Source organism: Oryctolagus cuniculus, chromosome 4, assembly GCF_964237555.1.
Source record: "Oryctolagus cuniculus chromosome 4, mOryCun1.1, whole genome shotgun sequence".
NCBI lineage: Eukaryota > Metazoa > Chordata > Mammalia > Lagomorpha > Leporidae > Oryctolagus > Oryctolagus cuniculus.
Window position 1 is genome coordinate 135,179,254 of NC_091435.1, and position 144,179 is coordinate 135,323,432.

Sequence of the window (144,179 nt, forward strand, 5' to 3'; positions counted from 1 at the left end):
TACTCAAACAGTATTTTTCACTTTGTGTTTCTATGTGAGTGCAAACTGTTGAAATCTTTACTTAATATATGCTAAACTGATCTTCTGTATATAAAGAGAATTGAAAATGAATCTTGATGTGAATGGAAGGGGGGAGGGAGAGGGAAAGGGAAGGGTTGCGGGTGGGAGGGAAGTTATGGGGGGGAGCCATTGTAATCCATAAGCTGTACTTTGGAAATTTATATTCATTAAATAAAAGTTAAAAAAAAAACATCGAGTACCACACCCCTGAGATAGATAGGAACAAATATTCAAACTACAGAAGGCTGTCTACTGTATTTTAAATTTCACCAATTGAGTTCCTTGTTTTTACCTTATTTTCTCATGAGTTTTGTATATCTCTGTCTTTTTTTTTTTTTTTTTGCATCTGACTGGCTAGCTGCTTCTATCAGTTTTATAGGGTGGCTTTCAAGGTAAGAAGCACTGCTGGTGATGTGTCCCCAGGTGTGGGATGAATAGGCTGCTTTTGTTCCAGGTGCTCCAGAGGTTATGAGATTGCACCACCAATTGGGATGCAAAAGCCCTGGGCAAGGCAGGTTCACTGGTAATCATGGGTAGAGTGGGTACAACACATCCGGTTTCAGCAACTATGGTTGCTCCAGTTGTGTAAGGGTGGGGTCGCCCATTTGGACTGAGGCGGGTACAGCTCAGAATGCTTACTACTGATGGAGGGCACCTATCATTGTCTAAGAGCTGCACAGGTAACTTCACGGAACCTCTGTGGGCTGATCTGCCCACAATGGCTTCCTGGGGATGGTGGAGCAACTGAGTATAGGCTAGTTGGTTGCTTCCCAGAGTTGTAAGTCAGTGAGTGGAGCTGCTCATTTTCTTCCGTGAGTCTCTGTGAGACCAGCTGCTTAGGGGTGGCTGTCTGGTTGCTTCCCATTGTGGGGGTGCCTGAATGAGACCACCCAGATGCAAGAGTATGAGTGGGACTGCCCAGCTGTTAATATGTTAGCATATTGTTACTACACAAATTACCTGAAGTGATTGACTTATAGAGTGAAGGTTCTTATCTTCATCATTTTAAAGGTTCAGAGTCCAAGATCAGGTGGACCCCATTGATTTGGTCTCAGTTGCTTGTGCTCTTGCTACCAGATTTCTGAAGTGATACAGAACATTACTGACATAAGGAAAAAAGCATAGGTGTCTGTCTTTGTGGTCTCATATAAAACCACTAGGATTTAATCTTGGAGGTTCCAATCTAACAACTCACTTCAATCCAATCACCTCCTGAAGGCCCTTTCTCCAAACACCATAACTGTATTAAATGTCCAACCCTATAGTAGCATTCACATAAGACTTTGGAGACCTCTGCTGGCCAAACCACTCAGGCTGTACTACCAAGGTTGTGGAAAGGTAACAAAGGTCTCCCAGGTGGCTCACAGAACTGAGTCTGTGTAGCTACTATGAGAAGTTGTTTCATTGGACCTGTGGTGGGTGGATCTCAGAATGGTCCCAAGCAGCAAGAGCCTGGTGGAGATGATATAATGTGGGCTGGGCTCTTTCTCTAGGGCAATGCAGCAGTGTAGTAAGCTGGCAGCTCCCCCGGGCATTTGTGGAATGAGGGGACAACTAGGGGACACCAGCTTACCATTTTCCAACCATATAAAATACTTCTGGGTTCAGGGTTACCTTGAGAAATGAGCAGCAGATGCTGTGTACTTAGTTCTGCAAACTGAAAGAATCAGTCTGATTGCAAAATCCAAGTTAAACTTTATTCAGCTGACCACATTGAGGATTTAAGCCTGGAAAGAACTAGTCAGTTGCATGAGTTGGCTGTTTGGCAAACCTGTGTTTGGTTACCGGTTTTATTTTTTATTTTATTTTATTTCGTATTATTTTAAATATTTTATTTATTTACTTGAGAGGCAGAGTTACAGACAGAGAGAGGGAGAAAGACAGAGAGAAGTCTTCCATCCACCGGTTCGCTCCCTAAATAGTCACAATGGCCAGAACTGGGCCGATCCGAAGCCAGGGACCAGGAGCTTCTCCCAGGTCTCCTATGCGAGTGCAGAGGCCCAAGCCCTTGGGCCATCTTCTGCTTTCCCAGACCGTAAGAAGAGAGCTGGATCAGAAGGAGAGCTGCCAGGACAGGAACGCATGTGGTCACTCTAATAAACTTAGAGTCTCATTGCATCAGCTCTCCTCTCTGGTGTATTGACTGTCCAGCTTCAAGCAGCCCAGGCCTAATTTGTTCTGGTAACACCTACACCATGCCCTTTCTCATTACGGTACTAAAACTAGGCACTATGGTCTCCCACCTGGCTTTCCTAGCTCTTGTAAAGGTAGAACGGTGCACAAGTAATTGCTCAAACTGGTGTCTGTGTGGGGAGATGTTTAGTGGAGGATGTTACTCATTTTCTATTCCTTCTTACTCCACTTAAGTTAATGGTTTTCAAGATTTTCTTTTAAAAAGTGATACTCCTTTTTGACAAAGTATAATTAAAAGTGTGTTAACCTATAAGATACTGATTTTTAAAAAAGTATTCTTTGCATGGTAGGAGTAAATAAGGAAGAGCAAGGCCAATCAAAGTAGTAATGAGCTTGGATTTCTTAATGGAGTTGTTCATACCTAAAGTTGCATCTAAGTTAAAATGGAAGGTAATAAGTGGAAGATTTCCTTTGACTTTCCCTCTGTTGTAAAACTGACAGTGAGGCAATCATTCAGGGGACTGCTGTTGTAGTTTTATCAGACATTGTGTGTGTGTGTGTGTGTGTGTGTGTGTGTCCAATATAAAGCATGCCTTTTATGAACGTGGGAGAGAATTAGGATTTGAAGTCTGAAAAACTTGATGCTCCAAGCAATAAAAACACATTTAAGCCCATTGTTGGTTTTATTGTTGTGATCTTTCTGATCTTACTGAAAATGTAAGGTGTGTGTTAATGAAACAATCATATCCTTAAGTGAAAGAATTGAATCTTCATGGTTCATGTCTATAGTGTCACAAAACATTAAGTAATCCGGGTGTTCTGCATCAACGTTTAGACACAATCTTCTGTAATTCTGCCAAGTGATCAGTGTTCCTAAGTCAGAGGGCACCATTCAAGACCACCAGATCTCTGAGGTAAAGGACCATGGAGCTGTGAAGTTTTGTTTATCTATAATATGGCCAATTTCTGTTTCCTCACTGGTGTATGTCACTGTCATGATCTATTACACTGGTTACAAAACTTCACACGTCAATTTTGAAAGTTTTGTCAACTGAAGAAATAAATGCCATGTTCACCTTTGTGCCTCTAAAAGTTATGTTGAAAACTATTAGCCAAACCATTTTTCTAGTAACTGTTGATTTCATGTATCATAGGACATTAAGAGTAAGTGGTGGACAGTTCAATTCATTCATATCATCAAAAGTAAAAAATAAATGAAAGCATGTAATTTTTTATTCCAAAATCCAAATATGTCCAGGATTTAATTTCAGGAACCTAAAATTTACATTTTTACAAATTTGAACAAAAGGTTCAATGAAGCCTTAATGATTTTTTTTGTTTTCTTACTTATAGAATGAGGTTAGTTTTTTAGAATAAAATAAGGACATTTTACAATTCTTATTCTTTTTTATTATTAATGCACTACTGATTCTCTACTCCACTTGGATGACATTACTGTAAAAAGTATTTTATGACTTTCCGATGGCACAGGTAGTGTTCTAACTAGAATACTTTTTTTAGAAGAATTATAGTTTATTCTTTCTTGATATTAAATATATCTAATCTAATATTTTCCCTGCCGAGAAAACACATGCTGTCCTTTACAATGGTGTTTATTTGTGACTTATTTTTAGGTTTTGATTTTTTTGTCAATATACATTTGTGTGTATATTTAGTTCCTCAAAAATATACACAATCTGCAGTTTTTCCTCCAAATTTGGCTTTCTAAATGTAATTTTTTAAAAGTTTACCTCTAACTTGTGAATTCAAATTTTAATTCAGATTAACATCTACTTATGAAAACATGAAGGCACAGTCCAGAAATAGTATTGGATTGTATTTGTGCAGCCATAAATTTTATAGTTAAAGGAATCAAAGTTCTATTTGTACATGAGAAACCTGAGTCTTTATTGTTAGTAAGTTAGTGATGAAACTCATGTTATGAATAATAGTTCTTAACAATTCTGTTCCTTGAGATTTCTATGTAGTCTCATGATTTTGGTAAAAGTAAGAAACAGCATATTCTCTTAGTGACTAAAAGAAAAGTCAGTTAAGAAGGTAATTCTAGATAAAGAGATGTGCGACACAATATGATACTTTCAAACTTCTGGATCTTTTAGATTTTAGATTTAAATAGTGTTCCATATTTCTTTTATTAATGTCAGTTTGCTGCAAACTCTAGGCTAGATAACTGGAGACCAACTGAGCACAGTTCTAGGAGGCTCACTTGCTCCTTTCTGTCCCAGATAAAGGAGAAGTTTGAACAGGCTAAGCTGGCTGAGGGGTTTATGAAATTGCTGTTTCTCTTCCCAGGAAGAAGTTAGCTACCTCAGGGACGTGGTCCCTCTGGGACAGGCTGAACTCAACTTTCACTGCGTTACAGCTTTTATCTTGTGTTCTTTCCACCTATGATGCCCCTGGGCTCTTTTCTTTCCAGAGCAGCTGATGCTGTGAAGTGCTCAGTCTCTGACCCTATCCCAAGAAATGTCCCTGCAAGTGCTTCATTGACATCGTAGGCAGGAAAAAATTACCTTCCATGCCCACATCCCTTCACAGTAGTACACATCCCCCTCTAGTTCTGGGGGATTGCAGCTATGCAAGACTAAGTATTGTCCATAGCTGAGGTTAACAAAAGGGCTTAGGTCCCTCCCATGCTACTTCCCTGTTCTCAGATGTTGAAGCTAATCCATTTCTCTTACATTTGAATAACTTTTGCTACCATGTTTAGATACCAAAGTCTTTACCTTCTCATTTTCCCAAAGCCTGTTACCAAAGACGGTGTTCTAGTTCACATTCCACTCAGTCTTTTCTTTCATAGATGACAGAGAGGGAGATTTCTTAAAAACATCCCCTCACAAAAAGTGTAAAAGCAGAAACCAAGAACAGAAAGCAACATGTAATGGTCTTCAGCCCTCCTGGGGCCATAATATAATTATTTCATTGTTGCCACGTCCATTGCTCATCACGGAATAATGAGGCATTTACTGATGGGTACCTCCATCAGAAAGTGTCCTCAACTGGGTCAATTATTTGATTGTTGGATATGTATTGCTTAGCCTTCTGTCAGGTGCTTCTTTAGCCATACCAAAACCATATAAGAATAATCACATTTATATCTTGGGATACTTGCAAGTATTCATAGAACTGCTTAACTTCAAAGTTCTGAATGGAATGTTTATTGTTGTGGCTTTTTTGATATGCCCATCTTAGATTCTTCCTAACAGCAACTTTGAGAGACTGGATTATGGGCCAGAGAAAAGACCAAGCCTCTTCAACATGAGCTCTAAGGTAGATGTTAGACTGGTCTTGTCAAGATGTTATAACTCATACTATGTGTCTTAGACTATCAGGGATTCTGTAACAAATGCCTTAGACTGAAAAGCTTTTAACAACAGAAATTTATTTCTCATGGTCAGGAGGCTGGGATGGCTAAAATCAAGGTGCTAACAGAGTGAGTTTGTGGTGAAGGACTGCTTCCTTCAAGGTGGTCAAATTCTCACCTAACGGAAGGGCTAGGTATCTCTCTGGGGTCTATTTTACGTGAGTATCAATCTTAGTTTTAAGTGATCCTCCCTCATGAGTACCCATATCTTAAAAGCTGTATCTCCTAAACTTATTGCCTTAGAAGTTAGAATTTCAGCATATGAATATTTTATGTAGTTTTAATTTATTAATATAGAGAACAGATTTCATAGAAACAATTCCAAAAATATAACAGCTTTTCTCCCTCTCTCCATCATCCTTCCTTTTTTTTCTTTAAATTTTTTGCAATATCATGCTTTCAATTTACTTTGTAATCACAGGCTTAATGCTTCTCTAAATAGAGAGTATTAGGGGCTGGCACAGTGGCATAGTAGACTAAGGCTCTGCCTGGGGCAATAGCATCCCATACGTGTCCCAGTTCATGTCTCTGCTGCTTCACTTCTGATCCAGCTCTCTGCTGTGGCCTAGGAAAGCAGTAGAAGATTACCAAATGCTTGGGCCCCTGCACACGCATGAGAGACCCAGAAGCTCCTGGCTCCTGGCTTTGGATTAGCCTGACTCCAGCCATTGTGCCTATTTGAGGAGTGAATCGGTGGATGGAAGACCTTTCTGTCCTTCCTTCTGTCTGTAATACTACCTCTCAAATAAATAAATAAATAAAATCTTAAGAAAAGTAGTCCTACAAGTAAAAATAGATCACTGTTCCTCAAGAGCATAGACAAGAGTTATAAAAAATAATCAAATCATAAGACATCAATATTACCTGACTACATTAAGGTTTCTTATTTATTTATTTAAAATACTTATTTTGATTGTCAGGGTTACAGAGAGAGGAGGGAGATACAAAGAGGAAGAGGGATCTTCTATCCACTGGTTCATTCCTCAGATGACCACAATGGCCATTCTTGGACCAGGCTACTACTAGGAGCCAGGAGCTTCCTCTGGGCCTCCTATGTGGATGTCAGTGGCCTAAACACTTAGGATATATTCTACTGCTTTTCCTAGGCCATTAACAGGGAGCTGGATAAGAAGTGAAGCAGCTGGGATTCCAACTAGTACCCTTATGGAATGCCAGCAACTGAGGCAATGGCTTAATTTGCTGTGCCACATTGTCATGCTCTCTGTGGGGAGCAACTCGGACTAGACTAAGTTACTGGAATTAAGACTTATTCTATGCATCTGCTCTCCCACAATATGGCGCTGGGAGAGGAGGAAACAGCTTCTACACAGCTGCCTCCAGTTCAACCAATAAACAGCAGGACCTGCTCCTGATTGCAGGAGAGCAGCGTACTCAGCGTGTGGGTAGCAGAGTTGGGATTGGTGGAAGAGGACTATAAAGGAGGAGAGAGACAACATGCACCAGGAACATCTATCTGAAGGAACACCTGTGCAGCCCCCGAGAGAGCCGGCCGGCGGTGTGCCGCTCCCCCGCGGAAGTGGGGAAAGTGGCAGGGGGAACCGCCCTTCCACGGAGGTGGAAGGGACGGTAGCCAATCCGGGAAGAACCAGCAGCAAACCCAAACCCGGGGAGGGCCCAGCAGACAAAAGAACAGCGCAGGGTCCTGTGTCGTTCCTCCACGAAGAGGGGGAGTGACAGCTCTCCTTTGGAGAGATTTTACATTTGCAAATATGTTTTCCCATTCTATAGTTTGCCTCTTCGTTTTATTGACTTTTTCCTTTGCTGTACAGAAGTTTCTTAGCATGATGTGATCTCGTTTGTCTATTATTGCTTTTTGTCTGTTATTCTGGGATGTTATCCAAGAAGCCTTTGCCTCTACATCTTACAGTGTTTTCCACATGTTTTCCTCTAGTAATTTGATGGTTTCAGGTCTTAGATTTAGATTCTTGATCCTTTGTGAATTGATTTTTTTATAGGGTGTAAGGTAAGGGTCTTGTTTCATATTTCTGCATATGGAGACCCAATTTTCTAAACATCATTTAATAAGTAGACAGTCCTGGGGCCATTGCTCTGGTTAGTGGGTAAAGCCGCCACCTGAGGTGCCGGCATCCCATGTGGGCATAGGTTCTAGTCCTGGCTGCTCCACTTCTGATCCAGCTCTCTGCTATAGCCTAGGAAAGCAGTAGAAGATGGGTCCCTGCACCCTCATGGGAGACCTGGAGGAAACTCCTGGCTCCTGGCTTCAGATAAGCTCAGCTGTAGCCATTGAGGCCATCTGGGGAGTGAACCAGCAGATGGAAGACCTCTCTCTCTCTCTCTCTCTCTCTCTCTGCCTCTCCTCTCTCTATGGAGCTGTGACTTTCAAGTAAAATGAATAAATCTTAAAAAAATAAAAGTAGACAGTCCTTTCTCCAGGGAGTGATTGTAACTCATTTGTCAAAGACTAGTTGGCTATAGATGCATGGATTAATTTTGGGGGTTTCTATTCTGTTCCATTGGACTACTTAAACAGACTAATGTCTATTTCTGTGACAAAACCAGGCTGTTTTGATTATAACTTCCCTGTAGTATGTCTTGAAATCTGGTATTATGATGCCTCCAGTTTTGTTTTTTAAAATTTTTTTTGGCTATTTGGGGTCTCTTGTGTTTGCTTATGAACTTTTGGATCTTTTTTTCTACATCTGAGAAGAATATCCTTGGTATTTTGATTTGGATTGCAATGAATCTATAAATTCCTTTGGGTGGTATGGACATTTTGATGGTATTAATTCTTCCAATCTATGAGCATTGAAGATTTTTCCATTTTTTTATATCTTCTTTTATTTATTTCCTTAATTCTTTTAAAGATTTTATTTATTTATATGAGAGGTTGAGTTAAGACAGAGAAAAGGAGAGACATAGAGAAAGGTCATTCATCCACTGGTTCACTCCTCAGTTGACCACAAAGGCCAGAGCTGTGTCAATCCAAAACCAGGAGCCAGGAGCTTCTTCCAGATCTCGCATGGGTGCACAGACCCAAGCACTTGGACCATCTTCTACTGCTTTCCCAGTCCATAAGCAGAGAGCTGGATGGGAAGAGCAGCAACGAGGACATGAACCGGCACCTATATGGAATGCTGACGCTGTAGGCAGAGGTTTAGCCTACTATGCCACAGTGCTGGTCTTTCCTTAATGTTTTGTAATTTTCATTGCAGAGATCTTTCACATCATTGGTTAAATTTATCCTTAGGCATTTAGATTTTTTAGTAGCTTCTGTAAATGGGACTGGTTTTATAAGTTCTTTCTCAGTCATGGCATTATTTGTGTATACAAATGCCTTTGGTTTTTGATGTTGATTTTATATCAGCTTTGCTAAAGTCTCATATAAGTTCCAACAGTCTTTTAGTGTAGTCTTTTGGTTCCCCTATATAATGGGTTATGTTATCTACAAACAGGGATAATTTGACTTCCTCTTTTCCAATTTGTATCCCTTTGATTTCTTTTTCTTGGCTAAGGACTCTGGCCAATACTTTCAGAGTTATATTGAACAGTAATGGTGAGAGTGAAGATTTTTGTCTGTTACCAGATCTTAGTGGAAATGTTTCCAGCTTTTTAAAAATTTAATATTATGCTGGGCATGGGTTTAAAAAAAAACAATTTTTCCTTTCACGGAACCTTTTTATGTTTTTTAATTTAAATTTTGTTTATTTTTTCTCCAATTTTATTATTTTTTTTCTTCTGATTAATTTTGGGTTGGGTTTGTTCTTGTGTTTTTAGGTCCTTGAAGTGCATTCTTTGATCATTTATTTAATGTCTTTCCAATTTCTTGATGTGGGCACTAATTGCTATGAACTTTCCTCTTATCACTGCTTTTACTGTTTCCCCTAAGTTTTGATATGTTTTGTTGTCATTTTCATTTGTTTCAAGAAATTCTTTTACAACCCTTTTGATGTTTTCTATGATCCGCTGTTCATTCAGGAGCATATTGTTCAATTTCCATATGTTTACATATTTTCTAGAGTTTCTGGCTTTCATTTCATTGTTAATTTCTGGCTTTCATTTCATTGTGGTCAGAAAAGATAGATGGTATCAATTCAATAGTTTTGAATTTGTTTCTTTTATGGCTTAGAATATGGTTTATCCTAGAGAATGCTCCATACATCAATGAAAAAATGTGTATTCTGGGGCTGTGGGATAAGATATTCTATGGATATCAATTAGGTCCATTTGATCCATAGTGCAGAGTAGCTGTATCGTTTCTTTGTTGACTTTTTGTCAAGTGGATCTGTCCATTGATAAAAGTGGGATGTTGAAGTCTCCCATTACAATTGTATTGGAGCATAAGTCTCTCTTTAGATCCATTAATATTTGTTTCAAATAACTGGTTACTTTAGCATTGAGTGCATATACATTTACTATAATCACATCTTCCTGTCGAATTAGTCCTTTAATCATTACATAATTACCTTGCTTTTTAATCCATTTAGTCAGTATGTTTCTTTTAACTGGAGAATTTTGTCCATTCAAGACTATTATTGATAAATAATCACTTCTGTCATTTTCCCATAAATATTCTTTTTGCTTGTATTGGATCTCCGTTATACTACTATGACTAGGAGATTTTATGTTTTCACCTTCTTTCATAATTCTAATTATTTTTATCTGTTTCTGTGTGTAGTACATCCTGAAATAACATATGTAAGGCCAGCTGGGTGCTGACAAATTCTTTCAATTTTTGTTTGTCTTGGCAGGTCTTTATTTCACCTTCATTCATAAATGACAATTTCATTGGATACAGTATTTTGGTTTGACAGTTTCTTTCCTTTAAGGACTTGGACTATATTTCTCCATTTTCTTCTTGCCTGGAGGGTTTCTAATGAGAAATCTGCTGTCAATCTAATTGGAGGTCTTTTAAGGATAATCTAATGTTTCTCTCTTACACATTTTAGGATCTTTATGTTTCATTTTTGAAAATTTGAATATAATGTGTTATGATGAAACTCTTCTCTGATCATATCTATTTGAGGTTCTATGTACTTCTGTACTTGAATGTTCATCTCTTTCTCTAAATTGGGGAAATTTTCTGTTATTATTTCACCGAATGGGTTTCCCAAGTCATTCTGTTTTTCTTTTCCTTCAGGAACTCCTAAGATATGTGTATTTGGTTATGTAATGGCATCCCATAGATCTGAAACAGTTCAGATTTTCTAAGCTTTTTATTCTTGTGTGTGTGTGTCTGATGGAGATATTTAAAGGATTGGTCTCATAGCTCAGATATTCCTTCTTCTGCCTCAATGAGTCTGTTGTTGAGGCTTTCCATTGTACTTTTTATTTGTTGTGTTGAATTCTTCATTTCTATTATTTCAACTTGATTTTTCTTTAATATCTCTGTCTCCTGGCAGAATTTTCCATCCATGTCTTTTACTGGTTTTCTTACTTCTTTTAATTGTTTCCCTGTGCTTTTGAGTTATCCTATCATTCTTTCAAATTCTTTTTCAGGTATTTCCTCAATCTCCTCATCCTCACAGTCTAATATTGTAGTATTGCATTCCTTTTTGTTCTGTTCCATATAATTCTACATTTATTTTTATGTATATAGGGAAATAGTTATTGGTACTTCCTCTGAAGGCTGTGTTCTTGGAATTGTGCCTCTAAGGCTTAGTGGAATGCTCACAGTTTACAGCAGATATCTAGAGATGAGCTTTTGGTGGGGCCAGGGAGCTCTGGTCAGCATTTGTGGGTGGGTCAAGCCCAGTGAACACCCAAGTTGTGCATGGTGGATCTCCTTTATTCTCAGTAAAGGGTGGGAATGTTCACACTGGCTGGTTTGTTACAACCTCAGGCCTTCTCTGAGCCAAGGGGAACAACAGCCTAAGGTAAGCTCATGGTGCTTGCACACTCAACCCACTCAGGTGGATGAATCACACAAAAGATCTATGCACTCCATAGTGTAGGCACTGAGCATTCTATGAGTTCCCTCCCCAGCACCCAGGGAATTCTGAGCTTCTGGAGTAGGCTCAAGTGATTGCCTAAAGACCCAGCCACAACCCATGCCCTTTTCTGTTTCCCAGCCTACATAGAAGTCACACATCTACAGGATTCCCACAGTCATAGGCTGCAGGGCTCTCACAGTGTATCCTGTGAGCCTCCCTGTCCATGGGATGAGCCACCCACCCCCAGAGACAGCTGCCTGCATGACAAATGTCAACTGATGCTCTGCCTCAGCAAGCTGAGTCTGGTGTTTTAGTGGCAGGAAGGGAGGGAAGCGACATCCCCCCACTTCACAGTGCTAAATGGACACCCTGCCCTGCCAACTCTCCAGGATAGACTCAAAGTCAGTTGGAACCATGGAGCTCTCCCTCAGACAAATCCACTAGTGGTGTGCAGGCCACCACCGTCTCCAGTCTCCTTACTCTAGGAAGTCAACATTTCCCTTACTGACTTTTCAGTGCTTTGGTAGGGGAAGGGAGGAAAACAATGTGGCCTCCCTTCCCAGAACTCGGTGGTTGCCTTACCTCCTAGCAGCTCTCCAAGCCAGTCTCAAAGGGAGAGGGAACCATGGGTTCTCCCTCAGACAAGATTACCAGTGCTATGTGGGCTGATGCAGCCTGGTCTCACCTTGCTCTGGTACGATGACATCTCTGTGGCTGCCATTCACAAGGGTTGTTGGGTAGTGTCCTGCTAGCTGCTGTGTGTTTGTACACTGTGTTTGATTCACCACAGAGTCTCTCTTCTCTTGTATATAATTTCCACTGAAAAAATCTCTCCAGTTGTCCCCTGGAAGGAAATCCCTCCCCTCTGTTCTTCTGGTATCTTCCTGTGGTCAAAATCAGCATATTTTTTCACTATCCCACTATCTTGCATCCTCCTCTCAGCAAATGAATTTGAGGAAGAAGCACAAGGTTTCCATCACATTAGGAAACCTTAGTCTCCGGGCAAGAAGATCCATAGCTTTTGCTGATGCTTCTTTGCTGCCCATCTGATAAAAGAGAAACCTTTCTGTGCTTATGGAGACACCGCTTAGGATTTAGGGATTCAGAAATGGCTCCAAGCTTTCAGTCTGATGTTCGGTATTCAAAGTAGGAAGCAGATATTTGCATTTATATCTAGAGAAGAAAGAAGAAATGTCATATTTAGGTTATAACAAGGGCTCTGATCTCATCTTACTTTTGTCTATAAACAGCCATATATATGAAACACTAGTCTATCTAAATGGACCTCTTCTTTTCCTTTCCTGACCCATATTCTTCACTCCCACTTTAGGTCACAGCCATTTTTCTTTTTTAGGATAAGTGCCTCTCTTTTCAGCAATTCTATATATACATCTAAGTGACATTACATCTCTGGGGTTCATATTTTGATCTGTTATAATGGGATATAGGATGCCTAGGATTGAGCTAGCTATAAGATGTCATATTGAACCATGTACAAATCTCTTCGGGATGGGGTTGGCATTGTGGCATGGTGGGTTAAGTAACCACCTGAAATCCTGGTATCCCATAAGAGCTCTGGTTGAAGTCACAGCTGTTCCACTTCTGACTGACCAGCTCCCTACCAATGTGCCTGAACATATGGCAGAAGATGGTCTAAGTATTTGGTTCTTGCCACTCACATGGAAGATTCTGATTGAGTTCCAGGCTCCTGGATTTGTTTTGGCCCAGTCCTGATCATCCTACTTATTTGTGGACTGAACCAACAGATGGAAGATATTCTCTCTCTCTCCCCCCACCTAATTCCGCTTTTCAATAAATAAAATATATCTTGCAAACCTTTCAAGTGATAAGATATTTTATAAGTATGAGAGTTCCTGAAGTAAAGTCAGAATTTTCCTCAAAATAAAGAAACATACATATTCAACAGAATCATAAAGTAAGATGCATGTTGTTTCTGTGAATGCAGGAGACTTTTCCAATCAATGTAACTATGTAGATTATGTAGTTACTCTTGCTCTTTAAGACCTATAATACAAGTAGCACTTGAATTGTCACTGTGTTTAAAAGCAATGTTTGTATTTTAGGTCCACTAGCAGCAATGTATTGTCTTTTCAGACTAGAGTTAATCATGAATAGGAAAACAATTTAGCATTGAACTGCTTTCAGAAGACAAGCAGCAAACACCAAATTTATTCACTGTGATTTGTCTGGTGATCTTTGTATTTCAAAATAATAAAAATATATACACAGATACACACATATGCAATATGTGTAAACAATATAAAATCAGCCTTCCATATCTGCAGTTTCCATACCTGTGGATTCCACCAACTAAAAATAGAAAATGTTTGGGAAAACTTTCCATGTGTACTGAATACATACTAATTTTTCTTCTTATCATTATTCACTGAAAATACAGTATAACAACCATTTATGCAGCATTCACAATCTGTTAGATTTAGGTGATCTTCAGATGACTTAATATATGTGGAAGAATGCACACAGTTTACATGAAAATCCTACATTGTTTTGTACAAGGAACTCGAGTATTCACTGACTTTGGTACCTGCAAGGTATCTTAGAAGCAATCCTCCATGAATACCAGGAATTGCTGTACTTCTCAGAAACAGAAAAACTAATAAATACATACTTGTAATTTAAAAAAAATTATCATTCATAGTCTGAAGCATTTGTGTATTTACCAATGCACATGTATATTGTCTATGTTGATTTGTTTTAATTCCAGATTTTTCTGTCTATAGTAATTCACACATAAAAAAAACAACTCAAGATAAGACTCCTGAAAATCTATGCCTCAAACAAAAAAGTCAGAGCACAAGTAAAAATTGTCAAAATCAAATTTTTCAAAACTGAAAATAATCAATGATTTTCAACAATCTGAAGAGCCTTTATTTAAAAAAACAAACAAATAGGAAAATCTCATGAAAAAGTGACCTGTGGTGGTTCAACTTTACCCATTCCTATTTCTCTGTCACCAGTTCCACAGTAGCATTAAAAACCAGAAGCCTCGGGATAGGCAATTGGTTCAGCAGTTAAGACACTGCTTGGGGTGCCCTGACTACATATTGAAGTACCTGGGTTTAGTTCCAGCTCTATCTCCAACTGTTTCTTCCTGCTAATAAGCACCCTCAGAGGCAGCCAGTTATAGCTCAAGTAGTTGGATTCCTACCACACTTCTGTAGAATCGGAATGAGTTTTGGGCTCCTGATTTTGGTCTGACCCAGCCCTGGTTGTTGTAGCCATTTGGAAAGTGAAATAGGGGATGGAAGATCTCTCTTTTTTTTTCTGTCTCCGCCTGTGCCTCTGTCTTTCTGCCTTTCAAATAAATATAAATTAATATTTTAAAAGTTAAAATGTATTCATTTTACGGCTGTCATAATAAACACTCAAAGTTGTGCATATCATATTTCCCCAAACTGTGAATATGCTGTCATACATGTGATCATTCATGTCAATATGATGTTTGGTAAGAGATATTTCAGGGACATATACTGGAGAGCATGAGTGTGCTTTTGATATAAAACCTTAATTTAAAAAAACATTAAATGAACAATTCTGTTTTAAGTTTTAGCCATCTAAAACACACACAAAATTCCTTTTATAAGATTCATTCTGGGGGCTGGAGTTGTGGCATAGAGAGTAACATTACCACCTGTGACACCAGCATCCCAAATGTGCCTTGGATTGTTTCCTGGCTGCTCAGCTTCCAATGCAGCTCCCTGATAACGGCCTGGGAAAAGCAGCGAAGGCGGCTCAAGTGTTTGGGCCCCTGCCACCCTCTTGGGAGAGAGACTGGGACAAAGCTCTTGGCTTCCGCCTGGTTCAGTGCTGGCAGTTGTAGCCATTTGGGGAGTGAACCAGCAGATGGAAGATCTCTCTCTGACACTCCCTCTCGCTATGTTACTCTTTCAAAACAAATAAATCTTAATAAATTAAAAAATTCATCCTCCATAAACTTTCTACAGTTTGTTCAGATCTTCTAAATTTTTTTTACAATTTCTCTTGTTTCTTTGTGCTGGAACAACCTATCATTCTGCCTTTAGATAAAAATTTATTATCTTTGTTCCTTTAATGTTTTGATCATACAAAACAGTTTCTCATAAAAATTACTATTCCTTTTTGAGCTTTCCTTACCAAAATTGCATACTTATGCTTACCTTTCTTTGTGTCTCTCTCCCTTACTTACTGTTTCCTTCATGTCTTGCTTTTATTTGCTTTCTAAATTCACACTTTGAGAAAGGGTTTAAATAATATCTGAATTAGACAAAATTATTTTTTAAACAAAAGCCTAACTTCATGCCTTTTTACCATTTTTTTCTTACCAAAAATACATCTCATGGAACAGAATAGAGTCCAGAAATTAGTCCACATACATACAGCAAACTGTATTTTTGACAAAAATATTCAGACCATACAGTGGAGTAAGGATAGTCTCTACAACAAATGGTGCTGGCAAAACTGTATGTATATATGTAGAAGGACGAAAGTATATCCATACCTCTCACCATATACAAAAATCAACTCAAGATAGATTAAAGACTTAAATTTAAAACCCAACACTATGAAGTTATTAGAAGCAAACTTAATGGAAACTCTCTAAGACATTAGTGAAGGGGATAATTTCTTGGATAAGACCCCCATAGCACAGGCAACAAAAACAAAACTAAATAAATGGGACTATAATATAAAGCTCAGAAGCTTTTGCACAGCAAAGGAAATTATCAACAGAGTGAAGAGACATTAAACAGAATAGGAAAAATATTTGCAAACCACCTATCTGACAAAGGATTTAATATCCTGAATGTATTAATAACTTTAAAAACTCAACACTCCACCCCCAAAAGAAAAAAACAACCAATCCAGTTGAAAATGGGCAAAGGTCTTTAATAGACAATTCTCAAAAGAAGAAATACAAATGGACAACAAACATATGAAAAAACTCTCAACGTTATTAGCCATCAGGGAAATACAAATCAAAACCACAATGAGATATCACTTCACCCTGTCAGAATGGCTAAAATCCAAAAGACAGAGAGCAACAAATGCTGGCAAGGATGTGGAGACTGTGCAACAGTTGTATGCTGGTGGCAATATAAATTAGTGCAGCCATTGTGGAAAACAGTGTGGAGTTTTCTTAAAAAAAATTAGAAATAGACCTGCCACATGATCCAGAAATCCCACTACTCGTTATATACCCAAAAGACTTGAACACAATGAGTGTACCAAATTTTATTGAAGTCACATATACTTCAAAAAGTGTTTGGGTTGGGTCTGGCATTAGGTAAACTCTCCACTTGCCATACCAGCATCCCATATGGGTGCCAGTTCAAGTCCCCGGCTGCTCCAGTTCAGATCCAGTTCCCTGATTGCCTGGGAAACAGCAGAAGATGGCCCAAGGGCTTGGGCCTCTGCACCCACACTGCTCCTGGTTTAGGCTAAGCTCTGGCCCTAGCTTTTGTGGCCATTTGCCGAGTAAACCAGCAGATGAAAGATTCTCTCTCTCTCTTTCTCTCTATAACTCTACCCTCCAAATAAGTCAAATAATCTTTTTTTAAAAGGTGTTTGCATTAATTCTTATTTTCTGATGATTTTATAACATTTTTCCTTTAAGCCAATTAAATATAAATTAAAATATATACATACATTTATAGTATACACTCATATATATTTTATATATACAAATATATAAAATACATATTATATATAATATATATTTTATATGTGTATGAATGTGTATATATATGTGTACGTATATTATATATATTATATATATATACATACATACACAAATAGACTGACATACACCCATTACATGACTCTCACTTTTCTGACTGCATACTGGGTTTGATAAATCAAGACTCACTAATTGGATTTGGAGCATGGGAAAAGGTAAGTTCACCTGTTCATATGGCTAAAGGTTTTTCATTTTTTAGTTTCAAAGTGGTTCTTTGTTTTTCTTCCTTTTGGAATATCAGTCTTTCAGTTGATTGACTATTCCATTGACCTTACAACTATTATCTAGGCAAATCTAAATAGACATTTTCCAAAACAATGACTCTCAGGTGTCTAAGTTGTTAGTTGTCATGGAGCTGCTTAATATGAAAGCCCTCTTTTTCCTCTGTCTTGGTGCAATGAAAATCTTCTAAGTGGGCTTGAATTGAATAACAGATTCATCTTTCTTTTGTTTGATAATCTGGTTGCTTGATTAATCAGTGAGAACTGGTAACAAATTTCAAAACATTATTTATAGTGTTTTTCTTTTCATTTTCCTGGCCTATGTGGCAGACAAAGCTGTTTTTCTTCTTTTTTTCTATTTAACCACTGACATAGTTCTTTCCTTGGATATCTGTGTTTTAGCTAGGGCTGATTGGCTTAGCTAGAAGGTTGTAAGGTTTGTAAGACATGGGTGATTCTAACAGTGCACTTTATCTTAATACGAGTGAAAAAGTGAGCAATTTCAGTGCAGGCAAATAAATAAGATATGGAGAAATTAGAAACCTCTGCAAACAGTTGGATATTGTGGGGAGCAACTGAGACTAGACTAAGTTACTGGAATTAAGACTTATTCTATGCATCTGCTCTCCCACAATATGGTGCTGAGAGAGACACCAAACAACCTCTACGCAGCTGCCTCTCGCCAATTTGACTGATGAGCTGCAGGAGCGGATCCTGCTCCTGATTGGAGGAGAGCAGTGCTCGGCGTGTGGGTAGCAGAGTTGGGATTGGTGGAAGAGGACTATAAAGGAGGAGAGAGACAACATGCACCAGGGAACATCTATCTGAAGGAACACCTGAGCAGCCCCCGAGAGAGCCGGCCGGTGGTGTGCTGCTCCTCCGCGGAAGCGGGGAAAGTGGCAGGGGAAGCCGCCCCTCCACGGAGGTGGAGGGGTCAGCAGCTAACCTGGGAAGGACCAGCAGCAAACCCTGGAAGGGCCGAGCAGACAAAACAACAGCGCAGGGTCCAGTGTCGTTCCTCCGCGAATGGGGGAGCGACAGATATGTGTCCCATCATGTTGTTTAAACTTATAGTTGCAGTATTCTAATTTAGTTCTAAGGAAAATAAGTTTGGGCAATTCTAATAATGGCTATTTGAGTGCTTAATTTTCCATGGCGTAATTTCTCATCAGTTAAAAATGTTGACAAGATTGGACCAACACTTTTGAACATACATTTGGCTAGGTTTTATATTTTTTAACCAATACACAATAAATTATAAAATAATCCCAGATTATTAAAACAATGGTAGTATAACATTCTTAACCACTGGTTTGAAAAGGTTAAAATAAAGCGTGACAAATTTATGTTTGAAGCAATACTGATACAATAGTGTCGCTCCCCCTCTTCGTGGAGGAACGACACAGGACCCTGCGCTGTTCTTTCGTCTGCTCGGCCCTCCCCGGGTTTGCTGCTGATTCTTCCCGGGTTGGCTACTGTCCCTTCCACCTCCGTGGAAGGGCGGTTCCCCCTGCCACATTCCCCACTTCCGCAGGGGAGCGGCACACCGCCGGCCGGCTCTCTCGGGGGCTGCACAGGTGTTCCCTTAGATGTTCCCCTTAGATGTTCCTGGTGCATGCCGTCTCTCTCCTCCTTTATAGTCCTCCTCTGCCAATCCCAACTCGGCTGCCCACACGCCGAGTACGCTGCTCTCCTCCAATCAGGAGCAGGTCCTACAGTTTATTGGCTGAACTGGAGGCAGCTGTGTAGAAACTGTTTTCTTCTCTTCCAGCGCCATATTGTGGGAGAGCAGATGCATAGAATAAGTCTTAATTCCAGTAACTTAGTCTAAGTCCGGGTTGCTCCCCACACAATAGGTATTTATTTCTCTTTATATTTTTTCTTTTCTTAAATTTTAGTTCTAAAATATGAGAGAACATACAGTATTTGGTTTTCTGTGTTCAGCTTATTTTACTCAACATGATGTTCTCCAGTTGCATTCATTTTTGTTGCAAATGGTAGAATTTCATTTTTAAGCTGAATAATATCTCACTGTGTATATACCACATATTCTTTATCCACTCATCTGATGATGGACATCTTAGTTGATTCCAAATTTTGGCTATTGTGAACAGTGCTGCTATAAACATGGTGATGCAGGTAACTTTCTGAAATAATGCATTCACGGCTTTTGGGTATACACTCAGAAGTGAGATTGTTGGATCATATGGCAAGTCTATTTCTAGCTTTTAAAGAAATCTCCACATCGTTTTCCACAAAGGCTGCACTAATTTATGTTGCCACCAGCATACAACTGTTGCACATTCTCCACCTCCTTGCCAGCATTTGTTGCTCTCTGTCTTTTGGATTTTAGCCATTCTGACAGGGTAAAGTGATATCTCATTGTGGTTTTGATTTGCATTTCCCTGATGGCTAATAACGTTGAGAGTTTTTTTCATATATTTGTTGGCCATTTGTATTTTTTCTTTTGACAACTGTCTACTGAGGTCCTTTGCCCATGTCTTAACTGGATTTCTTGGGATTTTGTTGTTTTGACAAGGAAATTGTCTTGGCATACTTTAAGAATTTAAAAATCTCCTTTTTTAAAAAATTATTTGTATAAAGAAAACAAATTTCATATATAGTTTTAAAAACATAATGATACTTCACATTCTCCTTCCCTCCTTCTTCCTTTATTGTTTTTCTTTTAATTTTTGTGATAAGGACTTAGGCCATTTTCTACTGCTTTCCCAGGCCATAGCAGAGAACTGGATCGGAAGAGGAGCAGCCAGGTCTTGAACCAGCACCCATATGGGATGCCGGCACTTCAGGCCAGGGCTTTAACCCACTGTGTCACAGCGTGGGCTCCAGTATGTGTCTTTTTTAAAGAAACCTTTTATTTAATGAATATAAATTTCATAGGTACAACTTTAGGAATATAGTGCTTCTTACCCCCATACCCACCCTCCCACTCCCACTCCCATTTTCCCCCCCTTCCTTCCCCCATCACATTCTTCTTTAAGATTCATTTTTCATTAGCTTTATATATAGAAGACCAACTCTACACTAAGTGAAGATTTCAACAATTTGTACCCCACATGCACACAAAGTATAAAGAACTGTTTGAGAATATGTTTTACAGTTAATTCTCATTAAGGTCAGAGGTCCTGCATGGGAGTTAAGTGCAAAGTGACTCCTGTTGTTAATTTAACAATTAACACTCTTATGTATGACATCAGTGATCACCTGAGGCTCTTGACATGAGCTGCCAAGTCTATGGAAGCCTTTTGAATCCACGATCTCCAGCAGTGTTTAGTCAGGGGCATAAGCAAAGTGGAAGTTCTCTCTCCTCCCTTCAGAGAAAAGTACATCCTTCTTCGATGGCTCTTTCTTTCCACTGGGATCTCACTCACAGAGATCCTTCATGTGGATCATTTTTGCCACAGCATCTTGAGTTTCCATGCCTGATTGCTCTTATGGGCTTTTCAGCCAGATTAGAATGCCTTAAGAGCTGATTCTAAGGTCAAAGAACTGTTCAGGGTATTTGTCATTCAATGAATCTGCTGTGTGGACTGCTTCCCATGTTGGAACATTCTCTCCTTTTTAATTCTATCTATTGTTATTACAAGATACTTGATCTTATTTATATAATCCCTTTGAAACTATCTATATGATCAATTAATATGATAACTTTAACACATAAGATGGCATAATTATCACCCAGCTTAATGGGACTTGGAGTCTCATGGCAAGTTTTTAGCTTTCCCCATAGAAGTAAGTCCACAGGAATGTATGCAGAACTATACAGCTCCTCCCTCTCTTATTCCAGCTCTTATTTCTACTGGGATGTATTTTCAATTGACTTTATACACATATGATTAATTCTATGTTAAGGCAGGCGCCGCAGCTCACTAGGCTAATCCTCCGCCTGCGGCACTGGCACCCCAGGTTCTAGTCCCGGATAGGGTGCAGGATTCTGTCCCGGTTGCTCCTCTTCCAGTCCAACTCTCTGCTGTGGCCTGGGAAGGCAGTGGAGAATGACCCAAGTGCTTGGGCCCTGCACCTGCATGGGAGACCAGGAGGAAGCACCTGGCTCCTGGCTTTGGATTGGTGCAGTGCGCCAGCCATAACAGCCATTTAGGGAGTGAACCAATGGAAGGAAGACCTTTCTCTCTGTCTCTCTCTCTGTCTAACTCTACCTGTCAAAAAATTTTTCTATGTTAAGTGAAGAGTACATCCAATGGTATTAAGTAGGAAAAAATAAAAATAATAATAAACAAAGAACTGTTCCTTGACAGTCAAGACATGGGCTGTTCAAGTCATTGCTCCTCATAGTGTCAATTTTACTTCTATAGGTTTCGTTTTAGATACTCTGTTGGTTATCACAGATAAGGGAGAACATGTGCTATTTGTCCCTTTGCAACTAGCTTATTTCACTAAGTATGATGTTTTCCAGATTCATCCATTTTGTTGCAAATGGCTGGATTTCATTTTTTTTTTACCATTGTGTAGTATTCCATAGAGTACATATCCCACAATTTTGTTATCCAGTCTTCAGTTGACAAGCATGTAGGTTGATTCCATATCTTAGCTATTATGAATTGAGGTGCAATAAACATAGGGGTGCAGATAACTCTTTTATTTGCTGATTTCATTTCCCTTGGGTAAATTCCAAGGAAAGGCATGGCTGGGTCATATGGTAGGACTATATTCCTATTGAGTTATCTCCAAACTGTCTTCCAAAGTGGTTTTACCAGTTTACATTTTCATTAACAGTGGATTAGGGTCCCTTTTCCCCCACATCCTCGTCAGCATTTGTTGTTTGTTGATTTCTGTATGAAAACCATTCTCACTGGGTGAGGTGAAACATCATTGTGGTTTTGACTTGCATTTCGCTGATGGCTAGTGTTTCTGAGCATTTTTTTCATGTGTCTGTTGGCCATTTGGATTTCCTCTTTTGAAAAATGTTTAAGTCCTTGACCCATTTCTTAACTGGATTGTTTGTTTTGTTGTTGTGGAGTTTCTTGATCTCTTTATGTATTCTGGTTATTAATCCTTCTTCAGCTGCATGGTTTGCAAAAAATTTCTCACAATTCATTGGCTGCCTCTTCACTGTCTTCAGTGTTTCTTTTGCAGTATAGAAGCTTCGTGATTTTATGTAATCTTGTTTGTTAATTTTGGTTTTATTGCCTATGCCTCTGGAGTCTTTTCCAGGAATTCTCTTCCTGTGCCAATATTTTGCAGGGTTTCCCCAGTGCTCTCTAATACTTAGATGGTATTAGGCTGGAGATTTAGGATCTGTCCATTGCTGAAATTGGGGTATTGACTTCCCCCATTACTATTGTGTTTGAGCATATATCTCCCTTTAAATCCCTTAAATAGCCAGGTGCCCTGTAATTAGGTGCATATACATTTAAAATAGTCATATCTTCCTGTTGAAATGATGCTTTAATCATTATATAATGTCCTCCTTTGTCTCTTTTAATAGTTTTTGTTTTCAAGTCTATTTTGCCTAATATTAGGATGGTTTCTGTTAGCATGGATTACCTGTTTGCATCCTTTCACTTTCTTTCTGCATGCATCTTTGTTGGTAAGATGTGTTTCTTGTGTGCATCAAATAGATGGGTTTTCTTTTTTAATCCATTCAGCCAGTCTGTGTCTTTTAACTGGGAAGTTGAGACCATTTACATTCAGGGTGACTATTGTTAAGTACCGACTTTGGTCTTCTATATTTCTGCAAACAGTCCTCTTTTTGTATTTTGTATTTTCTTTGCTGGATCCTGTACTTTTGCTGGATCATTTTCTGTGTTCATCTTCTCTCATAGTGACGTTCCTGTTTCTGTGTTTCTGTGTGTAGCACATCCTTGAACATCTTTTGTAGGGCTTGGTGAGTAGTTACAAATTCTTTTGATTTCTGTTTGTTGTGGAAGATTCTTATTTCTCCTTTATTCATAAATGAGAGTTTTACAGTATACAATATTCTTGGTTGATAGTTTTTTTTTTTCTCATAGGATTTGGAATATATCTTGCCATTCTCTTCTTTCCTATAGAGTTTCTGATGAGAAGTCTGCAGTGAATCTAATTGATCTCTTCTGAATGTTATTTGGCATTTCTCTTGTGCACATTTTAGATTTTTTCTTTATGTTTTACTGTGGAGAGTTTTATTACCATGTGTTGTGGTGAAGATCTTTTCTGGCCATGACTATTGGGAATTCTGTGAACCTCCTGTACTTGGATATCTCTTTGTTTCTCCAGATTGAAAAAGTTTTCTGTTATTATTTCATTAAGGAGACCTTCTAATCCTTTCTTTTGATCCCTTTTGGAATTCCTAGGATCCATATGTTGGGTCATTTGATAAAATATTGTAGATATCCAACCATGTTTTTTTTTAATTTTCTAATTTTTTCTTCTTTTATTTGGTCTAATATTTCCAGAAATTTGTCTTTTAGTTTCGATATTCTTCCTTCTGTTTCACCTATTCTGTTGTGAAGCTTTCCACTTCATGTTTTCAAAGATTTTATTTATTTACTTGATAGTTAGAGTTACAGTGAGAGGGAGAGATAGAGAGAGAAAGGTCCTCCATCTGCTGACTCACTCCCCAAATGGCTGCAACAGTGAGGAGCCAGATGCTTCCTCCCAGTCTCCCACGTGGGTGCAGGGGCCCAAGGACTTGGACCATCCTCCACTGCTTTCCCAGGCCACAGCAGAGAGCTGGATAGAAATAAAAGCAGCTGGGACTAGAACTGGTACCCATATGGGATGCTGGCACCGCAGGCAGAGGATTAACCTACTGTGCCACGGCACCAGCCCCTCCACTTCATTTTTTATTTGATCTATTGAATTATTCATTTCTAGTATTTCATTCTGACTTCTCTTTTATATCTCAATTTCTTGGGAGCACTTTGCATTTAGAACGTGAATTTGCTTCTTATTGCTCCTAAATAATCTGGCAAATAATTTTCTGAATTCCATTTCTGGCATACCCTCAATCTCTACTTCTTCACCTTCTATTATTGAAGAGTTGTAGTGTTTCTTTAGGAGGCTCATAGTGTCTTTCTTATTCTTATTTAGGGTTTTTCCCTTGTTTTTCAGCATTTTTGTATTTTTTGGTCTGGTTGCTTTTCTCTTTAATTTGTGTCTTTGTGCTTGTGGTGAGATTTCCCTCTGCTATGAGTTGCTATGTGTCTGTGTATTGCAAGTGGAATCAAGCAGCCATGCCTCCTGGAGTCCAGCTCTCTTCTCAATCATGTTGGGGGTGGGTATGAACTCTGGTGCCCTAGCCCTGCCTACTGGGGCCCAGCTGGCTTCTCACTGGTGCATGAAATGAGCTCAATTTTTCAATATTCAGGACTTCTCCTTGTTGTACATCTTGCATGGTTGGGAGAAAATTATTCTGAAAAGTTGTGGTCCTTGTTCCCAGGTGGGGGGTGTGGTGAGGTGGCCCCTGCAATTGATGGGCATGTGCATGTGAGGCAAATGAAGTAGCCCCCTGCTTACATTTGGAAATGTAAACAATCAATATGGCTTCTCCCAGCCAGCTGCAGGTCCAAATGGGGACAGCGGAGACATAAATGTATAGGGGCATGCCCAACTTCTCCATTTGTTCCCCTATACCTTCTCTCTTCCTATGTGAAACTTCAAACACAGTTTGCCAAGTGCCAGTCCCTCCTCTCTCCTTTTTAATTCTCTTTTTTTGCCTGCATGACTCAGATCATCCTGTTGCTGTACCACCATCTTGGACTCCCTCCCTGAAGTACTTCCATATTTGTCTTTTTGGTATTAACTTATTTCACTAAGCACTGTGGTCTCCAATTGCTTCCATTTTGTTGCAAAAGACAGTATTTCATGCTTTTCTATGGCTGAGTAGTATCCCATTTTCTTTATCCAATCATCAGTTTATGGACATGTGGGTTGATTACATATCTTAGCTAGTTTTAATTGAGCTGCTATAAACATGTGAGTACAGATAACTCTTTCATATGCTGATTTCATATCCTTTGGGTAATCTTCCAGGAGTGGGATGGCTGGGTCATATGGCAGATCAACTGTCAGATTTCTGAGAAATCTCCATACTATTTTCCTTAATATTTGTATAAGTTAACATTCCCAACAGCAGTGTATTAGGGTACTTTTTTTTCACATCCTCACTGGCATTTGTTATTTTTTGATTTTTGGATGATAGTCCTTCTAACTAAAAATCTCATTGAGGTTTTATTTGTATTTCCCTGATGGCTAGTAATCCTGAGCATCTTTTTCATGTGTCTATTGGCCATTTGTATTTCTTTTTTTATTTTTAATTTTTTTATTGTTTGACAGGCAGAGTGGACAGTGAGAGAGAGAGACAGAGAGAAAGGTCTTCCTTTGCCATTAGTTCACCCTCCAATGGCCACCGTGGCCAGCATGCTGCAGCTGGCACACCGCGCTGATCTGATGGCAGGAGCCAGGTGCTTCTCCTGGTCTCCCATGGGGTGCAGGGCCCAAGCACTTGGGCCATCCTCCACTGCACTCCCTGGCCACAGCAGAGAGCTGGCCTGGAAGAGGGGCAACCGGGACAGAATCCGGTGCCCCAACCAGGACTAGAACCGGTGTGCCGGTGCTGCATGCAGAGGATTAGCCTATTGAGCTGTGGAGCCAGCAGCCATTTGTATTTCATTCTTTGAAAAATACCTGTTGATATCCTAAGTCCTTAACTGGATTGTTTGTTTATTGTGGTTGAGTTTCTTGAGCATCTTATAAGTTATTGATATTAATCCATATTCAGATGCATAGTTTACAAATATTTCTCCCATTTTTTCAGTTGCCTCTTTTCTTTGTTGAGTATTTCCTTTGCTGTGCAGAAAATTTCTTAGCTCGATGTAACCCTATTTATCTATTTTTGATTTTATTGCCTGTGCCTTTGGGGCTCTTATCCAAGGGCAAAAGAAAATAATACAAGACCTGTCAATGAATTTTAAATGTTTGGACAAATTGTATTATTTTGACAATTGTGCCTGCTATAGAATGCTCTTTTTACTACTTGCCAGATGACCTTGGTCCTGATTGTGCAACCTGTACAAAAATTTTCTTAAGATTGGTAGACTCCTGTGGTAATCTTGCCTGTCCATGGCCAGTTTATCCTCACATAGGACACTTTATAGGGCAGAATTCACTAATTCAGTATGCATGTCAATGACTATTAAGTGGTCAACATGTGCCTATCATTTATCTTTAGTGTTTACTCCCAAAGATATTCAGAAATCAGCACTGGAAGAAAAAATTAAAGACCTAAGTCATCTAGATATTCATAGTCAAATCAGAATGAAACCAAAGAATGCACTCACAAGAATTTTAAACTAGGTAGGCAGAACAAACACAATAATAGATCCCAAATAAAGTCACAAGAGGGAGCTAGACCTACTGAGATTTTCTGCAGCAGTAGAAAAGGAGAGCTCAAAAGGCTCAGATACTGGTCCTAAGGATCACATATTAATTCCAGCTTAGTATTGCTTGAGATTCCCTTTCTGATGCTATATTATATAAACCTAATAACATTGAGGAGAGTGGCTCTCAATAACAAGAATTTTACTCAAGATTACATTCCTGCATGCACAGGCTATGATGGCAAAAGTTTTTTTTTTTTTTCTTTTTTAAGGAAAAGGGTTTATTGGGGGAAAACTCAGCAGACAGGAGGGAAAGGGCAAAGAGGGAAAAAAGGAGAGTAAAAGAGAAAGAGGGGAGTGAGAGAGGAAAGAAGATAGAGCAGAGAGAAGAGAGATGAGAGGAGGAGAGGAGAGCAGATGAGAGGAGCCAAGATAGCAGGAGAGAAGAGCGGAGAGAGCACAGGAGGGAAGAGCCAAGAGAGCCACGTGTTCAGGAACTGGTCCTTTTAAAACTTTGCCCGAGGGCGGGCAGGGAAGCAGGAGCAGCAAATCCCATTAGGATGGGGGTGGAGCTTGACAACAGCGGTTGGGCCATGTGGCCACCTGGCTTCCAGCAATGGCTGTGGGAGCCAGAGCCCAGGATGTAAATCAGGATGTAGATTGCGCCAAGATAAAACTGCACCAGTTTCCTAACATTCCCCCCTTTTGTTTTTTTATAAAGCAGGCATTGTATGGGATTACATTGGCCCAAAAGTCCAGGAGGGGTAGAGGGACGATGATCTGTCTTTAGAGCTACTTCATGCTGACATGGGGCAATGAGGTACTCTTTGCTGGCATGGGGTGATGTCTCAAGCCACCGTCTCCTGGGTGGGGAGCTGAGTGTATCCCTGCAAAAAGCATTTGGTTGACCGCCTGGTTGCTGAAGGCCTTGGTTTGTTCCATTATAACCTGCTGTAAACACTTATATAGATACTGTAGTATAAGAGATAGGGTGAGAATAGTAACCAATGATCCTAAGAGTAGCATTAACTGGGTAATGAGAGGATTTCATAGAGGAGAGGAAATGGGGGGTCTCTGGACCTTTGTGGGGACAGTTTGATGGATGTGGCTTAACGCTGATTCCAGCCAAGACTGGGAGAAAAGCCACTCATCTTTTTTGGGTAGAGGGGTTTGTCTGTAGAGAAATTCTGAATAATCATACAGCATTAAGTGTGGGTGAGGACCATCAGTACACACAGGTTGGGAGTAGAGCCATTGGTGGTAGAGTAGAGGCTATGGTTACAAAGGAATGAGGCTCAAGTGGGCTAGATACAAAGGACAGAGTTGTTATTAGAGAACCTAAGAAAGGTGCTATCTAAGCTACAAATAAGTTTTCTGATTGAGAGGCCAATAGAAACTAACAGAAGGGGCTTGATAATAATCTGGTGGGCTTTAAAGCCTTGTAAATCATGAGGCTCAGGCTCATCTATCTCTTCATAGGGTACATCCTAAGGGAGGTGTGAACCTCCTTGGAGAAGGCACCCTGTTGACTGCCATTATTTTGCTGGCCTAGGAGGAGAGCTGGCCAGGTAAAGGCAAGTGGCAACTTTAACAGGAAATTTACAGTTCTTGCTGCAATGTTACTGACCCTACTTGGCCGTCTCCTCAGCTGTGGTGGTCACTTTGGAAGCTGGGCTGAGTGAAAGGCTTTTCAGCTTGGCCAGTAAGATCTGTGGCTCTGAGCTGGTCACCCTTCGACTCCAAGGCAGGTCCATTTCCAGTGATCCAACTCTTGGCTGGCAAGGCTGCCAGAGCTCTTCACAAGCTGACTTCTGCTGAAGCCCAGGCTTACCACATTGAAAGCCACTGCAGTGGACTGGCCTGTTGGGTCTCCTTGATGGCAGGTCACTGTACAGAGTTACATTTAATAGGCCTGCCACCTATCTTTACATTTCTTCTGAATCCTAGCTTTCTCTTTATCCTGGGTTTTGTTAAAGCAGACCAGAGGATGCAAGTCAAGGAGGTGCTCAAGTCCCATCTCTAATCTTTGTGGCCTAACTAGAAGTCTGTAGTCACAGGCATGTTATGGTAGTGGTTTTTCTGAGGTAGACAGTGCCCATAAGGAAATCTATGTTCTTTAAAATTTTCTCTCCCTTTGTTCTGAAAGGGAGGTTTTGCCTGTTTACTGTGCTGATGGCAAAGTAGATCTAGCTGCTGAAATATAATTTAAGCTCTCATTTTAGCTATACTATTATTACAGAAAATGTTAGCCATCCCTTTTATAAGATATAAAGATCAAATTGTGCATCTTAGTCCTTTAGAATAGAATTAGTTTCCTACCTTGAAGAGAACAGAGAAATGAAAGAACAAGTTGGGCTTAGAATAGAGAAATGAGGGAGCCAGTCCCAGATCGCTTACTGACAATAGCAATATCAAATGAAAACTTAGCAGTTTTAACCATTAGATACCAACTAAGAAAACATTTACCAGAAGGTCTAATGCTTTCTATAAATTTTAAGAATACATGTATTTGGAAACATCTTTAAATATCTAACATGGTGTAGCTTATTTAACCAGCAAACTCAAGCACAAGCATATAAAATCTTTCTAGTTACTTTCTACCAACAAATTTAAAACACTTGATACAGAGATTTAGGTCACACAAATTAAAATATAACTTTGATAAATTTTAGTCATTTAAATTTATGGGCAATCTTATCTAAAAGCCAATTAAAATAAAACTCTTAATAAATTTTCCCATGTAGGCATACAATGTGTATACACATATAACATAATATAGTAGAACAATATAGCAGTTTTAATAGCTTTTTAAAAAAAATCTAACTCCTTTTTGTAAATTATCAATTGATTTGAGTTACTTTCTGTTCTTAGTAACCTCAGCTAATCATACTTTCTCTCAGTTGGTACCTTTAATACATTATTGGCTTCATCTGTTTACAGAGTCATCCCAAAATACTGAATACAATAGAAGTGGCTGGAAAAAGTCCACCGGAACCTATAGGAGGACAGCTAAACAGAGAACCAACAACGCTTTAGTTTTATGAGCAGCAAATCATATATAAAACTGTGGATGACAAAAGACTTTAAGTTGCCACGTTTAAAATTATAAACTCATTAACCAACAAGAGGCACTTGCTTACTTCACAGTAGTTTTGAAAGCACCTGTAGGATTTTACAAAGCATTTAACTCTTTAGGCCCCTGAGGCTTTCTCATTAAGATAACTATCATGTCTAGTAACACAAGATTATTAGACTTTTTAATTCTCAGACATTTGTATCAATAGCATTTTATATTATAGAAACTTAAAATTTAGCACCACTTCATATCTTGACAGTACTTCTAATATAATCCAAATAGCCTGATTAGTTGGTGTCTCTACAAGATGAGAGACATATATGTCTTTTGATTTTTTCAGTTGGGCCCGAACTGGAAAAACTGAAGTCCAAAATTTACTGGAAATTTCAGAGCCCAAATTCTTTGAAACTTTGATTTTCGATTTTTTGAATGCCTGTCAAGAATGACAAGAAGTTTCAAAATCCAAAATATCTGGTTGAAATAAGATTCCTTAACATCATGACATAATATGGACCAAATTTGATCATTGTTACAAGGTGATTATTCAAATGTTTGAAAATAAACATATATTTAAATAACCCATAGCTCTTAATAAAAACTCAGCTGTTTTTAAACAATTAGAATTTAACAGAGACATCAAGAGAACATAATAGATTACTTTAACACATTGCTTTAACAGAGGATCAGATTCTAATTTTACATCAAAGAGGAATAGATTAGTATACTTGTGATGTTTTCCATCTGCCAGTGTCCTTGATTGACATTTCAAAATAACCTGTTAAAAATCTCCAGAGTAAGATTAAGGTAACGTATCAAATTTTGGCCTGAGTTACTTTAAACAGTGTTGAACTATTTTCATAGACAGTTTATAAACTAACCCAAACAGTTTTTCATAGAATATAACATGCTGCGCATACGAAAGTTTGCATTTAGACACATTTTTCATTTGCCTTTACCCAATTTAAATTAGCAGTTACACCTAAATGACTTAGGATGCTGATATTATTATCATATATCTATCTGAATTTGATTAAAATTAAAATTGCATCCATCTAACACAAGTTCCAATTACCCATTGCTGTTTCATTGAATACTGATTACCCAGAAACCTGTTTAAAATAAATTGCAAAAATAAATTTAGCAAGTTACAAAGCAATATTTTTAAAGGTAGTGATCTTCCTAGATTCAAAGAGAAATTAGCTACAGTGGGCCAGGTCGATGCAGGAAACCTGATTTTCCTGTCTGGCTTGCTCATGATAAAACAAAAGAGCCATCAGAAGGGTGGGATACCTAATTTGTTTCTCAATAAGCAGGGAGCCCAAAAGTATGGGATTGCCATTCCATGGCTGTGGTGGAATGAGAAGGCCATGCCAAGGTGGCCACTGGCAAGCAAGCATTAGTTACTCAGGAATGGCTTTGGAAACTGCCTGGCAACAGGCTGTGATTGGATGGCTTTGGAAACTGCCTGGCAGGCTGTGATTGGATGGCTTTGGAAACTGCCTGGAAGGCTGTGATTGGATGGGGCATGGACCACCCCTTGACCAGATTGGCTGGTCTTGGCTATATAAGATGTAGTTTCAACTGAAATAAACGAGTCTGCCGGCTGCTCCCCTCTGGCCTGCTTTCACCCGACTCCCGACTCCCGGGGTCTGTGTGGTGACTCCGCGCCTCTTGCCCCACCACGCTGCTCCTCTCAGAAATGAATCCACTGCAACATTGTTCAGAAATCAACGGCAACATCTGGCGCCGCCCAACGTGGGGCTGCGAAAGAGACAGCATGTCGGACTCAGCGAGGTCCCCCCTTGATTTTGGCAAGTAGGCCCCTCAGTGTTTTGTGTGCTGTTTGGTTCTGTGAGGGTGAGCACAGAACCCCCTCCTACGCCCATTTCCTTGTCCTTGTCCTCAGTCTAAGTGACCCCAGGTTAGCACACACCGCCCAGAAGCAGACGTCACTTCTCAGCTCCTCCTTTTACTTTCGGTTCGCCCGGTGAATTCACATAAGGGACTGATCATCCCAGAATTCGGAACCAAGTCATCTTCCCTCACTCAAGAGAGGTGACGCTCCGGAGACACCATGTGGGCATACAGCCTTGACCTAATGAACCAAGGAAGCCCCCCACTAAGCACAGGACATACATATGATCTGATACACCGCTGTCTGTTTGTCTAACGTAGGGAACCCCCTGCAGAATGCCATCAGCTGCTGAGGTGCTAGGAATTTGCTTTGTTATGGCAGCAGTGCTGTGCGTGTCTTTCCTTTGGCTAGAGCTGGCATGCCGTGTGCTCTTAAGTGCTCAGACAAGGGAAAGATACCCCCCTCTCAGAATCCTGCGCAGATTATCAAAGATAGTGAATCTGTGAGTGATAAGAGCCTGACACTCCAGGTCCCTGTCTCACAGACAATGGTTGATGACTTAGGGAGAGAGAGCTCCCACAGTGAAAATAACAATGTAGCAAACAAGGTAGAAAACAAGGTAGCAAACAAGGTAGCAATGCCTAGTCAGCCACCCCCCACATACCCGTGGGATGAACTTAGAGGACCTGTACACAATAACTCATAGGAGGTCATCCCATCTGCACCCAGTGAGGATCCCCACATTTGTGGCAGCACTCGGGCACCCCAAGCTCTTAGGGCAGCAGCTGGAGCCCATCCCACCCTCAATCCACTGCAACATTGTTGAGAAATCAACGGCAACACATGGCAAAAGTTTTTAAAAGTAACTGAGCAAAGTTACAAAAGTTGTTTTGAAACAATTATCATTGACTACTACAATTATCAGTTCACATTTGAACATGAAGATGTTGGATAGTCATCCTTGTCAAAATAGATTTTTTGTGTAAGGTGTGAATTCTAGCTGAGCCACTCATTAGGGTTTTTGTTATCAGGCCTTTCCTTTATGGCCTCCTGACTTCTTTTTATTAGATTCTCACGTAAGTGATTCCAGTTTGGTACTGTCAACTTTTATACTCACCAAACACATGTAGACCCCCCCCCTTGGCAGAATCTAAGAGATATATTGGCACATGAGTGATATCAGTGATCTTTTACATAAAGAAAAATGCAGATAATATAATTAATTAAAGGAAGTCATTACCAAACCAACTATCAACACTAAAAATAATCGCTAATGAGACAAATCCTAGGAGAGTGAAAATATACTTTCCTGAGTTGTGACATGGTATTATTAAAAATATTTAGTTTTCAAAAAATCATGAAAAATATAAAGAGATAGGAACATATGTCCTTTATGCAAGATTCAAAGTTGGCAATAGAAACAACCCTAGGGAAAACATTTAAATCACTTCCTATAAATATTTAAAGTAATAATTGAAAGCATATTGCAAGGCCTAAGGGAAACTATGGGAATGATTTCTCACCAAATAGAGAAAATGTCCATAGTTAAGTAAAAAATGTATTTTATTTATTTACCTCATAGCTTTTTCTTTTGTCTGATTTAAACACAACTTTACAAAGTAATAATAAGCCTATGCAGGTGAACACATAATGTATAGTGATATATTTGGGATGAAACTAATTAAAAAACAATTGTAGAAAATATGATATATATAATATTTATGAAGGATTATAACATAGAAGTATATTTGGAAATAAGAGCCTAAAGAGAAGAATTTGAGCAAAGCTATATTATTGAAAAATCCACTAGAATAAAAAAAATCTAGTAGAAAATGAGGAGGTAAATATAACAAAAATCTATAAATACAAGTACATATGAGGAATTTCAAAAGTTCATGGAAAAGTGGAATTAAAGCTAAATTTATTTTGTGCCAAAAGTATTTGAAACCAATGTAATGTTTTTCACAATAAACATTTTCCATGAATCTCTAGAACCCATGGATTTTGGATGCAATATGTTGTATCAAAATAAGTTTGTTTTTAATAACATTTTCCAAAAACTTACTAACATGCCATTATACTTGATCTCCTCTCAGACTCTTTAATGGCATACAATTATAAAAAGCAATAACCATTCTGTCCCGGTTGATCCTCTTCCAGTCCAGCTCTCTGCTGTGGCCCGGGAGTGCAGTGGAGGATGGCCCAAGTCCTTGGGCCCTGCACCCCATGGGAGACCAGGGGAAGCACCTGGCTCCTGGCTTCACTGTGTGCCAGCCGCAGTGGCCATTGGGGGGTGAACCAATGGAAAAGGAAGACCTTTCTCTCTGTCTCTCTCTCTCTCACTGTCCACTCTGCCTGTCAAAAAAAAAAAAAAAAAAAAAAAAAAAAAAAAAAAAAAGCAATAACCATATCATTGTACTACTCTGTTTGTAACATATATTGTTGAAATACATGTTGGAATAATAGCTCAAAGGAAGAAGGGATGGTGTATAAGAGTTTATCTCATTGGATTTAAGTTAGTATAAATATAAACTATTCTGATAAGTTATGTATATGCTAAACCCTAGAGCAATCACTAGAAAAATCTGATAAAAGCATAGTAAAAATACAATTAAATATGAACTAAATAATGCAATCAGAAGGCAGATACAGGCTGAATAAATGTGGACACATTATCTGTTTACTGTCTATAAGATGCACATTATAGCATCAAAGGTACAATTACATTGAAAGTCAAAGGAAGAAAAAAGATATATCAGAAAAATAGTGACCATAAAGTGTTAGATAGCCATAGAGTGATTTCTCTTTCTCTCTTTTTAAAAAAGCTTTATCAATTTATTTGAAAAACAGAGTTACAAGGAGAGAGGGAGAGAAGTAGAGAGAGAAATATCTTCCATCTGCTGTTTCACTCCCCAAATGACAGCAATGGCCAGGCTGAGCCAGACTGAAGCCAGGATCATGGAACTTCACCTGGGTCTCCCATGTGCGTGGAAGGGAGCCAAGTAGTAGTTGGGCCATCTGCAGCTGCTTTCCCAGGAGTATTAGCAGGGAGATGGATAGAAAATGGAACAGTTGGGATGCCAATATTGCATGCTGTGACACAACCCCAGCCCCTTTTCTCCTTCCTCCCACCCTCCCTTCCTTTCTTCCTTCCTTCCCTCCTCTCTTCCTTTCAACATTTTATTGAAATATGTTATATATACCAAGAAATTCTCATAAGTGTACAGCTAAATACTTTATTTTAAACTTCAGAGCACACTCATAACCAACACCCGAATTAAGAAGAAAACATTATTAATTACCACCAAGATTCCTCACTATGTTCCCACTCTCTATTTCTTTTCATCTTTCTCTTCCTCTCCTCCTCCTCCCCTCCTCCCTTTCCCCTCCCTCTCCCCTTCCCCCTCCGTTGTCTCCATCGTCATCGTCGTCGTCGTCTTCTCCTTCTCCTCATTCTTCTTCCTCCTTCTCCTCCCTCTCCTCCACTACCATTGGAAAGAGAAGTACATTGTCTGCAGAGGTCTATGATAGAGTTTTCTAATCTTAAAATAGTAGACTAGTCCAACTTTCACCTTAAGATGCCTCTCAAAAATGATGTAGGGTACAGTAGTCCTGTTCTGGGAAGAAGTCAGACTCTGGGTAGAAGTACTGGTGTGCTGTACATGGCTGAAACCATAAATGACAAAGTACCCAGCAAAGGTACCAGTGAACACTGCACATGCTGGCAAGACAGTCAGGAGCATTCTTCATTCCCCAACCCCAGCTCCAGACCAGAAATACTCCTACATTCACAGCCATAAATGTCTTCATGTCTATGAGTGTGTCAGCATGGTGAGACATATGATCATGTGTGCAGAACACTAAAATGATTTCAATAAATAAAAAAAGCAATGAAAGCATGCACTGGTATGGGAGGAGCCAAAAGGAAACATCAGGCATTGAAAAAGTGCCCATTTCACAGCTTTGTCTAATTTATAGAGACTAAGTGATGGCAGTGAATTGTGAAGACTGCATTACTGACAACATGAATGTCTGAATTTGCCTGAATATTTTGATGATCCCTGGATGAAGGCTGGATTGAGTGATCTAATGATTTTTTATTTCCACCTAGAAATCCACAAATGGGTTTTTAAGACTGGAATATGTGCTGTTGTGCTTCAATGTATGTGTATTTGCGTATTTTTATCTTTGTGAGGGGAACAATAAAGAGAATATGCTCATTTTCTATATTAAAGCTCTTATTCTATACTAAAAGAAATGATGTATTTCACACCATAATTCTGCATAGCACTAAGAAAGTGATCCTGAATAATTCTTCATACAAGAAATACTCTGTCATAGGTTCAGTAGTTACACTCTAGTATTTAATTCCACTATTTATCCTAAAGTCTTCTGTCTCAAATTAATCAGTTATTTGCACATGGAATGATGTAAAACCAATTTTTTTCATGCAACACTTGGCAATCATCCTCTTTAAACCAGTTGTCAGTTTCTTTATATAACATTGGTAAATTTTTGCTAAATTGAACAACTTCTATATACAGAATCACAAAATAGAATTCTTGACTATAAGACCTCAAAATTATTCAGGGTAGTTGAGATATAAAATAAATGTATTAAAGGATATTAATTCACAAAGCTAAGGAAGGCCAATGTCTGGCTGAAGGAGGGGGTCACATAGTGAGAAACAGGGCCCAGATCCTTTGAAGACCTCTCCAGAATGCAGGATATGTGTGAAATTGTTGGATAAAGAAAACCTAGGAAGGAAGTAAACATTCATAGAAAAGATGAAAAGATGTGGTAGCTTTGTTAGAGAGGAAGTTAATGCACCATTGTCAAGAAAATTCTGCCGTATTTTTCATCCATAAATTTGACTGTAAGCTTGGTGCCTTTGGAAAAAATTAAGGTGGAAGTAAATCATAAGCATAAGACAGTAAAAGCAAAATGTAAAGAAGAAGCCACAGATTCAAGAATGCAGATGCAACTGCTCTTTTGACAGTATCTATCTGAAGGCTCCAAGTTTCAACTCAACCCAGAGTTAATTAGTGATGTCTCTGAACATGTGGTTTATTTGTTTGGGTTGTAATTACAGTTTTTATTAGCGTTTAAATGATCTAGTCTACCTAGAGACTGGAATTGTTGCTTTATTTGTAACTGAGACACTGACTAAACCTAATGATCAGATAGCCCAGAGCAGCAAATGCACACATATAATTTCTAGTATGATGATTTAAATGGAGATGTACTTATGTACGTATAGTAAGGAGGACTCAATTTCCTGCAAAGCTCTCAGCTAACAGTAAGAAGTGATGCAGTAATAAGACCCCAATGTGGATTTCCTAGTTTGTCCTACAGTAATCATAATTCCAACAGTACAATTTATCTTATGATTTACTTACAATTCTTTTCTTTGGGAACAGGAAATGTAGGTTTTCTGTATCTGAAATCTTTCTAGCATTTGTTATTTGGTAAAGACAAATGGGAGCAATTATTTAAAGTTCTCATCTTAAATCAATCAATTTCATTGAGACGTCTCACAACTATTCTCCAAACTGATTGATGCTATGCCTTGGAGAAAATCTATTGTATTAAGTTTCTCCAAAGAAAAATACCAATAGAATATACATTTGTAGGAACATTTAGTAGAAGGAATTTTATGCTGATAACTGCCACCATCAGCAGTGTGTGAACTGGAAACCCAGGAAAGCCAGAGATGTAGTTCAATTTGATGCCTGAGAATCAGGGGATCCAATGATACATATTCCAGGCTTGGTATCAAATTTTGAAAATCAGAATAAAGCAAGCCCAAGCAATTTGTTAGGAAATGGTGAATTTCTCTATATTCCAACTTTTTTTCTTTTTCAGTCCTCAAATGAACAAGTGAAGCCCATCCATTTTGAATAAGGCAATCTGATTATTCAGTCAATGGATTCACATGCTAATTTCATCCAAAAATACCATTTAGACTTTTTTAAAAGTTTGTATTTAATGAATGCATTTTTTATAGATACAACTTTAGGAATATAGTGGTTCTTTTCCCCATACCCACCCTCCCACCTCTACTCCCATCCCCCCTTCCTCTCCCTCCCACCTCCTTTTCATTATAGCTCATTTTTAGTTTGATTTTATATACAGAGGACCAACTCCATGTTAAGCACAGATTTCAACAGTTTGCACCCACACACACACTCACAACATATAGAGTACAGTTTGAGAACAAGATTTGCAGTCAATTCTCATAGTACAACTTATTAAGGACAGAGGTCCTCCATGGGTAGCAGGTGCACAGTGACTCCTGTTGTTGATTTAACAATTGACACTCTTATTTATGATGTCAGTAATCACCCGAGGCTCTTGTCATGAGCTTCCAAGGCTATGGAAGCCTCTTGAGTTCACCAACTCTGATCTTATTTAGACAAGGCCATAGTCAAAGTGGAAGTTCTCTCCTCCCTTCAGAGAAAGGCACCCCCTTCTTTGATGGCCCGTTTTTTCTGCTGGGATCTCACCCACAGGGATCTTTCATTTAGGTCATTTTTTGCCACAGTGTCTTGGCTTTCCATGGCTGAGAAACTCTCATGGGCATTTTAGCCAGATCTGAATGCCTTGAAGGTTGATTCTGAGTGCTGTTTAGGACATCTGCCATTCGATGAGTCTGCTGTGTATCCCACTTCCCATATTGGATCAGAACACTATATTTTAGTTGAGAATGTCCAGAGACAAGTTGACTTCCTGACTAGGACTGTATAGTAGAAAGAGTTAGTAAAAGGGCTTAGTAATGAGAAGGCTTAGTCACATTAGAATGCGAGTACAAGATAACTCTCTTCTCTTTATATTATATTTTTTAAAAGATTTATTTATTTATTTGAAAGTCAGACTTACACAGAGATAGAAGGAGAGGTAAAGAGAGAGAGAGACAGAGAGAGAGAGGTCTTCTATTCACTGGTTCAGCTCCTCCCCCCACCAATTGATCATAATGGCCAGAGCTGCACCGATCCGAAACTGGGAGCCAGTAGCTTCTTCTGGGTCTCCCACTTGGGTGCAGGGGTCCAAGGACTTGGGCCATCTTCTACTGCTTTCCCAGGCCATAGCAGAGAGCTGGATTGGAAGTGGAGCAGTCAGGAATCAAACCGGCACCTGTCATGCCACAGCACTGACCCCCTTAACACATGTTTCTAAAAATGGTAAATCAGTTGGGCAACAGACTTGCTGTAGTCATTGTGATTGACCTGTGAGAAATGGGTTAAGATTTACAGTGGAGACAGAAAGTCATAGCAAGAACATGGGAAAGCCTACTATGGGATCAAGGTCATAGAAAGCAAAAGTACTGAGTAGCACTTTAGGTTTTCTGTTTGTTTTTGCTTTAGGTTTTGATTTTTTTTTTTTTTTTCAATTTTTGTTCTTGTAAAAATAACTAAGTACAAAGAGTCATTTGGACAGTTAGTGTGCTCTGGCTATGACCATGGGTTCTCTGACAGAAAGCAACTCCAGGCACAGAACAAATCCTGAGTCCAACTATCTGTCCAAGTTGGGCAGAACAGGTCCATAGAACCTAGAAAGTTCAAGATTAATCACAATAATGTAACTGACAGCCTTTCCTGTTCTCCTGCTGGACCACTGCTGAAGTCTAGCCTGGAAGCTATAAATTGAATAAAATTCCTTTAGATTTTATGGGCTGTAAAGGTAGAAGTTTTTATCTTGGTCACCATTGGGGGTCTTAGGCTCACAGTGCTCCTTCATGTTTGTCTGCCTCATTAGGCCCTCTCCTTGGAAATTTTTAGGAAGGGTCCACCATCGTGGGCTGACCAACCACTTCTTTTTTTTTTTTTTTTTTTTTTTTTTTTTTGACAGGTAGAGTGGACAGTGAGAGAGAGAGACAGAGAGAAAGTTCTTCCTTTGCCTCCAATGGCCGCCGCGGCCGGCGCACTGCTGCCGGCGCACCGCGCTGATCCAATGGCAGGAGCCAGGTGCCCATCCTGATCTCCCATGGGGTGCAGGGCCCAAGGACCTGGGCCATCCTCCACTGCACTCCCTGGCCACAGCAGAGAGCCGGCCTGGAAGAGGGGCAACTGGGATAGAATCCGGCGCCCCGACTGGGACTAGAACCCGGTGTGCTGGCGCCGCAAGGCGGAGGATTAGCCTAGTGAGCCATGGTGCCGGCCGACCAACCACTTCTTAACCTCTACTCAGAAGTGTAACCTGAAGGTCTCATTGAGCCTAAAGAGTTTTAACGACCAGAAATGTTTGGACAAGATGAATAAAAGGGAACATCCCATGAGTATGACTGTATAGTTTTGTAATATTGGGTATCAACAATTGTATTTGATCTATGAATTATAGACGACATATTAATATCAATTTTTCTTTTTCAGACCTGCTTAAATCATGGAAAATCAAAGTAAGCAATTTGCCTTAGTTTGCTATCCTCCATATAACAGAAAATCTGCTGTTCACTTTGCAATTCCTTCAATGCATGCAAGTCACACGTGGAATAAAAGCCAAAATCCTCACGGAAGGCCCACCTAGATGTATTATTTCCTATTGCTTTCCTAACAGCCATCCCTCTTCTTTTTCTCACTAATGATGTTCCTCGTTCTTCTCAAACATGCTAATGTAATATCTCCAGTTTTTGCATTTGCTTTTTCCTTCCTTGAACATTTCTCAGTATAAATTGCTGTAATACTTTTCCCTTGTCATCTTTTAGATCTCAACATGAATTATATCTATCTAAAGTCTCTGCCTCATACACCAGTCTGATTTTTTATTCATTGATTTTCTTTCTCCCAGAAGTTGATAAATGTCTTCCTTGAGATCAGGGCTCTTTATTGATGATGATATTATTTAATTCTATACCTCATAGATCATCTGTCAATATGCATTCATTTTGAAAGAAATAAATAACAAAAATTTTGTATGTAAGGCATTAACATGAGGTTAATCTATTTGTTAAGACTTATTTCTAATGATGTATGATTTGTGTTATCAGTGTCCCATTTAAATAAATTGCCTATACTAAGTATTAAATTTTACATAGTCTTTAGTGTTAAAAAAATTGTGGATCAAAGTTCTTTGAAATTTTATCCAATTCCCATGGAATTTCTGCTTTCTCTACTGTAAAAATAAGTTTGTGAAGATTTACTATAATCATACATTTACATGGAATATGTAGAATATTCATTATTCTTAAATTACTTTCTCTGTTCTGCTAATAAAGACTAAAGACTAATTTTTCTATAACTTTTTGCTGTCCTTATTTCTTAAAAGGTATATCCCAGAGAGCAGAGGGTGCTAAATTATGAAATCTAACTTTTAAACTAAATATCACAATTGATTTTTTAAAATAACATAAGGAAAGAATACACCATGGGGTAAAGCTCCAGGAAAACTGCAAACCCAAGAAATACCCAGGCCCTTCCAGATAAAGTGATCTGCTTTTTTCTCTATACCAAAATTTCTCAATGGTAATGCTATAATATTTTGGAGAGAATGATTATTTTTAGGAGGCTGTTCTGAGTATATAAATATGTTTGGCAGCATCTCTTGCCTCTGTCTACCAGATGCCAGTGTCAATTGCCCCCCCCCACCAATTATGATGAATAAAAATATCTCCAGACTTTGCCAAACGTCTCTTGAGGATGTGAGGCAGAACTCTCCCTAGTTCTATAACTGTATATAGATGTCATTTATTAGAATTCCAGAATTATCATGCTTTACAGTGCTTTTTGAGCCTTTGAGTATTGCCACAAAGGCTTTATTTTTGACCTTCTCCCTAATGCCATCTCTCTTTTGCATGAAAACATTCCAGAATCTATATAGATAACTCTAGATCATCATTTTCTTTTACTTCCTCATATATCAAAGCATTTTTTCCATCTTTCTTTTGAACAGTAAATTTTAAAAGGCTGTGCAGCAACTCTATTCACAGCCAATTACCTTCAAAATAGAAGTGGCTCTAAAGCCACAGACATTTCACTGAAAAAAATCTCTGAAAGAAAACTTTTTATACATGCAGAATTTCTGAGCTGATGGTAAGTTTGCAAACAGTAGAGTAATTGTGAAACAGTTGATGATGCCATTTTTTCTGTGTAAATACAAATTATTTCACTTGTTTCTTATTTCAGGACTTCCAGGAGATACTAGCTACTCTGATTCCCAAGCTGCCCACTCAGAGCCTCAGACAACCTTTCCAGGGACTGAAGAGGTATATTCAGATTCCCAGACTGCCTATTCAAAGCCCCAGGCTGCCTATCCAGATACCCAGCTGGCCTATTCAAAGACTGAGGATGCCTATCTAGAATCCCAGGGTTCCTTCTCAGACACTGAGGATGCCTATGAAGAACCCCAGCTTGGCTATGCAGATCTCTACCCTGACTCAGCCGGCTATGCAGGCACTGGCTTTGCCAGCTTTCCTATTCAAAATCAGCCGGGATGTAGTCTGTCAGATGAAACTGGAGAGGCATTAGGGATGCCAGAACCAACACGTCCATTGGACTGTCCACCGGGATTGGAATGCTTGAGTCGGGTAATTTTACTTTTGTAATTATAATGCTTATAAAACATAAAAGTTATTGTAGACTGTTATCATTCTGTCCCTTTTTTGATGAGAGTAAAAATATTCATCGACTGTTACTGTTATTTGCAGATTTTATTTTTTGATGGTAACATTCTATCCTCATGACATTATTGCAATCAAAATGGCTTTACATTCTTAGCTTTAGTAGGTATAGAAGAGAGTGGATTACCATCTATATTGCTGTACTGTGTTAAGCATTATATGCTAGCAGAATCTAGTTTGTTTCAGGTGGAAAATATTCTTTGAGTTTCCGTTCTGAATGTGTTTGGACTAAACAAATAATAAACTACTGATGTCTGCAGCATGGATCTATGTCCATAATTTAATTTGTAGTTTTTAATATTTCCAAATATTCTGGTTGCATTTCATAAAACCTCAGTAAAAATAATATCCCCAGCTTGAAATTATATATATTGGTTTATATATATATATATTATATAGTTATATAATACTACATAATATTTAATAATTGTTATACTATATATTGAATATAATATTGAAAATATAATGTTATATATATGTATAACACTTGAAGTTTGCTTACCAAGTTAATTATAGTTAAGTACTTAGTACTGTGGTTAGGATGTGATTGAAGATGTCACCCAAGTTTTCATGTGTTGAAATTGAATCCCCATGTACAGTACTAAGAGGGTAGAATCTTAATACTAATCATGGTGTTTACAGGTGGGGTCTTTGAGAAGTGATTAGACTCATCTTTTAAAGTCATCAGGGTGACCATCCATGATTGAATTATGGCAGACTTTGTAAAAGGAGCGAGAGAGACCAGAGCAGGCTCAGACATATACATAGTACCTGTCTCTTACCATCAGTTGCCCTGTACCCTGTCAGCAAGGAGAGCATTCATTGTGAGATGTGGCCTCTCAGCTTTGAACCAGAATTGATTGAAAACAAATCTCTTTTCTTTATAATTTCCTCAACCTGTTGTATTGTGTTATTGACAATAGTCAATGTATTAGTATACTTACTATTTATTAAGGTCAGAAATGCCAAACAACACATTCAAATAATAGATCACTCCAATTCTTCTAGATTTGATTCATGCTTCAGGTAAAAAGTGAAAGTCTTGGAAAATTGTATTTTCTGTTTTTTTTTTTTTTAATTTATTTGAAAGTGAGAGTTACACAGAGAGAGGAGAGAGAGAGAGAGAGAGAGAGACATCTTCCATCCGATGGTTCACTCCCTAGATGGCCGCACCGATCCGAAACCGGGAGCCAGGAGCTTCTTTTGGCTTTCCCATGTGGGTGTAGGGGCCCAAAGACTTGGGCCATCTTCTACTGCTTTCCCAGGCCATAGCAGAGAGCTGGATCAGAAGTGGAGCAGCTGGGTCTCAAACACTTCACCCATATGGGATGCCAGTGCTTCAGGCCAGGGCATTAACCCACTGCACCACAGTGCCGGCCCCAGTATGATATTTAATATAATCTATGAAAACAGTGAAAAGCAAACATGTGTTAAGCTTTGTCTTAATTATAATACATATATCAATTCACTTAATCCTTACAGAACCTCTGTGATGTGTAGGTACTAATTGTTTCATGAAGCAGACTTTTGACTCAAAGCCATTATATAACTTTCTCAGGGTTTAAAACCTAAATGAGGCTGTCTTTTTAATCTTGGTATCTTGATTCTGTATCCTGCATGATTTATCTCAAGTTAGTAATTTCCTGACATTTGAAAGAAACTTCTAGTGAACTTTATAGTTCAATTTCAGTAAATGATACCAAAATAAAAATTAATATATGTGTGCAACATGACTCACTGTTTTCTCATATTAATAAAATCAATTTTTAAAGTGCTGCTTTTCTTCTTTGAAAAACTCAATTTTACAAATGCAGTTTGCAAAACTCAATTTTTACAAAGTCCTGGATTTTGCTATAGTAGATGATAGCTTATCTCAAGAATGTGAGGTTGTGTTAGAAGTAAGATAGGTGAAATATGAATACAGATTTCTATATGTCCAATGTACAAATAAATATGTATATGTGATATTCAACCAGTGTTCAGTAACTGAATTCTTTTTTTTTCCCAGGCAGAATTAGACAGTGAGAGAGAGAGAGAGAGAGAAACAGAGTTATAGACAGTGAGAGAGAGACAGAGAGAAAGGTCTTCCTTCCGTTGGTTCACTCCCCTAATGGCCACCACGGCCAGCACTACACCGATCCAAAGCCAGGAGCCAGGTGCTTCCTCCTAGTCTCCCATGCGGTTGCAGGGACTCAAGCACTAGGGCCATCCTCCACTGCCCTCCCAGGACACAGCAGAGAGCTGGACTGGAAGAGGAACAACTGAGACAGAACCCCGTGCCCCAACCAGGGCTAGAACCCGGGGTGCTGGCGCTGCAGGCAGAGGATTAGCCTAGTGAGCCATGGTGCCAGCCCTGAATTCTCTCTCTTAAACTCTTTGTAATAACAACTTCTTACAAACTGCTTGGACAGTATGCATTGTAATAATGTTCAGTACTTCAAAGTTCTCCAAGAAATGTTTTGAAGTAGATTATTTTTAAAACAAGATATCACAAAAGGAATTTATCATTTGCTACAAATTTTGCTATTAAGGACACTTTAAAAGAATAATAGTTTGAGGGCAGAATTATAAAATTAACAGTGCAGATAAGCTATTTACATATTGCTATAAAGTATTTTTAAAGAGATACATACAAAGAAGCTTTTATATACATGAAATATTTAATTTTAATTTTTTTTCATCCTGAGTGCCAGGAATAAAAAAAAAAGAGTAGATACATTTAACTTGCATTTCATGTAGTTTATCTGGTGATGTTGTTGATCACTTGTTTTATCATGTGGGAACATATTATACAGATAAAATATAAGATTTTGAACTAATATTGATTCAAATTGTGTTGTCTTATCATAATGTTTTCTCAACGTGTTGAAAGTAGAAAAAGAAGCATTTTATTTGCAAACCGGTTTTGAAATGCTTGCCAAAAGTTTGGTAATATTTTTAATAAAAATATTTGTCCACAATAATATATATTATTGTAGGAAAAGTTCTGTAAATGAATAGAAAGTCTTCATATTTCTTAAACCTATTCTAGAATGATCATTGTTTTATAATTTTCATAGAAATTACAGAATAAGCCAATTTTATTTGACTTAAATTTGCCTAAATTCATAGTGGATACTTTCAATAGATATATCTGAATTGAAAACATTAACTTTAGTATTGCAGTAAAGAACAATATAAGCTATTATAACATTTGATAATGTTGTTAAATGTAGATATTTGATAATATGTGCTAATAAAAAATAAAACATGAGTATTAATTGTTTGAAAAAACAATATCTGACATACCTACAACTTGCTTTTCTTTTTAATTTAGATGGATGAAATGTTAATTCTCCAGGACATTAGACTTCTGGATGGTATGTATTCATTGTGATCACCACATTTTGAGAAAGAGACGAGGTCTATATAGAAAAAGACACATCAACCACAACAAATATAAATTTCTGGATGATGTGATAACATAAACCTAGTTATTTATAAGTGTTTTGCTTCACAAAGAAGGAAACAATGGAGACTTACTTTTGCTCCTCTCTCTCTACAAATAACTTGAAAAGTTTGTCACTTCACCTGACTTCTGCCACTTTAGTCGTGTTTCCCATTTGTGATCACCTTGAACATGGCATAGAACCATCAGCTGAAGTTCAGTTATATTAGTGCATTGCCAATGAAAAATCTGTTTGAATTTGAATGGGGATACTCATGCCCACAGTTTCTCTTGGATGTTCATATTAACCCAAGAAAACTTTTGTCCCATGGGCTGTGGATTGTCAGCTCGGATGCAGGAGCGCTGCAGAGGTGGAGGCATGCTCACCAGCAGGTCTGGAGACTTGGCATCCCAGAAGAGCACACTGCTGTGGAGCGGAACCATACCTCCTGATCTTTCCAGGGGTCCTGTGCTCCCAGGCCCAAGAATAGACTCAAGAAGCCACAAGATGCTTCACAACAGCTCACTCTCACAGGAATGAAATTCTAGCTAGATTCATGAAAGCTGATGACTTTCTTCTAGATACGAGCACTGTGAAAGCCTGGCTATCTTGTAGAGTATGTTTGTTAAATTCATCTTCACCTCATCTCCAATGTTCAGAAATTCAAATGTGAATTGTTCAAGCACAGTGATGGACTGCCAGTCATTATATTTAAATTACTTATAATGTACATTATTAGCTAATTCTAATGTTCTTGACTTCATTTGGTTTCTCTACGTTTGCTCTGGAAAGCAGCACTTTCTTCTTTGATAATTTGTATTCTAATTTTTAAAAAACATTTTATTATTTGGAATATGAATATATTATTAGTATTATAAATCCAAAAAGACCAGACACTATGCATTACATAGCACGCCATTTATGTTGCCTATATTTATATACTTTATATATCTGTGTAATGTATATGCTTATCACAAAATATGAAGTTCCACATGTACTAGATTTCATTTATTTAATTATTTAAACTTTTTATTTTGGAAAAGTTTTAAGTTTACAAAACAAATATTGTGGAGTTGTACAAAGAGTTCCCAAATGTTCTATATTCAGCTTATTCTATTAGTGTCATCTTGTATTAGAAAGATATATTTGTCACAGTCTCTAAACCACACTCATCTTCTCCAATTTTTTCTTTTAATCCAAATTCCTTCTATCTGCCCCAGTCTTCCCAGACTCTAGTCATCAACATTTTGTGTTCAGATTGAGGTGTGTGTGTGTGGGTTTTTTTTTTCAGCTCCTAGATTTGAGGAAGAACATGATATTCTCTAGTTGCATCTATTTTTTAGATTTTTTTTAAAAAGAGATTCTTAAATTTTTTGTGTTTTTTTTTCCATTCACACTGAATTATTCTTTAACATGTGTAGTATGAAAAGTTAAGGATTGCTCGGTTTACCATTAGTGTCTGAGATTATAGCACACCATTATGCCAGTAGATGCTAAAAATATAACTGTAGACTCTTGTTTGTTTGTTCTCATTTTTCAAGAAACTGGAAGGAAATTTCAAGACTATGTGAGCACCCTGATATTATTTTACATCAAATAAATTTAAATTTTGGAGATTAAGCTACATAATAATGCAACTAATTGAATAATGGATGTGTTCTTAAGAACCAATTAAATTTTATTTTAAATTAGCCTTTACATTTGTTCAAAAACACTTGACCATGGCAGACCTTAAAATCAAAGCTACAGATGCCAGGGGCTAACTCCCACCAAAGACATTTAAGGGCGTTAATGGTGTTATCTGACCATTGTTCGCTCCTTCCTGCTCTAAACAAGGAGAGATACACAATGTGTGAATCACTGCTGGACATTCACGTGTCACCATGCAGTGTCTGCTTCCTTCATGCAGAGAGTAACTCTAGTACTGTGCAGAGTTCACTCAGGAGGCCCATGGTCTAGATGAAGTCCTGGTTGCCAAGCAGGTTTCCCACCACACCCCCACTCACATTCCCTACTCCTGAACTGGCTTAAACCATGGTGCCTGGTGCCTAACTTGATGTTCTAGTTCACTTCCCATTTTCACTCTCCCTTTTTACCCATGTGCATCGGAAGTAAGCCCTTTCATTGCCTTTGCTCAAACAATGCATAAATATAAGATGAAAGTCTGGTTTATGAAACAATATGTTAAAACAACTCATGTACTGTACCACAACATTTCACAGAGCATAAACATAGCAGTTATCTTCTATTCTCCTCCATAATACACAAAACTGTACCAGGTAAGTGGATATTTATCCAAACACATAGCCCCGCTGTGTGTACCCACAGCACTGCCCCAGCCCTCACAGTGGAATTTTCCTTTCTGAGAGAATTTGTGGACTTGGGAAGATCGTACTTGTTTCTCCTGTATGCCTGTCATACGAACTCTTAACTTCCTGGCCTTTGGTAGCCTCTCCTCTTCTTTTCCCTTTTTCTTTTGTCTCAGCTAGGGTTTTCCCGTATATATATTTTCTAGTCCTTTATATATCTTTTCTAGTCCTTCCTTTTCTCCCTGGAGCATCATCTAAAACTGCTATAGCCATGTGGTATAATATTGTAGGGTACATTCGGTATTCTTCCACATAATGATGGCTATTATTTTCTCTTTTTGTTTTTAGTCTTTGCAAATTTTTTAACTAATAACAAGTATCAAATGAGGAACAGCCTTGGACAGACGGTTCTCTTTGCAGTGGAAGATTCTGAGTGGTATTCACGAATCACCTGTGGGACATACAGACCTTTCACCTTGAGGATTTTCAACAATATGGACCAAGAAGTAATAACTCTGGAGAGACCACTAAGATGTAGCAAGTGTTGTTTCCCCTGGTTCCTTCAGGAGGTCAGTGAGTGGTTACCAGGGTAGTTTTCAAAGTCTTTTTTTTTAAGATTTTATTTATTTGTTTGAGAGGTAGAGTTACAGACAGTGAGAGGGAGAGACAGAGAGAAAGGTCTTCCCTCTGCTGGTTCACTCCCCAGATGGCCGCAACGGCCAGCGCTGAACTGATCCAACGCCAGGAGCCAGGTACTTCTTCCTGGTGTCCCCCGCAGGTGAAGGGGCCCAAGCATTTGGGCCAACCTCGACCACTTTCCCAGGCCATAGCAGAGAGCTGGACCAAAAGAGGAGCAGCTAGGACTAGAACCGGCACCCATATGGGATACCGGTGCCGCAGGCGGAGGATTAACCCACTGCGCCATGGCGCCAGCCCCTCAAAGTCATTTAACAACACTTTTCACCTTTTTATTGAACTCATATATTCAAATGAGATTCAAAGGAAAATGGACCCAGTCAATTGTAGAGGAAGAAAACTAGGTGAATAACAGTGGATGGTTAGTCCTATATCCCTGAGTGATCTGCTTTGTGTGACTGACATTAGAGTCCCTGACTTTCATGGAAACACAGGGCACTTAGGGTAAATCCTTTATCATAAATTACTCTGAGAGGCAGAATGCAAGCCAGTTGAGTTGCACCAATGAGACTACCCAAGAATACATTTCTAAGAGCACACAGATGGAAAAATTAGGTGAAAAACATTCATCTCACAATTTTTTTCTCACAATTCTGTACAACCTAGTAAATGAGAAAGAGGAGATATTTCAAAAAAAAAACAAAAACAAAAACAAAAACAACTCATTTCCTATGTTTCCCACTTCTCCTTTATTAAGCAACATTTTGTATATTTGTGTCCTTGGCAATAGTGATGCCCTTTGTGGGAGTATCTTCAGCTCTGTAAGGACCAGCTGCTTGTTTCATAGTCCTTGACAGCCTACTCATACAGAATGAGGATTTCAGGAGAAACAGGCACAGAGACTTTATAGGAATATTGGCTTTGCTTGCATCTCACTGGCCCAAGATCAGCCCTCCCTGGGTAACTGTTCTTCCACATGGGTTCTGTGGGAGCACGGCACTGAGAGAGGTACAGGCAGTTGGTTATTTGCTGTCTAATACTATACTCACTTTGAGAGAATAATTGAATTTATTAATAATGTATTTCTTTATTTTCCATATTAATTAAGTTAGTCATAATTTTAGATCCATGAGAATATCCGAGGAAAAAACAGTTTGATGGCAAATTCTCTACAGTCTGATGAGCACATTGACACCCATTGTACCTTTTGATCTTTCAAAATGGAACTAGGAAATTCTCATTTTCAGATGAAGTTAAGGCAGTATTTAAAGTAGTAAATGCCTACGTAATGAATAAGAGAGCCAAGATTCTAATCCTCACTTTATTTTCATTATAGCATCATTGACACTCATATTTGAAAACTGTAATAGTGATAAAGGCTCTGTCCATATTTATACTTCATATAATTGTTAAAGGAGTTTAAGAAGGCAGTTCTGGCCGGCACCACAGCTCAATAGGCTAATCCTCCACCTGCGGTGCTGGCACACGGGGTTCTAGTCTCAGTCGGGGCGCTGGATTCTGTCCCTGTTGCTCCTTTTCCAGTCCAGCTCTCTGCTGTGGCCCGGGAGTGCAGTGGAAGATGGCCCAAGTGCTTGGGCCCTGCACCTGCATGGGAGACCAGGAGAAGCACCTGGCTCCTGGCTTCAGATCTGCATGGTGCGCTGGCCACAGCGGCCACTGGTGGGTGAACCAACGGAGAAGGAAGACCTTTCTCTCTGTCTCTCTCTCTCACTGTTCACTCTGCCTGTCAAAAAAAAAAAAAAAAAAAAGAAGGCAGTTCCTTAGTGATTTAGGCATTTTTGTCAGGTACAGAAATATAATATAGTAGACCAATATTTAAGGGCAGTGAAGAACCTGTCTGAGTTTCTGCTCATCTGCTCCACACAGTAGCTGAGGAGTTTGACACAAATTAATTTACCTCTGTTCCTTAGTCATGTCCTATTTTAGAAATAGGGGAGCTAATACTATCAATTTAGTAAGGATGTGTTGTGAATTAGAACAATGGAATTTATTAAGTGCTTAATAAATGAGAGCTATTATTAGACATGATAATGATAATTACATGTATTTATGTTTTGTAGCTAAAAGTCCAAGCTCCGCCTGGTGTACCAATAGGTTATGTTATGCAGATCTGGCACCCTCGCCTTCCAATGTTTATAATTCAAAATGCGAAGAGAAAGAATGTGCTAAACATTACTGGCCCATGTAATACATGGAACTGTTGTAAAGCAGTCAATTTTGAGGTAACAGATGTGATAAGGTTTATAGGAATTGCTTTCCAAATATAAGTAGAACGAAATTTTTCCAAGATATTTACATACATTAAGCAAGTATTTGTGTCTGGATATCTCGGGAGGGAAATAATGGGGTAATTATTACTCAGATTCATTCAAGTTTAGTGTTGATTTACTAAATGAGAAAAAGAGAGGCAGAGTCATGCTAAACAAAATCAACAGAATATCTAACACTTATATACGGAGTTCTGAATGATGACACTGTATGCTATCTTTTTTAGATAGAACACTAACTTGGTCATCTAAGTCTGATTCCCAAGGCATGTGCATCTATCCATAATCTGAAATGCAGGCTGAAGATTCCCTAGGCTGTGTTTAGGACATCGGTCATCTTGGAGTTCCCAGAAAAAGCTCAAATATGAAAAGACAGTTTTAAGACAGTTGGTAAAAGCATGATACGTACTGCACAATGATGATTCTTTGCGGCCTCTCTTTTATTCTTGTATTAATTTGGATCATTGGAAATCACAGTATATCTGTATATTTATTTCCTGGAGGAATTTCATTACAACAGTTCTCCAACAAATGGCCTGGCTTCATAATACTCTTCCTCTAGTTGCAAAAGTTTAAATATCAGAAGATTGTGTAATTTAATCTTGATTTCCTGATTCTCTTGAAGAACTTAGATACGCTTGACCACGTTTCCACAGAAGAAGCAAAAATCTCCCAGAGATGAGTATGGCTTCTCCCACATGATAAGAGTTGTGGACTCTGACAGTATCCCCCATCTTCCCAAGGTTTTCCTCTCTTCAGCTTCATTCTACTAATGCCTACCTTCTCTACTCATATGATTTTCAATTCCTCTGTCAATATCCAGTTCGATAAAATTGAATTCTTTCCTTTTAGACTTCATCATCTAACGACAGAGATGAACAAGCATTTAGGGACACATGTGGATGTATGAGCATGTAGTATATGTGGATAAAGACTTTATAATGGGGTATACAGAATAACAGTTCTCCCTGAATGAGATGGCATGCCTAGGAAGAATCTAAACAAGTGAAAAGTTATTTCTCCTTCAGGCAACTATATCAACAGGAATTTAGCTGGGGCCAGAGTCGGGCACAGCAGGTTACACCTTCACTTGCAACTCCAGAGCTACAGTTCAAGTTCCAGCTGCTCTGTTTCCTATCAGCTTCCTAGAAAAGCAACTGAATATGGCCCAAGTATTTTGACACTGCCACCTGTGTGGTAAACCAGGAGGAAAGTTCTGGCTACCACCTTGGGCCTGACCCAGATCTGGCTGTTACTGCCACTTGAGGAGTAAACCCATGGATATGTGAGATAATCTCTCTCTCTCTCTCTCTCTCTTTCTCTCTCTCTGGTACTCTGCCTTTTAAACAAACAAATATATAAATCTTTTTGAAAAGGAAATTTAGCTGACATATGATTTATTTTGGGGAAATGTGATTAAACACAGAAACTATTGTGAAAATTATATGATATTGTGAAACTCTCTTGCTTGATCCTAAATTTTTTTTTAAAGATTTATTTATTTATTTGCAGGGTAGAGTTACAGAGAGATAGAGAGACAGAGAGAAAGATGTTTCTTCTTCAGGTTCACTCTCCAAATGGCTGCAATGGCTGGAGCTGGGACTATGTGAAGCCAGGAGCCAGGAGCTTCTTCCAGGTCTCCCACGTGGGTGCAAGGACCCAAGCACTTGGGCCATCTTCTACTGCTTTCCCAGGCCACAGCAGAGAGCTGGATTGGAAGAGGAGCAGCCGGGTCTCCAATCAGCGCCCATATGGGAAGCCTTCACAGCAGGCGGCAGCTTCACCAGCTATACCATGGCACCAGCCTTGATCCTAAAATCTTTACATGCTAGGGTAGGCTTCTGGATTTAGCTGTAAGATGCCACATTGGACACCTGAATCCCATTTGGGAGTTCCTGAGTTTGAATTCCAGCTGCCCTTCCAATTATAGCTTCCAGCTAATGTATACACTGCAAAGCAGCATGTGATGGCTGTTACATGGCTTCCTGCCACTGATGTGGGTGATCTAGCCTGACTCCCAGGTTCCTGGTTTTGGCCTGGCCCAGCTCTGGCTATTGCAGGCATTTGGGGAATGAGCAAGTGGATAGAATATATCTCTGTCTGTCTCTGTGTTTAAAGAATAAAATGAAAAATAAATATTTTTAAAATTAGATTTCATCTTTGTTAAAAAATGTCTCAAAGCCTCCCATTTAGTAATAAGTTTATGTCCCTCCTTTGACTCTAGAAAGATGATATATATGTATAATCTTTTTTTAAAGTTTCTTTTAAAGATTTTTTATTTATTTATTTGAGAGGTAGAGTTACAGAAAGTGAGAGGGAGAGAGAGAAAGAGAAAGATCTTCCTTCTGCTGTTTCACTTCCCAAATGGCTGCAACCACTGGAGCTGTGCTGACCTGAATGAAGCCAAGAGCCAGGAACTTCTTCCAGGTCTCCTATGCGAGTGCCGGAGCCCAAGGACATGGGCCATCTTCTACTACTTTTCCAAGTCACAGCAGAGAGCTGGACTGGAAGAGGAGCAGCTGGGACTTGAACCGGTGTGCATTTGGGATGCCAACACTGCAAGCAGAGGATTAATCTCCTGGTTACAGCACCAGCCTCTATGTATAGTCTTTGAAAGAATTAATAAAGATCCGTTTGAATCATTTTCTTTAGGCTAATGGTGGAAAGTTGGAATTATCAGCACGAGGGTCCACTGTGGTACATGGAATCCATCAGGACGTCAGTAGGCATGGAAACCTAGGGAGAAATAGATAAAAGAATAAACTACAGCAAGGGCAGGAATTATTGTAAAGGAAAGAATAATTTAAGGAGCATTTTTTAAGTACACTGAGTGGGACTGATTCATGGAGTTGATGTCAACTGAGTATGAAAGAAAATTTGGATGATTTTGATATCTTCTCATTCCAATGTCAGATGTTTAAGAAGCAGAATGAATAATGATACCAATGGCCAAAAATACTAATCATATAGGAGAAACAGTTGATTTGTAGGAAGATAGTGGTTTGTATTTGGTCATGTTGGACTTCTGTTATATAGAGTTTATAGAGAGATTTCATCATACAGATGGTAGTTGAAGCTGTAAGAAAATTGTTCCACAATAAGTTGAAGAAAACTAAGTAGGTTCTCTATTCCATGTCCTTCATAAAGGAGCCTTTCCCATTCCAGGTCCTTTGCTAGGGGGAAAAATATCCACATAAAACTGATATTCCATGTTGGTCCCCTCTATGAGTTTTATGTCTGAATCTATATGACTATTATGATTCAGGAATCTCAAGACATTGTAACTGATCCTGAATGATGATACAGATGATACAGATAGCAAAATTTATTGCAAAAGCACACTATGAAGCTATTGATCACCATGAATACATATTACTGCTACACAAAAAGCCTATCTTCACAAAAATGAAATGAAAAACTGCATAACACCTTAGGAAATAATCTACCAACAATGAGTCAATATTCAAACCAAATTGCAAACTACAATAAATCATAAAAAGCTAAATAAATATGAAATATACAAAAGAATAGCAAATCCTATTGAGAAAGAATTAGACTAAATAAAGATGTCAAGATTTGAAAACAAGCCAATAAAACCTCTTAAATGAGGAATAGTCATCAATAAAAATTTCATTTAATTGGGAAAGTTGAACTCCAAATTAGATAAAGATGAGGGGAAAATTAATATACTGGATGATCACTGTTAAGAAAACACAGAGAAGGAAAAAGAACATAAATTTCTAGGAAAAACATAGATAGGAATATAGAAGCTAGAATAAGTTATGCCTGCATATGTAAAAGTGAGTTACAAGAAAAATGAAAACAGAGAATATACTTAAATAATATTCAAGCAGATAAAGGGCTAAGATTTCAAGCCATGAATACTCAGATTCAGGAAATGCAAAAAGTACTAGGAAACAAAATTAATTACACCCAGATTCAGCAAGATCATTTGCAAGCTTCAATCAAAAAAAGGAAATCTAGAGGCTGATGTTTGGAAGGGGTTATCTTTAAAATTCTCTCATTTTTTATGAAGCTTACTAGTTACTTGTATTTTCTCTTCTTTGCATTGTATATTAATATCCACTGTGTTTTAAACTATTGAATTATCTTGTCTTGTCAAAATACAAAAATAATTTGATTGTTGGGAGATATTTACCTTGCATATATCCTCAGATTTACAATACTTTTCCTAAATAAATGTTCACCTTTGCTTATGAACACACACATAATAGCATTTATGTGTGTATGTATTTGCCAGACATAAATTTTCAATCTCATGTAGTCAAGCATATCTACTTTAACAGTTTGTTTCTCTTAGTTACAAAGACCCTTGCATTTTATCTACTCTTTTTATATTTATATTTAAATGTTTAATTCATCTGGAGCTTTATTAGTATAAGATAGGCACATAGTTTATTTTCTTTCAGATAGCAAGGCAATTGACATCTCTATTTATTTAAATAAATTGTTCTTGCTAAATTGAAATACCTTCCTTACCATATGGTGATACCAACAGTCACAGGTTGTATCTCTTTTTCTCTTCTGTTTCATTGATTTAAATATACTTTTATAGAAATGACTTACGGTCCGGTGCCGCAGCTCACTAGGCTAATCCTCTGCCTGCGGCGCCGGCACACCGGGTTCTAGTCCAGGTAGGGGTGCCGGATTCTGTCCCGGTTGCTCCTCTCCTTGTCCAGCTCTCTGCTGTGGCCCAGGAAGGCAGTGGAGGGTGGCCCAAGTGCTTGGGTCCTTGCACCCGCGTGGGAGACCAAGAGGAAGCACCTGGCTCCTGGCTTTGGATCGGCGCAGCGCGCCGGCTGTAGCAGCCATCTGGGGGGTGAACCAACGGAAGGAAGACCTTTCTCTCTGTCTCTTTCTCTCTCTCTCACTGTCTAACTCTGCCTGTCAAAAAATGACTTATTATTATGCTATAGTGAATAAATGATATATATTTTTGTCTATATCGTATTTTCTTGGTATTATAAAATGTTTTAAATGAGATCATGGTAGCTACCCAATGTTTGTATATCAAATAGTTCACTTTTCCCCTAGCATCCTTCAACAGAAAAGCTGAATTATAATGGAAATAGTGGAAATATTACCAAGTTAACATTTTAATTGAAATAGTGGCAAATGTTTCATAATTTAAAGTTTTTGCCATAGTGTTTCATCACACTTGTCTATGCCTATTTTCTTTATTTGTTTTTACATTATTTGAAACGCAGAGAGAGAGAAGTATCTTCCATCTGCTGGCTCACTTCCCAAAAGCCTTTAACAGCCAGGGCTGAGCCAACTAAAGCCAGGAGCCCAGAACTCCCTGCTGTCTCCTACGTGGATGGCAAGTACCTAAATCATTACTTGTTTCTCCCAGGATGCACATTACCAGGAAGCTGGACTGGAAGTTACATAGTTGGGATCTGAACCAAGCACTCAGATGTCAACTACAGGGCATCCCAAGGTACTGATCCGAAGCCAGGAGCCAGGAGCCAGGTGCTTATCCTGGTCTCCCATGGGGTGCAGGGCCCAAGCACTTGGGCCATCCTCCACTGCCATCCCGGGCCACAGCAGAGAGCTGGCCTGGAAGAGGGGCAACCGGAACAGAATCTGGCGCTCTGATTGGGACTAGAACCCCGTATGCCGGTGCCGCAAGGCGGAGGATTAATTAGTCTAGTGAGCCGCGGCGCCGGCTATTTCTTTTTCATACCAGAAAATTCTCCAACTCTCCAGACACCAACTGAGTGTCCTCCAACTCAGTTTAATTCTGACACTCTCTGAAGTTAACACAAACCTCATAGATTAAGGTCTCAGTCCCACTTGAGTGTCTTCTACTTAAGAAACCACCAATCACATATACAGTTCTTCTATCCAGTCAGCTATTAATCAGGGTTCCCACAACCTCCTCCACGTTTTCAAAATTGGCTCATTTTAAAATTCAGGAACATATTCCTTCTGTTTGCCAGTGTGTTATAAAGGATACAGCAGAACAGAAGAGATAGTGTGAGTTCTGGAAGCATCTTGAAGAGAGGAGCTTCAGTCTCCAAAGGTTTGGGACCAGCCACCCTCATGGCACATGGATGTGTTCACCAACATGGAAAGTCTTACGATCTATCACTCAGAGTTTTGGAGAGGTTTCATTATATAAGCATAATTAAGTAGACCATTAGTCATTGGTAATTAACTCAATCCCTACACTTCTCTCATTCTTGGAGGTTAGAGATGAGACTGAAATACCCAACTCTCTAACTTTACTTTGTTTTTCTATTATACAGGCCCCATACTGAGGCCACAAGGAAGCCCCGACCACCTATCATTTCATTTGCATTTGAGAGACTTATCACTCAGGAGATGCCAAGGATGTTGAAGCTGTGTGCTGAGAATCTGTGCCAGGATCTGTGTGTTAGGAATCTTGGTCAAAGAGTCAATCTTCTAACACTCAGGAAGTTAGAGAGATATTATCCAAAGTCCCGTGTCGGGAAGCAAGACCAGAACAGAAATCTATTTTATTTATTATATCACAAATAGCAACTGATTATTTCCAGAGATTAAAATAATTTTACTACTACAGGGATTTTTCAGTTTTAAAATGTTACCCAAAATATGGCTTAAAGCTATCTAGACTTTATAACTTTTCAGACGTAGGTCTTTATATTTCTGATCCTCCAAAAGTATGCCTTTTCTTCTTGTATAAATTTTGGTGAATTTTAAAATATCTTGCTGGTAGAAATCAAAATGTGGAAATATTAGCATCTATTAAATGTAGAAGCGTGCTTATGGTAGCTAATAAATTATATTCTGTGTTTTTAATTTTTTAATATTTGAAAATTTAAACAAATTTTAAATGTAAATTTTCATTCTTAATTTCATATGCTCAGATGATATCCCTGAGTACAAAAACACTCTGATGTACAAAATAGCATTTTTCTTAGTCTGCTTTGCTTCAGTAGTGTTGCATCACACTTAATCCCTAAAATTCAGTGACTTGAATCAGCAAACATTTGTTCTCATGTGTAAGGGTTTGCATGTGTGTCGGCAGTTATACCTAAGGTCCAGATAGCTGGCTCTAGTGTAGGGCTACAGGTAAGCTCACTCTGGATTTGCAGCAGTAGAGGCTATGTGGATCACACTTCCTAGTGTCTGTTCATCCGAGAGCAAGAATCAGACCAAACCGCTTTCCCTGTATTGCATCTGTTAGCATTCCATTGCTCAAGCAAGTCACAAGACAATGTCTAATTATCGAGGCACAAAGAAATTCTTCAGCCACAGTAGGAAGAAGAAGTATATGAATAGTTGATGAACAGTAAACCAAGTTATAATTTCACCTCAGATATTTATTTCATATTTTTTACAGGCAGAATTAGACAGAGAGAGAGACAGACAGAGAGAAAGGTCTTCCTTCTGTTGGTTTCCCCCAAATGGCCACTACAGCCGGTGCGCTGAAGCCAACGCACTGTGCCGATCTGAAGCCAGGAACCAGGTGTTTCCTCCTGGTCTCCCATGCGGGTGCAGGGCCCAAGTACTTGGGCTATCCTCCACTGCCTTCCTGGGCCACAGCAGAGAGCTGGACTGGAAGAGGAGCAACTGGGACAAAATCCAGCGCCCTGACCTCCGCAGGCAGAGGATTAGCCTAGTGAGCCTCGATGCCAGCCTATTTCATATTTTTAAAGAATCTATCCACCAGCATCCAAATAAAAAGTACTCAGCTATTTTTAGTTTTCCCATATTTACTTCACAGCTCCTAGCAAGGGCCTCAAAGATGTTGCCAGCACAAGCAGTACCTTGCACAAATTTGAAAAGGACACTGTGCCCTGGTTGTAACTCCATCTGAACGTAAGTTTGGTGAATGTCAACCACATTCAACCCCTACCTGCCCACTCAGATAGGTGTTTTGTTTTGTTTTCTTAAAGGTTTCTGTATTTATTTGAAAGGCAGAGTTACAGAGAGAGAGGTCTTCCATCCACTGGTTCACTTCCCCAGTGATCACTATGGCCAGGGCTGCACCAGGCCAAAGTTAGGAGCCAGGAATTTCATCTGGATCTCCCATGTGGGCATCAAAGCCCCAGACACTTATTCCATCTTCTGCTGCTTTCCAAGGAACATTAGTAGGGAGCTGGGTTGTAAGCAGAGCAACCAAGACATGCAGTGACTTCCATATGTGATGCTGGCATTGCAGGTGGCAGCTTTACCCTCTATGCCACAAAACCGATCCTTGGGCTAGTAGTTTTTGTCTGGCTCCATTCGGTTCAATTCTGTGTGATGATGCTTCAGCTTTTGTCAGGCAGAATTTTTACAGTTCTTTTTTTTTTTTTTACAAAAATAGAAAATCCTTGCATTAGAGCTTGCTGTCTATATACAGACCCTTCCTTTGTTGCTCATATTTCATCTGTCATTCAGTCATACCCTAAAACTTGGCCTGGGGGCACCCCACCAAGTTACTTAATCAGTACATTCCCTCACTCAAAACTGTCAATCTTCTTTTTCATGCTCGTAGTATTTCATCTTTCCTTACTGTGAGTACTAATGAAGTCTCCCATCATATTTAAACTTTCAGCTTATGTAAACCTGTGCTTCTATTACAGCAGAAATCACACTGTGGCTCTGTTCACGATTGTCTTGAGAGTTCCCAGAAATTTCATCAAATAAACATACCATATTTGTTTCCTCTTTCACTTAAATTTTGTTTTGGATCAAGGCATATGATTTACTGCTGTGTTTAGGAAAATATGTATTTCAGCAGAACTACTTTCATGTAAGTTCTCTGAACAGTGGCAATTTTTTTTCTTCCATAAATAAATAGATACACAGCCTGTATTCATTAAATGAGAATTATAATATTCATAGTTACACGTGGTACATAAATTTAGTTCAAATTTTCTTTAATTTTCTCCAACTTTGAAAGTAGCTTTACGGGGCTGGTGCTGTGGCACAGTAGGTTAATCCTCTGCTTGCAGCGCTGGCATCCCATATGGGCATTGGTTTTAGTTCCAGCTGCTCCTCTTCCAATCCAGCTCTTTGCGATGGCCTGGGAAAGTAGTAGCAGATGGCTCAACTCCTTGGGCCCCTGCACCTGTGTGGGAGACTGGAAGAAGCTCGTGGCTCCTGGCTTCAGATCTGTGCCACTCTGGCTATTGCAACCAATCAGGGAGTGAACCAGCACGTGGAAGCAGCTCAAGCCATTGCGACCATTTGGAGGGTGAACAAGCATTGGGAAGACCTTGCTCACTGTCTCTCCCTCTCACTGCCTGTAACTCTCTCTCTCAAATAAATAAATAAAAACTTTAAAAAATTTTAAAAAGTAGTTCTATTAGTTTTCTAGAATTCTTTAAGGCTATTTTTGTTTGTTTTGTTTTGTAACTTAGATTAAATCTGTTGATGAAGATAGTGTGGTTGGTAAGATTTCCAAGCAGTCATCTGGTTTTGTGAAAGAGATTTTTATAAATGCCGGTAACATTGAGATCCAGTTCCCTAAAGATCTCAGCGGGACAATGAAAGCTGTGGTGCTTGGCGCTTGTTTCCTCATTGTAAGTCTATTATTACTGATCTTCATTATAGATACCTTCTCTAGAATCATCCTGAAATAATTCAATACATTGTACATTTTAAGATTACCTTCTTAAACTTACAGGTTTTATACAAGGGTTCCCATTGAAACCTAGCTTGAAATTCTGTTAGATACTGACACTTTAGATTCACAAATGACTAGTTTTGGTCCCAAGAGTCTATTCATTGTCACATGGCAAAAGTAGGAATTTATGTCAAGAGAAGGTCCTGGTTGGGAGTTGGAGAGAGAAAATTGAAAAAGTCAGTTAAGGGTCCAGCATTGCGGTGCAATGGGCTAAACTGCTGCTTGCATTGCATATGAGTGCTGGTTGGAGTCCTGGCTGGTCCACTTTTTTTTTAAAAAAAAGATTTATTCATTTATTTAAAAGGTAGAGTTACAAAGAGGCAGAGGCAGAGAGAGAGGGGGGAGAGAGAGGCCTGCCATCTGCTATTCCACCCCACAAGTGGCCACAATGGTCAGAGTTGAGCCAACCCGAGGCCAGGAGCCAGGAACTTCCTCCAAATCTCCCACATGAGTGCAAGGGCTCAAGGACTTGGGCCATATTCCACCACTCCCCCAGGCCATAGCAGAGAGCTGCATCAGAAGCAGAGCAGCCAGGACCCAAACCAGTGCTCATATAAGATGCTGGCACTGCAGGTGGCAGCCCCACCTGCTACACCACAGTGCCGGCCCATGGTCCACTTATGATCCAGCTTCCTGCTAATGTGCCTGAGAAAGTAGTGGAATATGGCCCAAGTACATGGGTCCCTGACACCCATGTGGGAGACCCAGATGAAGCTCTTGCTTCTGGGTTTGGCCTGGTCCAGCCCTGGCTATTGCAACCATTTGGGGAATGGAGCAACAGGTGGTACAGCTCTCTCTCTCTCTCTCTCTCTCCCTTTTTCCTCTCTCTGTAATTCTGCCCCTCAAACAAATAAATAAAATTTTTAAAAATATTAAAATTGATGCTCAGGAAAACATCTTCAACCTAGGCTGGCTGAAATGGATGCAGATTTCATCTATGTCTTTATTAAAAGTCAAATTACCCAATTTAGGAGTATGTATTGCAGTAAACATATATATCCAATCAAGCATCTATCTCTACTAATTTATAGAAATCCATGGAATAGATTAATCATTCTGAGCTTTTCAAAACCCAAGTACCAAACCATGCCCCAATTCAACAAGTCAGAAACTCAGAGAGCCACAAGTTTGTACAGCTTTCGAGGTGATCCCAAAATGTAGTCAAAGTTGAGCATTGTGGAAACAAAACAGCAACTCTCAGTGTTATCTAAACATTAAAAATACCTGAGTGCCTTTTCAAACTCCCCAAATCCAGAGTGCACTCACATCTACTGAACTATAAAATCAGTACAGGTAGAACCAAAGCATCAATCTGTTTAGAACTTTCAGGGGAGTCCAATGTGCAATAAGGTTTAAAAAATTTGATGAGTATCTTAAACATTGATTTCATGATGTAATCAAGATAAGAGATATTTCAGCAAAAAGGACTCAATTCCTTCAATAAATAAGTGGCAAAGAAAATAGATAGACTAAAGAGATATTAAATATACCAACCTGTTACAGTTTGTGCATCATGTTTAGATAGCAATTTGAACTTAACAGTGTAAAAAAGCATTTATGAGGCATTCAAGGAAGTTCAAACACTGGCTATGTTTACTCCTTCTGGTTAGGTATTTCTTATTTGATGATGTGTCACTGTGTTTTATCAGATCCTTTAGTATTTCTGCATCTGAGAACTGATCTGTTTTGTTACTGAAAACTTATTACTGTATTCTTTTATCTAGGATTTCATGTTTTTTGAAGGTAGAGGCTATGTTCAGCAAATTGTATTTATGTAACTGGATTATTAATCTCCACTAATAATTGAAGCCTGTATATTCACATTCATTTAAAAATGTGGTTTTCCTTATTAAAATCACTTGTACCTGCATGAATTAAGCTGTGCTGCTATACCTCCAGGTATGTGATTTCATTTTTTAAAAATATAGAGCTTATTTTCTGTATTACTGGTTTATACTTATTTTTATACATTTTCTTTGATTATTTACTGTATATTTGAAAGAGAGGACATAAGAATGTTTATATTTAAACATAAAACTTCCTTTGAAAAACCTTTTTTAATTATTGTCTGATTTTCCATTTTATTGAACAATTTAGTCAATTAATTCTAATATAAAATTATATTATTTCATTATATCTAGTTATAATTTATTTTAGAAGCAAAAACAAATATACATTGTATCTTTTAAAACTTAAAATTTATGTACTTTCAGTTTCTTCTAAAATTATTAAATATTCAACATAAATATTGTCAAATAATAAATATAATTGTGTTTTTTAATCTTTGGAAAATGACACTATGTTTAACTTCTTCTAAATAATAGTTTTATATTGAATGTATAATGAATTACCAATCTTTGATGATGGTTTTCAGTGAATAAAATTAAGTCTGTCCAAAATAAGGACACATATGAAAGAGTTACTTAGCTCGAAAATCGGGATATTTTTAAAGCTTTTAGTTACCCATGAATTTATTCTATCATTCTCAGAATACAGTAAGTATGAGGTTCTTCAGGAATTAATTGAATACGACTTATGTATACCTTTCAAGAGTATACTTTATTAATGGTCTCAGGTTACTTTTATCAATCAACATACACCTAAAATAAAAATTTATGGAGATATTTTTGTATATTTAATTTTTATATGGATAATCAAGTCAGGTGTTATATCAGAACTTGCATATTTACATTCCTCTCCCTTAAAATTTTCTTTAAAAACAGCAAAGGCATATGCTTATTTGTAGTAAAACTTATACCAGTGTTGGAAACCAGGATTTCTACCTGTCATAAACTTAAAGGAACATTAAAATCTGCTTTATAGCGAATACTGAATTGAGAAAAGAGTTGACCAACCAACAGTTTGTTTCATACAAGGAAAAAGTGTGCCTAGGAAATAAGAGCAGGGGAGATACTCTCATCTTCGGTAGAACTCTAGTGACAGCCTCTTTCTAAATGTTCATGATAGCAAATCTCCACCAGTCCCAGTACCTCCAAGTGGTGAATGATGAAAATGTTATATGGAACAGGAAGGAACTCTATGGAAAACAAAGTTTAGAACCTTTCCAACTGACTGAAGTCATCCTCCAGATGCCATATTTCAATTATGGGATGCAGTGTTATCTAAACATTAGTAAGTACCAAACATAGTACTTACCTCTAGTGTGTATTGGGAGTGGGCAGAAGGGCACATGACGAGGCACTTGCATGGCTGGACCCAGTGGCATCAGGTATGCCTGATAGAAAAGTTGAGGGCTTTCCAAGTGTGATTTGCTCAATCCAACCCAGTTGAAGTTAGAAGAACTGATATTATCTCTGTGACAACTACATCTTGCTTTACCCGTCATTTGCATGCAATTCTGGATCTCTCGCTAAGAAAAGTAAAGCTAAAGTTGATCTAAATACTACCTTCTTTCTTCACTTATGCAAGTAATATTTGAGGAGAAACTGATATACTTTCTATGGAACCCACTTAAGTTCAAATACTAAATAGATATATTCTTATTAAGTATTATAGAAAGAAAAATTATCAAACATGAAAAACCAGCAACTTAACTTTTCAGATTTTTAATTTCAGAATAGTTTTACATTTACAATACAAAAATTTGAAGTAGTACAAAAAGTTTAATTTTTTGAACACCAGGAACCGCCAAAAGGTGTCTTAATTTGTAATCTCAATGTGACTTGAGGAAATGATACGTATTTTTTCCTACAATAGCAAATAGAGATACAGGAACATTCTGATGTGTCAAATCTCAATAAAATTGAAAAACATGATGACTACATTGTGAAGTATGATGTATAAACTTAGAAGTTCTCTCAGAAGTCAGATAGACACCAAGTGGAAAAAGACCTGAGAAACTAATACATCAATTTAAATTTTTCAATTTAGGTATAAGTACTACAGAATCAGCAATCATATGGAACCAAGAGATGAACAAACATTTTTATAGAAAGCTTTTATTTAATACATATAAATTTCATAAGTACAACTTTTGGATTATAGCGATTCTTCCCCCCATACCTGCCTTCCCATCCCCAGACCATCCCACCTCCTACTCCCTCTCCTATCCCATTCTTCACTGATTCGTTTTTAACTATCTTTATATACAGAAGATCAATTCTATACTAAGTAAATATTTCAACAGTTTGCATCCACACAGATACATGAAATACTGTTTAAAGACTAGTTTTACCATTAATTCTCATAGTACAACACATTAAGGGCAGAGGTCATACTTGGGGAGCAAGTGCACAGAGACTCCCGTTGTTGATTTAACAATTGACACTCTTATTTATGACATCAGTGATCACCCAAGGCTCTTGTCATGAACTGCCAAGGCTATGGAAGCCTCTTGAGTCCACAAACTTCTATATTATTTAGACAAGGCCATAATCAAAGTGAAAGTTCTTTCCTCCCTTCATAGAAAGGTACCTCCTTCTTTGATGGCCCCTTCTTTCCACTGGGATCTCACAGAGATCTTTCATGTAGGTCATTTTGTGCCACAGTATCTTGGCTATCCATGCCTGAAATGCTCTTATGGGCTTTTTAGCCAGATCTTAATGTCTTATAGGCTGATTCTGAAACCAGAGTGCTGTTTAGGGCATTTAACAAACATATTTTTAAACTTAATTTGTGACAAAACAAAAAACAACACTTAGCTGTTTGCAGATAACAAAAATAAAATGTAGCAGAACTGTCATTGTTACCCAGGTGACTTTTCTTGTCTATAAGCAAAATGGGCTGCATTCTCTAGATTTTGAGCTAAATAGTGGTCAAATGGATGTTTGAATCTAGATATAGCCTCAAATTAATGAAAAGGCTGCAAAAAAAGTTTGTTTGCATTGGCAACCAAAAGAAATTGCAATTCCTGGGTAAATGGATTTACCACAAACCAGAAAAAAATGAATGAAAATGACCTACTTATGATTACTTATTCACAAAAATATTGCAATATGGCAGGCATCGTAGGCAATAGTACCATGGTTTCTGTGGTTTAACTTCATGGTATCCTCAAAATCTTGCTCATTTTTTCTTATCCCATCAAACGGATTCATTAAAACTCAGCACACTTTACTAGCAGCCATTTGAAAGGACTAAGGAATGTAGATCAAAATGGTAAATCCTATAGAGAACTTTCAGCCTTGTCCCCCAGGGTTCCTTAACCACCATTGAGTAGAGACATTGCCACTAACTTCCTCCTTCTGGAAGATGTGCCTCATTCAGATACAATGTCTTGGGCTCATTCTGCATAGGTGCTCTCTCTGCTCATCTTTCTCTCTTGAAGAGAACACAAAAAAAGCCTCATTCTGCCCATTGTCTTCTTCCCATTAAGTCCCAGATCTGGACTTTTTTTTTTTTTTTTTTTTTTGACAGGCAGAGGGGACAGTGAGAGAGAGAGACAGAGAGAAATGTCTTCCTTTTGCCATTGGTTCACCCTCCAATGGCCGCCGCAGCTGGCGCACTGTGGCCGGTGCATCGCGCTGATCTGAAGCCAGGAGCCAGGTGCTTCTCCTGGTCTCCCATGGGGTGCAGGGCCCGAGGACTTGGGCCATCCTCCACTGCACTCCTGGGCCATAGCAGAGAGCTGGCCTGGAAGAGGGGCAACCGGGACAGAATCTGGCGCCCTGACGGGGACTAAAACCCGGTGTGCCAGCACCGCTAGGTGGAGGATTAGCCTATTGAGCCACAGCGCCGGCTGGACTTCTTGATTGTACTCTCCATTCAAGTGAATAAGGTCCTTTAAGAAATGGTTGATGCCAGAATTATGGCAAGAAACTATCAGATGAGTGTTTTGCAACTTATGGAACAAGGAAGTACTCAAGGAATGATGTCAACATGTCAAAAGGATGAATAATGCTACTTAAAAATACTCCCACCAGCAAAAGTAGAGATTGTTACCTACTAAAATAGGACTAAAATAAGACACCAAACATCCATGCAAAGTAACTTCAGAAAGTTCATGGAAAATATATATTAGTTAACAAGTATGCATGGATTTTCAATGTTTGCACTAAGGGAAATGAACCAGTGCCCATATGGGATGCCAATAGTGCAGGTAGCTGCTTTACTTGCTACACTGCAATACAGGCCACAGTTGCTAAGTTTAATAAGTGTTTTCAAATAATCTAACATAGTTTCCATAGAAATAGTTTCTTTTTAGGTTAATATTTAATCAAATTCATAAATAATATTTTAACTCTATTTAATTGATATAATAAATACATTTTATGAAGACATAAAATCACTCATAATAGGTGTAGAGCATAACTTGTGATAACAGATATACCCTAGGAATAGGAGAATCAATGGAGACTCTTAATGAACCATCACATGTATTCATGGATATCATTAGTAGATTTTATAGAAATTGGAGATGCCAGTCCAATGGTAAATAAAGATCAGGAAAGATAATGTCTATCTTGACTTCCTTTGACAGTTATTTTCTCACAATGGAAATAATAGTTACCATCAAACCTGTATCTAGAACAACAAAACATTTTTATATGATTTTAAGGCTCACCTAAGAAATTTCCTGACCCAAAATTTGAAGATGGGAAGGAAGGAAGGAAAGAAGGAGAGAGGGAGGGAGGGAAGGAGGGAAAATATGAAGGAAGGAGGGGAGGGAGGGAAGGAAGAGGAAAAAAGACAGAATGTATCCTTTCCAAATTCAACTGCTGAAACTCTAAGTTCGATGTGATAGATAGCAGTTGAAGACAGAGCTGCTAATGTAATGATTAAGGTTAACTAAGTTCATAATGAAGGGGCCCTGATCCCAGAGGGCTAGTGGCTTTATGTGCAAAGACCCCAGAGAGCTCACCCATTCTCTGAGTATAAGTACAAAAGCCCAAATTAGGAGATAGCAAGAAGGCAACCAAATAATCTACAAATCAGGACGAGAGTGCTAACCATAAACTAACTATGCTGACACCTTCATTTCAGCCTTGCAGCCTCCAGATCTGTGAGAAAATGAATTTCTGTGTTTAATTCCTCCAATGCATGCTAATTTATTTTGGCATCCGCACAAATAAATCAAAGGGTTAAAATCAAAGTATTAGAAGAATTTCCTTCTTTCTAGAGGTACTAGGGGTGATATGTTTCTTTTTTTTTTCTCTTTCTTTTTTTTAACTTTTATTTAATGAATATAAATTTCCAAAGTACGGCTTATGGATTACAATGGCTTCCCCCCCATAACGTCCCTGCCACCCGCAACTCTCCCCTTTCCCACTCCCTCTCCCCTTCCATTCACATCAAGATTCATTTTCGATTCTCTTTATATACAGAAGATCAGTTTAGCATACATTAAGTAAAGATTTCAACAGTTTGCTCCCACACAGAAACATAAAGTGAAAAATAATAGATGATTTTTTAAATGATGATGAAATCAGATCAGACCTATTGTCATGTTTAATCCCAGCGAGAGTCAAGTTGGGAATTGATAATTTCTTTCTTTCTTTCTTTCTTTTTTTTTTTTTTTACAGAAGATCAGTTTAGTATACATTAAGTAAAGATTTCAACAGTTTGCACCCCCATAGAAACACAAAGTGAAATATACTGTTTGAGTACTCGTTATAGCATTAAGTCTCAATGTACAGCACATTAAGGACAGAGATCCTACATGAGGAGTAAGTGCACAGTGACTCCTGTTGTTGACTTTACAAATTGACACTCCTGGGCCGGCGCCGCGGCTCACTAGGCTAATCCCCCGCCTAGTGGCGCCGGCACACCAGGTTCTAGTCCCGGTCGGGGCGCCGGATTCTGTCCCGGTTGCCCCTCTTCCAGGCCAGCCCTCTGCTGTGGCCAGGGAGTGCAGTGGAGGATGGCCCAGGTGCTTGGACCCTGCACCCCATGGGAGACCAGGAGAAGCACCTGGCTCCTGGCTCCTGCCATCAGATCAGCGCGGTGCGCCGGCCGCAGCGCGCCGGCCACGGCGGCCATTGGAGGGTGAACCAACGGCAAAAGGAAGACCTTTTTCTCTGTCTCTCTCTCTCTATCCACTCTGCCTGTCAAAACAAACAAACAAACAAACAAAAAAAAAAACAAAAAACAAATTGACACTCCTGTTTATGGCATCAGTAATCTCCCTATGCACCAGTCATGAGTTTCCAAGGCTATGGAAGCCCTCTGAGTTCTCCGACTCTTATCTTGTTTAGACAAGTCATAGTCAAAGTGGAGGTTCTCTCCTCCCTTCAGAGAAAGGTACCTCCTTCTTTGAAGACCTGTTCTTTCCACTGGGATCTCACTCACAGAGATCTTTCATTTAGATTTTTTTTGTTTGTTTGTTTGTTTGTTTTTTTGCCAGAGTGTCTTGGCTTTCCATGCCTAAAATACTCTCATGGGCTTTTCAGCCAGATCGGAATGCCTTTAGGGCTGATTCTGAGGCCAGAGTGCTGTTTAGGACATCCGCCATTCTATGAGTCTGCTGAGTATCTCGCTTCCCATGTTGGATCACTCTCCCCTTTATTTATTTATTCTATCAGTTAGTATTAGCAGGTACCAGACTTGTTTATGTGCTCCCTTTGACTCTTAGTCCTTTCATTATGATCAATTGTGAACTGAAATTGATCACTTGGACTAGTGAGATGGCATTGGTACATGCCACCTTGATGGGATTAAATTGGAGGCCCCTGGTACGTTTCTAACTCTACCATTTGGGGCAAGTCAGCTTGAGCATGTCCCAAATTGTAAATCTCTTCTCTCTCTTATTCCAACTCTTATGTTTAACAGGGATCACATTTCAGTTAAATTTCAACACTTAAGAATAACTGTGTATTAATTACAGAATTAAACCAGTCATATTAAGTAGAACAGACAAAAAAAAAAAAAAACTACTAAGAGGGATAATGTATTAAGTTGTCCATTAACAGTCAGGGCTATGCTGATCAAGTCACCATTTCCCATAGTGTCCATTTCACTTCAACAGGTTTCCTTTTTGGTGTTCAGTCAGTTGTCACCGATCAGGGAGAACATATGGTATTTGTCCCTTTGGGACTGGCTTATTTCACTCAGCATGATGTGTTCCAGATTCCTCCATTTTGTTGCAAATGACTGGATTTCGTTGTTTCTTACTGCGGCATAGTATTCTAAAGAGTACATATCCCATAATTTCTTTATCCAGTCTACCGTTGATGGGCATTTAGGTTGGTTCCAGGTCTTGGCTATTGTGAATTGTGCTGCAATAAACATTAGGGTGCAGACCGCTTTTTTGGTTGCCAATTTAAATTCCTTTGGGTAAATACCAAGGAGTGGGATGGCTGGGTCAAATGGTAGGGTTGTATTCAGGTTTCTGAGGAATCTCCAGACTGACTTCCATAGTGGCTTGACCAGTTTGCATTCCCACCAACAGTGGGTTAGTGTCCCTTTTTCCCCACATCCTCGCCAGCATCTGTTGTTGGTAGATTTCTGTATGTGAGCCATTCTAACCGGGGTGAGGTGAAACCTCATTGTGGTTTTGATTTGCATTTCCCTGATTGCTAATGACCTTGAACATTTTTTCATGTGCCTGTTGGCCATTTGGATTTCCTCTTTTGAAAAATGTCTATTGAGGTCCTTGGCGCATCTCTTAAGTGGGTTGTTTGTTTTGATGTTGTGGAGTTTCTTGATTTCTTTGTAGATTCTGGTTATCAACCCTTTATCAGTTGCATAGTTTGCAAGTATATTTTCCCATTCTGTCGGTTGTCTCTTCACTCTCCTGACTGTTTCTTTTGCAGTACAGAAACTTCTCAATTTGATGCAATCCCAATAGTTGATTTTGGCTTTGACTGCCTGTGCCTCCCGGGTCTTTTCCAGAAATTCTTTGCCTGTGCCAATATCTTGAAGGGTTTCTCCAATGTTCTCTAATACTTGATGGTGTCAGGTTGTAGATTTAGGTCTTTAATCCATGTTGAGTGGATTTTTGTGTAAGGTGTAAGGTAGGGGTCTTGCTTCATGCTTCTGCATGTGGAAATCCAGTTTTCCCAGCACCATTTATTGAATAGACTGTCCTTGCTCCAGGAATTGGTTTTAGATCCTTGATCAAATATGAGTTGGCTGTAGATGTTTGGGTTGATTTCTGGTGTTTCAATTCTGTTCCATTGGTCTATCCATCTGTTTCTGTACCAGTACCATGCTGTTTTGATTACAAATGCCCTGTACTATGTCCTGAAATCTGGTATTGTGATGCCTCCGGCTTTGTTTTTGTTGTACAAGATTGCTTTAGCTATTCGAGGTCTCTTGTGCCTCCATATAAATTTCAGCACCATTTTTTCCAGATCTGAGAAGAAGGTCTTTGGTATCTTGATTGGTATTGCATTGAATCTATAAATTGCTTTTGGGAGAATGGACATTTTGATGATATTGATTCTTCCAATCCATGAGCATGGAAGATTTTTCCATTTCTTGGTATCCTCTTCTATTTCTTTCTTTAAGGTTTTCTAATTTTCATTGTAGAGATCTTTAACGTCCTTGGTTAAGTTTATTCCAAGGTATTTGATTGTTTTTGTAGCTATTGTGAATGGGATTGATCTTAGAAGTTCTTCCTCAGCCATGGCATTGTCTGTGTATACAAAGGCTGTTGATTTTTGTGCATTGATTTTATACCCTGCTACTTTGCCAAAATCTTCTATGAGTTCCAATAGTCTCTTAGTAGAGTTCTTTGGGTCCCCTAAATAAAGAATCATATCATCTGCAAAGAGGGATAGTTTGAGTTCTTCCTTCCCAATTTGTATCCCTTTAATTTCTTTTTCTTGCCTAATAGCTCTGGCTAGAACTTCCAGAACTATATTGAATAGCAGTGGTGAGAGTGGGCATCCCTGTCTGGTACCAGATCTCAGTGGAAATGCTTCCAACTTTTCCCCATTCAATAGGATGTTGGCTGTGGGTTTTTCATAGATTGCTTTCATTGTATTGAGGAATGTTCCTTCCAAACCCAGTTTGCTTAGAGTTTTCATCATGAACGGGTGTTGTATTTTATCAAATGCTTTCTCGGCGTCTATTGAGATAATCATATGGTTTTTCTTCTGCAGTCTGTTAATGTGGTGAATCACAGTGATTGTTTTGCGCACATTAAACCATCCCTGCATACCAGGGATAAATCCCACTTGGTCTGGGTGGATGATCTTTCTGATGTGTTGTTGCATTCTATTGGCGAGAATTTTATTGAGGATTTTTGCATCTATGTTCATCAGGGATATTGGTCTGTAATTCTCTTTCAATGCTGCATCTTTTGCAGGCTTAGGAATTAAGGTGATGCTGGCTTCATAGAAAGAATTTGGGAGGACTCCCTCTTTTTCGATTGTTCTGAATAGTTTGAGAAGAATTGGAGTCAGTTCTTCTTTAAATGTCTGGTAGAATTCAGCAGTGAATCCATCTGGTCCTGGGCTTTTCTTTGTTGGGAGGGCCTTTATTACTGTTTCAATTTCTGTCTCAGTTATGGGTCTGTTTAGGTTTTCTATGTCTTCCTGGTTCAATTTAGGTAGGTTGCATGTGTCCAGGAATCTATCCATTTCTGATAGGTTTCCCTGTTTGCTGGCATACAGGTCCTTGTAGTAATTTCTGATGATTCTTTTTATTTCTGTGGTGTCTGTTGTTACGTTTCCTTTTTCATCTCTGATTTTATTGATTTGGGTCTTTTCTCTTTTTTTTTTAGTTAGTTGGGCCAATGGGGTGTCAATTTTGTTTATTTTTTCAAAAAACCAGCTCCTCGTTTGGCTGATTTTTGTAATGTTTTTTTGGATTCAATCCTGTTGATTTCTCTCTGATTTTAATTATTTCTCTTCTCCTAGTAGATTTGGGTCTGGTTTGCTGTAGGTTTTCTAGATCCTTGAGGTGAATTGAAAGCTCATCTATTTGGTGTCTTTCCAATTTCTTGATGTAGGCACCTATTGATATAAACTTTCCTCTTAACACTGCTTTTGCTGCATCCCGTAAGTTTTGGTATGTTGTGCTGCTATCCTCATTTACTTCCAGAAAATTTTTGATTTCTCTTTTAATTTCTTCTATGACCCATTGTTCATTCAGGAGCATGTTGTTCAATCTCCATGTGTTTGCGTATGCTCTAGGGTTTCCTGAGTTGCTAATTTCCAACTTCATTCCTTTATGGTCTGAGAAGCTGCATGGTACGATTCTAATTCTTTTGAATTTGCTGAGACTTGCTTTATGGCCTAGTATGTGGTCAATCCTAGAGAAGGTTCCATGTACTGCTGAGAAGAATATAAAATCTTTAGCTGTAGGATTAAAAGTTCTGTATATATCTGTTAGATCCATTTGGGCTATAGTGCCGTTTAAATCTACTGTCTCCTTGTTGATCTTCTGTCCTGTTGATCTGTCTATTTCTGAGAGTGGAGTATTCAAGTCCCCCAGTACTATTGTATTGGGGTCTAAGTCTCCCTTTAAGTCACTTAATAAATCTTTTAGATAAACTGGTGCCCTGTAGTTAGGTGCATATACATTGATAATTGTTATATCTTCCTGTTGAATTGATCCCTTAATCATTATATAGTGTCCCTCTTTGTCTGTCTTAACAGTTTTTGTGGTAAAGTTTATGTTGTCCGATATTAAGATGGGTACGCCCGCTCTTTTTTCATTTCTGTTGGCATGGTATATCTTTTTCCAGCCTTTCACTTTCAGTCTGTATGGATCTTTGTTGGAAAGATATGTTTCTTGATTTTTCATCTTTTAGGGACCAGCTCGGTTGCTTCCTTTGTGTGTTCCTTCTACTTTCAAAACTGGCACATGCTTCTATTGTAGTATTACCATCTCTGACTCCAATTCTCCTGCTTCCCTTTCCACATCTTCATGGGATTACATGGGATCCACCTGGATAATCTAGGGCAATCTCTATTTTAAAATTATTTGATTAATTTTGTCTGAAAAGTTTCATGTATATAATTATATTAAGGCTCTTTAATAGAAAAAGTGATGAGAAGCGGAAGTTTTGTTTTGAGAGTGATATTGGAGTATGTTTTGTGGATCAAGTGGATGACTATATTATGACTCATTGAGTAATCTTCGTTTAACAGTTAATTTTGTTGTCATATCTAATATGATGGGAGTGTAAATAAGCATTGTATTATGAATAGTATTGATAAAAATGGGAGACTCAATATTGTATAAAAGTAGGGAGGTTATCAATTTTACTTACAATTTAAAAGAGTTAACTTAGCTAAGTTAATAGTAAATCCATTATCCATAAGTATATAGCTATGGGTGGGGGAGTAGAACCAAGAAAGAAAGGAGGCAATGTTGAGAATCTTTATATTCCTGAGCCCATAACAAGGCAAGGGAGAGCCTGATCACACTAAGGTTAGGTCTTGGTTACAAATGAGACTGTGCAAGCCCCCTTATGTGGATCAAGAGAATAGAGATTCTACCACACAATGCTGATAACTAGAGTGAAAAATATTAGACTATTACAAATCCTATAAAGAATATATGGGTTTCTAATGCCTGCTTTATCTAAAGGGTAGTTCATTTGGTTTCTTTCTTCATTTGTGGTACTGTCCTGTTTTATTGTACAGGTTACAACCTGCTATTATGCCAAGTTTACCTCCATGATTCTATTTTATGGAATCTGACATATGAAGAATTAGGTGGACTGAAGTCAAGAGTCTTTAGAGGTGTAGATACACATGGAATTACTGGTGGTCCATTGAAGAATTTTGTTCCATGGTAAAGAGGGAGAAAATATTTGCGATATATAAAGTACCTCGACCTCAGGCTCACTACAATTATAAGTATCTCAGAACTCTTGTTTTCCCTGTTGACTCAAGTTAGAATTAGCATAGCTAGAGGAGAGCACTGAACTTAGTAGCTAGAATGCTGATTCTTTAGACACCTATGTCTTATGTAGGGATGCTCAGCTCCACTTCCAATTCCAGATTCCTGCTAATGAGAACCCAGACAATGGCTCACATAACTAGATCTCTGCCACTTACGCTGAGGATCTGGATTGAGAGCCCTGCTCTTGTCCTCAGCCCAAGTTCATCCTCAGATATTACAGGCATTTGGAGAGTGAAACAGCAGATAAGAAATGTGTGTGTCTTTTCATCTGTTTCTCTCTCAAATAAATAAATAATTTTAAAAACTCTTTAGAAAGACAATTAGCATATGGTAAATCATGCAGTGTATCTTTGTTTTAGTTTTCTGTACTGTATGTTGTTAACCTATTTCATCAAATGGGAAACCTCAGAACATATGGGGATGGTGGATGTTTATTTCCTGGTAACTGTGGAAAGAGCTGTCATAAAGTCAGTCTGACTTTTTGCAGTTATCGATTGTGTTGAAGGAGTGGAGAACAGGGAGTTTCAATTCACATAAAAGTTAAAAGAATACTCGGCATGAGATCTGCTTCAGCTATATTCATTAGCCCTCTTTCTGATCTATGATTCAAAGTAGAAAATAAATAACTTGGTGACATGAATTCTCAAGCAACTCCTGATGAATCCTGTTTGTATTTTTGTTCATTTTTTACTCCTGCCAGATCACACTCTGGCTTCTAAGAAGAACAGGACATTCTCATACAGAAATTCCTAAATGTGCTCAACTGTTAAACATGTTGCCAACAGAAGCATAAAGAAATCTCCCATCTTTGAGAGATCTGTTTTAAAACTAAGCCTTTCAAACAGGGCTCATGATACAACTTCCTGCTGGTGCTAAGTAAGTAATAAAAATGAGAGTTTCTGCAGGTATTAAGATCTCTGGGAATGAGAGTAAGCAGACTGAGAATACAGTCCAACTTTGGTCTCTCGAGTAAAGACAAACAAGCAAACTATTTTGCTCACCAAAACCTGATTTATAGGCTGGTCTGATTAGGCATTAAGGTCTCAACTTACACTAAATTACCAGTGACTTTTTCATACCCATGAAGTATTCTTTGTGAGCAAACTGTCTATGAAAAAAAAATGTAAGTAATCAATATATTTTTATGAGCAATAGTAATTCCTCATAATTAAAAGTTAGGACTATGGAAGTGTTCGGTTAAACTTAGTATCCCAGCTTTGCCTTGTTTTGGTTCAGAGCCCATTTCCTTTAAGTCACTCTGTCTTTTGGAAAGTTATTTAACACCAATTAGTCTACATGTAGTTACACATCTTAATGCCCTCAATGAATCCTGATGGGGTTTTGTGAGAATTAAATTAGATATTATATGAAAAATTCTTAGTCCCGTGTCTGGCATATTGATAGTAAACATCACAATGATTTACCTAGTATTATGTTACTGGATTTTCCTCTTTCAAGTAAGAGTTCTGCTTTTTAACTTGTTGTCTAGTATTGACTAACATACTTGATTTTTAATTTTTCTGAAATTATTTAATGCCTTTGCCTTTTAAAAATATTTAAAAATGTAATTTTTCTTACAGTTACAGAAGAGTTATCAATTATATCCATTATCCCTAACCCATTTGCTAAGACTCTTTTGAAGCAGTAGTTGCTGTCAAACTATGCACAAGGGTATTTCGAAAAGTTTGTGATGGGTGTGGACATTTGCCATGCTGGTTTACATCAGGTGGGACATCCAGGTCACCTATCAGAGTGCTATATTTAGGTTCAAGTCCTGGCTTCACTCAAAAATCCAGGTTCCTACCAATTCACACCCTGGGGGTCAGCAAGTGATTACTCAATGACCAGGCTCCTGCCTCCTACATTGGAGACATGGATTGAATTCCCAGTTCCCATCATCCACTTGGGCATCTGAGGTTGAAACAGCCGGTAGGAGCTCTCTCTTTGTTTATCTTTATCCCCTCCTCTCTCTCTGTCTCTCTAATAAATAAATTAAAACAAAATACTTTTTAAAGTTTATGGAAAATTAAATTAAAACATTTATTTTTGCAAAAAAATTTGAAACCCATGGAGTTTTTTACATTAATAGGTATTTTCCATGAACTTTTTGAAGACCTCTCATATGTGCATTAACTGTACAACATGATTAAAAAATAGATTGTTGGGCCTATCCACAGAGTTTCTGATACGTTAGATTCAGGCACTGCCTGGGCATTTGTACCCCACAATTTCTAATGTCATATTGATGCTGCTGATTTGGGACCTCAACTTCAGAACCATTGTATTATCAATTGAAATCTAATGTTTGTTGAAGAAAATTCATTATAACTGTGTATATACATACATACATACGTACAGATCCACATTTACAATTAATTTTTTAAATATTTATTTATTTTAAATGGAGAGAGAGAGAGAATGAAATCTTCTTTCCAATGGTTCACTTCCAAAATGGCCACAATATCCAAGGCTGGGCCAGGCTGAAGCCAGGAGCCTGAAGCTTGATCCAGCTCTCCCACATGAGTTCAGGGGCCCAAACAGTTGAGTCACCTGCTGCTTTCCCAGGTGCAGTAGCAGGGAGTCAGGGAAGTGGAGCAGATGTAACTTGAATCAGCATTCATATGGGATGCCAGTGTTGCAGGCAGCAGCTTAACCTGCTGGGCCACAATGCCAGCCCAGCAACCACAATTTAATAGATACAAAACCATTAACATCATTTACTACACAGCGAAAATATAAGTCTTATTAAATAAAAATCATGTAACACAGATATGTAGGACATTTAATGTTCATGTAACTTTCCTGCCTAGGTTATAATTGTTGGAATATTATTTAAATACTGTTTTTAGTAAAAATCAATTTTTTCTTTTCTAGAAAGTACTAATTAACCCATACATTCCCAGCCTCCAACCCCCTTGGTAAAGTTCTGGTAAAATAAAAATAAAATAATTAGTGAAGAATAATCATTTTCTTGCTTCCAGACATGTTATCCGTGTATGTGTGGATGAGATTCTCTGGGATTTTCTTTTAATGAATGTTCCTTTTAACAAAAAATAATTATAAAGTATGGTAAGCTATGTCTTTCTGAAGCTGAATAATTTAAAGAACAAAAGAGCCAATCAAACAACAATGAGCTTGGATTTTGAGTTTTCTTACCTAAAGTTGTACATAAAATAAAATAAGGAGTCACATGTGAAAAATTCCTATAACTTTCCCTCTGTTTTAAAGCTTGGTTAAGTACTCACTTCCTGGTAACTGGGACTCTAGTTCCCCCACATATGGTACTTTTATTATCAATATTTATCATTTATGGGACTGGCACTGTGGTGTAGCAGGTGTGGCCACCACCTGCAATGCCAGCATCCCATATGGGCTCTGGTTCAAGTTCCAGCTGCTCCACTTCTGATCCAGCTCTCTCCAATGGCTTGGAAGGGCAGTGGAAGATGGCCCAAATCCTTGGGCCCCTACACCTGCGTGGGAGACCGGGAGGAAGCTCCAGGCTCCTGGCTTTGGAATGGCCCAGCTCTAGCCATTGTGGCCATTTGAAAAGTGAACCAAGTGGTAGAAGACCTCTCTCTCTCTCTCTCCCTCTCTCTCTCTCTTTCTCTCTCTGCCTCTGCCTCTCCGTAGCTCTTTCAGATAGATAAAAAAATTTCTTTTTTTTTTTCTTTTTTTTTTTTTTTTTTTTTTTTTACAGGCAGAGTGGACAGTGAGAGAGAGAGACAGAGAGAAAGGTCTTTCTTTTGCCGTTGGTTCACTCTCCAATGGCCGCCGCGGCCAGCACGCTGCGGCCGGCGCACCAGGCTGATCCGAAGCCAGCAGCCAGGTGCTTCTCCTGGTCTCCCATGCGGGTGCAGGGCCCGAGAACTTGGGCCATCCTCCACTGCACTCCCTGGCCACAGCAGAGAGCTGGCCTGGAAGAGAAGCAACTGGGACAGAATCTGACGCCCGGACCGGGACTAGAACCCGGTGCATCGGCGCCACAGGCGGAGGATTAGCCTATTGAGCCGCTGTGCCAGCCTCAGATAGATAAATAAATTTCTAAAAAAATCATAATTTATTTTATGAATGTTGGAGGTAACCAAGATTTGAAGTTTGAAAAACTGGATTCTCCAAGCAATAGAAACATACTTAAGACCATACAAATTGATTACATTTTCTCATCTTAAATTGAAAATGTAGGTGCGTGTTATTGAAGCAATCCCCTCCTTAAGAAAAAAACAATTGAATCTTACCATTCTTTGTTAGTATGAAAAAATCTCCCAGGATATAATATACTATACGAGTATGTATGGATTTTATTTTTTTTGTATTAGGCACAAATCTGTTGTTTTGCAGGTTCACCTCCACCCTTATATTATATGGACTCGATTGTTGGGTTATTGTTAGTCAAACCCTTTGCTTACACAGTCTCTTATAAAGTTATTTTTTCCATTCTTCAAAATTTAAAAGTAATTAGTAGAAAATTCAATCATATATCATATGTGAGAAATAGGTAAAAGTATATCTATCTAAGATTGTGTGTATATATATATATATATATATATATGCTTCTTAAACCCACGTACAGTCAGGATTTTACTTCAGGCTCCTGAACTTTATAGCTGTGTGAAAACACAAAAACCTGTGTGAAGTCTCTCTATCCTTCAGATTTCTCTTTTTAATAATTAGGTGAATAGGTAAGTCCTACTTTCTAGAGCTGTTGTTAAGATGAAATAAATATGTATGGTTACTGTTATTTTTATTACTAATGAACCACTGATTCTTTTCTCTACTTAGATAACATTATCATGTAGATGTTTAAGAATATACTCTAATTGGGAGATTAATATTTATAAAACAATAACAATTTCTTCATTCTCAATATTAAATGTTTTTAAAGATTGATTTATTTGCAATTCCAAGTTCCAGAGAGAGAGGGAGAGACAAAGAAAGATCTTCCATCAGCTTGTTCATTCCCGAGATGGCCACAAAGGCCATGGCTGAACAAGACTGAAGCCAGGAAGCAGGAGTTTCCTCTGGGTCTCCCACGTGGGTGGTGGGAGTCCAAACACTTGGCACATCTTCCACTGTTTTGTAAGCACATTATCAGGGAGCTGGATCAGAAGTGGAACAGCCAGGACAGGAGCTGATGCCCATATGGGATGCTAGTGTTACAGGAGGTAGCTCTACCCATTGCACCACAATGCTGGCCCTAGGGATTACATTTTTATTTGTTGTTTTGAGAACCATGATAAATATTTGCTAAATGAAAGTCAACCTTAACTTTTCCCCATAATAAATATGCCAATTTTCTCTTTATATTTATCTCCATGAATGTTAATAAAAGCTTATATGTAGATTTGTCTGCATGACTTAATAGTGAATACATTTTATAAGCTTCATCTGAATACACACACACACACACACACACATACACACATATATCTCCTCAGATTCACTAAAGGCGTTTTTATTTATTTGGAAGGCAGTGTTACAGAGAGACAGAGGTGAGAGATATCTTCCATCTCTTGGTTCACTCTCCATATAGCGGGAATCACAGGAGTCAGCTTTACCCACTACACCATAATACCAGTCCCTGTATATTTTTAATATAGAATACACTACCTAAAATGAGGAAAAGGTGCTCTTTGTGTATATTTGTGACATGACTTCAAGTTTTTTTTTTTTTTAATTTATTTAATGAGCATAAATTTCCAAAGTACAGCTTATGGACCACAATAGCTTCCTCCCCCCCCTCCCCCCCCGTGATTACTTCAAGTTTTGATATAGGATTATTTACTGAAAAAATTAATACATTTTTGTGTGATTATTACTCACATATTGTCCAGATTTTTTCCAATTTTAATTTTCCAAATCTTAGTTGTCTTGAAATTTTATCTTAACTGTGAACCTCTACTTTCGATTCAATGTAATTCTGCATAGCAAAGCTTGAACGCTTAACCTTCCTTCAGAATTTAAAAAAGTATTTAAGAATAAATACATAATAACAGAATTGTATTAACTAGAAAAACCTTTAAATCATAATACTTATATGAGAAACTGAGGCTCAAATACCACTAAATTAATGATAAGGGTCATGGTATGAATATTAACCTTTAACAATTCTGTTTTTTGAGATTTTATAGAACCTCATGTTTCTGGTAGAAAGTATGGCCATTAACATACTATCTTCAGTGACTGAAAAAACAAAATGCATGAAGAGTTCTCGATGAGAGATCTGAGAGGCTATAGTTTTGTTTTTCAAAAGTTTGCAGATACTAGATTTCGGGATGAGACTCAATGTATCTATGTCTTTTAATTACTTATTTGTGTCAGTTTTCCATAACCTATAACCTGTAATTAGGAGCCAAGAGAGCACAGGTCTGGGAGGCTCATTTGGTCTTTTCTGGCCCAAAGGAGGGTTTGAGCAGGCTAGTGTGGCTGAGGGGCTGATGAGATTGCTGTTTGTCTTCCCCAGGGGAAAGTTATCTACTTCAGGGACATGGGCCTTCTTGGAGAGGCTGAGCTCATCTTTCACTGAGTGCCAGCCTGTGTCTACCTACTATGCCCCTGGGCTCCTTTCTGTCCTGAGCAGCTAGTGCTGTGAGGTGCTAAGCCTCTGTCCCTTCCCAGGAAAAGCCCTGACCTGTGCCTTAATGACAAGTCGGGTAGGAAGAGATTGCTCTCCATGCCAGCATCCCTTCACAGGAGTCCAAGTTCTTCTGTCAACTCACGGGGACTGCAGTTGTCTAAGACTGTGTCGTCCAAAGCTGAGGTTGACGACAGGAATCAGGTGGGGGCAGCTCTCCGTGGTGTCTCTACCACTCTGCTTCCTGGTCCTCATGTGTTGAAGCTGCTCCAAAGCTCTTCCACTTGAATATTTTTGCTCCCATTTTTAGATGTGCAAAGTCTTGACCTTTTCTTTGCTCAAATCCTGTTACCAAAGATGATGTTCTAATTCACATTCAAGTGCAAAAAACAGGAGCAAATAACAGAAGACAGCACATGGCACTCTTTAGTCATCATATGGGAACGATAGAATTTTTTAAAAGATTTTACTTATTTACTTGAGAAGTAGAGTCACAGGCAGGGGAAGAGGGAGAGAGAGAGATGTACACACACACACACACAGACAGAGACAGAGAGACAGAGAGACAGAGAGAAAGGTCTTCCATCCATTGGTTCACACCCCAAATAGCTGCAACAGTTGAAGCTGGGCCTGTCTGAAGCCAGGAGCCAGGAGCTTCTTGGTCTCCCAGGCCAAGCACTTGGGCCACCTTCCATTGCATCCCAGTCCATAAGCAGAGAGCTGGACCAGAAGAGGAGCAACAAGGACATGGATGGAATACTGGCGCCACAGGCAGAGGCTTAGCCTACTAAGTCACAGTACTGGCCCCTGGAATAATATAATTTTTAAATGGTTTTCTTGTTCATTGCTCTAGAAAGAGTGGTAAGGCCTTCTGCTACCAGTATATCCATGAGAAAGAAGCCTCAACTTGCCAATTATTCAAATTTAGAGTGTGCACTTCTGCATTCCTCCTTATTCCTCTGGTATCATTTTAGGTCAACAGGTAATATCAGCTTTATGTCCCAGGGCACATGTTGTTTTCACAGAACTAACTACCTTCAAGGTTCTGAATGGAATCTTTATTGTTGTGGCTGCTTGGTTCTGCCCATTTTAGAGTCCAGCTAACAGCAACCTTGAGAGACTGGATTCTGGGCCAGACAGAGAACCAATCTCTTCCAACTGACATCTAAGTTAGCCATTCCACATGCGGTTTCCAGAGACCAACGTGCTCCGAATATTTCACCTCTACAACTGACTTCTCCGGCCTCCTCGTGACCCATCCAATCAAGTTTTTTTTTTTTTTTTTTTTTTTTTTAACTCATTTAAGGAAATTGGAGTCTTCAGGCAAAAATACCCACAATTTTAATGGTACCTCTTTGCTCCTGGTCTGATGTAAGAGATACTTTTGCTGCCTTTTCTTAGAAGACTTGGTTTCTAGGTTTAGTACGGACTGCTGACTGTCCCCTATAGGCTTCAATATCCACAGTAAAAGTGGGCTTTCATGTTTTTATCCAGAAATCGAGAAACAGATAACATAGTTGCACAGTAAAAGAGCCTCCAACGTCATCTTCAACTTACAGTTAACCATTCGTGTAAGATGTGTGCCACTCCACGGGCCACCTCTTTCCTGCCCTGACACATTGTTCTCCCTCCATGTTCCCCTCTCATTACATGGCCCATATCAACTGCAGCTCCTCCTCTTCTTTGGGCTATGTGGGTTGTTCCATTAAAAAAGCTAAGTTACAACATTCCTGAGGCTCATAAATTTGATCTGTGAAACAAAGATGACAGTTGAATTAAGAATGATCTTTAAGCTCCCACACTAAGCCAATTTCAAATCTCTTCTACAGATAAGCATTTTTTTTTATATATAGGATCACAGGAGTAAGTCAGAATGTCCTAAAGCATCAATAAACCTGCATATTTGGCTGAAGCATAATATAAGATACATATTCTCTCTAAGGATTCAGGTGAGCTGTCCATTTTCTTTAATTGTATGCTTATCATTGTCCTTTGAAGACCCATGACTTAGAAAGCATTTAGATTGTGACAGTGTTGAAAAATAATTTTGTATTTTAAGATCAGTGGCAAAATATATTGCTTTAGAAAATTAAAAATAATCTAGAATAGGGCAACAACTTCAGGTTGAATTTCTCTGAGAAAATACTCAAAATATCACCAATTTATCTAGCATGATTGTATCTTTTTGTTTGATGATGTGTGTTCAAAAAATCAATATATGTATATTTATTAACAAATGTTAAACATTATTTATATACACACAAAAATATATATAACATTATTCTAAAATGTGGTTATTGAAAACAAAGTTCTTATTTTAATAATTGGAAATTTTTAAATAGTATATTTGCCATTTATATATAAAACATAAAATTTACATATAAAAACTTATTACTGGTACTCATAAAGAGTATATTTTTATTTTTAATTCCAAATGAAAGTCTTTCTTTCTACACTGATTTTTTTCTCAAACTCCCTCCCGCCCTGCCTCTCCCCACACACACAGCCACTCACCAGTTAAACAGTAAGGGCCCTTGGAAATCTGATCCTCAACAAAAGCAATCACAACACTAGGAAAAATGATTGTCAAATCAATTTTTTCAGAATTCTTAAAATTAACAAAGATTTGTATCAAGCTAAAGAGAACTTATTCAAGTAAAACAGGAAAATCTCAGTAACTAGAGCTAGCTTTGCAGCATTGCTAATTCTCTTACTCTCATTCCTTGATACCCAGCCTTACAGAAATTTTGAAAATTGATAGTTCCTCATCACAATAGGCATGATGTGATTGACAGGATAATATATGACAAAAGAGAGTATATCATAATCTCCAAATGCTGTGATCCTGTTACCTTACCTGGCAAAAGGAGCTTTGCTGATTTGATTAAATTAATGATCTTGAGATGGAGAGCTCATACTATAATATAGATGTGGTTCAATATAATCATGAGTGTCCTTATAAGAAGTAGGTAGATGCAAAAGAGGAAAAGTCCTATGTTGACTTCGAAAATGGGGGACAGAGGCTAGAAGCCAAGGAAAACAGGCAGCCTCTGGAAGCTGGCAAGACATGCATTTTTTTCCCTAGAGCCTCCAGAAAGATCAAGGTCCTGCTGATACAATTAAGACTTCTGGACTTTACAACTGTGATACAGTCAATGCTAAGTCACTAAGTTTATAATGATATTGCTCCTTGTGAGGCTCAGAACAAAGTAATGAAGATATCAAAAACATGAAGAGTGAAGTTTCTTAATAAATGAAGACAATGTTTAGCTTATTTGTATCCTAAATTTATTTGGAAAGAGGAATTTATAAGTAATGAACTTGGATTTTAGTTGGGATTTCCAAGCAAAGTGTTGAAGTCGTAGCCTGTTTTCTTCTTATTGCTTACAGTACAATGTAAAAAGAAAGAGAAACTTGAAAAAAGAACTTTTAAGTGAAAAGGAATGAGGACTTGATGATTTAAGAAAAATTCTCAGGCCGGCGCCACGGCTCAATAGGCTAATCCTCCGCCTGCGGTGCCGGCACACCAGGTTCTAGTCCCAGTTGGGGCGCTGGATTTTGTCCAGGTTGCCCCTCTTCCAGGGCAGCTCTCTGCTATGGCCCGGGAATGCAGTGGAGCATGGCCCAAGTCCTCGGGCCCTGCACCCCATGGGAGACCAGGAGAAGCACCTGGCTCCCGGCTTCAGATCAGCGTGATGCACCAGCCGCAGCGCGCCGGCCACGGCGGCCATTGGAGGGTGAACCTTTCTCTCTGTCTCTCTCTCTCTCACTGTCCACTCTTCCTGTCAAAAAAAAAAAAAAAAAAGAAAGAAAGAAAAATTCTCAACCTTTCTATAATATACAAGACACTAATGTTAAACACTTACTACCGAGGATACTGTGGGATAGTGGGTAAAGCCACCACCTGCAGCGCCAGCATCCCATATGTGAGTCCGTTTGAGACCCGGCTGCTCCACTTCTGATCCAGCTCTCTGCTATGGCCTGGAAAGCCAGTGGAATATGGCCCAAGTCCTTGGGCCCCTGCACCCACATGGGAGATCTGGAAGAAGCTCCTGACTCCTGACTTCAGATTGGTGCAGCTTCAGCTGTTGCGGCCAATTGGGGAGTGAATCATCGTATGGAAGACCTCTCTCTCTGTCTCTCCTCCTCTCTCTGTGTAACTTTCAAATGAATGAATAAATCATGAAAAAAGAAAAACTTACTACCAGAAAAGTGTGCCCTGGAGAGGAGGGAATGGTTGAACAACCTTTTTCTAGTATCTCTGAAGTAGCAACTATTTCAGAAAATTTAATCATACAATGGGGTCATTGAAGAGATTAGGTGTGTGACTTCTGGATCTAAAACAGGAATGCAAATTGCATTATCAAGGAACTACAAGAGTAGTAGTCTTTTATCTACTATATCAAACCATGCAGCATATATTGGAGAACCATAGGTTCTTAAGCATGTTAGGTTAGCAAAAACAGTGCCAGCTTGGATTGGAAAGGATAGAGAAAGAAAAAATGAAATAAATTTACTGGAAGCACAAAATTCTACTGGAAGGAAACTGCCTAATAAAATTATTCAGCTGAAGTGCCTTGATAACCTTTAATAAAAACGAAGGATAATGCTAAGGGCAGAGCTTCAGGACCAGAAGGCAGAGTCCTGGATGCAAATGCTGAAACTGAAAGCCACAGAGAATCATTCCAAGGCTATGCTACCTGGCAGAATTTGATGTGCTGGATTTCAAAATTACTGGGGTTGATGAGTGCCTCTTTCTATTTTCTCTCTATTTGAACAGAAATGTCTCTAACAGGTGTCCTATTGCCTTACTACCACTATACTATGAGAAGAGTAACGTGTTTTCTTATTTGGGGAGAAATTTTGACTGGATAGATCATACCTACAGTCACAATCAAAATGTGATTTACATGATAAGATTTTGCACTTTTGAGCTTATGAGATTTATATGAGATTTTTTGGACTTCAGTAGATACTGTAATACATTGAATTTTTGGAGACTTGTTCAGGGATGAAAATACTTTTCATAGGATGTATATGAATCTTCAGGGAACATAAAGAGGTCTTTAGCAGATAAAACAATGGTCCTTCAATGATTCAATATAATCCTCAGAATAAGTAAATATGCAATCTATAAAAAACAGGTATTTTTCAAACCTGATTCCATTAAGGATCTTGAGATGGGGAGATTTCCCTGGGTTACTGAGGTGGGCCCACTGTAGTCACCAGGATCCTTAGAAGAGATCATAATATCAGAAGCTGATAAGTGTAGGTTAAAAGATTCTTCCTACAGCTTCTAGAGTCAAGGTAGCTGACAGGACTCATTTCTGGCTTCTGACCTTGAGACATGTAAGACAATTCTCTTGTTTTCATTTAAATCACTGCTTGTTGTAGATTGTTACAACAGAAAACCAGCAGCCTTTCAATAAATCACTGATGAGAAAAGTCCTTCTACTTCCCTGTAGGTTCCATCCTTAGAGAATTGTTGTGAATGAACTTTCTGGAATTTCCCTTGAATCCCCTTGCAGAGCTTTTCACATACATGGCTAAAACTATATACACACTCAAAAACAGACTTGAAAAAGAAATAATCTTTCACTTCAGATAGACCTTAAAGCTCTGTGCAAGCAAGGACTGAAAGCTATGTCAGTGTTGTAAATGTCATACTGCATCATTGAAAACTTGCTCTCTTCCTTACCCCCCATCCAGTCAAACACACATAGAACCCTTTGCAGAGGCTGGAAGACACTGGCATAGAGTTGTGGGCATTTGAAAAGCAAACCAATGAATTAAAGATCTCTCTCTCTCTCTCTCTCTCTCTCTCTGGATGTTCGTCTTTCAAATAAAAAAAAATAAAATAAAATTCCAGAAGGGATCAAAGATACAAATGTAAGAGCTAAAGCTAAAACATAAATTCGAATAACATAGGAATAAATCATTGTAATCTTGGAGTAAGTGTATAGTTTCTTATATATGACATCTAAAGCACAAGAAACAATTAGGACAAAATAAATAAATTGAACTACATAAAATTTAAGAACTTCTGTGTTTAATAGAAATCAAGTGAAAAGACAATCACACAAAGAAAATATTTGCATATCTTATAAGAAAATTTTGACCAGAATACATGAAAACCCTTAAAAATTTAGCTATACAGAGAAAGCACAAAGAAAAACATTTACAAATAATATGAGGAAATAAAAATGATTCATTACATGAAAAAAGCTGCTTAAGAACATCAATTAATAGGGAATTATAAATCAGAACCAGAATAGATAAGACTTCTCACCATCAGGATGTTTACAATTAAAGGGAGCCAGTAGGGGCTGGCACTGTGGCAAAGCTGGTAAAGCTGCAACCTGAAGTGTAGGCATCACATAAGGGTGCAGGTTTGGGTTTGAGTCCTGGCTTCTCCACTTCTGATACAGCTCCCTGCTATGGCCTGGGAAAGTAGAAGCTGGCCCAAGTCCTTGGACCCCTGTACCTGGGTGGGAGACCTGGAAGAAGCTCCTGATTCCTGGTTTCGGACTGGCCCAGCTCTGGCTGTTGCAGTCACGGGGGAGTGAATCGGGATGGAAGACCTCTCTCTCTGCCTCTGCCTCTCTATAATTCTGCCTTTCAAATCAATAAATAGATCTTTTAAAAAAATGAGACATTAGCAAATGTTGGTGACAAGGTAGAGAATTTGGAGCCCTCATACACCTACTGGGGAGCATGTGAAATGTAGTAATCAAGTTAGAAACACTTTAGAGTTCCTCAAAAATGTATCATAGACTTACCACTAGACTTTTCTAAATAGAATAATTGTTAAGTTCACATGTCCCTTTTTTGGCTACTTTCCTTTCTTTCTTTCTCACTACTTCACCTTTATTTCATAGTTTGTAACTTTGGAATGCAAATCTACTCTTTAAATTGTACCCTTGTTTTCTTTTATTATTTAACTTTTATTTAGTAAATATAAATTTCCAAAGTACAGTTTATGGATTACATTGCCCCCACCCATAATTTCCCTCCCACTCGCACCCCTCCCATCTCCCGCTTCCTCTCCCATTCCATTCACATCAAGATTCATTTTTAATTCTCTTTATATACAGAATATCGATTTAGTATATATTAAGTAAAGATTTCATCAGTTTGTACCCACACAGAAACACAAAGTGTAAAATACTGTTTCAGTACTAGTTATAGCATTACTTCACATTGGACAACACATTAAGGACAGAGATCCCACATGAGGAGTAAGTACACAGTGACTCCTGTTGTTGACTTAACAATTTGACACTCTTGTTTATGGCGTCAGTAATCTCCTAGGCTCTAGTCATGAGTTGCCAAGGCAATGGAAGCCTTTTGAGTTCGCTGACTTTGAGCTTATTCAGACAGGGTCATAGTCAAGGTGGAAGTTCTCTCCTCCCATCAGAGAAAGGTACCTCCTTCTTTGATGGCCCCATTCTTTCCACTGGGATCTCACTTGCAGAGATCTTCCATTTAGGTCTTCTTCTTTTTTTTTTCCAGAGTGTCTTGGCTTTCCATGCCTAAAATACTCTCATGGGCTCTTCAGCCAGATTCAAATGCCTTAAGGGCTGATTCTGAGGCCAGAGTGCTATTTAGGACATCTGCCATTCTATGAATCTGCTGTGTATCCCGCTTCCCATGTTGGATCATTCTCTCCCTTTTTGATTCTATCAGTTAGTATTAGCAGACACTAGTCTTGTTTGTGTGATCCCTTGGACTCTTAGACCTATCAGTGTGATCAATTGTGAATTGAAATTGATAACTTGGACTAGTGAGATGGCATTGGTACATGCAACCTTGATGGGATTGTATTGGAATCCCATGGCATGTTTCTAACATTCCTCTTTAAAATGATTGGTGTTTGTCTCTGTACACAAATTGTGTCCTCTTATTTATTTGATTTTTTTATATCTGCATGAAGATCAGTTGTAGATTAGTCCCAAACCAATGTGACAAATGCTACAATACCTTCAGTGTATTCCTAAGTACTGTCTGAATCATCCTCTGAAACTGCGCTAGCAGAAGAGTTTGCACTTTTATTTCACCTGCATCATTCTAAATAACCCGATGAAAATACAGAGAATAATGAAATCTTAATGGGGACCAATAAGGACATTTTGGTTTTTCAGAGAGTTGTTAGAGTCATGGCATTGCAGACAGATACCTCCTGAAACTATATATTTTAAAACAATTTATCTATTCTCTACTGAGGACAAAACGTTCCCATGTCCACCATGATACCTCTTCCTTCAAGATTGGGAGATGGAATGCAGGGATAGCAGAATTCATCCAGTCATTTGAAAAATGATTCTGAAACTTTATGACTTAACCGTATTAAATTAGATTAAGGTCATATGGGTATGTGTGTAACTATTTACACTTGGCTCATCATGATGGCATTACCTGAGACTTCATGTATTCTTTTTTTTTTTTTTTTTTTTTTTTGGACAGGCAGAGTGGACATTGAGACAGTGAGAGAGAGAGAGACAGAGAGAAAGGTCTTCCTTTGCTGTTGGTTCACCCTCCAATGGCCGCCGCGGCCGGCGCACTGTGGCCGGTGCACGGTGCTGATCCAATGGCAGGAGCCAGGTACTTATCCTGGTCTCCCATGGGGTGCAGGGCTCAAGCACTTGGGCCATCCTCCACTGCACTCCCTGGCCACAGCAGAGAGCTGGCCTGGAAGAGGGGCAACCGGGACAGAATCCAGCACCCCGACCAGGACTAGAACCCGGTGTGCCAGCGCCGCAAGGCGGAGGATTAGCCTAGTGAGCCGCGGTGCCGGCCAACTTCATGTATTCTTAAGATTTCTTTTTGGTTTTAGTTGGGAGACAGTCTTCATATATAAAACCACAAATATTTCCACATAAAACAATAAAAATTAGAGAATGGATGATATTTATACCATAAAAAGAAGAAAAGCCAAGCCAGAAGTTGAAATTGAGTCCCATCTCTAACTAGGATAACTAGTCCCATCTCTATTGTTAGATTTTAAAAAATATAATACTAAATCTGTGCAATTTGTCACTCTAGGGCATTTATGTAATCTACATTATGAGTTCTTATGATATGAAACCTACAATACAATGGATGTGTACACCAAGGGCAACAACCAATTGTCCACCAGGATTGGAACATTTGGCTCAGGTAGGATAATGTATGTATTAAATTGTTTGATCCATAATAATATGAACTTAGATTTTTCAGAATATACTTTCTGCCGTAAAACATTTTGACTGTCAACTAAAATGTTATAATTTAAACATTAAGATCTTTATATTTTAATTTAAATGTTCATTTTTGAGGTAGTAAGCATGTTAAATGTTATAACAATGTTACTTACAAATTTATTTCCTGGGGAACCCATTTCAAGATAAACACCTACTGTTTAGAGTAGAAAATTCAATTTCAAGAATGTAATTTAAAATTTACTTCAGTAATCCTCATTTCATCTAGTGCTTGTTACAAGAAGCTTCAACTGTGAATGTGAAATATGGAAGCTGATTTAAAAATGTCTCCTGAATCAAATGTTATGAGAATAAATTACTATTTGTTCATGCTACCCATTATGATTAAATTTTCTGTTGTACTGTCCCAAAATAATTAACTTTGACAATTCAGATGTCTGTAATCTTTGGCCACATCTTATTTTGTAACATTTTAAAAATGAAGCATGAGTGTTACTTCTTGAAAAGATGGTTGACATTTTCAAAACTGAACTACAAGTTGGTCCCAAAATTGAATTGGACTAATAGCATTTTTTAAAATTTGGTAAAAACTAAGATTTTTATTTCAAATTACACTATAGATATTTCTCTCTGAATCTCAAAACTCTAATAAAAATTGGTTAAAAGTTTTGTTAATCAAAGTATTGAGTACACTACTAACAAGATAAAACCAATTATAATCCAATAATTGTGCATTTTTCTATTTCTAATGTAAAATATTATGTAATATTAGGCTGCTATAATATGCAAGACATGTAACAGAACAAAAAGCAGAAATGTAGCTCACGTATCATTTACTTTAAATACTTTAAATGTAAAGTATTCATTTGTGTTGATGCATTTAAATTTATTTTGAGTACTTCATATCCAATATCTTTATTTTCTATTCTAATAGATAAATCAGTTAGTAGTGTGTCAACGTTTTGATATGGAAGGTACGTACCAAATACACTGACATATCCATTGTTGACAATATACTTTGATGGCTTTAGTTAGTGCTTTTGTTAGTTAAAGTGCTTCTTATATCTGAGGGAAACTAAACCATGGAAACATAAAGAGGATGTAGAGGTCTTCAGATGATGAGAAGGTAAATGCAGCAGTTTTCTTCTGATAGGAAAGGCTCCATGACCATTCTTGAAAATTCTGGTTGACACTTTCAGTTTTGCTAAACGTAGGTCTAACTGATGAAATGATTTTTCCATCCTGAATTCCTCAGAGGTATTTCTGAGCCCAGAGTCTTCAGTACTTTTGCCGGTAGAAGCAGAACGCAGCTAAGTTTCTGAGTAGTCTAATTCTTCTCTCCAGTCTGGGAAATTAAACTGTCCTTTAGAGTCCCACTCTTTGTGTTTATGCCAACTTAGTACAAGTATTTCCCTCATGCCAATGAAACTAAAGTATGTAAACAAAAAGGAACGTTTAGTTTGTAAAATTGTATTATCACAATTGATGAGCTTCCTTATATACATTAATGGTTGTAGGATTAAAATAGGCATTTGTGATTTAACTCACAAAAGCTTTTCGATTTAAACAAATTATAAAATAGTATTTTCTCTGGGTTTTCATGCTGCATGTCACTAAAACGTTATATTTTAAGCATAATAAGATCACTTATTCATGCATGTGTTCATTGTACATACACGATCAAAGAAGATTCTAATCTGAGCTGACCCTGAAGGGATGAGGCACTAATATACCTAGATAAAACACTTACTGGAGGGGGGGTCACAAAAGTCATGAGATAAGTTAAAAACTAGTCTGAGAATTCAAAGGAGAGAAATAGCAGCAGTTACTCATAATTTAAGAAGTCACAGATATAGTGGGAACTATATCTACACACAGTGCAGAAGGAACTCGTTCTCCAAACCAGTGATTCTCAAAGTGTGTTCCCTGAAATAGAAGCAGAAACATCAACTGAGAATATGTTAGAAATTAAAACTCCCAGCCTCCATCACAGATCCACCCAGTCAGAAAACTGAGAGTTATAGTTCAATAATCCGCACTTTATCAAGCCCACCAAGTGATTCTGATGTAGGCTAAAATTTTAGAACTGCTCTACATGATTATAATGTCATTTAAATCAAAACTACTCAATTATTTCAAAGAATAACATAGTTCTGTTTTACTAAGAAGAATATCTCCAAAGTATATTGCTAAGTGTTAAAAACTAATTGCAATGCATTGCAGATAATAGTGGGTGTTTGTGGGTGTTTGTTTGTATGTGTGAGTGTTTAAACCACAGAGAGATTTGGGATATGCTTGGAATACTTCTGGGAGGTATACATGAACTTATAGATGGAAGGGAAAAAAGATATGGATAGAAAGAAAAAATTATTTTTTCTTGTATGCTCTTTTGGAATTTTAAAAATTTCTGCCAGATATATGCAATTCTTAAGCATAAAAAGAAATTAATTTTAAAAGGCATTCAGAAAGTATCTTCATAAGTTTTCAATCATGATTTATCTTTCATTATCAAGTAAAAATAAATGCTTTTCAAATGTATTGGCCACAAAATAAAAATATAGTTATATTCATATGCTGGTGAAATCATTAAAATGTGAGGAAAATACATAATTACCTATTTCAAAGTTTAGCAGTAAAATGAGATACTAAATGTGCACTGGAATAACATATATTACTCATTTAAGAACATGTGAAAAATTTCAAGAAGGAGAAGAAAAAATTATCCATGCACAGCTACTGACACATTTTTTCTAAAGGCTTCTTAAGGTTACCATTTTTGTGAGATTTAAAAAATATCACTTTTAATCATTTTCCATGAAATTTGTATCCTTTCAATTTTTATGTTTCCTTATCATAAAAATCTAGAATTTAATTAGCTACATAATAATGCTCAAGATGGGGATACAACAAGTTGTCTTTTTTGGATGCATACTTTGTTTCCACATTCTACTGCAGTAGTGAATATTTGCTGCCTAAAAGATTTTCTTAAATTTTATGATTAGTTTGTTTTTATAATCACCAAAATAAAATTATTAGAACAAATGATAACACTTCCTTTTGCTTGCAGAAGAGTTCATTTTAATTATTATCTTATATGAATAACAGAGAGTGCATCCCACCTCTCTCAATTTAGCATAAGTAAACTATTTTTACTTTTACTATCTTGTTGGAAGGATAAGACAAAGAGTAGTAAAATTTAACTTGGTTCAAAACATAATGTGTTTACATCACTGAAATTCAAAATAATACAAAAGAACTATGCATAAAATTTTAGCAATGAAAGGAATCATAGTGATAGCAAACCCATCTCTTCCATTTTCCTAGATGGGCACCCTAAGATAAGTGAAAGCAAGATAATTAAAGCCAGGTAGTTTACTATCCAATATAAGTTGCATATTTCACAGTCCTTTGATATGCAATTTATACATCTTATATAAATATGACTAATAAATTACCATATTGTTTCATTCTTTAGAACTCGGTCATTGGGAAATTAGTAAAACATATGATGTCATGAATAATCAAGGACATAGAATTTATTTTGCAGAAGAGAAAAATAATTGGTTCCTTCAAAAGATTTGTGGGACTGTAAGACCTTTTACTATGACAATTTACGACAACGTAGGTCAAGATGTAATTACTATACATAAAGCTCTGAGATGTAGCTCTTGTCTGAGTAGCTGCTGTCTACAAAAGGTCAGTAAATATTATTTATACAATATGATTTAAAATACATTTGAGTTGTTTCAAAATAGCCCTGACACTAGGCAGTATGACAAATTCAGATACTAGGTTTGGCTACAAAGGGTTATCTGGAACGAAAATTGCTTGAGAGAGTTAAATTTTCATACCATGTAGGGTGAAACTCATGTACCACACATGTCATCTTTTTCATGAACAATGTTTGTAAGATCTTTTCTGTTTTAATACAACTATGAATCTACCCAAAGCTTGATTTTGACCTGTGTCATTTGTGATCAAATAAGTGACAGTTTGAGGCTTCTCAATTGTATAGTTCCTCAAATGCTTCTTTACCATTGTTTTGGATTCTTTTGTAAGACAGTCAGTCAAGTATAAGCAGAAGGATACAGGAGAGAAACAGGGAAACAAAGTATAATTACTCACAGGTCCTAGAGAATAGAGTTCAGGAGCCACAATGGGACCACATGAGAGGCCATCAAGAGAAGACACTCAATCAAAGTGGGTGAAGAGAAGAGAAAGAGAACTAGGGCCAATGGCAGGTGTTATTATATTTTTTCATCTATCTATCAGCCTACCTATTCATTCATCCAACCAAACATTCATCCACCCAATCATCCAATTCATTCATTCATTCTATCTATCTATCTATCTATCTATCTATCATCTATCAGCTATCTATCTCTATATTTATACAGCAGTGGAACAATGGAGGAGAGAGACTCCAGAAATAATTGAGACAATAGATGGAAAATGTCTTTCGTGTCTCTCCCTCCTTCTCTCTCTGTCAGTCTGCCTTGCAAATAACTAATATTTATTTAAAAAAAAAAAAAGCTGCCAAGACATTTAATGGGAAAAAGGAATGTTCTGCACTGTGAGTATAGTATACCTATCTTTGCACTTAGGTCTTCTTTAATAATTTCCAGTAATGACTAGTCATGTTCAGTGCTTAGGTCTTTCACATATTTTCATAGGGATTTTTTTTTAGTTATTTCATGTTTTTTAAAAAAAATGTAAATAGCATTTCTAATTTACTTTTCCCATTTTTATTATTCAAATTGCACACCAAATTTGTCATTGTATATTGAACCTTTACTCTTTGGCCTTGTCAAAATCACATGAATTCTAGTGGATTTTTTGGTAGACTCATTAAGGTTTTCTATAATTATGTAATATGAATATACAAAGTTTTCTTCTTTTGCCATCTTGTATGCACGAATGCATGTATTGCATGTATTTATTTACAGCCTTTTGTGCTAGTTGGAAACTGAATTGCAGGTATAATGTTCAATATAAGTAGAAAAGAATAGGAAAGAAGAAGGGAGTTGGTGTTGTGGCACAACCCATATCTGAGTGCCAGTTCCAGTCCCAGATACTCTACTTCTGATCCAGGTCCCTGCTAACGAGCCTGGAAGGGGAGCAGAGGATAGTCTAAGAGCTTCACCCCTGCTACTCATATTGGAGATTGGGTTGGAATTCCCAGCTCCTGGCTTCAGCCTGACTTAGACCCTGCTGGTTGGGCCATGTACGGGGTGAACCAAGGATGGACGTTGTCTCTCTCCATTGCTCTTACTCTCAATCTCTTTCTCTCTACCTTTCAGAAAAATGAAGAAATATTTCTAGGTCTGATCTGATTTCATCATCATTTAAAAAATCATCTATTACTTTTCACTTTATGTTTCTGTGTGGGAGCAAACTGTTGAAATCTTTACTTAATGTATACTAAACTGATCTTCTGTATATTAAGAGAATCGGAAATGAATCGTGATGTGAATGGAAGGGGAGAGGGAGTGGGAAAGGGGAGGGTTGCGGGTGGGAGGGACTGTATGGGGGGAAGCCATTGTAATCCATAAGCTGTACTTTGGAAATTTATATTCATTAAATAAAAGTTAAAAAAAAGAAAAAAGAAATAAATAAGAAAGAAGATAGGCCTTTCTTTCAGTTTAAAAATAAGGGTTGTATAATTTTACATGTTAAAAACTAAAGAAGGTTTCTTCAAAGTTGGCTAATTCAGATATTTTAAGAAAGAGTCATGCCAATGGCTTGAAATAGAATACAAAATACAAGAAATTTTCTTAGTTTTTTTGTCTTGTGGTATAAAGATGGTGATTGCTTTTGTGGGTGTTCCTTGGATAGCACGGTATAGGCAAAAAGTGAAGTGAGATCCTACTTTATTCCCCATTTTTTAATTTTTTTGCTTTATTTATATTAAGGAAACATTCAATATGTTTCACATATATAGTTTTAAGGACATATTGATACTTCACACTCTGCCTTCTCACCCTCCCTTTATTGTGCTCTTCCTCCTCCTTCCTTTATTATTTTTCTTTTAATTTTTCAATGACATACATTCAATTACTTTGTAATAAGAAGCTTCATCCTCTACTAAGTAAAGAATTCAACAAGTAGTATGTAGAAAACCACTGTTCATCAGGAGCAAAGACAAGGGCTATAAGCAATAATCAAATCTCAAATTGTCCATTTCACTCATACGCTTTTTTTGCGTACTATATATTTGTTACCGCAAATCAGAGAAAACATGTGATATTTGTCCTTTTGAGACTCACTTATCTCACTGAGCATAATGGTCTCCATTTTCATTTATTTTGTTGCAAAAGACAGGATTTCATTTTTTATGGTTGAATAATATTGTGTACATATACCAATCATCAGTTGATGGACAAATGAGTTAATTTCATATCTTAGTTGTTGTTAATTGAGCTACTGTAAACATAGGAGAACAGATAACACGTTCATTTTCTGGTTTTATTTCCTTTGGGTAAATTCCAAGAAGTGGAATGGCTGGGTCACATGGTAGATCTATTTTCAGATTTTTGAGGAATCTCCATACTTTCTTCCATAATGGTTGTGCTGGTTTGCATTCCCAACAATTAATAGGGTACCTATTTTCTCCACATTTACATCATCATTTGTTGGTTTTTGATTTTTGGGTAATAGCCATTTTAACCTGGGTGAAGTGAAACCTCATTGTGGTTTTTATTCATGTTTTCCTGATGGTGAGTGATCCTGAGCATATCTTTTCATATGTTTCTTGGCCAATTGCATTTCATCTTTTGAAAAAAGTGTTCATTCGTAGCCTTAGCCCACTTCTTTTTTATTTTTATTTTTTTGCTTTTCTCTTAAGTATCTTTCATTCTACAGAACATTTTAATATTTTGAGTTATATTTTTCAATCCTTTTCTGTTATGATTCCTAGGCTTATAACATGTTAAGAAGACATTTCTTAGCCCACTTCTTAACTGGATTGTTTTTGTTTTTTGATTTTGCTGTTCTGGATTTTCTTGAGTTCATTATATACTCTGTTGGAGAAGATTCAAGCTTTATCATTGTGTATTGTTATCTTTAAATTTTTAAAGCTATCTTTCATTAGATTGAGGAGTACCCCATCTATTTCTAATTTTCTGTTTCTTATTATAAAAAATTTTTGTAGTTGATCAAATCTCCCCCCATACACACGTACACGCACGTACACACTCATTTGTTATTCTATTTTTTAAAGATTTATCTATTTTTTTGAAAGTCAGTGTTACACAGAGAGAAGGAAAGAAGGAGAGACAGAGAGAAGAGAGGCGTTCCATCCACTTGTTCACTTCCCAATTGGCTGCAACAGCTGGAGCTGTGCTGATCCAAAGCCAGGAGCCTGGAGCTTCTTTAGGGTCTCCCATGTGGGTGCAGTGTTCCAAGGATTTGGCCATCTTCTACTGCTTTCCCAGGCCATAGCAGAGAGCTGGATTAGAAGTAGAGCAGCCGGGACTCACCTGGCACCCATGTGGAATGCCTGCACTGCAGGCAGAGGCTTTACATGCTATGCCACAGCGCAGGCCCCTCATTTGTTATTCTGATCATGTTATTTCCCCCATTATTCAAGTATGGTACCTGTATCTGCCATTTTCTTCAATGTTAAAGTAATCTTGCATTTCAGGGATAATCCTACTTGAACATGTTTGCCAATTTAAAAATATTTTGCTGGAATTAATTTGCTAAGGCTTAGGGTCTATGATTATAATTTTAGGTTGGTCATTTTCCTTTAAATCTTTGTATGGCTTTGACAATGGATAATGGTGGTTTCATAAAATGTTGGCAATTTTTCCTTATATGTTTTTCTGAAAGAGTTTGTGCAGGATTTTTATTTTATTTTTCTTGGTTTATTGTATTCAACACTGAAGGGATCTGTGTGTGTGTGTGTGTGTGTGTGTGTAGGATTTTAGTTTTAAATTCCAAACTTCTTTAATGGATTTAGGAACATTCAGGTTTTCTATTTTGAGACCATTTTTGTAATTGATGTTTTTCAAGTAATTTTTCCACTGAAGTTGTTGAATTTATTGGCATAAAGTTGTCAATACAGTTCCTCATTGCTGTTTTAAGTATGAAAATTTTGTAGTGCTAATCCTCCTTTCATTTCTGACAGTTTACTTTTTTTTAGATTTATTTATTTATTTGAAAGGAAGAGTTACAGAGAGGGAGAAGCAAAGAGAGAAAGAAGTCTTCCATCCGCTGGTTCACTCCCCAAATGGCCACAATGATTAGAGCTGTGCTAATCAAAAGCCAGGAGCCAGGAGCTTCTTCCCATGTGGGTGCAGGTCTCCCATGTGGGTGCAGGGGCCCAACAGCTTTCCCAGGCCTTAGCAGAGAGCTGAATCAGAAGTGGAGCAGCTGGGACTTGAATCAGCGCCCATATAGGATGCCAGCACTGCAGGCATCGGCCTCATCCACTATGCCACAACGCCAGTCCACATTTCTGAAATTTTAACTATGTTTTCTTTCTTTTTTAAATTCTTAATTTAGGGCCGGCACCACGGCTCACTAGGCTAACACTCCGCCTTGCGGGGCAGGCACACCGGGTTCTAGTCCCAGTTGGGGGTTCAGATTCTGTCCCGGTTGCTCCTCTTCCAGGCCAGCTCTCTTCTGTGGCCCAGGAGTGCAGTGGAGGATGGCCCAAGTGCTTGGGCCCTGCACCCACATGGGAGACCAGGAGGAAGCACCTGGCTCCTGGCTTTGGATCAGCGCAGCGTGCTAGCTGTTGCAGCCATTTTGGGGGGTGAACCAACGGAAGGAAGACCTTTCTCTGTCTCTCTCTCCCTCACTGTCTAATTCTGCCTGTCCAAAAAAAATTTTTTTTTAATTTAAATGATTTTATTTAGTTTTAAATAAAACTTAAAGAGCCCAGTCAATTATTGCAGAGCAGATAGTACAGGGTGAATTTGGAGCTGAGAAGTAGTAGTTGATAATTGACAGTTATTTAGAGATCTATTGACTTCTATTTTTTAATCTTTTATCTTCCTGTCACTTATCATTTAATTCTATTATAATTATAGGATATACTATGTATTACTTAATTTTTTTTTCAAATTTGCCAAAAATTAGTCATTGGGCCAGTTATATGGTCTACATTGTTAAGTGTAACTTGTGGACTTGTGGACTTGTTGCTATTGTTGGATGCAATGTTTTATAATTTCAATTAGATAGAGAATTTTATTAGATAATTCGTATCTCCTGTGTCCTCCCTGGTTTTCTGCCAATACTCTATGGTCACACACACACACACACACAAACACACATGCACAATTGTGTAACAATTTACCAAAAACTTAATCAGCTTGAAATTAAAAATAAGCTATGTTATATTTTCTGCAATCATAAATTAGTGAATGCTTGGCTAATTCATACTTTCTCATTGAGTTTCAATTCAAATATCTGCTGTGGCTACAGTCATCAGAAATGTCCCAAGATAGGTCACTCAAATGACATTGGAAGAGGGTCTCACGCCCTTGTTAACTACTGGCAGTGAACCAGTGTGTGGTTTTTCTTTATATTCATCCTGCTTGGAAACTGATGAGCTTCTGGGACCTGGAAATGTGGGGATTTTTCACCAACTTCAAAAATGGCTTCTCATTGTTTACTCAAATATATTTGATTTCTCTATTATCTTCAGTTATAGATAGACTAAACTGATATTTTCCAGAGACTCTGAATCAGTGTGCATTTTTAAAAATTTTATTTAATTACACAATAACTATTGATCTGTCCTTCAAGTTCACCGATTTGTATTCCAGTATTTTATTACTTATTACTGTCTTTTTCAGTTCCAGGCATTTTACTTGGTTCTTTAAAAAACTTCATGCAGATCTTCCATGTGGGTGGTAGGACCCCCAAAACTTCAACCATCATATGCTACCACCTAGGGTACACAATAGTAGGAAACTAGAATCAGGAGCCAAAGTCAGGAATTGAGCTCAGGTACTAGAATTTGGGATGTGGGTGTGCTAAGTGGCATCTTAACCACTGCACCAAATGTTCACTCCTTATGTTTTGATTTCTTTGCTATGACATCTCCCTCTTCTTTATGATGAGTGGTCAAAGAATTGCCCAGAAATGAAACAAAAATAATTGAAACTGGAGAGATCCATCTAAGACCAATTCACAGTGGAAAGAGGGCTCTCCCTCACCTTCCACCTCTTTTCATAAGGAAAGGTGTGGTATGCCAGTTGAGTATATAAATTGGGTGTAGTCTGAGCATGCACCCTTGTCTTGGATGCAGCAGGTGCATCCTGTGAAGATGGGCATATCAGATCAACAATTAAAGGGATAAGGCGACCGGTGCTGCAGTTCACTAGGCTAATCCTCCTCCTTGCGGCGCTGGCACACAGGGTTCTAGTCCCGGTCAGGGTGCCAGATCCTGTCCCGGTTGCCCCTCTTCCAGGCCAGCTCTCTGCTATGGCCAGGGAGTGCAGTGGATGATGGCCCAGGTCCTTGGGCCCTGCACCCGCATGGGAGACCAGGAGAAGCACCTGGCTCCTGGCTTTGGATCAGTGCGGTGCACCAGCCGCGGCGGCCATTGGAGGGTGAACCAACGGCAAAAGGAAGACCTTTCTCTCTGTCTCTCTCTCTCTCTCACTGTCCATTCTGCCTGTCAAAAAAAAAAAATTAAAAAATTTTTAAAAAAGGGATAGAGCTACATTGCAGAGTTACAAGAATTCAAGCTTATCTAAACTTTAACTAGTTATGCCATATCAAAGTGTTCTTTCAGTCCCTCTCCTCAATATTTTATATTAGAATTTTTTCCCAAAAGGTGGTGTTCCCTGACCAGAGCACTGGAGTGAGAGTGGCATCAGCTTTCTCTCTCTTCTCTCTCTCTCTCTCTCTCTCTGCTGGTTTTCAGAATCTCCATGCTGTTTGTAGTTACTGTAACTTCTTCACTGAAGCTTTTCCTAAGACAATCTTCTAGAAACACAGTTGTTCCCTGTTGTTCTAAAACATTTTCCTGGCTGACATACATGTACAACCTCCCTACTCAGCCATCTTGATCTCTCCTATCTCAACCAGTCTCTATTGATTCTAATGAACTGAGTATTAAACAAATGGAGACAATTAAATGAATTATTTGTCTTGTCAAAGAGGTATGGAAGTGCTTGGTATATTTGATAATAAAACATTTTTGGTATTATTGGAGTTTAAGAGATATCTCACGTTCATGACAGTTAAAAAAGTGATTCTCATAAGTGGCTAAAGAAGGTGATTAACACCTCACATTTGCAAATAGAATGTGAATTTCAGAGACTTTAGTTGCTTATCCATATTTCAAGCAGTAATAAACAGCATGGATATGTCTTCAGGCAGGGGTTTTAAACATGAAAACCTCAGCAGGTGCCGTGCCTTACTTGTCTAATCCTCCACCTGTGGCGCTGGCATCCTGGGTCCTAGTACCCGTCAGGGCGCTGCATTCTGTCCCGGTTGCTCCTCTTCCAGTCCAGCTCTCTGCTGTGGCCCGGGAGGGCAGTGGAGGATGGCCCAGGTGCTTGTCCCTGCACCCTCATGGGAGACCAGGTGGAAGCACCTGGCTCCTGGCTTCGAATTGGCGCGGTGCGCCGGCCGCAGCACACCGGCCATAGCAGCCACTTGGAGGGTGAACCAAGGGAAAGGGAAGACCTTTCTCTCTGTCTCTCTCTCTCTCACTGTCTAACTCTGCCTGTCAAAATAATAATAATAATAATAATAATACCTCAAGAGTTATTCACTTATATGTCTTTTCCCAAGTATAAGAGATGCCTTAAAAACAGAAAATTCAGTTTAAATATACAAAATTTCACTAAAAAGGTAGCACATCACTAAATACAGCATTATAGATCTAAAATATCTCATTGGATCAATGTTATATTTTTTAATCTTTTATAGCTAAAAGTTGAGGCTCCACCTGGTAAAAAAATTGGATATGTTTATCAATATTTTCATCCATTTTTACCAAAGTTCAAAATAAAAAATGAGAATAAGGAAGATGTCATGAAGATCAGAGGGCCATGTTTGATTTCCAGCTGTGTGAGGAGCCTAAATTTTAATGTGAGTAATTCATAACATTTGAAGATCACTATGTTCAAATTAGCTAATTACTTTATTTTTATAACACATATAATTAGTAAATGTGTTTAAAGGGAAAACTTTATAGTGTTTGCCCTTTTAAAAATTTTAAATCACTAATTCATAATATATGTTTGACTAAGCCCTACAAACTCATGTAGCTTATACAATATCTTAAATTATCTTCTAAGTCTATAGTTAACAAATAAGAAATTTGGTATTTATGATTTCAAAGAATATTAAAAAAGAAAATTAAAGTATAAATTGAGATGTGGATAATTATAGATGCTATTTTATGATAATAGTAATATTAAAGTTTATACATTTAATAAAATTTTGAAGCCTGTATGATATAATGTTTAAAAAATTGGTTGTATTTACCAATTAACCTTTCAAATTATGCCTGATATAGAGATCAAAATTTGTGACAATAACTACTAACTATATAACTAAATAACTCACCACATACATTTAAATCTAAAGATTCCTAAGAATATTGTGCTGGTTTAGTAACATATTACATGTGTTCCTCAAACTTTCATCAATGACATCTGTGTGTGTGTGTGTGTGTGTGTGTGTTTGAAGATGTATTTATTTAGTTGAAAAGCAAAGTTAGAGAGAAGCAGAGGCAGAGATAGGGAAAGAGAAAGGTCCTCCATCTGCTGGTTCACCCCTCAGATGGCCACAAGGACCAGAGCTGGGCTGATCTGAAGCCAGGAGCCAATAGCTTCCTCCAGGTCTCCCACGTGGGTGCAGGGGCCCAAGAACTTGGGCCATCTTCTACTGCTTTCCCAGGCCACAGCAGAGAGCTGGATCAGAAGAGGAGCAGCCGGGACTCAAACCGGTACCTATATGGGATGTCAACACTGCAGGTGGTGGCTTCACCGGCTCTGACACAGCACAGGCCTCCTTTGTGTGTTTTTAATATCTAAGATGCCTGAGAAATTTACATAGAACCTAATATGCTACCTCATTTTCAATCTTTCCCTAGAATTATGTCAAATCAGCTTAGTAATAAGGATTCTGATTGTCACCTGTATATACTGATAAAGTAAAACATCCGAAAGCAAATTAGTTGTACCAATCTGTTTAGTTTGGAAAATAATAAAATGAGCACATAGAACTCAATTTCAGGTAGAAATCAAAGTAACAGAGTGTATATGTGTAAAACTCTGGAGGCCAAGACTACTTTGGTTCATTTTCACTGACGTCAAATAACAAAGCCTTTTGTGTACATTGTTTTGTATCTCACAATTTATGCAACAAGTTCCACTTTATTCTAATTTCTAAAAAACCTACTATTTATTCTAAAGTTGAAGCAAAAATAATTTTAAAGCTGGCCTTATTGTGTAAGCTTTAAGAATGAGGAACAAGAAAGGGAGCACATGATTTTATGAGAAAATCATCTTGTGCTTGAATGCAAGCAATCCTTCAAGGCTTCTGGCTATGAAAAAAAAAGGAGAGAGACAAAGTAGCAGCTAGTTATAGGACAAAGAGTAGCAACTGAGTTTCTCATTCATCTCATGTCCAAAGTTTAAGGGGGCACCAAAATCACTACTGATTAAGGCAAATGATCCCTAAATGAATAGTTTTTTTTTTTTTTTTAAAAGATTTATTTATTTATTTAAAAGTCAGAGTTACCCAGAGAGAGGAGAGGCAGAGAGAGAGAGAGAGAGAGAGAGAGAGGTCTTCCATCCACTGGATCACTCCCCAAATGGCTGTGATGACTGGAGCTGGGTCAGATTGAAGCAAGGAGCCATGAACTCCATCTAGGTCATCCACATGTGTGGAAGAGGCCCAAGTACTTGTTCTATATTTCACTGCTTTTCTCAGGTGCAGTAGCTGGGTGCTGGATTGGAAGTGGAGCAGCTAGGACTCGAACTGACACTTAATATGGGAAGGCTTAACTTCTGTACCACAACCCAGGCCCAGTAAGCTGATTTTCCTTTTACACAGAAGAGGCCAGATGAGAGGGAAAGTGTGAAGATACAGCAGAGGTTAAAAATTTAATAAATCCAGTTTCTTATGAACTTTGTACCGGCCCTTAGACTCAAACAGGGAATTAGCCTCAACGGGGCAGAGAGGTGGCCCATTCTTCACAACAGGAAATGTTGATATGGAAGCAATAAGCATGTAAGGCTGATCTGGGAGTTCAGAATGTTCTTGGCTGGTAGCTTCTGTTTTCTCAGTAATGCAAGAGATGAGACGCTTTGATGAGGATGAGGAGGCATAGTCACAGAGCTTAAAAAAAAAAGGTGGAGAAGTCTAGACATAGCTTCTGAAAACTCTTACAAAGTTCTATGTCCCCAAACCCCTTAGCACTGCTTACCCAGCTGTATGCTACCTTGCCTTGCATAACCCTAGCCCATCACTCACTGCACTGTAGCTACTCTCTCAGGGCCTTTTTCTGTGTTGTTGATACCCTCTGCGGTGCTCCCCAGGTCCCCTATTCCTTGTATCGCTAATGCCTTGTGATTCTCCAGCCCCTGTGCTTCATGATATTGTCTCCAAGCTGCTTTCACTAAAAGGAATACCCCAGTTTGTTTAGTCTGATAATTGCTTCTCTATTGCAGTTCCATCACATCACTCCTCCTTTTCCCTCACAGCACTCCTTACAAAGAAGTGGGGTGTATCACAGGTTTCTTATATTTATGTGAGCATCTCTTATGTTGAAAGAATGATTGTTACTTGGTATGAAAAATGTGTTAGAGAATCTAGATGGGTAAGGAAGAAAAGAGGATGTGGAACAGAAGAAAGATCCAGACATCACTTATGAAAGAGTTAACAGAGTGAGAAGCTGAAAATCCAGTGGTTTTCATTTTGGAATTAGATTGATTCTCCTATGAAATTTCAGCAAAGTATATACATTAAGTGATGGGTGTGTAGCATAGACACACACACACAATTAATTGTATATAAATTGAAAATCTACTATGAGGAAGAAGTTGTCTATTTTCCTAGACCACTATATGTCTGTGTTGCATATTCATTTAATTGCAGATTATACTCGTTATCATGACAACTCATCATTTTTATCTATTAAATTGATGTAGGACTATATTCTAATCTTACACATTTTTCTCCCAAAATTATACGTTTTTTCTCTTTTAGCTGTTGTCTTTGGATGAGGAAATGGTTATTGGAAATATCTCAAGACAGAGCTCTGGGTTTGTGAAGGGACTACTAACTGATACTGGTAAATTTGGGATCCAGTTTCCATATGATCTTGATGTTAAAATTAAGGCATTGATGCTTGGAGCAAGTTTTCTCATTGTGAGTCTTTTTCTTTTATGTCTTTTATTTATTCAACAGTCAGGGGCAGAGACAGACAGAACTCCCATCTGCTGTTTCACTCTGCAAAAGTCCACAGCTGATGGAAAACACCTCTTTTATGGTATACACAATAATATCTGCTAACTTGAATAATTTGGTTTTACTTTATTTATTTAAGAGACAGACACACAAGAAGTGCTTCTATTTACTAGTGCACTCCCCAGACGGCTGCAATGGCCAACACTAGGCTGGGCTGAGCAACAGTTGGTCTCTGACCAGCGTGACACGGACACAACTATTTGTGCCACTAACTCCTGCCTTCCAGAGTGTATATTAAGCAGGAAGCTAAAATCAGGAGTCATAGCTGGGAATCAAACTCTGGAACTCTGATATGGGATGCAGGCATCTTAACCATCAGGCCAAACGCCCACCGAAAACCCATTTTATTTTAAGAGTATTTTGCTAAAAATTACATAATACAAAATATCTGGATCAATTACACTTCTTGAACTAATCTTCAGTCCCAAATTCATGTTATGGATTCAGTATCCACACTGCAAAAGAAACAAAATCAAAAGTGTCCTATAAAGGTGATCACTGAAGTTTCAGTCCTTTGCCTTGATAATATATTATACTGTCTTTGAAAACAGGAGCAAAATGATGTATTCCATGTGATGATTATTTCTCACAATTTAAAGTTTTATTATGAAATTTTTGTTACATTTTATTTTTAAAAAAGCATATTGGTAATTTGAAAACTGCAAATATTGGCTTAGTCTGGAAAAATCCAAGACCAATGTTGCAGAATGTTTGATGTCTGGAAAAAGCTGGCTCACTGCTTCCAAGATGGTGCTTTCAACATGGCATGATTCAGAAGGGGTTAATATTACACCTTCAGCTGGTCAAGACCCTGCAACAATGCCTACAGACTTCACCTCTTAATTTGATTGCACTCGAATCTAGTTTAAATTTGGTTTAGAGGATATAAACATTTAAATCACTGCAGATATGTAAACATTATTAAGAAAAAATGTCACTCTTCATTAAAATTGCATCCTAGGAACAAAACGGATATAAGAAACTATACTCCAAACATTATGAAATGATAATAAATGGCAAGAGAAGTATGCATGGCTGGGTCACACATGGCTAATAAGTAGTGTTAAGGAATTTAGGAGAAGAGAAAAATAAACAGGGTAAATACAAAAATCAGACAGCTGAAAAAAATTAGTGAACTAGAGATATATTTAAGAAAGCTGTTTATAATATAGTATTCTTTCAAATAAAGAAAATGGACAAAATAGTTAATAAATAACTGAGAAGTGTAAATTTAGTTGTTCAGAAAGGACTACATATCCCAAGTGTGTAGCTAGAGATAAGCATCTATATAAGTCAGAACAAAAGAGCAGAACTGTTAAGAAAAACAAGCAATCAAAAAGTAAAGATACATCATCCACAAGCAGACAATTAGATTGACAGCTCCCAATATGACAGAAACAGTGGAAACCAGGAGATAGTATAATAATATCTTTAAAGTATAATAATATCTTCAAAGTATTGTTTTAAAAAATTAATTCTGAAATTCTGTTTTCTTTAAGAACTCTCTTTTAAGAATTAGAGTAAAATAAAGACATTTACATTGTTAAAAGTTTTACACTATACAGATAATTTCTAAAGGAAATGCTTCAGGAAAAAGGAACATGATTTCAAAATTATCTAAAATTCAATAAAATTTCAGCACAAATGTACAATATTTACAATATTTGTGGATGTAAATATTTTTTAAAATAAAGTAAAAAGAAATGACTAATTTGTGAGGTTAAAAACAAGCAAAACTAAAATGCTATATAGAAAGTGTGTCTAAAGTATGATAAGAAGATTAGAACATTGATCCGGTGGTGGATTAAATGTACATATTAAAATTTCATAGATAACAACCAAAAACAACTGCACAGATTTCACGCTAGAAAATAGGAAAATGGCAATAAAATATAAGCAAAAAAAACACAAGCTAACCAATGAGGCAAATAAACAAGAAGGATAAAACAGTACAAAAAATAAAACTTTAAATGTTTAAAATAATACCCAGCTAGTTATATCAAGATGAACTATGTATTCTATGAAAACTTTCAAAATAACCACAATAAATGTAAACAGGAAAAAATCACCAATTAAAAGATGAAACATTAAATTTGATTTTTGAAGTGCCAATAGGCTCTTTAAAATGTAAAATAATGACACAAAAATGACATAAGGCAAATTTGTGTAAAATGTAACAGGAAAATATTAACATAAAAATATAGATGGGCTAAGTTATTACCAGAAAAATATAAAAGTAAACTTTAAAATAACTCTATAAACAGAGACAGAGAAGATAACTACTTGGTGTTAGTGGTTCTGTTTAAACAGGAGATAGTAATTCTAGCCGTGTACACACCTAATATCAACCTCAAAATATAGAGAAATGTAAAAAATTAGGCTGAAAAATCCCATAATAGGAGTTATATTCATACCTCTCAATTTTCACTAACTATATGAGAGAGAACCCTAGTACACTTACTTTAAGGTTTTTATTTATTTCATTTTTTAATTATTCAAAAGGCAGAGATATGAAAAAAGAGACAGAGGCAATGATCCTCCATTCAATGGTTCATTGATCAAATGCCCATAATAGCCAGGGCTTGAACAGACTGAAGTTGGGTGCTCAGGACTCCACCAGTGTCTCCCACATGGATGGCAGGGATCCAAGTACCTGAACCATCACTGTGGCCTCCCAAGGTACACATTAGTTGAAAGCTGGAATCAGTGGAGTTGGAATATGGAATGTGTGTGTCCCGATTGGTATCTTAACCACAACACCAAATGTCTGCCCCCAGTCAATTAAATTTGAACAAAAGTAACATGGTCAATATAATGGGTATATGTGGAACTTTGTACCAAAATCTTAGGTAGCACAAGTGTTTTTCAGATAAACATCGTTCACAAAAACTGATCTCACAGTGGGCCAAGAAGCAGGTCTCTCAAATTTCACAGACTCAATATCATTCAGACTTTAGCATCTGATCAAGTTAAACTAAACTAGACATTAATAGCAATAAACATCTTAAAATTTACATTTGGAAATATGTAAATAACTTAAGTACATAAAAGACCAGTGAACATTTTGATGTATATCAAAATATAAAATAGTACATGTCAAAACACTTGATATACAGCTCAAGATGTTAAAGAAAAATGTGTTGTTGTAAAGGCTTATCAGAGTAAAGAAGGAAAGTGATCAATTAATAAGAATATTAATTAGCTAAAACTAAAAGGTTGGTAATGAAGGAAACAGGCAGAAGCTGCTCCTGGTCTTTTGAGGGAAAAGATCTTTAACAGCAAGGCAACAAAAATCCCAGGGTGAGTCTAACTGATAAATTCAAGCATCTTAAAACTTCTGCAATCAAAACTAATTAAAATATTAAAATTACAAAGCATATAAAATACATGCTACAAACATGTTCAAAGAATAACATGCTTATGCTAAAGAAATTTTATTTACATGAGAAGAAAAATATCAAATTTGCAATAGAAATAGAGAATCTAAAAAAAATTCAAAAATCCATCAGAGAATCCATATAACAAATAAATATAAGAAAATATTTTCAAAACACACAAAAATAAGTGAGAGAGAAAAACACAAAATGTGGAATACCTTCTTTCATTTATCATATAATAAAATTTTTGTCTCTAATGATGAATGCTCAGCACTGATGAAGGTTTAGAGAATCAGGTGCACATGAGATATAAGTATGGGTTGGGGGGAAATAAATTTAAAATATCCATCAAAAACTTAATATACAGGGCAGGCCTTTGGCCTAGCAGTTATGACGCCCATATCCCACATCAGAATACCTGGATTCAGTCCCTAGATCCAGCTCCTGACTGTAGCTTCCTGCAAATGCGGATCCTGGGAGACAGCAGTGATGGCTCAAGTAGTTGGGTCCCTGCAGTCCACGTGGGAGACCTAGACTGAGTTCCTTGCTCCTTTCTTCAGTCAGGCACAGGTCCAGCTCAGGAAGTGAACCGGAAGATGGAAGCACTCTCTATCTGTCTGCTTCTGTCTCTGTCTCTGGTTTACCTTTCTCTCCTTGTCTCTCTCTTTCTCCCTCCCAAATAAATAATGTTTTAAATTTTAATGTACATATTCTTTAATGTACAGGAAAATAGTTATGTATAGTCTTTATAAGGAGCAATGTAATCTCTGTGCTACAAACTTCACTGAAAACAGCAAAGAATTGAAGCAATCTAAAATCTTAAAATATGAAATTTATTAAAAATATTTTGAGACATTTCTGGAATACAATGTTAGACATTAAAACAAATATACTAAAGGCTCAAACAAAAGGTTTTCATTTCATGACATGAATACTTGGATATTTTATACAATGAAAAAAAAACAGGATATAGGATATTATAATACTAATTTGTCTGTGTCTGAAGGAATTTGAGCCAACATATTAACAGAAGATTTAGGAAGATTGAGAATATTACATATTCACTTTTCCTTTCATCTAGTTTTCTTTAATGAGAACACATGAATGAAATATATGTATAAATATATGTATACACACACATGTACAAATGAGATCAAATTAATTGCCAATCTCAAAGGGCCTGTACACTTGAATTTATTATTTTTATATAGTTTAGATCAGACTATTATTATTATTCCATTAGAAGTTGATTTTTTGTAAAGATTTTATTTAGTTAAATGGCAGAGTTACAGAAAGAGGTAAAGACAGAGAGAGAGGTATTCCATCTGCTCGTTCATTCCTCAAATGATCGCAATGACTGGAGCTGAGCTGATCTGAAGCCAGGAGCCAGGAGCTTCCTCCTGTTCTCCCACATGGGTGCAAGGACCCAAGGACTTGGGCCATCTTCTACTGCCTTCTCAAGTCCATTAGCAGAGAGCCGGATAAGAAGTGGAGCAGCTGGGACTTGAACTGGTGCCTAAATGGGATGCTGGCGCTGCAGGCTGGGGCTTTAACCCACTGCACCACAGAGCTGGCCCCAAAAGTTGATTTCTAATGGGGCTGATCCTCACAATTCTGTGTGTTAATAAGTTTGCAACCATATTATCACAATACTGGGACCTTAAAAGCACAGTTACGTGTAATACCTGCAGGTTTTTCTAGTATGAAGCCACCCTAATTGTATTTACTTTTCAATTTCATTCTAGGACTACATGTATTATGAAATCTGTCCCTAAGAAGCAGCCTGAAACACTGTGCCAAAAATGACTTGCATTAAGTGTTGCCAGTCCTCAGCAAAATAAAAACAACTTTCAGTGAAAACATCAAAATAAAATTTTGCCACTAAAATTACTTGTATGAATTTTTCTGCATAATAAATTAAAACAAAATTTAATACATTACAATTTCGATACACGAGAGGCCTTCATAAAGTTGACATTTTTACAACGGTACATTGCCAAAAAAAAAAAAAAGGTATGAGTGGATTTCAAAATTTTTTCTGCACCAAAATAAACCTACTCGTGATTCATTTTTCCACTAACATTTGGAAGTACCCTTGTCTTTAACTCAGGAGTCTGCTGTTTAGCATGTGCAACTAATTAACAGATTTACTGAGGACTGTTTCATTCCAGATGTCTTCATTCATCATGACATCATAATGAATATTTACAAACTAAGCAAGAAAGCAAGTTGAAATGTTCAAGCTCATTACAAGCTTTGTCTCTAACACACTGACAAACGTCCCACTGGCCAAAACAAGTCACATAGCCAAGTCCAGATTCAAGGGGTTCAAACAAAAAGTAGATATCACTTCTCAGCCTCCAGTCACAATTATTTACATTATGCCCATTTGCAAAACGTTTTCAGTGCTATAAGGACTCCTAAATTCTTTTTTAATTATGGCATCAGACTCAAGTCCAGTAACTTGTGATGTGCATCTTTTTTTGTTTTTTGTTTTGTTTTGTTTTGTTTTGTTTTGTTTTTTTGTGAACGCAAGGGAGGATACTTGAATGCAACTCCTTTCAAAATTCAGAAACCTGAAGACTAAAAATTCTCAGCCTATATTCATTAGTGAGCCAACATCAAAGTAACCACAACAAATGGAATCTACATAGTAACCACAGGTCAGTAGTAATTACAGAATTGAGATGGGCACATGTTTTCAGTTTCCCTAACTCTAAGGACAGAGAATATTCATGAAAATCACTCTCTCATCCATTGCTCTAATTCTTCCTTTGCTATTTTTGTCTCTTCCATTAGAGACCTTTTTCCTTTCCTCAACTAAATGGCCACATTTTTATCCAAATAGCTTTTAGAGCCTTCCTCCTGCTTACAAAAAAAAAAAAAAAAATGGAAACATGGTCCATTTTTCATTTTAAATTTTCTCAATCTTTCTTACTCTGTACTTATACAATTTCTTTAAAAACCATGTGCCTTGCCATGTATCAAATTTTGTACACTGTACTGGCAAAAAAAAAAAAAAAAAGTTACAGCCTCTGTTTTTTTCAAGATAGGCTTTTCCCTCTCTGGCCTTGTTTAGAACTAGCCTACCTTGTTTTGATGATGGCTGAATTCCAAAAGCAGTAGAAGAACTCAACTTTGTACACTAGCAATTCTTTGTTTTGATTTTTATTTATTTGAGAGAGAGAGAGAGAAAAGGAGGAAGAGGGAAGAGAGAGAGAGAGAGAGAGAGAGAGAGAGAGATTCTCTCTACAGCTTCACTCCCTAAATGTCTCCAACAGCCAGAACTGAACCATTGCCAAAGCTGGGTGTCTCACCTGGATAGCAAGAAGTGAATTATTTGAACCATTATTATTGCCTTCCACAGTTGGCACTGGCAGGAACTTATAGTCAGCAGATCGAGCCAGGAATTAGACTCAAGTACTCCGATGTGGGATTCATGTGTTTTAACTACTAGGCTAAATACCTGCTCCACAGTCACTTTTCAAGCTTCCATTTGCAATGTATTTGCTAATACCACATTGACAAATCAAGTCATGTGACCAAATCCACATTCAAGGGTGTTGAAAGAGACCTCACCTCTTGATGGAGTAGAGCTGTAATGTATTTTGTGCATTTTTCCACAACCTAGCAAAGTACATGGTGCCTTCAAAAAATACACAGAAATTGCATCGTATGAAAAACCATGCATGGATCTCAGGGTTTCTTGGCAACAAAATAAACTCATGCTTACTTGCTGTAACATCTGACCGGGATCTAGTCTGAGGCACTTAGAAGAGAAGATATTAGTTTGAAAAGAGGTCCTATTAGAACAATGTGAATTCTGCTAAAGTTAAATCAAGAAAAAACATATTTAGGATGAAGCATCAGTGGAAGAATGGTGAAACTATCGATGTTTTAGAAAAAGTCTATTGGGATAAGACCTCTGAAGAAATCAGCAGTTTACAAATGAATAATCCATTTTCAAAAGGGATGAGACAAGGTTTAAAATGAAGCTCACAGCAATAGACAAACCCAATCAATTTGCAAAGAAAAAATTAGTTTTGTTGATGTTCTAATTGAAATGGACCGAAGATTGTCAATAAAGGTATTATATGACACCATAGATATTTTAATTGGTGCAACTTAAACAAAATGGGCCAAACATTGAGATCCATGGATGTCAAAACTGTTCTGCCATATCAGTTCCAGACAAGAACAGAGATTTCAATGGAAACTTTAAATAAGTAGGTCTAAGATCCCAAAACATGTCTGTGAAGAATTGTAACAGGAGATGAAACATGACTTTACATTGTGATTCTGAAGACAACACACAATCAAAGAAATGGCTACTGGGAGTTGGGTTCAGTCTGAGCAAAAGTGGCCCAGTCAAGAAGAACAAGGCTTGTGGCAACAGTTTTTTGGGGGTGTTCAAGGTATTTTTCTTGTTGATTTTCTGGAGGTTCAAAGAAAGGTAGTATCTTCTTATTAGGAGAGTGTTTTAAGAAAGTTAACCAAAGCGTTAGCAGAAAAACATCCAGGAAAGCTTCACCAGAGAGTCGTTCTCCACCATGACAATGCTCCTGCCCAATCCTCCTATTAAACAAAAGCAATTTTTCTGCTGTGTTCTCGTGGGAAACAATTAGGTATCTACCTTACAGTCCTGATTTGGTTCCTTGTGAATTTCCAGACTTCTACATCCACAAGTTACATTCACGCATGTATGTAGCACACATTAGCCCAAGAAGTAGGTGAGTTTAGCCACATTGATTCTAGCATTTGTTTCCCATCTACAAACCAAGAAATCTAAATGCCCTCATATCTGCACAAAAGCAAAGATGACCTGCTTGAATAGTTGAGAAACATATGGGTTATAAATGTATGGAACATCAACCAAACTGAGACAGTCCAAATGAAAAATATCTCTTAGTTATGTAGTGTTTTGAATTTGATATTTTTACCAGAATCATTCTGCACACTTTTCATGCAGAACAGATGCCAATGGGCCCACTTGTGTTTCTCCTTTCACTGGAAATGAAGATCCTTACAAATGATTGTGGAACAGTTCTGAAAATACAGACCTTAAAGGCAGAAAAAGCCAGAAAAATTAACATTCCACATGCACATTAAAAATAACAAATATTAAAATTCTTGGCAGAGGTAGGGAAATCCCCAGTGGCAGTGATGACAGGGTGAGTTGATGTAATTGCTATGATCTCATTAAATCAAAGATACTTTGTGTAGTATCTACATGAGGATGTCCAGCCCTGCTGCTTGTAGATAGGGTTATTTGGATGATTCTAGTAGTTCTCTAAAACGTTTAGTAAGCTTTCATAATGTGCTAAGCTTGGTATTGTCAGCCACATACAGAATTATGGCTGAAATAAGGTAACTTGGTCCAAGGCCAAGATTCTCAACCTGTGGTCCTGATCAATAGCAGAAGTACAAATTGTCAGCCTACCCAAGATCTAGTAAATCAGATTCTTGAAGAAAGGGGTGCAATGATCTTGGTTTTAAAATTCTTCCAGAATTTTAAAGTTTGAAGTCCAGTTTTTTTCATTAAATGGCCAGAAATTAAAAGCCAGGAGTCTCAGAGTTTCCAAAAAATATCAGCATCTGTCTTCAAGTGGATTGTTTCCATGGATGACTCAGAAAATATTCTCTAGCATGATTTAATTTTCTCAGAGAGAGATGGGATGTCATGTCCACATATATGGTTGTTGAGACGACAGGGTTAATGCATTTTTATGTAGAATAGCATCTTACCTTGAAGTGTATTTTAATATTCCATTTATTCTGTTCTAAAAGTCAACTGGAATAGTTTTATAAGGTGATTAAAAATATCATTTGCCTTTCTTATCAAAAGTTTCATTGGATGATCATCTTGGAAGCATAAAATAAATACTTCAAGAAGTTTGTGGGAAAGTGGGAGTAAAGTATGTTTATTTTGGTGCCAATAACATTGAAATTCGTGCATATGAGGGGTCTTTCTATTTCTCCAAACTATTTGAGGTACCCTCATATGAATCCTCATTCATATTTAATAACTGAACAAAAACAAATGAGACTAACAAGGTTAACACTGCTTCTTCACAGTTTCACATTTAGAAACCAAAATACAGCAAAACCTCTTCTCTTTGAGTGGCTGTGATGGTTCCTCAATAACTGAGAAAAATGCAATACTCTTTCAAGTATCAGCAACAGCAGTAATAGTTCGTGTTCCAGCTGCTCCTCTTCCAATCCAGCTCTCTGCTATGGCCTTGGAAAGCAATAGAAGATGGCCCAAGTCTTTGGGCCCCTGAACCCTTGTGGGAGACCTGGAAGAAGCTCCTGGCTCCTGGCTGCTCTGCTGTGGCCATTGCAGTCATGTGGGGAGTGAACCAGCAGAATGGAAGATTCTCTCTCTCTCTCTCTTTCTCTCTCTCTCTGGCTCGACCTCTCTCTGTAACTCTGACTTTCAAATAAATAATTCTTTAAAAAAAAAGTACATGTTCCCCATGAACTACTGAGTTTTTTATCATTCTAACTTTAAATTATCTTTATATATCTATTGATAATGTCATTTGTCTTTTCTACTTGTTCTATAAGCAGGTGAATTGCACTAACTGATTGTGGTTTATTTAACAACACGTTTTTAAAAATATCATTTATGTTTCCATACCTCTCATGACAATGATATTTTGTTTTTGTTGCATTGTACTACTTGGATAAAGATACATATATCTATGTTCAAGAGTGATATGGGTCTGTGATTTTCTCTTCTTTTGATGTCCTGATTGAGTGAAAAAAATCAAGATTTAATCTGACCCAGTGGGATGCTGGTAAATGTTAAATTACTAGGTCTCTAGGGTAATAAAAAGCCTTATTTTATAGTGCCTGGTGATTATCCTGGCATATAAAACTCTGCCATGGCTGATTTCAATGTGCCATACTATGTCACTGAATGCAGAGTCGGGAAGAGTTGCTCACGATTGGCTCTTAGGAACCTGGGAAAGTGGGGCCAGCATACCTGGTCCTGACCTAAAAAATACAGTTTGGAAATTGTTCTATCACAATTTATACTCTGAACTAATTGTGCAATATTAGTGTTACTAATTCCTCTTCAAATTGCTGTTAGCATCTACAGGGCTTTAATTAATGATTTTGCTCTTGTCATTCCTAAAACTAAATATAATTATAAAAATATATAAGACACATATAAATTTAAATATTGTATTACATATTTTACATATTGATAGACTAATATGTATATGTTATAAAAATTATATATTGATATATGGGTATTTTTATATATTAGACATATAATTACTTAATGTAGAAACATGTTCCTCTTTTACAAGGAGGATGGGCTCCATCACATTGCGTCTTTCAGGAGACACACTTATTTTAATATGTAAGTGCTATATCCCATGAAAAATAATATTAAATGACTAAAAGGCAAAAGCAATCTCATGATCCTGCTACCTTACACACTAATTGTACTTGGTTGGGTAAATAGCAATGGTTTTGTCAAATGCTATTGAGAAATATATTTTTGCTAATTGTGATTTACTTTATCATGCTAAGACATGAATTTATTAAGTGAATCACTTTCTCTTTAGCTAAATCACTAGCTAAATTACACTGAAGAAATAAAATCCAGATGCAGAAACTAATTGGAAACATTGCTTTAAGGTGATGAAACACTTATATATCTAATTTGGGGAATCATTAAATTTTAGTTTAGCAAAGTTTTCACGTAACTCCCTGATATTTTTAATTTTGATCAAAATATATTGTTGCCAAAGTCGTTGAATAAATGTGAAACCTTGGCATTTCTTTTCATTTATTTTAATAAACACTCCAGTTTCAAGTGCTCAAAGATAAAAAGAAAGATGATCAAAGTGGTAATCTACTTCTTAAGGAGTCCAGTGCAGAAGGGAGAAGACAAAACAACAATCACTCTACAAACTGATGCGTTATGGAAGAGATTTAAATAAGGTACTAGAGCAACACAATGAGGGAGTGACACATTCATTCTCGACAAAGCCGATTTAATGTTTCACTCTCCTCTCCTCTCCTCTCCTCTCCTCTCCTCTCCTCTCCTCTCCCCACTTCTCTTTGTTAAGGTGTACTGAGACCACATGAGGATTCAGGAACCTTTCCTGGACATGGGAGAGCTCCCCAACCATAGCTGTTCCTGGGCCGTGTAACTGGTTTATCCTGAAGCAAGGGAAGCAGGATCTCCCATCAAGCATCAAGTTGGTGTGTAGGCTAAGATCCCTGTACTAACTGGGAGTTTCAGTATTCTCTAAGTCCCTTTTTGATGGGGTTAATATGTTACCTGGGCAATACCTGCATAGCTTATGCGCTTCCATACCTCCCCCATTATTTATTTTTGGGAACATGATGCCTTGCAGTCAGAAGTTCTTTCATGGTCTAACTGGCCAGATCCAAGATGATCACTTCAGTGAGCTCCAGTAGATCTCAACCTTCATTATAGTGTGATTTCCAAATTAAAGCAATGACATAGTGACTAGCCTCTGACCAGAAACATCAGACCATAAATGGAGAGAAAAAGTGGCACCTAAGCTTTGAGAAATCCCTGCCTATTCTGAGAAAAGACATGAATATCCCACCCACTCAGCAAGCTGAGAAGCTGATCTGAGAAGTAGGCTCCCACTTCTCCATTCTTTGTCCCTGAATGAAACTAGTGCTGTTGATGATCAGCTTCTACGTCATTTTTGGCTTTGTGACATCAAATTGGCTAAGGGCCTCATGTTACAGGCCTCCCTGAGGAAGGTGTGGGAGGGTAAAATTGTGCTGAATGAATAAAAGCATAAATATTTACATTTTTAAATTGTGTAACTAAAACTCCCAAAATCCTTAAATATTAACAAAACATCTTAGAGGGTATATAGACCAGACAGTAAAATAGCACCATCGCCAGTGCTGTGGAGCAGTGGGTTAATGCCCTGGCCTGAAGCACCGGCATCCCATATGGCCACCGGTTTGAGACGCAGCTGCTCCTTTTCCAATCCAGCTCTCTGCTATGGCCTGGGAAAGCAGTGGAAGATTGCCCAAGTCCGTGGGCCACTGCACCCATGTGGGAGACCTGGAAGAAGCTCTTGGCTTTGGATCGGCGCAGCTCCAGCCGTTGTGGCCAAGGGGGAGTGAACCATCTGATGGAAGAGCGCTCTCTCTCTCTCTCTCTCTCTGCCCTCTCTCTCTCTCTCTGCCTTTCCTCTCTCTGTTTAACTCTGACTTGCAAATAAATCTTTTAAAAAAATAGCAGCATCAATCCATGGATATTAACACAGCCAAAAGAATGAGATATATACATAATTGATCTAAGAAACAGAAATATTATACTAGTTTTGTTGATATGGAAAACACAATGGTAGCACCAATGGTTTGGGGAATAAAGAGATCATTTTCTTCTATTCTAATGTATTTAAAGTCATCATGAATACTAAAGATATTCAAAGCATTCTTATTTTTTAAAATTTAATGATTCTTACAAAATATCTCCTTTAAGTCATTACCTATTGAAAATCCATGATTTATTATCATTTAAAACATTTATTTTGTTACTTGAAAATTATATTGTTTTCTTGATAGCATGAAGCTCATTCAGTGAACTCCTCCTGCTTTACCAAAACAACTCATTTAAGATTCAGCCAAGCCTTTCAGAAAACAAGTAAATATTTAAAGGGACATAATATATAATGGAAATCATCAGCTCATAGATGAAGCTCAATCTAATTTTGTGGGAGAATGCAATAATATTTCTCAATTTGTCCCTTTGTAACTAAAAGCATTCTAATTTGGTAAAGTCCCCCACTACAAGGTAAATGAAAAGGAACCTTGTCCTTAAATTTTTACCCCAGTAACAAAGAAAAGATTGCCACATCAATTAACATAGAATATTTAACACAGATGTGCTTGCTGTGTTATTAGTTTTCAGAGTACATTTAAAAAATGTTCTTCATCTTACTATAAGTAAAACAAGATCAAAATAAGAAAAATAGAGCAAATAAATTGTGTCTTGAACTGTCCTACTTTCGTCTACTTGATACTCAGTAGGTGTTCTTGTAAAATATAAGATGCAAGAGATGTATGTGCCCAGTCAAGAAATAGTTATTGAACTTAACCATTGTCAGTCACTGTACTAATAACGCTAATATGGACACAATCTTTGTTCCCAATAAGCTAAGAATCAGGTAATATAGATGCATAATTGAATCTTTCTGTGTGAGGATAATGATAGTGGAAACACTGATGAAGTCATAGAGTATATAACTCAACACAGTGAAGGGAGGATGGCAGGTAGTTTGAAACACTTTCAGAGCAAAGCCTTAAGCAAGCCTTAAGTAGGAGTTACCCAAGTAAAGGGCAGAAATAGAAGCTGGAAGGTAGAAGGGGATTCTAGGAGGAAAGGATGTGAGCAGAGGAAGAGATATGACAAATAGTGTGCTATATGGGGAGTTTGCTAGAAGCTGTGCTCTGATGAACACACTTTTAGGAAGAGTTGGGAGAGAGACAACAGAAGCAGAAGTACCATAAATGTCTTCAGGTTTCACTTTATCCTGGATATGTCATGGACACACTAAAAGATTGAAACAGGGGACTTGTGTGGTTAGAATCATATTTGGTTACATAATAATGGCTGTGTATAAGATGGAGACAGTTATCATTCCTTGGGATTTAAAGGAAAAACAAGAGAGAAATCATTTGAGAAGAATTTGAGGAGCATTCTCTATGTAGCACAGCCTGTAGCAACTGATCAGCTATGAATTAGTTAAGGAGAGAAGCAGTGAGGAAGACTCCCAATACTAGCCAAGTAGATTGCGAGCCACTAGTTAAGAACATTCCAGAACATGCCAGTTTTGTTTTGTTGAATTTAAGGCAGTATATGATACTGAGATGGAAATGTTCAGTAAGCAGTAGAGTTTGTGAGTGTGTGCTGAGGACAGAGCTCGGTGGGAGTAAGAGGCTAGGTTTTGTTTGTGTATTTTTAACAAATGAATAATCACTGAAAACATCTAAGAATATGAAGTTATCCAGCAAGGAATCACCAAGTAGTACATCCTATGAGACACTAATATTTAAGAGGTATGTGGGAAAAAATATGTTCTTGAAAGATATAGGGAAAAAATTCAAAAGTACCAGAACTAGGAGAGTTTGATGTTAGGGAGTAGAGGACCATGGAAGCCAGTAAATAAAAACTAAATTATTTCCACTAAATTTGGAAATAAGAGGTCATTGATGAGTTAAGTCAGAGCTACCTTGAAGAAGTGCTTGTATTTGGGAAGAAATCCAGATTGCATATAGCTGAGAAACAAATGGGAAATAAGATGGTGGAAATACATAATAACAAGCTAGTCTTTCAGTCATCCAAACTGAATAGCAGAGAGATTATATGGGGCTAAAGTGAGAAGTAGAGAAGATAGCAGATGACTCTGTTTTAAATACAACCTTGAAGTTTTAGCTTAAGGCCGAGAAATCCAATTAAAGAAAGAAAAAGTTGAAGATATAGGACAGAAATATTTCGTATGACCAATGAAACAACAACATGGAAAAACAAAGGTGGAAGGGGAAGCAAGACACATGAAGCGAGCACATCTCATCTCTTGCAGCTAGGAAAAAGGTGAGAACAGATATGAATGTTGGTAAATGTGTGTAGGTAGGACAGGCAGTTAAAGAAGCTCACTCTTTTTTTAAAAAAAGATTTTATTTATTTATTTGACAGGTAAAGTTACAGACAGTGAGAGAGAGAGAGAGAGAGAGAGAGAGACAGAGAGAAAGGTCTTCCTTCCATTGGTTCACCCCCCAAATGCCACAACAGCCGGAGCTTCACCGATCCAAAGCCAGGAGCCAGGTGCTTCTTCCTGGTCTCCCATGCGGGTGCAGGGCCCAAGCACTTGGGCCATCCTCCACCGCCTTCCCAGGCCACAGCAGGGAGCTGGGCTGGAAGAGGAGCAACAGGGACTAGAACCCGTCACCCATATGGGATGCTGGCACTGCAGGCGGAGGATTAACCTAGTGTGCCATGGCGCCGGCCCAAGAAGCTCGCTCTTGATGGACCTGAGTTTCTTCATAACGGAAAGTCAGTATTCCATACTGACTATCCATTTGTTTACCAACCGAATTGATCTGAAAGCCACAAATTATTGGTTAAGGAAGGAAACAGAGTTTCTACTTGTACCAAGTTTCACAGTCCAGTGGAATTTAAAATTGTATAAACAAGCAGTAACAGTACAACATAATAAGTGTCATAACATGGAAAGTAGAAATTATAGAAACTCATGGGAGGTATACCAATCAAGATGGTATGTTTCATTTGACTTTATTATGAAAAACTATGATTTTAGTTATATTCCACTGCTTTGCTTACATATTCCCTTTGAATTTTTGAGAAAAAGTTGACTATTGCATTGATGAATTAAACTGTGGTGAGGGGCTGGCACTGTTAAAGCCCTAGCCTACAGTGTCAGCATCCCATTTGGGCACCAGTTCGAGTCCTGGCTACTCCACTTCTGATCCAGCTCCCTGGATTTAATGTGCCTGGGAAAGCAGTAAAAGATGACCCAAGTCTTTGGGCCCCTGAACCCTTGTGGGAGACCTGGAAGAAGCTCCAGGCTCCTTGCTTCAGATCAGCCAAGCCTCAGTTGTTGAGGCCATTTTGGGAGTCAACCAGTGGATGGAAGATCCTTCTCTCTCTCTCTCTCCGTCTCTCTCTGTCTCTACCTCTCTTTGTATCTCTACTTTTCAAATTAATAAAAAAAATCTTTAAAAAATTGTGGTGAAATCACAGTGCTATTTATACAGAAGTAAAGATAATGATATAGTTCTACATTCAGTTAAAAACATGTTCAGTACATAGTATTGAGTGAAAAATAAACACACATTGCTAAGTTGCGTATGTTGCATAATACTTAAAAGTAAATCATAAACCAAGAAATGATTGTACATAATGTATCAATGATAATTTATTATTCTAATTTAATACATATATTGGGATAATATTTATGTTTCAAGATAATGCACACTGAGGGGATTCCAAGATGGCTTAACAGGGACAAGATATGCTGATTCTGACCAGGGGAAGATACCAGAAAAAAAGCAGAGGAAGTATACTCGCAGGGGAGAGTTGGGGAGAAATTCACAGTGGAAATTCTACAGAGCGAAGAGGAATGCCGTGGAGCAATGTGGAAAGTGCAGACACGCAGCAGCCAGCAGGGACACCGCAGCGGGAGGTTGGAGAAGCATCTGAGAGTGATGCGAGAACAGACTGCAGCAGCTGGCACCACTGGCGGTACCACCTGAGGGAGAGCCTTGCAGTCAACACTGTCTTTGAGTCTGGCTTGTAGCCCCAGTAGTGTACCCTACAATTCAGCCAAGGAAAAGCACATTTCATTCTTCCCATCCCCCAGGAAGGAGGCCTGGCAAGTAGAGGGGAGAAGATGTCATCCTGACACAAGTAGAGGCGAGGCTGTGGTGGCTCTTGGTGTGTGCGACCAAGGAATTTTAGCACAAGGAAAAATCTGTGTTTCCCACTGCCTCTGAGGCTGGCTGGTAGGCTTGACAGGGGACAGGGTGCTCATTTAGAAATGTGAGGCGCCCACATCCTCTGAACCTATCACCAGCTCCGGGGCTCAAACTGCCAAGGTGGAACACCCACAGGCACCTACCTGGTTCGGGAAAGGACTCTGCTCTCGCCATGGATAGCACAGGCTCATACCTCTGCACCGACATGACTGTGATCACCAGCATTCCATATGGTCAGCGGTTTGTGTCCCAGCTGCTCCTCTTCTGATCCAGCTCTCTGCTATGGCCTGGAAAAGCAATGGTAGATGGCCAAAGTGCTTGGGCCCCTGCACCCATGTGGGAGACCCGGAAGAAGCTCCTGGCTTCGGATAGGCTCCTGCTCCTGAGGCCATTTGGGGAGTGAACCAGCAGATAGAAGGCCTTTCTTTCTGTCTCTTGCTCTCTGTCTGTAAATCTGTCTCAAATAAATAAACAAAATCTTTTCAAGAGAGAGAGAGAGAGAGAGATTGAGACTATTGAAACTGAAAAAATAGTTTGGTAAAGTTGCAGGATATAAAATTCACACAAAAAAATCAATAGCATTTGTATACACAGACAGTTCCATGGCTGAGAAACTACTTCTAAGATCAATCATATTCACAATAGCTACAAAAAGTTTAAATACCTTGCAGTTAATTTTCAAGAAGGTGAATCATCTCTACAATAAAAATTATAAAACACTAAAGAAAGAAAAAAATGAAGACACAAAAATGGAAAAATACTCTGTGGATTGGAAGATTGATCATCATCAAAATATCCATATTACTCAAAACAATTTACAGATTCAAGGTGATCCCAACCAAAATACAAATGACATTCTTCTCAGATCTACAAAAAAAAAAAAGGTGCTAAAATTCAATCTAAACACAAGAAACCCTGAATAGCTAAACTAATCTTTCAAAAACAAAGCTGGAAGAATCACAATACCAGACTTCAAGACATAACAAGGCAGTTATAATCAAAACAGAAATAGACAATGTGGATCAATGGAATAGAATAGAATCCCAGAAATCAATCAATGCACATACGACCAATTAATCTTAGGTTAAAATCAACCCTTGGAGAAAGGACAATCTCTTCAACAACTGGTGCTGGGAAAATTCCATTTCACATGCAGAAGTATGAAACAAGACCTGCACCTTTTACCTTATACTGAAATCAACTAAAATGGATTGAGGATCTAAATCTACAATCTGATATCATCAAAGTACTAGTGGAGAACATTGCAGAAAATCTGCGAGACATTGCCATAGGAAAAGACTTTTTGAGAATGACCCTAGAAACACAGGCAATCAAGGCCAAAGTATACAAATGGAATTACATCAAGCAAAGAAGCTTCTGCACTGCAAAAGAAATACAAAGTCAAGAGGCAACAGATAAAATGTGAGTAAAATTTGTAATCTGTGAATCTGAACAGATAAAGGATTTATATCTAGAATCTATAAAGAGCTCAAGAAACTCAACAAAAATGAAACAAATAATCCAGTTAAGAAATGGGCAAAAAATTTGAAAGGACATTTTTGCAAAGACAAAATTCAAATGGTCAACAGACACATGAACAAATGCTCAGGATTACCAGCCATCAGGAAAATGCAAATAAAAACCACAATGAGGTTTCACCTTGCCCAGTTAAAATGACTTTCATACAGAAATCAGCAAACAACAAATGCTGGTGAGAATGTGGGAAAAGTTTCCCTAATCCATGGTTGGTTGTGATGCAAGCTGGTATGGCCATTGTGGAAAAGAGTTTGGAGATTCTTCAGAGAATTGAAAATATATCTCCCATACAACCCATCAATCCCACTCCTGGGAATTTATTCAAAGGAAATGAAATCAGCATATGATAATTACCTGTACCCTTATGTTTATTGGGGTACAGCTCAATTCACAATAGCTAAGATATGGAATTAACCCAGATGCTCATCAATTGATAACTGGATTCAAAAAATGTGGCACATATACACTATGGAATACTACACAGCAGTAAAAAAGAATGAAATCCTCTATTTCACAACCAAATGGGTGCAACTGGAATCCATCATACTGATTGAAATAAGCCATTCCAAAAAAGACAAATATCATGTTTTTCTTGATCCATGGTAACTAATAGAATACAAATAATGTAATGTATAATTATTTTCATTGCAATCCCATAAAATTATTGTTGTGAGGAAATGGCTTAAAGTCTAAATGAAGTTAATTATTACCTTATAATCACCCAGGAACTATTTAGATGTTACATTGTCATTGGTTGTATCTCATTGAAAGAAATTATGAATGACTGACCAAAAAATTGTATATGCATTAAATAGTCATTTACACATTCAATTCTTATATATAGGCATTGTCTATATTCCCAATAAACTAAGGTCTTTTTTCTTATTACTTGCTAAACTTATTTGGTGAAGTTTTAAGCCTTTTTACTGTAATGTAAATTTGTTATCTCAAAAACTAAAAAAAAATACAGAATAAAGGGTAGAAGGAAGGATGGAAAGAGGAAGGGAATATCATTATGTTTTTAGGCTTATATCTACAAGTCATATTGAATCTGTTAGAATTAATTAAAATTAAAACAACAAAAAAGAAATGGACACTGAAGGATTCAAAATTAAAACAGTAACATGCTTGCAATTTAATTCTTTATAAAAATGATTATATGCACACACATACATAGAGACTGAGAGAGATAATGATCAAGCGAATGTGAAAAAATTCTAACAATTGTGCCACGGTGAGTGGAGATTCTATGGAAGATTTTGTACTAGTTTTAGATTATCTAAACTAGGTTTACAGAATAAAACCATGTAGTTTGGCACCTGAAAGTCAGAGAAAAAACAAAACAAAGTACATTTTTTCCTTTAGCAAAACAAATTCTAAAATTATGCTAACATTTGAACTATATTAACCCCCCCAGCTGTAAAGTAACAATCTTTTCATTTGTTATGTTTAAGTTACCAAGGTAACCAGAACAGTGAAGAAACAGCTGCCATGGGATTGCACACCTCCTGGAATATCTACTTCCTTTTGTCTGCTCTGTGAGCCCCTAATTTCTCCTTCCTTTTTTTTTTTCTGTAGCAGAATTGTGCTAAGCTAAAGATTACCTAAGCCCAAAATGAAGAAGATCCTAGGAACTGAGAGACATTTGCAAATAGCAGTAGAAAGGACAAAGGTCTACCAGGACAAGGAAGCAAAATCTGAAGAAGAGTGTCTGGTGGACACTCCCAATTTACAAAGGAAACACTCTGTCCAGGAGCCGGTGATGGGCAAAATGTGTTACTTTGCCAGAGGACTCAATGAGATGGACTCATCTAGACCAGAACGGCTCACCCAACTGACACACATTCTCAAAATTGCCTTTTATGTTTTGTATTAACAAATGGGATTCTGAAATTAAAGATAGAGTGCAAGTTTTCTTGTGTTTCATAAATTTATGTGTTTGTGCTTTTGCTGACTTCTTCTCTCTGTGTTTTCTCCAAGATTTATAGCATGCATAAATCACTATTACATTTAGAAAAAAATTAGATTTTTTATAGCATGTTATGGTTAATTTCATGTGTTAACTTGGCTAGGCCTCCTAGTTACTCCATAATTGCTCATAAATTATTCTAGATATTTCTGTGGTGGTCTTTTTAGGTGATGTTAATTAGTAGACTTTGCGTGAAGATTACCCTCCATAATGTGAGTGGGTCTCATCTAATCCATTGAGGAACTTAAATGAGTTTAATAGCAAAAAGTCTGACCTTCCTAATAGAAGAAGGAATTCTGCCAGCATATCATCCATGGACTCTAATTCCAGCATCAGTTCTTTCTTGGATCTCCAGCCTGCCCACATACCCTGCAGATTTTGGACTAACCACCAAATTTATGTAAGCCAATTCTTTAAAATAGATCTGTCTACCTATCTGTCTATTCTTTCATCCATCCTATTAGTGCTGTTCCTCTGAAGAACCCTGACTAAAACACAGTAAGAACAAAATGAGAATGGATGGGCTAGAGAAGTGAAAGGAAAACATGGCAGCCAACTTCAATGAAAGGAAATTAACAGGGTTAATTTCTTTCTAATATTAATATAGAAGGCTTTAAATCTACAGATTAAAACATGCTAAGTCTGAAAAAATGTTGACAAATGTTGGTGAACCAAATTTGATATCTTCACTATTCAATTAATTTTTGCTGTTTGTTTCTAGAATTTAGACAATTTCTAAAACTTGAAATTTTTGTTTCCCAAATTGAAAACATATCATGAAATAATAATTGGAAGAAATACACTACACTTGAACAAAAGAAAACTATAAAACAGATTAGCAAAACTTCTAAAAATTGTCATATATTTGAGCACAAAAAGAAGTTGCATTTTGAAAGCTAAAAGAGTTTCAAAAAAATACTTTCTTTTGTAGACTCGCTGATGTGAAAAATATTGACATTGTTAGTTTAAGTTATTATTTAAATTGTATTTTCTATACTTTGCCTATTTTGTGGCATTTTCCCAATATCTGAACATTGTTGGTGTTTTTAAAAAATATTATTATTTTTCTATGTTAAACTACTGCATTAATTTTGTGTGAATTAAATTTTCTTTATCTTTAGTTATCTGTTCCAAAACATTGGTTACATATCAACAGTCATTAAGATGTTAGCATCTTCCTCATGAAAATCTTCCTTTTAAAGTTCTTGGGGGCTGCATTGTGGTACAGCAGGTTAATCAGCCGCCTGCAATACCAGTATCCCATTTGGGTGCCAAATCAAGTCCCACCTGCTCTACTTCTGATCCAGCTTCCTGATAATGCTCCTGATAATGCAACAGAAGATGGCCTAAGTGGCTGGAACCTTGCACCCACATGGGAGATCTGGATGAAGCTCCTGGCTCCTGATTTCTGCCAGCCCCAGCCCTAGCCATCGTGGCCATTTGGTGAGCGAACCAGTGAATGGAAGAGATCACTCTCCCTCCTTCCCTCTCTGTAACTCTGCCTTTCAAATAAATAAAATAAATCCTTTTTCAAAAATTTGTCCTTAAATTATAAAATAATTTTATTTTATAATAAATAAAATTATTTATTATTATGGGTGTTTTAATAATTATTTAATTATTATGGGTGTTTTTGAAATTTTACTTTCCTATTTATTATTGCAGTGATATATTAATTATAACAATATTATAATGTTCACCACTTTGCTTCTTGGGCTATCTAGCTTTTTTCCTCATTCCCAGCTGTACTCAACCAATCACAAAATTCTGTTTTAAGAAAAAATGTTTTTAACATTTAAGTAAAAGCTGTATATTTAGGATTACGAGCCTATCCTATGCATTATCAATTCTGCATATTGTGTTCTTCATTGTAATCTTTCACCATTAATTTTCTGTTTTCATAAATAGATTAACATACCCTGTTAATAATTGTGGAGTGTTGCTTACTTACATTTTGACTTTCTATCACCTACTGGAAAGCTGGAGGGCTGGTTTTTGACTGTGGAGCTGTCTGTGTGGCTTGGCAACCTCTGCCACTGTATCCTGGTGCTGGATTGCTGGCTTTTCCCAGCACATCTTTCAGAAAATGTCAGCAATGTTGTACTATTCCCCCTGAGCGAGATCACTGCTATGCTTACTCCACTACAAAGAGAAAGCAGCAGGGGGCAGAGTATCTCTGACAGCTTGCAGTCTCACATCCAAGTGCATGTTTCTGGCATATTGCAAACCAGGCAAGCCCGTGCTCCTGGTGGCCCTCTGCCTCTGAGTTCCTGCGTGCGTTTTGTGATGCTTGCTGTGTGCCTCAAGGCTTTGCAACTGAAACCTGATCAAACATTGCAAGAAAACAACAGCAGCATCTTAAAAAGTTGTGGTAAGAATATTTAATATGAAATCTATCCCCTTAATAAAACTGTAAATGTATAATACAGTATTGCCAACAACACACATAATTTCATACAGGCGATCTAACGTTCGTCTTGCAAAACTGTAACTTTCTACTCGGTGAATAACAACTCCCTATTTCCTCTTCCCCATCCCCTAGGAAAAACTCTGTTTTCTGTGTGTCCATTATACTCCTCAAATAGCTAAAATCATGCAGTATTTGTCCTCCTGTGAGTGGCTTATTTCACTTAACATAGCGTCTTCAAGGAATTATTAAACTCATTTTACTGGAGAGAAACAAAGTCCGATGGATGAAGCGCATTTCCAAGATCACAAATCCAGTTATTAAAATTGCTGTGTCATGGCCGGCGCCATGGCTCAATAGGCTAATCCTCCGCCTGCAGTGCCGGTACCCCGGGTTCTAGTCCTGGTCGGGGTGCTGGATTCTGTCCCAGTTGCTCCTCTTCCATTCCAGCTCTCTGCTGTGGCCCGGAAGTGCAGTGGAGGATGGCCCAAGTCCTTGGGCTCTGCACCTGCCTGGGAGACCAGGAGAAGCACCTGGCTCCTGGCTTTGGAAGGGCGCAGTGCGCTGGCCGCAGCACACCAGCTGTAGCGGCCATTGGAGAGTGAATCAACGGAAAAGAAAGACCTTTCTTTCTGTCTCTCTCTCTCACTGTCCACTCTGCCTGTCAAAAAAAAAAAAAAAATTGCTGTGGCATTTGACTTTTTTATTCTCAGATAAATCATCAGCAATGTAGGCTTCTGGAAAAAAAATAGCTAACATATTATTTAGTTTATGCAAGACCCTCTCACAAGAACTGTACATTTACTGACATATTTAAACCCACAACAAATCTCTAGAACAGGTATTAATGTGACCCCTTTGTTATGGTGAAAGAGGCAAATAGAAATTTGGCGGAATCCCCAAAGTCACATGACTCTTGGTGAGTTGGAAAGTGGGAGTTCAACCCAGGTGGTCTGGGTCCAGAGTCCACGCTCTCACTTTAGCTGCACTGTGATCCACATACAGGCCCAGAATCACTTTCCCAAAGTTGGGAGAGCTGCCCAACCACAGCTGTTCCTGGCCTCAAAAACAGCTTATCCTTGGGCAAGGGAAGAAGTATCTCCCATCAGGGATCAGGTGGGCATGTAGAGTGTCCCCAGGACGGCAAGGCAGGGATTGTGGCCCAAGTCATCCGTTAAGGCAGGTATAGGCCCAACGCAGCAGAAATGTGGAGAGCTGTTGGGATAAACCAATTGTCTTCAAGCTCTCAGACTTACTCAACACGGGTTTATACATAGTTTTATGCCCTCCCTTTGGCACTCAGAGTCATGCAGGGAACCATGGATCCTGTGCAAGACTGCCCAGTGCACTGGAGGAGGTCTAGCATCTTTGCCCTATCCCAATGACAGCCACAAATGCTACCTCACACAGCCTCTCCATTTTCCAGCTTGAATCCCACCAATTGTTCATTCTGTGCTGAGAATCACAATGTGAATCCTTGAGGAGTCATCTGGAATCAAGACTCACAGGCAATTGATCTGTGCTTCACTAGGATGTACTTCATACCTTGACATTCTCGCCTTTACAGACATTTGAAGAGATTCCCCAATTCCTGAGAGCTTTCACTAAAGTTCTCCGAAACAAGTACTCTATTTTTTCCTTCATTTTCAAGAGAGATTCTGAGTTTGTCCATGTGACTCTAGCTTCATCAGGTACTGGATTTCAAGAAACAAAAATTGAAAGCAAAATATTTGAAACAGTTACCTGGCTGCAGCGCTGGGGTGGGCATTGTCCATGCGTAGATTGTTTAAGAAGACTGGGGAACTGTCACGAGTAAACCAAGTGAGAGTCGTATAGCACTCTGCAGTCATATAGCACTACAGTCTCTAGCAGACTGTCATAAATTACAGGTTTGATATAAATTTCGAATTTCTAGAGCAGAAGTAAGTGTAAAATTAAAAAAAAAAAGGATTTTCAAGTCAGGAAACAGATGCAGATGGAATTTAAGAGATGTAAGAGTTAACAGGCCAGAAACAGAAGAGGAGCGATGGTTTGGGATGTTGGCCAGACTATTGTGTTTGGGGCAATCATCATTGCTCCATGGTGATGGTTGCACAATTCCCAGAATTTACAAAAACCATCAAACTACACAATTCAAAGGCGTAATTTTATAGCCAGAAATTGTATGTCAGTAATGCTGTTATATTTTTAAAGTATATAGCTGAGATAGATTTACTAAAAAAGAATAAAAATAGGACAAGAATTTGTGTACATAATATTTCCAAGGTTCTTAGTTGCTACTTCAAAATGTTTGTGTAGGTAGTATGTATCTTTAAAAATTCAAAGAGGGGCTAGCATTGTGGTGTAGCGAGTAAAGCCTCTGCCTGCGATGAGAGCATCCCATAAGGGCACTTTTGGAAATCCTGGCTGCTCCACTTCTCATCCAAGTACCTGCTAATGACCTCAGAAAGCAGCAGAAGATGGCCTAGGTACTTGGGTCCCTGCTGTCAATGTGGAAGATGCAGATGAAGTTCCCTGCTCCTGGTTTTGGTCTGGCCCAGTACCGGTTGTTGTGGCCATCTGGGGAGTAAACCAACAGATGGAAGATTCTCTCTCTCTCTCTCTCTTCCCCTGTCTCTCCCTCTCTCTCTGTAACTGTGATTTTCAAATAAATAAGTCTTTTAAAATTCATATAAAATGTGTATTATGAGAAACTTGTGCATGGATTTCAATGTTTAAACTCAACTTTTGATTCCATTTTTCCCCCACACTTTTTTTCAATATAAAACTGAAAGTAAAAGAGCAACTCTATGGCTTTTGGCAAAGTCAAAAATTGTGAGAATAAGATATGATCTATCTAGAAAAGCAGCAGCAATGGCATTTAGGGTTTTTTGAAATTTATGTTATTTATTTTAAAGGCAGAATGACAGACAAAGAGAGGGAGAAGCAGAGAAAGAAATTGTCTATCCGCTGATTCACTCTCCAAATGTTTGCAACAGCCAGGGATGGGCCAAGCAGAAGCCAGGAGCCAGGAACTACAACTGGATCTTCCAAATGGATGACAGGGACCCAAGTACTTGAACCACCTTCTGCTGCTTCCCCAGACTCATTAGCAGGGAGCTGGATCAGATTAGAAGCAGACAGGATTTGGAACAAATTCTCCAATATGGGATGCTGGTGTCGCAAGCAACATGTTAACTTACTGAGCCACAGTGCTGGCCCTGCCACTCATTTTCTTGATCTAAGAAAGTGTATTAGAACATTCTGGTATGAAAAAGTAAACTTATTTTCTATTCCTAGGTATTCAAATTTACCAGGAATAACAAATATATATTTTAAAAAATCAGATTTTATGATTTTAATGATAGGATTCATATATAGCATTTTAACTTTTTGCTTAAAATGTTCTTGTTTTGTCACTATTGTAAAATTCATATGCATTGTAGCTGAAAACATATCTCCTGTTTTACTTATCAGTTTTAAATTCAGTCCTGTCTTGATTTAGAGTTGGCTATTTATGTTAATCATTTAAAACTTAACACAGCCATGGTAAAGCACAAATAATTATGAAGTGTAAAATAAATATATAATGGATACTATTAAACCATACCCAGGTCATGGCTAACTTTGTGCTAGATGTAATAACATTATTGTATTTGTTCCTTTGTTATTTTTTAAAATGTTTATTTCTTTTTTATGTGAAGAGCAGACAGAGAGAGAAAGGACATTCTAATTTTATTGAAAACATCTTCAGTGTAAAGAAACAGGAATGCTTAAACGTGGTTAAATAAAACAATGGCTTTAGCTTCCTCTTTGGAAGTGTAACATACAAATACAGAAAATATTCCCACACCCATTGACATGGAAACATTTAATTGAACAATATTTATTCAGTATATTGTTAATGTATGTTCAAGCTGCATTTAAAAATATTTTTAGATCTTTAACATAATTAAAAGAACGTGAACTCTGTAATTAACATACAATTATTCTTAGGTGTTTAAATTTTAACTGAAAAGTGATCCCTGTTAGGAATTTGGAAAACATTATGCTGAGTGTAATAAGCCAATCCCAAAGGGACAAATACCACTTGTTCTCCCTGATAGGTGACAACTTGCTGAGCACCAAAAAGGAAACCTGTTAAAGTGAAATGAACACTATGAGAAATGGTGACTTGATCAGCCCTCACCCTGGCTGTTGATGAACAACTTAATATGTTATCCCTCTTAGTATTTTTTTGTTTGTTCTACTTAATACTTTTGGTTAAATACTGTAATCAATACACAATTATTCTTAAGTGCTGAAACTTAACTAAAAAGTGATCACTGTTAAATATAAGAGTGGGAATAAGAGAGGGAAGAGATGTGCAATTCGGGACATGCTCAAGCTGACTTACCTCAAACAGTAAAGTTAGAAACATACCAGGGGATTCCAATTCAATCTCATCAAGGTGGCATGTACCAATGCCATCTCACTCGTCCCAGTGATCAATTTCTGTTCACAATTGATCATAATGATAGGACTAAGAACCAAAGGGATCACATAAACAAGAATAGTGTCTGCAAATACTAGCTGATAGAATCAAAAAGGGAGAGAATGATCCAACATGGGAAGTGAGATACACAGCAGACCCATAGAATGGCAGATGTCCTAAACAGCACTCTGGCCTCAGAATCAGCCTTTAAGGCATGCGGATCTGGCTGAAGAGCCCATGAGACTATTTCAGGCATGGAAAGCCAAGACACTCTGGGGAAAAAAAAAAAAAAAAAAAAAAAAAAAAAAAAAAAAAAACTAAATGAAAGATCTCTGCGAGTGAGATCCCAGTGGAAAGAATGGGTCATCAAAGAAGGAGGTACCTTTCTCTGAAGGGAGGAGAGAACTTCCACTTTGACCATGGCCTTGTCTAAAAATTATCAGAGTCAGTGAACTCAGGGGGCTTCCATAGCCTTGGCAGCTCATGACAAGAGCCCAGGGTGATTACTGATGCCATAAACAAGAGTGTCAATTTGTTAAGTCAACAACAGGAGTCACTGTGCACTTACTCCTCATGTAGGATCTCTGGCCTTAGTGTGTTGTACATTGAGATTTAATGCTATAAATAGTACTCAAACAGTATTTTTCACTTTATGTTTCTGTGTGGGAGCAAACTGTTGAAATCTTAATGTATGCTAAACTGATCTTCTGTATATAAAGAGAATTGAAAATGAATCTTGATGTGAATGGAAGGGGAGAGGGAGTGGGAAAGGGGAGGGTTGTGGGTGGGAGGGACGTTATGGCGGGGGGAAGCCATTGTAATCCATATTCTGTACTGTGGAAATTTATATTCATTAAATAAAAGTTAAAAAAAAGGTGGAAAACGAGCAAAATGGAACTAACATATATTTATGGATACTTTCTGTGCTGCTTTGCATTTACTCAGTATGCCCTAAGTAATTATTCAAGAATTCTGATAAAAGATATGATGCATTTGTTCATTCAACATACGTGCTGAATCCAGTCATGTGCCAATCACTGTACTACTGGTGCGAACCAACATGAAGACAGTTTCTGCCCCCATAAAACTCAAAGTCTGTTGAGAAAACAGATGCATAAATCTACAAAGCTAATTGTGGCATATTATGCAAGGACAATGATAAGGGGAGGCACTGTTAAACTCTTAGGAAGAGTATTTAACCCAAGTGATGGGAGGATGGCAAGGAAAGGCTCTGGGAGGTTAAGGCATGAGCCAAGCTTTAAATGATCAGAGAGACTGGAACATGTGGGTCATTGTGAAGATTTATCTTCTACTCTGAGAAAACTTGTTAAAACAAAAAAAGTACGTCAACCATTCTTTTTTGAGACACCAGAAGAAAAATCTTTGGGTGGCCCAACTGATGACTTAGGTAGACCTGTTCACCATGCCCAGGGCAAAAAGGATCTGCACATGCTTCATTTCATTCTTGACTTTTCGTGTGAATCCTGGCTTCCAGGTGCTTACCCAGAGTTTATGGTTCTGCCATCTTACCATGGTCACCATGAAACTCAGTGCCTTATTTGCTCACAGACACCAGTTGACTCAAGATGAATAGACATGTAGGAGTTGGTGATTGAGTTCAGAATGACTTTCTAGTCACCAGTTTTCAAGAATTTTCTGATCGAAGATGAAAAATTATATAGATTTATGATGATCCAATTCTACAATAACTTTTTCATTTATACCTTTTTTTCATTTATACCTTCTCATATCACAAAGACAGCAATAAACATTTATTTGTTTGTTTGTTTATTAATTTGAAAATCAGAGATACAGAAAAAGAGGGAGAGATACAGAGAGAGATCTCCCCTCTGCTGGTTCAGTCCCCAAATGGCCAAAACAGCCAGTGCTGGGCCAGGCCAAAGCCAGCAATCATAAGCTTCTTCCAAGTCTCTCACATGGGTAGCTGGAACCCAAGCATCTGGGCCATTTCCACTATTTCTCCTCGGACATTAGCAGAGTGCTGGAATGGAAATGGGGCAGCTAGGACACAAACCAGTGCCCATATGAGATGCTGTAATTGCAGGTGGTGAATTTACCCACCACACCACAATGCCTGCCCCCAAAAGTCACTTTTAAAATGGAGGCCGGCACCACGGCTCACTAGGCTAATCCTCCGCCTTGCGGTGCCTGCACACCGGGTTCTAGTCCCGGTAGGGGCGCCAGATTCTGTCCCGGTTGCCCCTCTTCCAGGCCAGCTCTCTGCTGTGGCCAGGGAGTGCAGTGGAGGATGGCCCAAGTACTTGGGCCCTGCACCCCATGGGAGACCAGGATAAGTACCTGGCTCCTGCCATCGGATCAGCGTGGTGTGCCGGCCGTGGCAGCCATTGGAGGGTGAACCAATGGCAAAGGAAGACCTTTCTCTCTGTCTCTCTCTCTCTCACTGTCCACTCTGCCTGTCAAAAATAAAAATAAAAATAAATAAATAAATAAAAAATAATAAAATGAAGGTATCAGGACAGGTACAATTTAGGTAAACTATTTATTTGATCTTTTACAATTAACATTATATAATAACAGTTACTACTGTTCAACTGGTCATGGTTTACTATAAAAAAGTGTCAGACCAATAATCCAAAAAATCTTGGCTGTGTACAACAAAGCTATAGTTCGGTTCTTCACAGAATTATCTATGATAGTAGAATTACATAGTCTTGAAAGAAGTAGCATGCATCAAATAAAACAACAAAAGCATACATTTTTCAGGATTTACTATTTTATGTGTATTTTGTTAAAACTTTTATTCATATGGCTTTCTCATCCCTCAAAACTTCCACTGTGGGAAGCATTGCTGATCTTCTACTGTTACAGGGGAGGACATACCTACAGACACACACATGTGAAGTGATAGAGGCAGTCTTATCTGACTCCATACCCAGGAGACCTAAGATCTGGTCATGGTTTATAAAACCACCAAAATGGGTACACATATCCAAAACTAAAGGATGCCAAGTTTTTGTAAACATGTAAAGCAATGTGCCAAAATCCTCAGTTCCGGTTGACCTGTTGGGCAGTTCAAGACTTGCTTTAGTGAACATCATACAGCTTTCAACGGAGTTGCTCAAGAACAGCTGTCTAATTTAACCTCTGCCAAGATGATGCAGGCCAAACTCACAACTTCAGCTCCAGGGCACAGTTTCCCTGCAGAGTTGGCTTCTAAACTGAGGGCATTAACTGAGCTGCTGACTTTCAGTCTGTCTCCTGAACACAAATGGTATTTTGAAATAATAAAATGTCTCATACTAATTTGAATTATTCATTAAAAATTAAAGAAAAAGGGTAAAAGATTAAATGAACCATACCTAACCCCAAACATGTAAGAAACTATGATTGGCATAATTTACTAGTATCATCATCGTAACAGACAAACTCTTTCCATTATTAAAGTATTGGGGACAATGTCTCGCACTAAAGAACAAACCTTTCTGATGTTTTCTTTTCAAGTTAATGTGCTGGGGCCTACGAAGGAACTATACAGATCTAGTCTCCTGTGCAAAATACTTCATAAGAGTCCTGTGCATGGTATAATGTTTTAAAGCTTATGAAGAGCTCTAATAATTAGAAAATGCAGCAGTAAATGGAAAGCTATTGTCATTCCCTGAAAATTATACTTCTTGTTTTAAGCTGAACACATTGAGATGCCAAATTATTTCTAAGTCGTTCTTCAAATACTTCAAAACAATAGATTCACTCATCCTCTTCCCTAAATCTTCATTTTCGGGGCTAAATATATGCAGTGTCAGCTATTTTTCCTAAGAAGCCATATCTAAATACTCTCTCAAGCCAATGATCATTCTTTAAGGCACTTCTACTTTTCACAATTCCCCTGGGAAAAAAAATCCCAGAAATTAAATGATATAATGACATAACAGACACATTCTTGTTACTTCAGAGTATAATGAAACTATGAAACCTTTTGTGGTTAATGCAAACTAGGTTTGCATCAGTTTCTTTGATTACCACACAAGATATCTGAATCATCCTGAGCACAAAATTGACCGACTCATTTTTATTTTTAATTATTTATATGTTTATTTATTTTGCATGAATGCTGCCAATTACTTATTTATTAAGATTTCAATTTTGTGCTTGTTTTGATGGGAACAACATGATATAGTAAAAAGGGCTTTGGACTTAATGTTAGCATTTGCATGTTGAATCCTTATAACAGCTGTGACTTCATTCAACAGCTTTCAGTGAAGTCATAAATTTATTCTTTAACTTCTCTCAGTTTAAGTTTATTTATTTTTACATAATGAAATAAGTTTTATTGTGGTCAGAAAAATTGAAGACAAAATGTTAAAAGAGTTTGTAAAAAACTGTTAATCATCAGTCTTTTTTTAGATTTATTTTATTATTTTTATTTGATAAGCAGAGTTATAGAGAGGTAGAGGCAGAGGGAGAGAGAGAGAGAGACATCATCCATCTGCTGGTTCACTCCTTAGATGGCTGCATTGGCCAGAACTGCCCCAATCTGAAACCAGAATCCAGGAGCTTCTTTTGGGTCTCTCACACTGGTGCAGGGGCCCAAGGACTTTGGCAAGCATTGTCCAAAGCTTTTCAAGGCCATAGCAGATAGCTGGATCAGAAGTGGAGCAGCCAGGACTCAAAATGGCACCCATACGAGATGCCAGCACTGCCACAATGCTGGCCCCAGTCATTATTTTTTAAAAGTTTAAAAAAGCCTGTTTTGTGGAGTAACTGATTAAGTTGCCATTTGGGACACTGTCATCCCAAATGGGCACCAGTTCATGTTCACTTCTAATGCAGTTCCCTGCTAATGACCTGGGAAAAGCAGTGGAAAAAGGCCATAGTGTTTGGACCCCTGCTACCTATATGGAAGACCTGGAAGAGGCTCGTGGCTCCTGGCTCCTGGCTTCAGTCTGGCCCGCTGCTAGCTATTTCAGCCATCTGGGGAGTGAAACAGAGGATAGGAGATCCTACTCTCTCTCTCTCTCTTTCTCTCTCTCTCTTTCTCTCTTTTGTCTATCAATTTCACTCTAACTCTGACTTGCAAAATAAATAATTGGTTAAAGTTTTTTATTTGTAAAATGGGAATAAACTTCATTTATTTCGTATATGCAGTTTTAAGATCATAATGATATTTCCTATTGTACCTTACCTTGTTCCCACTCTCTCTCCTTTTTCTTACTATTCTTTCAATTTTTACAATGACATAGATACTCCTTCTTTGATGACTTCTTTCCCCTGGGGTCTCACCCACTGAGGTCCTTCATGTAGGACAACTTTTGCCACAGTGTCTTGGCTTTCCATGCCTGAAATGCTCTTGTGGAATTTTCAACCCGACCAGAATGACTTAAGGGCTGATTCTGAGGTCAGAGTGCTATTGAGAGTCTAGTGGGAGGCAAGATGGCGGAATAGGAAGGGAGCACACTGATAGTCCGGGGAGAGACAGTTTAATAAAAGTGGAGATACTGCAGATTCAAGGAATAGTAGGGGAGGAAAGAGCAGAAGAAACTCTTTCGGAACACATGATTCACAGTGGACCTGCATGGAGAGCATGGGAGCCCACAGTTCGGGACACCAGCGGCAGACTTAACACACCAGCGCTGGAACGCGAGGTGAGCTGAACCTCAATAGCCCAAGACACCGGCAGACAAGCAGAGAGAGGAGACTAGAGGGAACGACCCCCGGGGCGGGGATAGCTCACCAGGCTAACTGGAAGAGAGAGAGAGGGAAGAAAAAAAAAAGGTGACTGGTATGGACACGGGTTTCTCTCTCTCCGCTCACCTCTCAAGGGCGAGCAAGACAAAGAGCAGGCACCATCTTGGACATACGTCATAAGCAGAGCGACCTCAGGTCTGCACCGGCCCTGAGCCTAGCAGAAAAACCTGACTCTGGGTGGGGCGAATTAACAGGAGATTAGGACCTAGTAAATTTGTGGTGCTACTGAACTGAGACTGTGAAAAAAGAGACGGTGAGGGAGAGAACTCACGGAATTCACATGAGTACTCTCCAGAGACGCTACAATTCCGTAACTTTGGCAACCCAGTGGGAGAATGAAGGAGAATCTGAGCCCACCCTGAGGGCAGAACAGATTCCCTGTGTGGCCCTTGGGGAAGAGCTTCTGATCTCTGGCTCCTGTGGGTATATCATTTGCCTGCTAACTACCTCCAGCTTCGTTCAGCTGCGCGGAATTACTTCCCTTTTGAATCAAAAAAAGAAAGAAACAAAGAGAGAGAGAGAGAGATCTACCACGCCTAACCTGGGAGTGTCACCTTTGGCACACCAAACAGAGCTCTCAGGCCACACCCATCTCAAGCCTCTAAGGCTCCATCCAAAACAGACAGTCCACTTAATCTAGAGTCATAGTATAACAAGAAAAAGCACCACAGTAAAGAAACCAAATATCTCCAATATGCCAAATAACAAACGCAAAAACCGAGATAATAAAAACAAGGAAGTCACCATGACGCCCCCAAATGAAAAAGACACCCCAATTCAAGATTATGAAGATGATGAGACAGAAGAAATGCAAGAAGTAGATCTTAAAAAATTGATAAGAAAATTAAGAAGTTCTCAAAAACAAATTCTTGAACTACAGAAATCCTTAATGGACAAGATAGAAAATCTCTCTCGTGAAAATGAAATATTAAGGAGGAATCAAAATGAAACGAAACAACTAGTACAACAGGAAACTGTGATAGTGACGAGAAATCATAATGAAGTGAAGAATTCAATAGATCAAATGAAAAACACAATAGAGAGCCTTAGAAACAGAATGGGTGAAGCAGAAGAGAGAATATTGGACTTAGAAGACAGAGAACAGGAAAGGATACAGTCAGACCAAAGAAAAGAAGAGGAAATTAGAAATCTAAAACATATTGTCAGGAATCTGCAGGATACTATTAAAAAAACCAACATTCGGGTTCTAGGAGTTCCTCAAGGCATGGAGAAGGAGAAAGGATTAGAAGGCCTTTTTAGTGAGATATTAGCAGAAAATTTCCTAGGTTTGGAGAAGGACAGAGACATCCTAGTACAGGAAGCTCACAGAACCCCTAATAAACATGACCAAAAGAGATCCTCACCACGACATGTTGTAATTAAACTCTCCACAGTGAAACATAAAGAAAAGATCCTAAAATGTGCAAGAGAGAAACGTCAGATTACTCTCAGAGGATCTCCAATCAGACTCACAGCTGACTTCTCATCAGAAACCCTACAAGCTAGGAGGGAATGGCGAGATATAGCCCAGGTACTAAGAGAGAACAACTGCAAGTCCAGAATATTATATCCTGCAAAGCTATCATTTGTGAATGAAGGTGAAATAGACTTTTCATAGCAAACAGAAATTGAAAGAATTTGTTGCCACTCGTCCAGCCCTGCAAAAGATGCTTAAAGATGTGTTACACACAGAAACACAGAAACACGGTCATCAATATCAAAGAAGGTAAAGGAAGGAAACCTCACAGCAAAAGATCACAGGGCATTCAAAGCATATATTAGAACTTATCTTTGGCAAATGGCAGGGCAAAGTTACCACTTATCATTAGTCACATTGAACGTTAATGGCCTGAACTGTCCAGTTAAAAGACACCGATTGGCTGATTGGGTTAAGGAACAAAACCCATCTACTTGCTGCTTAAAAGAAACACATCTTTCCAACAAAGATCCATACAGACTGAAAGTGAAAGGCTGGAAAAAAGATATACCATGCCAACAGAAATGAAAAAAGAGCAGGCGTAGCCATCTTAATATCGGACAACATAAACTTTACCACAAAAACTGTTAAGAGAGACAAAGAGGGGCACTATATAATGATTAAGGGATCAATTCAACAGGAAGATATAACAATTATCAATGTATATGCACCTCACAACAGGGCATCGGTTTATCTAAACGATTTGTTAACGGACTTAAAGGGAGACTTAGACCCCAATACAATAGTACTGGGGGACTTCAATACTCCACTCTCAGAAATAGACAGATCAACAGGACAGAAGATCAGCAAGGAGACAGTAGATTTAAACGACACTATAGCCCAAATGGATCTAACAGATATATACAGAACTTTCAATCCTACAGCTAAAGATTTTACATTCTTCTCAGCAGTACATGGAACCTTCTCTAGGATTGACCACATACTAGGCCATAAAGCAAGTCTCAGCAAATTCAAAAGAATTAGAATCATACCATGCAGCTTCTCAGACCATAAAGGAATGAAGTTGGAAATTAGCAACTCAGGAATCCCTAGAGCATACGCAAACACATGGAGATTGAACAACATGCTCCTGAATGAACAATGGGTCATAGAAGAAATCAAAAGAGAAATCAAAAATTTTCTGGAAGTAAATGAGGATAACAGCACAACATACCAACACTTATGGGACGCAGCAAAAGCAGTGTTAAGAGGAAAGCTTATATCAATAGGTGCCTACATCAAGAAATTGGAAAGGCACCAAATAGATGAGCTTTCACTGCATCTCAAGGATCTAGAAAATCTGCAGCAAACCAAACCCAAATCTAGTAGGAGAAGAGAAGTAATTAAAATCAGAGAAGAAATCAACAGGATTGAATCCAAAAAAAATTACAAAAAATCAGCCAAACGAAGAGCTGGTTTTTTGAAAAAATAAACAAAATTGACACCCCATTGGCCCAACTAACTAAAAAAAGAAGAGAAAAGACCCAAATCAATAAAATCAGAGATGAAAAAGGAAACGTATCAACAGACACCACAGAAATAAAAAGAATCATCAGAAATTACTAAAAGGACTTGTATGCCAGCAAACAGGGAAACCTATCAGAAATGGATAGATTCCTGGACACATGCAACCTACCTAAATTGAACCAGGAAGACATCGAAAACCTAAACAGACCCATAACTGAGACAGAAATTGAAACAGTAATAAAGGCCCTCCCAACAAAGAAAAGCCCAGGACCAGATGGATTCACTGCTGAATTCTACCAGACATTTAAGGAAGAACTAACTCCAATTTTTCTCAAACTATTTAGAACAATCCAAGAAGAGGGAATCCTCCCAAATTCTTTCTAGGAAGCCAGCATCACCTTAATTCCTAAGCCAGAAAAAGATGCAGCACTGAAAGAGAATTACAGACCAATATCCCTGATGAACATAGATGCAAAAATCCTCAATAAAATTCTCGCCAATAGAATGCAACAACACATCAGAAAGATCATCCACCCAGACCAAGTGGGATTTATCCCTGGTATGCAGGGATGGTTTAATGTGCGCAAGACAATCAATGTGATACACCACATTAACAGACTGCAGAAGAAAAACCATATGATTATCTCAATAGATGCCGAGAAAGCATTTGATAAAATACAACACCCGTTCATGATGAAAACTCTAAGCAAACTGGGTTTGGAAGGAACATTCCTCAATACAATCAAAGCAATCTATGAAAAACCCACAGCCAACATCCTATTGAATGGGGAAAAGTTGGAAGCATTTCCACTGAGATCTGGTACCAGACAGGGATGCCCACTCTCACCACTGCTATTCAATATAGTTCTGGAACTTCTACCCAGAGCTATTAGGCAAGAAAAAGAAATTAAAGGGATACAAATTGGGAAAGAACTCAAACTATCCCTCTTTGCAGATGATATGATTCTTTATTTAGGGGACCCAAAGAACTCTGCTAAGAGACTATTGAAACTCATAGAAGAGTTTGGCAAAGTAGCAGGGTATAAAATCAATGCACAAAAATCAACAGCCTTTGTATACACAGACAATGCCATGGCTGAGGAAGAACTTCTAAGATCAATCCCATTCACAATAGCTACAAAAAAAAATCAAATACCTTGGAATAAAGTTAACCAAGGACGTTCAAGATCTCTACGATGAAAATTACAAAACCTTAAAGAAAGAAATAGAAGAGGATACCAAGAAATGGAAAAATCTTCCATGCTCATGGATTTGAAGAATCAATAAAATCAAAATGTACATTCTCCCAAAAGCAATTTATAGATTCAGTGCAATACCAATCAAAATACCGAAGACCTTCTTCTCAGATCTAGAAAAAATGATGCTGAAATTTATATGGAGACACAGGAGACCTCGAATAGCTAAAGCAATCTTGTACAACAAAAACAAAGCAGGAGCCATCACAATACCAGATTTCAGGACATACTACAGGGCAGTTGTAATCAAAACAGCATGGTACTGGTACAGAAACAGATGGATAGACCAATGGAACAGAATTGAAACACCAGAAATCAACCCAAACATCTACAGCCAACTCATATTTGATCAAGGGTCCAAAAACAATCCCTGGAGTAAGGACAGTCTATTCAATAAATGGTGCTGGGAAAATTGGATTTCCACGTGCAGAATCATGAAGCAAGACCCCTACCTTTCACCTTACACAAAAATCCACTCAACATGGATTATAGACTTAAATCTACGACCTGACATCATCAAATTATTACAGAGCATTGGAAAAACCTTGCAAGATATAGGTACCGGCAATGACTTCTTGGAAAACACCCCAGAAGCACAGGCAGTCAAAGCCAAAATTAACATTTGGGATTGCATCAAATTGAGAAGTTTCTGTACTGCAAAAGAAACAGTCAGGAAAGTGAAGAGACAACCGACAGAATGGGAAAATATATTTGCAAACTATGCAACTGATAAAGGGTTGATAACCAGAATCTACAAAGAGATCAATAAACTCCACAAGATCAAAACAAACAACCCACTTAAGAGTTGGGCCAAGGACCTCAATAGACATTTTTCAAAAGAGGAAATCCACATGGCCAACAGACACATGAAAAAATGTTCAAGATCACTAGCCATCAGGGAAATGCAAATCAAAACGACAATGAGGTTCCACCTCACCCCAGTTAGAATGGCTCACATTCAGAAATCTACCAACAATAGATGCTGGAGAGGAAGTGGGGAAAAAGGGATACTAACCCACTGTTGGTGGGAATGCAAACTGGTTAAGCCACTATGGAAGTCAGTTTGGAGATTCCTCAGAAACCTGAATATAACCCTACCATTCAACCCAGCCATCCCACTCCTTGGAATTTACCCAAAGGAAATTAAATTGGCAAACAAAAAAGCAGTCTGCACATTAATGTTTATTGCAGCTCAATTCACAATAGCTAAGACCTGGAACCAACCCAAATGCTCATCAACAGTAGACTGGATAAAGAAATTATGGGACATGTACTCTATAGAATACTATACAGCAGTCAAAAACAACGAAACCCAGTCGTTTGCAACAAGATGGAGGAATATGGAAAACATCATGCTGAGTGAATTAAGCCAGTCCCAAAGGGACAAATATCATATGTTCTCCC

The 144,179-nt window shown here is 38.1% G+C and overlaps 1 protein-coding gene across 13 annotated transcripts; it reads left to right on the forward strand.

Annotated features, from left to right (window-relative positions):
- The first annotated feature begins 5,361 nt into the window (after nt 1-5,361).
- On the forward strand, nt 5,362-110,864 carry LOC100341111 (phospholipid scramblase 2). 13 transcript variants are annotated; one of them, XM_051818678.2, is made up of 15 exons: nt 5,366-5,481; nt 28,281-28,375; nt 40,102-40,127; nt 41,851-42,251; nt 45,661-45,703; nt 48,430-48,650; nt 50,799-50,960; nt 60,365-60,526; nt 62,355-62,529; nt 63,598-63,762; nt 74,127-74,277; nt 75,089-75,264; nt 82,813-82,908; nt 90,002-90,115; nt 93,632-93,769. In XM_051818678.2, the coding sequence occupies exons 3-9, from the start codon at nt 40,115-40,117 to the stop codon at nt 62,406-62,408; spliced, it is 1,056 nt and encodes a 351-aa protein (XP_051674638.1). In that variant the 5' UTR covers nt 5,366-5,481; nt 28,281-28,375; nt 40,102-40,114; the 3' UTR covers nt 62,409-62,529; nt 63,598-63,762; nt 74,127-74,277; nt 75,089-75,264; nt 82,813-82,908; nt 90,002-90,115; nt 93,632-93,769. The 13 variants fall into 13 exon arrangements, with proteins under 13 accessions (XP_008264512.1, XP_008264514.1, XP_051674645.1 ...); XM_051818679.2 differs by having other exon boundaries at nt 28,281-28,369; XM_008266290.3 differs by lacking the exon at nt 28,281-28,375 and having other exon boundaries at nt 5,362-5,481.
- Nucleotides 110,865-144,179: the final 33,315 nt, after the last annotated feature.

Coding starts and splice junctions, on each gene's coding strand:
- LOC100341111 (XM_008266290.3), top strand. Junction 42,252..45,660: donor GATTGGAATGCTTGAGTCGG/GTAATTTTACTT, acceptor TTTTTAATTTAG/ATGGATGAAATGTTAATTCT. Junction 48,651..50,798: donor TCCCCTGGTTCCTTCAGGAG/GTCAGTGAGTGG, acceptor TATGTTTTGTAG/CTAAAAGTCCAAGCTCCGCC.